This window comes from Populus nigra, chromosome 1 (assembly GCF_951802175.1).
Source record: "Populus nigra chromosome 1, ddPopNigr1.1, whole genome shotgun sequence".
Classification (NCBI taxonomy): Eukaryota; Viridiplantae; Streptophyta; class Magnoliopsida; order Malpighiales; family Salicaceae; genus Populus; species Populus nigra.
Window position 1 is genome coordinate 47,045,003 of NC_084852.1, and position 122,840 is coordinate 47,167,842.

The following is a 122,840-nucleotide window of genomic DNA, read 5'->3' on the forward strand; positions in this document are numbered from 1 at the left end:
CAACAGAGATTCTATAGTTCGGGACTGATTACGTAAAAGGAAAGATATTATCACCCCTTAAACGTTCTGCCTAAGGCAAACTGCATTGCTTTTTTTTTCTTCAAATGCTAAATTTTTTATTGGTTTACGTTTTGATGATTTATTCACAATATTCCTGACTCTGGCGTCAGTGAATATTTGACTACGGATAATTCCAACTCTGGCGTTGGTAACTATTACGTGGCCATAAAAATAAATTTGGATTAATATATTTTTTATTCATGACCCTAATGCTAGTGAATAAGCAAATAAATTAAATTCATTTTATTACTATTACGTGGCCACACATTTTTTATTTTATGTAAAATAAAAAAAAACAAATAAATCAAAATAAATAAAATTAAATCAGTGTTTTTTTATTCCTGACTCTGGCGTCAGTGAATAAATAAATCAATTTATTTTTCATACATGCACATATATTTTTTTTGATAAATAAAATAAAATATAATGAATAAGAATAATATAAACTTAAACCAATATTTTACTCCCGACTCTGGCGTTGGTGAATAAACCGGTAAATTTATATTATTTTTATTCATGTTTAAACATTATTTTTTTATTTTTTTATTTTTCTCCTTTTTTTATTTTTTTATTATTTTTGGGGCTAGGCCCAGCTCAGCCTATAGGGGCTGGACTAAGCCCAGCCGGCCCAGCCCAGTCACTGGCCCAAGCCAGTGACCCAGCTGGGCCACAGCACGCATGAACTAGTTTCATGCGTGCATGGCGTTGTGCCAAGGTAATTAATTACCTTGGCACAGTGCCTAATGCACTGAACTTACAAAACAAAAAAAACGAATGAAAACAGAGGAAGCTTACCTTGTTGCAGTTTGCTTCGCCGGAGTGCTAGCGTATCAGGCGGCGATCAATGGCGGCGTTTCGTCAATAATAAGCTAGAATCCTTCCTCCAACCTCTGCCTTTCTGCCCTCTGCTTCCTCTGCCTTTGTCTGAAAAATTGTCCCCGTGCTCTGTTTTTTTAATTCTCCCAACTCTCTCTCGGTTCGTTTTTGTTTTCGTAGCTTTAGGCCGGTGTTGGTGAGGGGAAGCTCGTTTTCAGTATGGGGTTCTAAAAGTACTCAAAAAGATGCAGCTGGTCTCTTTGTGTTTCGGGTTTCTTTCTTCTCTATCTCCTCTGTTTTTTTTTTATCACTCTCTCCAACCTCCTGCTCTTCGGTGCTGCTCGGTTTATATAGGGCTCGACGGGTTGATAACGGGCGGCAGGCTGAGGGTCGACCACCATTAAGGCGCCCGTTACTGAAACCAACGGACGATCATTACTGCTGCAACGTTCGGCGTCCTTTACTGTAGAAAACGGTCACTGGGTTAAAGGCGAAGAAGATGAACAGCGTCTTCAAAACGACATCGTTTGGCCATTTGTCCTTTTGATCCATGCAGTTTTGAAAGTCTTGCAATTAAACCCCTGGTTTAAACTGTAATTGCCCCCCTGCATTTGCGCGCCTTTTTTAATGTAGTCCTTGGATTTTAATTTCGCAATTTAGACCCCCAATTAAACCCCAAACTTTGCTATTTCTTCAATTAAGTCCTTGATTTCACTAATTTAATTAAATCCAAAGTCCAATTAAGTCTAAAACTTATCAATTCTCCAATTAAGCCCCTGATTGGATTAATTAAATTAATTTCAAGCTTAATTAAGTCTAAAAATTTATCAATTCTCCAATTAAACCCTTGATTGGATTAATTAAATTAATTCCAAGCTCAAATAAGTCTCAAAACTTATTAATTCTCCAATTAAACCCTTGATTGGATGAATTAAATTAATTTCAAGCTTAATTAAGTCTAAAAATTTATCAATTCTCCAATTAAACCCTTGATTGGATTAATTGAATTAATTCCAAGCTCAATTAAGTCTCAAAACTTATCAATTATCTAATTAAACCCTTAATTGGATTAAGTAAATTAAATCTAAGCTTAATTAGATTAAACCCCAAAACTTCTAATCATGTTGTCCTTAACCCAAATTCATTCTTCATTTATCTCATTTTACTTTTTTTTTTATCATTATTATTTTTATCATCATCATCATTTTTTCTTTTCAGTAAATAAAATAATAATAATAATAATAATTAAAATAAGATGGTCAAAAATTGGGTTATGACAGTTGCCCCCTCTTTATAATATTTACTATGCAAAGATATTGGAAAATTTCATTTTCTTTTAGCTTTGTGTAGTAAATTTATAAAGAAAAGTAGATACAAAAAGGTTTTTTTTTTTTTTTTTTTTAGTCTTGAAAACTTTGAAAACAGCAGATTGACACACTACTTTTACTAAGAGATGTAGAAATCAAGAAACAAGTCATTTGGAAGACGACCCATCTTTTTTTGTTGTTTTTTTTTTGTTTTTGTTTTTTTTTTTTTCATTTTGTTTGTTTTGTTTTTTTTTTTTTTTGTGGTTTCATTGTGATGGGTGACCTATATAAAAAAAGGAAAATGAGAGGCTCGAAGGCGCACTCAAAAGAATGCAAGAAGACAAGCGAGTGCTCAAAGGCGCGCTCGAAGAGGAAAGCGAGGGCTCAAAGGCGCTCAAAGGGAAAAGCGAGGGCTCAAAGGCGCTCAAAAGGAAAAGCGAGGGCTCAAAGGCGCGCTCGAAGAGAAAAGCAAGTGCTCAAAGGCACTCAAAGAGGAAAGCAAGTAGGAAAGCGAGGGCTCAAAGGCGCGCTCGAAGGGAAAAGCGAGGGCTCAAAGGCGCGCTCGAAGAGAAAAGCAAGTGCTCAAAGGCACTCAAAGAGGAAAGCAAGTAGGAAAGCGAGGGCTCAAAGGCGAGCTCGAAGAGAAGCGAGGGCTCAAAGGCGCGCTCGAAGAGAACAGCGAGGGCTCAAAGGCGCGCTCGAAGAGGAAAGCGAGGGCTCAAAGGCGCGCTCGAAGGGAAGCGAGGGCTCAAAGGCGCGCTCGAAGGGAAGCGAGGGCTCAAAGGCGCGCTCGAAGGGAGAAAGCGAGGGCTCAAAGGCGCGCTCGAAGGGAAGCGAGGGCTCAAAGGCACGCTCGAAGGTGTTCTCGAAAAGGGAGGTAGGGTTAAGAAACGCAATACCTTGGATGGTCAATGGCTCGAAAGCGCACTTGAAAGGAGATAAGGACTTGAAAGCGCCCTAAAAATGATGATCAAAGGCTCGAAGGCGCATTTGAAGGAGGTGGAAAAACATAGAGATTTTTTCAGAGGGCCTAATTCTCGTGGGCGGCCTGCCCAGGTTGAAAAATTCTCAAAAGTGAAAATTTTTCAAAAGAAATTTCAATCCTGGCCATTTCAAGTTGGCCTTCCACTTGATGGATTCCGTTGCAATTTTCTCTAATGAGATTTGCAAAACTTATTGTCCAATTTCTCAAAGTTTAGATGATATGCATGCATCTTTACCTGATTTGAAATATAGGCCCCCCATTTCTTCTTTGTCTTCTTGTTGCTTGACTGATGAGGACTTGCTACCTCTGATTTGGGTCATATTTGTCGCTTGGCTTCTAGCCCACTCGAGTTGGCCCATGTAAGTCTATTTCCAGATTTGTTTGCACAACTTAGCCTTTGTAGTGCCCATCATGACCCACTTGCTTGCTAGAGATTTTCTGTCTTGTCAAATAATTTGAGAGGATCATTCATTACTCCTTGTCTCACTACTAAAAACATTCGGTGTCACTTGCTGAAAGGATCAAACTGTCTTTTGTAAACCAAAATGCCCCCTTGTCTGGTTGAAGGAAATTACCATCTCTTTTTCTGGAATTTTTTTCTAAACAAATGTTGCCCCCTTGTACTGGTCATTGCCCCCAAGTGTGCTAGGTAGTGACTTAGACAAATAATGGTTTTAAGGGACCATTCTCTCATTTCTCTCCTTTTCATTTTAGTGAAGGAATATGGGTCTAGAATGAATCTTGAAATCTTGATCTTGCATTTTGAAAACAAAAATTATTTTGATGTGAATCTGAAACAATTTGCTTTTGAAATCTTGCAACTCCTTGGTTATTTTCTTTCTTGTAAAAGAGATTATGTGCTCTTGTGTTTGGCAATGAGGTCTTCGGTGAAAATACATCATGAGGTGACCTTTTGTTTGTTTGTTTTTTTTTTTTAGGTTTTCAAAGTGAAGGGCTCGAGAAAAAAGCTCGAGGTTTTGTTTGAGAAAAACTTGTCTCTTTTTGAACATTCATCTTTATCAGCATGAATAATAATGAGTAGTTTATTCTTGATGTCATGAAAAGTATTCTTTGCATTTTGAGAGCATTGTTTATTGTTCTAGGTTGCTTGCTTGCTTGATTAGAAAGGACTTTTACAGGCATGTAATGTAGGCTGTGGTTCTTGGTTTATGAAAGAAAAGGATTCATAAGGCTCAAAGAGTGTTTCAGGGTTTCAAAGACCGAGGATCACTATCAACAGTTTGTCTCGTGACGTCATTCACATTTTCTTTTGCCACTCTTCTTTGATTTGCTGCTTCTTCTTTTTTATCGCTTTGCTAGGGCATACTCCTTTTATCTTGGATGCTACTTTTTCTAGTGATTTGGGCATGCCCCCTAGCATTTGAGTTTCTTGAGCTCTTATGCCTTTTTGGCTTTCTCACAGCTTTTTCTCTTTTCTCATTGAAATTTTCTCTTGCCCCCCAGTGTGGGGTATGATCCTAGTCGGGATTTGTTTTCATGAAAGAAAAATTATTCAGGCTCAAAAAGGGAATCGCAAGGGATGTACGTATTTAAGAAAGTGAAAGGAATAACAAAGATGGCCTTTCCTCATTTCAAGCGCAAGCAGTTAAGATCAATAAACTTTGACCTCGTCAAGTATGATGGTTTGGTCTTTGCAAAGATGCATTCCATGGGTCATGAACAACGAGTTCACTACATACCATTATTCATACATTTAAAAACACATGATTCAAGAGTCATGGGATAGGGTAAGGGTATTTATTCATTCTTTTTTCTTTTTTTTCTTTTTGGTTTATAATAGTCACCTCAATGATGGAGTTGCTTGATTCAATTATCATTCTACAAGTAGAATGTTAAAAATATCATTTTTGAAAGAACATCAAATTATTTTTTTTGAAATCAAAATACCAGATCAATTTTTCAAAACTCCAATAGGGAAACTGATTTTGGTAAAAAGGGATGAATTGCGTCTATGAGATCATGCGAGGTCGTAAAAGGTTTTTTTTTTTTTTTTGTTGCAGGCACCCTCTTCAAACAATATGCAAAGAGAAATCATTGGCCCAAATTTATTTATTGATTTGATAAAGACTTATACATCATGGATAGTATTTCTTTACAGAATCTGAGTTCACAGGCCTAACTACGTCTTCCCCATCCATTCTTGTTAGCATCAACGCCCCTCCTGAAAATGCCTTCTTCACTATATATGACCCTTCATAATTGGGCACCCATTTACTGCGATCTTCTCCAGGTAGTGACAAAATTTTCCTCAATACTAAATCTCCTTCTTTGAACTCTCTTGGCCGAACTTTTCGGTCATATGCCTTGGCCATCCTTCTTTGATACAACTGGTGGTGACAAATTGCTGCTAACCTTCTCTCGCTGATCATATTTAGCTGCTCATATCGTATCTTAACCCACTCAGTCTCCTCGAGTCCAGATTCCATGAGGACTCTTAAAGATGGAATTTCTACTTCCAATGGTACCACTGCCTCCATTCCATATACTAAAGAGTATGGTGTAGCCCCGGTTGATGTCCTCACTGCTATTCGATATGCATGGAGAGCATAAGGAAGCCAATCATGCCAATCTTTGTAAGTAATCACCATTTTCTGAACAATCTTCTTTATATTTTTATTAGCAGCTTCTACGGCGCCGTTCATTTTAGGTCTGTAAGGGGATGAGTTGGAATGCTTGATCTTCCACTTTGTGCATAGCTCTGCTATCATCTTTCCATTGAAGTTTTGAGCATTATCAGTCACCACTCTCTCGGGTACACCGTATCTACAGATTAGATCTTTCTCGATGAACCGTTTGACCACTTTCTGAGTCACATGGGCATATGAGCAGGCCTCTACCCATTTGGTAAAGTAATCAATCGCTACAAGGATAAAACGATGTCCGTTACTGGCTTTTGGATTAATAGGCCCAATCACATCTATTCCCCACATTGCAAAGGGCCAAGGAGACACCATGTTAAATAAAGGTGTAGGGGGCGCATTGATTTTGTCACTATACACTTGACATTTGTGGCACCTTCGGACAAAATTTATGCAATCTTTCTCCATGGTCAGCCAAAAGTAACCTGCTCTTTGCAACTGCCTAGCCATCATGTGTCCGTTTGCATGGGTAGCACAAATTCCACCATGTACTTCTTGTAGGGCCTTGTTAGCTTCCAGATCACCCAGACATCTCAGCAAAGTCCCATCAAATGACCTTTTATACAAAATCTCTCCATCTATGTAGTATTCCATAGCCATTCTTCTCAAGGTCCTTTTATCTGTCTTCGAGGCTCTCGACGGGTACTCTTGATGTTGAATGAATCTTTTTATATCCGTGTACCATGGGTCTTTATCCGTTTCTTCTTCTATTGAACAACAATGAGAGGGAGAATTTCTGATCTCGATGTTTACAGGCTGAATTTTGGCACCACAATCAATTACAGCCATAGAAGCTAAAGTAGCTAACGCATCGGCAAACTGATTTTTGTCTCTTCCCAAATGAGTAAATTCTATTTCATCAAAGCTTTCAGCCAATTTGGAGAGGTATTCATGGTATGGTCTCAATTTTTCATCCCTTGTCTGCCATTCACCTTTTACCTGACAGATTATTAGCATTGAGTCTCCATATACTTCTAACTTCCCTACCTTCATCTCTAATGCAGCTTCCAATCCGTGAATGCAAGCTTCATACTCAGCTGTGTTGTTTGTACAACTAAAGTGCAGCTTTATCGAGATAGGATATTGCTTTTCTTCTGGGGAAATTATCACAGCACCTGCCCCGTTGCCCGATACATTTACTGCGCCGTCAAAATACATGGCCCACCAACCACTCTTCTCTTCCTTATCCATTACTAGCACATCTTCATCAGGAAAGTCGAAGTTCAATGGCTCATAATCCTCAATAGCATTATCGGCTAAATGATCAGCAATTGCGCTTCCTTTTACTGATTTTCTTGTCATGTAGATGATGTCATACTCAGCCAGCAGTACTTGCCATCTAGCTATTCTACTCGACATGTATGGCTTTTCAAAGATATACTTCAGTGGGTCCATTCTTGAGATCAACCAGGTAGTGTAGTATAACATATATTGTCGCAGCCTTTTCGCACTCCACACTAGACTACAACATAATTTCTCTACCATACTGTAACGGGATTCACACTCGGTGAACTTCTTACTCAAATAGTAGATGGCTTGCTCCTTTCTTCCTGATTCATTCTGTTGCCCTAACACACAACCCATAGCTGATTCGGTCACAGTTAAATATAGGATGAGTGGCCTTCCGTGCACGGGCGGTACCAACAATGGTGGTTTTTGTAAGTACTGCTTGATCTTATCAAAAGCTTTTTGGCAATTTTCGTCCCATGATCCAGGATTCTTCTTTTGGAGTAATCGAAAAATTGGTTCACACGTGACTGTAAGTTGTGAGATAAAACGGGCAATATAGTTCAAGCACCCTAAAAAGCCTCGAACTTCTCTTTCAGTCTTTGGAGCGGGCATGTCTTGTATGGCTTTTACTTTGTCGGGGTCCACTTCTATGCCTTTATTACTTACCACAAATCCTAATAATTTGCCTGATTTCACCCCGAATGTACACTTTGCAGGATTCAATTTCAACTAATATTTTCTCAACCTCTTGAATAATTTCCTCAAAGCTGGGATGTGGCTTTCTTCATCTTTGGACTTTGCGATCATGTCATCCACGTAGACCTCAATTTCCTTGTGCATCATATCATGAAAAAGTGCTACCATTGCCCTTTGGTATGTTGCTCCAGCATTCTTTAATCTGAATGGCATCACTTTATAACAGTAAGTTCCCCATGGGGTGATAAATGTCGTCTTTCTCTTATCTGCTTCAGCCATTTTAATCTGATTATATCCGGAGAAACCATCCATGAAAGAGTAAGTGGAACTCTTAGCAGCATTGTCCACCAACACGTCTATATGAGGTAATGGGAAGTCATCCTTCGGGCTTGCTCTATTCAAATCCCGAAAATCCACGCACACCCTGATTTTGTTGTCCTTCTTGGGAACCGCCACAATGTTAGACACCCATTCAGAATATTCTACTACTTCCAAGAAACCTGCATCCCATTGTCTTGTTATCTCTTCTTTTACTTTGAGCAATACATCAGGTCTTGTCCTTCTTAGCTTCTGTTTGACTGACCGGCAACCCTCAATCAAAGGTAACCTATGCACTACTATTTCAGTATCCAAACCGGGCATGTCAGCGTATGACCAGGCAAAAACATCCACATACTCCCGCAAAAGGGCGACCAACTCACCCCTCATATCTGTAGTGATCAACATCCCAATTTTCAACTCCTTTTTGTCATGCTCGGTACTTACATTTATTAATTCTAATTCCTCTTTTGCAGGCTCCCATGCATGTTCGGATTGTTTTATAAGCTTCTGGAACTCCTCAATGTCATCTTCACCAGCTTCTTCCTCATCCGTTGAAGTTATAGTTTTATCAAAATTAGGCCAATTATTCTCAATGCAATGGGTTTGTAAGTTTATCATTGTCCCGCTTTCAGATTCCCTGAAAGCGGAAAGTGCCTTTGTTATGAGTGCATAATGGAAAAGGTGAAACTAGAAGGTATGATGAAGGGAAAAACAAAGCATGATCTCATTAAAACTTGAAATGATAGAAGGGCTCAAAACAAAATCTTGTTACCAATATCTTGAGCCACGATTATTGGCAACGCAAATTTATTCAAACAAAATGCAGCAAAACAAGAAAAGCAAGCAATCAACAAATGTTTACTTTTTAAAGATAATTGGGACTTCTTGAATTTCCCAATTGTTCAACTCTTCCCCTTCAGCTAATCTTCTCACAAACTCAGGTAGACCATCCTCTAGAGCACTCACAGTCAGTTGGGGTAGTTCTTCATAGGGGCTTTTTTCATCTTCCAAACCTCCTTGAGGTTCTTGTTTGTTGATCTCTTCCAGATAGTGGATGGTAGCACTGTTAAATTCTTTGCTCATCCTCTCAATTTCACCTCCAACATTGATCACTTGTACAGGCCGTGGGAATGTTATGTGGATTGGAGGGATCTGGATTTGGCCCCCCTTAGGCTCCCTTCCTTCGATTCGAGCCATTCTCCTTTCTCTTTTAGACTCGGCCACTCTCTTGAAATCTTCCTTTCTAGGTTTAAAACCTAAACCGAACCTCTGATCGGCGCATTTCATCTTTATTATGTTGATCCTTTCGGGCATTCCTGTGATAGGGTCATACTGGAATGGCAGCCCGTGTTTCAGAAAATATTTAGCAGCCATCCTTGCAGCCCCAGAAATCTCTGGTTTCCTTCGCACCGTATTCTCAGGTACCCATTCAGCATTTACTACCTCAAATGCATGTAGGTTTCCGTCCTTACTCTCTTCAGCCTCTATATAAGGAATCGACACGTTTCTCACCATGGTTAAAGCTTCTTCGGCCCTTACTGTCACCAAGTTCCCATTGATGATAAATTTAACCCGTTGGTGTAATGAAGATGCAACGGCTCGTGCTGCATGAATCCAAGGTCTTCCTAACAACATGTTGTATGTGGGATGAATATCCATCACTTGTAAAGTAACTTAGAATGGCTGGGGGCAATTACAAGCTCAACATCGATATTTCCCATAATCGGCCTTGGCGAACCATCATATGCTCTAGCTGTCATGGTACTTGGCTTCATATGAGAGGCATCAATTGGCATTTTATCGAGCACATGCCTTGGCAACACATTCAAAGCGGAACCGTTATCTATCAGCACCTTGGCGATCACACAATCCTTACATTTCACAGTGATATATAATGGTTTATTGTGACCAGTTCCTTCATGATCTAGTTCATCATCTGTGAAATAGAGATAGTTAGTGGCTTGAATCCTTCCCACCAAATGTTCTATAGAATCTTGTGTGATATCTTGAGGAACATATGCTTCGTTAAGGACCTTCTGGAGAATGTTTCTATGCAACTCTGAACTCAAAACTAATGATAGTAGAGAGATTCTAGCGGGGGTCTTTTTCAACTGGTCCACCATACTATATTCACTGTGCTTCATTAGCTTCAAGAACTCGTTAGCCTCCTCATCGCTCACTGGTTTGTTGACCTCATCCATCTTGGCCAACTCCACCACATTCTTTCCTTTTGCCCTCCTTTGGTCTTCTAGCTCTTCAGGAGTATAGCACCTTCCACTTCGGGTTAACCCCCCAACTTCAGCATGAAGAGTAGGAGCCGGTCTCGTGGTATGGAAAGAATAACCATAATTATAAGGTATGACATTATAATTTCCACTAACCATGCTCGTAGGTCTAGCCAAAATCATTCTTGGGGGTCCTCCCTCCGTTGGTTGATATCTACATACTTCAATTTTCTTGTCGAAACCAGTCATGGTTCCTACTAGGTTTTCTTTAGGCACTCCTATCCTCAACACTCCCAATGTCATCATGTCTTCTACTTTCACCCGAAACTCTTTACAAGAGTTTACATGGTGTCCCATATGATGATGATCCTCACAATATTCACCCTTATGCACTGCAGCTTGCTTTTTGATGGGTGTTTGGAGGTACCTAGTTTGCTCCAATATTTTGTACAATCTCTCCATTGACAACTTTAAGACATTAGTACCCCTCTCTTCTTCTTCCAAAGCATTCACCCCTCCACTTCCAGAAGCATGGTGTGGTAGCGGGTTAGATTTTACGTTCGGAAAATCATCAAAGGAAATCCAACCCGCTTTGATAAGTTGGAGGATTCTCCTTTTGAAAGCCAAACAACCATCAATATTATGGCCTGTGATACCAGCATGGTACTCACATTTCTGGTCTGGTCGGTACCATTGAGGAAAAGGTGGTTGCAAGGGTGTTAAAGGAACAGGTGTTACTTGGCCAATGCTGAGCAATCTTTGATACATCTCACTAAGAGGTATGGGAAGTGGGGGCAGTTCTTCTTGGTTTGCAGGGAAGTTTCTGGGTGGGTGAAATGTGTTCCTTTGGTGGTACGGGATATTTTGGATATTTGTTTGGTTTTTTAGATAAGGCGAAGTGAAATTTATGTTGGATGTGGGAGGAATGGTCATGAGTGGCTTGAAGTTGTGCTTTCTTCCCTTACCTTCTCTTTCGACGTTGTGGACATCAACTTCCTTCTTGCGTCCAACAAAACCCCTTTTTTCACTTGGATCTGTGATCCTACCCATTCGAATGGCTTGTTCAGCACTTCCCACCAAGTACTCAAAGTACGGTGCTTTAAAAGTATTGGAAAACAAACCTATCATTTCCTTCTCCAATAGGGGCGGATTAACTTGTGCCGCCGTTTCGCGCCACCTTTGTGCATACTCCCTTACAGATTCCTTATGACCTTTCTCCAACGAATGCAAGCTTGATCTATCAGGGGCTATGTCCATATTGAATTTATATTGCCTAATAAAGGCATCAACTAGGTCTTTCCATCCCCTCACCTTGGTGTTGTCCAAACGCATGTACCAAGTGAGAGCGACATCGCTTAAACTATCCTGGAAGAAATGGATCAACAACTTCTCATCTTGTACTACTTCAGCCATCTTATTGCAGTATGACTTAAGGTGGGTTATTGGACATTGAGTTCCAGTGTATTTAATGAATTCTGGCACCCTAAACTTCTTAGGAATGACTACGTTAGGTACTAAACACATCTCGACGGCTTTCACCGGGTCATACAAATGATTTCCCTCAACTGCCCTCATCCTCTCCTCTAGGGCAGTCAATTTCTCCAAACCTTCAGCTCCTATCATTTTGTCCTTATGAGACCCCTCTAAGGTTAACTCATCAGCATGAGGAATCCCCATCGGGTATATAGGCTGAGTTGGGAAATGCGTAGCATATTGGGGCTCATGTGAAGATCCACTTGCCCCCTTGTTTGGTAGGTTGAAGAACGTCGGAGGCGTCGGTGGTATCTGAGCGGTAAATGCTGGTTGGGAGGATGTCCCTTCCCCTGACTTAGATCTCAAGGCTTGTTCGAGTAAGCTAGTGAGCCTAGCGACATCTTCCTTCAGACCGTTCAGCTCCTTCTGATATTGGGCATCCAACTGAGTTCTTTCTTCATTTTCCATTTTTTTCCGCAACCGTGTGTTATGAGTGTGTTTTAATGGGGGACCTATATTTCACCTGGTGCGCAGCATTATGACAGTTCATAAGTGTATGTTTTAAAAAAAAATGCATGAATGTGAATGAAACATATTGGGCATGGATTATTTCATGGGAGGGTGACATAATAAACCGTTATTCTTTGGATGTGTGGTCAGATCTACATCTGATACTTATTACAATGCCGAGAGGAGATCTGTTTAACCTTTTACTATCTGAGCTTTCAGCCTTGTATACACATTTTGAATAATAAATAAAGGTCTCCGCCTTTTTATTTAACCCATAAAAACTTTCATTACAACAAATGATTCATCTTAATCTACTACAGGGGGAAAGGCACTGCCTTTATTAGCTATAGCTTTTAGAAACATATCGGTGTTATTCATGCTCCTTCGATACTTCGCGATGTCCCCTCCAACTTGACGAGCCTCCACTCTTAGCCAATGAGCCTCAGCCGCAGCTCGGTCAATTTGCTCTTGAAATTCCCTTATTCTTTCAGTATGGATCAGGTTATTTCTAGATAGAGAATTATTAGCAGTATCTAATATTTGAATGTGACTCTCCATCATTTTCTGACTTTCTAGCAATTGCTCGGTCTTTGCTTCTCCCTTTGCCAACTTTGTCCTCAATGCTTTTGCTTCGATTTTAACACTATTGAGTTCAGTTCTCACATTCTGGGTGGCTTTGACTACCTTCATAGTTTTAACCAACTCCAATTCAACATCTTTTAACTGGCTCTTAAGTTCTTTTATATCTGTTAAACGCTTGCTTGACACCGCTTGAGTTTTGACGGCCAATTCCTCCCAATAATGGGCCTTCTCCACCTGAAGCATCTTTTCCTCATTGATGACTTTTAGGGATTCCAAGTCGTTCATTGCTTTCATCCGATCTCGGCCCAACGAGTCCCTTTCTTCCTCAGCCAATTTCCTCATAGCTTTTTCTTCGGCTAATTGATGCTCCAATGATAGTCTTAAATCTTCCTTCGTTTTAAGCTCGGCTTGCAGTCGTTTTACTTGCTCTCTTAGTTCTTCTTCACAACTCACCCTCTTTCTTCGGGTGCCCACGGATTCTGAAATTTCTACCATGTCGGAGACTCTTCTGTCACGCCATTCGGGATACTTTTCACTAACTGTGGGATTCCTTGATCCATTCTCCTTCTTTATCAACAACAAAGAGTTCCAATCCTGTTTAATGCTTTCTAACATTTCCATGGCGGCCCCTTTATAGACCCCGGTAAATTGAGCCATGTCAATTGTCCTAGGAACACTTTGTATGCCCCCAAGCTGCCTTGCCACTAAAGCAGGTGCGTAACTGACGTAACCCGTTACTCCAATTAATGGTACCCAAGGCTTTTCTCCACAACTCATCAAGCTTGTCATATTCCTCATCCAAGGAGCTTTCCAATTAAAAATGCTTAATGGAAGCCTTTGCAATTTTACTCTCCAATCATCCTCCGAAAAGCTGTCCCATTCTTTTGATACAAACAATTCGAGTGGCTTTTGGTCAAACCACCAGAAATTATTAAATATTGGCGTCTCCGTTTCTATATGGCTTACCAACCAGATGAATAGTAAAGAGACACAACACCTCATGGAACCTTTACCCGTTTTCTTGCAATGACTAAGAGATAGGAAGGTTTCAGCCAAAATCGCAGCACACGGGTTGATCTTTGTCTTTTCATATTCCACAAACAAATTGGCAGCTTCTAAACTGATAATTCCTGTAGTAGAGGGACACAGAACTAAACCAAATATTCCCAAAGCCAATATTCTATGTCTTTCTAATTTAACATCCGGGTTAGCTTTTTTAGCAATCAGCAACTCCTCTAGTCGTTTCCATCTAAGACCCCCAGAGTTATCTTTCTCTCTATATGGTATTAACTGAGGAATCCCTAGCAATTTGGCAAGCTCATCCATGGTGTCGTCAATTCTCTGGCGGAAGTACACTTTGTAGGCATATTCAGGGAATTCAGTCAACAAACTATACTCTTCAATGGTAGGTGTCATGTCGACATTTCGGAAAGTAAAACAACGGTAATCAGGATCCCAAAAATGTATCATGGCTTTTATAGCTGATGGAAAAACTGGCACCTTCAAAAGGTGCAAAATCCTCCCATACTTCATAGCAAATTCTGCTTCATCTATCTGATACTTAGTGAGTGAAAACAATCTGCTAGTGTCATTTATTATGCACCTGACATCTTTGAGTAGCGGTGTCCCACTGGTATTTGGTCTAGGGCAGTCTCCCTCGGTCATTTGCAAGGATTCAGATTCGAGTCCATACTCAAAAGTAGTTACCTCTCGAATAATGGTCATTATGTCACCCGAAAGTCCTGTAATGAAAATGCTTAAATGTTATGCTTATCTTAGTGAAATTATACAGGGACCAACCTAAAGAATATGTTCTAGTCATTAAATATATCTGGGTAGTTTGGCTATCTAGTCTCAAAGGTCTTTCGCATGCTCAGTGATCGCCCTCGAAAGGTTGATATGAGGTTTACAAGCAGCGTGAAGATAGAGGCCCTGAGTAAAATCAGTTTGGCATATCAACCACTATCGAGCAAACAAATCATGTGAGAGTTGGATAGTTTCGCGAGCCTTACCCAGGCTAAAGCCATTGAGGTGCCGTTACTCCTCCACTTATCTTAAAGTTGGTACCACATGTATATAAAAAACGAACTTGAATGATGTTCATATTAACATATATGCGTGATAAATATGAATAATTATGCATGCTAAAACAGTAAAAAGAACAAAAATAATAAAAATAATAAAAATAATAAAATAAAATAAGAATAAAATAAAATACACAAGAATACGTAACAAATAATAAATAAATAAATAAAAAACTTGATAAACACCAACAACATAAGAAAACATATTTAACAATAAGAAAACAAAAAAACAAAGCTTAGTCCTAGGTCCCCAGCGGAGTCGCCATTCTGTCGCACCCGACATCGCGGCGGCCCTAAAAATAATCTAAATTATGGAAAAAGAACAGATTTCTGGCATCTGGTTCTTTAAGGGGAAAAGATCTGTTTTGTTTGGGGAGTCGCCACCTAGTATTATGGTCACTAGGAACCCTAACTGATCAACAGAGATTCTATAGTTCGGGACTGATTACGTAAAAGGAAAGATATTATCACCCCTTAAACGTTCTGCCTAAGGCAAACTGCATTGCTTTTTTTTTCTTCAAATGCTAAATTTTTTATTGGTTTACGTTTTGATGATTTATTCACAATATTCCTGACTCTGGCGTCAGTGAATATTTGACTACGGATAATTCCAACTCTGGCGTTGGTAACTATTACGTGGCCATAAAAATAAATTTGGATTAATATATTTTTTATTCATGACCCTAATGCTAGTGAATAAGCAAATAAATTAAATTCTTTTTATTACTATTACGTGGCCACACATTTTTTATTTTATGTAAAATAAAAAAAAACAAATAAAAAAACAAATAAATCAAAATAAATAAAATTAAATCAGTGTTTTTTTTATTCCTGACTCTGGCGTCAGTGAATAAATAAATCAATTTATTTTTCATACATGCACATATATTTTTTTTTGATAAATAAAATAAAATATAATGAATAAGAATAATATAAACTTAAACCAATATTTTACTCCCGACTCTGGCGTTGGTGAATAAACCGGTAAATTTATATTATTTTTATTCATGTTTAAACATTATTTTTTTATTTTTTTATTTTTCTCCTTTTTTAATTTTTTTATTATTTTTGGGGCTGGGCCCAGCTCAGCCTATAGGGGCTGGACTAAGCCCAGCCGGCCCAGCCCAGTCACTGGCCCAAGCCAGTGACCCAGCTGGGCCACAGCACGCATGAACTAGTTTCATGCGTGCATGGCGTTGTGCCAAGGTAATTAATTACCTTGGCACAGTGCCTAATGCACTGAACTTACAAAACAAAAAAAAACGAATGAAAACAGAGGAAGCTTACCTTGTTGCAGTTTGCTTCGCCGGAGTGCTAGCGTATCAGGCGGCGATCAATGGCGGCGTTTCGTCAATAATAAGCTAGAATCCTTCCTCCAACCTCTGCCTTTCTGCCCTCTGCTTCCTCTGCCTTTGTCTGAAAAATTGTCCCCGTGCTCTGTTTTTTTAATTCTCCCAACTCTCTCTCGGTTCGTTTTTGTTTTCGTAGCTTTAGGCCGGTGTTGGTGAGGGGAAGCTCGTTTTCAGTATGGGGTTCTAAAAGTACTCAAAAAGATGCAGCTGGTCTCTTTGTGTTTCAGGTTTCTTTCTTCTCTATCTCCTCTGTTTTTTTTTTATCACTCTCTCCAACCTCCTGCTCTTCGGTGCTGCTCGATTTATATAGGGCTCGGCGGGTTGATAACGGGCGGCAGGCTGAGGGTCGACCACCATTAAGGCGCCCGTTACTGAAACCAACGGACGATCATTACTGCTGCAACGTTCGGCGTCCTTTACTGTAGAAAACGGTCACTGGGTTAAAGGCGAAGAAGATGAACAGCGTCTTCAAAACGACGTCGTTTGGCCATTTGTCCTTTTGATCCATGCAGTTTTGAAAGTCTTGCAATTAAACCCCTGGTTTAAACTGTAATTGCCCCCCTGCATTTGCGCGCCTTTTTTAATGTAGTCCTTGGATTTTAATTTCGCAATTTAGACCCCCAATTAAACCCCAAACTTTGCTATTTCTTCAATTAAGTCCTTGATTTCACTAATTTAATTAAATCCAAAGTCCAATTAAGTCTAAAACTTATCAATTCTCCAATTAAGCCCCTGATTGGATTAATTAAATTAATTTCAAGCTTAATTAAGTCTAAAAATTTATCAATTCTCCAATTAAACCCTTGATTGGATTAATTAAATTAATTCCAAGCTCAAATAAGTCTCAAAACTTATTAATTCTCCAATTAAACCCTTGATTGGATGAATTAAATTAATTTCAAGCTTAATTAAGTCTAAAAATTTATCAATTCTCCAATTAAACCCTTGATTGGATTAATTGAATTAATTCCAAGCTCAATTAAGTCTCAAAACTTATCAATTATCTAATTAAACCCTTAATTGGATTAAGTAAATTAAATCTAAGCTTAATTAGATTAAACCCCAAAACTTCTAATCATGTTGTCCTTAACCCAAATTCATTCTTCATTTATCTCATTTTACTTTTTTTTTTATCATTATTATTTTTATCATCATCATCATTTTTTCTTTTCAGTAAATAAAATAATAATAATAATAATAATTAAAATAAGATGGTCAAAAATTGGGTTATGACAAGGCATGTGTCTGATATGCGCCTACATTTGATCTCTACTAGTACTCTTGATGAAGAAGGCTATCACAGTTACTTTGGAGATGGTAAATGGAAGCTCTCCAGAAATTCCCTAATTGTTGCCAAAGGGAAAAAGATGGGTCTCTACATGTCACAAGCCAAGGTGATCAAAGGGGAGGTGAATGCAATTGAAGATTGCTCTACTGATCTATGGCATAAGCGGCTTGGACATTTGAGTGAGAAAGGCCTTGGCATCCTTGCCAAGAACAACTATCTTCCTTTAAAAGGTATGAACCTGATCACATGTACTCATTGTTTAGTTGGTAAACAACATGGAGTTGCATTTCAAAGATCACCTTCACATAGAAGGTCACATGTTCTTGATTTAGTTCATACTGATGTTTGCTCTATGATTGATAAGTCTTTTGGAGGTGTATTGTACTTTGTTAGTTTTATTGATGATCACTCCAGGAAGATTTGGGCCATTTGTTTGAAATCCAAAGATCAGGTGCTTGATGTCTTTAAGGATTTCCATGCTAGAGTTGAAAGAGAAACTGGTAGAAAGCTGAAATGTGTTCGAGCAGATAATGGTGGTGAATACAAGGGTCCTTTTGAAAAGTACTGCAGGGAACATGGTATCAAGTTGGAGAAGACAGTTCCTAAGACTACACGGCAGAATGAAGTGGCTGAGAGAATGAATAGAACCATTGTTGAAAGAATTAGATGTATGCTCTCTCATGCAAAGCTGACTAAGTCCTTTTTGGGTGAGGCAATGAAGACTACAGTTGCCATGATCAACCTTTCTCCATCAATTCCTCTTGAGTTTGATGTTCCAGATAGAGTTTGGAAAGGAAAGGATGTTTCCTATGCACACTTAAGAGTGTTTGGATGCAGAGCATTTGTACATGTTCCAAGGGATGAAAGGTCTAAGCTTGACAGCAAGACAAAGCAGTGTATTTTCTTGGGCTCTGAAGATGATGAATTTGGTTATAGGTTGTGGGATCCAAAGGAGAAGAAAATTATGAGAAGCAGAGATTCTTGGCATGAAGATCACATGTGACAGGAAGACGGAGAAACTTTGGCTATCTCAGGAGAGATATGTCCAAAAGGTACTTGAGAGATTCAACATGAGCAACTCCAAAGCGGTTTGTTCTCCACTTGCAAGCCACTTTAAACTAAGTTCTAAGCAGTGTCCTTCAAGTGATGAAGAAAGAGATGAGATGAAAAAGGTTCCTTATGCATCCGCAGTTGGTAGCTTGATGTATGCCATGGTTTGCACAAGGCTGGATATAGCTCATGCAGTTGGTGTGGTTAGTCAGTTCCTCTCCAATCCTGGTAAAGAACACTGGTCAGCAGTGAAATGGATACTCAGGTATCTCAAAGGTACTTCTAGTTTCAGCTTATGTTTTGGTAATGATAAACCTGTGTTGGATGGATACACAGATGCAGATATGGCTGGTGATGTTGATTCTAGAAAGTCCACATCAGGATACTTGATGAAGTTTGCAGGGGGAGCAGTCTCATGGCAATCAAGGTTGCAAAAATATGTGGCATTATCCACTACAGAGGCTGAATACATTGCTCTTACTGAAGGGGGCAAATAGTTGTTATGGATGAAGAAGTTCTTACATGAACTTGGCCTAGTTCAAGAGAACTTTGTGTTGCACTGTGATAGTCAAAGTGCAATCCATCTAAGTAAGCATCCTACTTTTCACTCTCGATCAAAGCACATTGAGGTTAGATATCAATGGATTCGAGATGCTATGGAGATGAAGTCATTTGTTGTTGAGAAGATCCATACTGATGACAACGTGTCAGACATGATGACCAAACCTCTACCAAGAGAGAAGTTTGAGTTTTGCAAAAGGGAAGCAGGCTTGTCAGAGCCTTCTAAATTGAAGCTTACATGTTGATCGCCAGTATGGCGAATTCCTCACATGGTGCGTGAGGGGGAAATTTGTTGTGTGGTCCCGCACCATGTGATGGGGGGACCACCACATTAATTAAGGAGGCAGTTGGCTGCCTCTTTGATTTAAATTAAGCTGCCACTGTAGAAGGCAGTAGAGAGAAACAGAAGAGAGGAGAAGAAAACCGAGAGAAAAAAAGAAGAAGAGGCAGCAGAGCAGCCTGCGTTCTTTCTTTGATTTCCAGCTTGTAAACCATTAGATTGGGTTGAGATTTTGACAACAGCTTCTAGACACGTTCCGCTTCATTCTGGACGGTTGGATCGAAGATTGGTGGTGTGGAAGCTGGTCGTTTTGACAGAAAACAGGGCTGTCAGTATTGTGAGTTTTTTCTCAAATAATTCTCCTTTAATCTTGTTGTAATTCGAGAATAAGTTGTTCTTGATGATATATATGTTGTAGCACTTAGTTGAATATGAGGAAGAACAATTGTGAACCCATTATTTGGGATAGTGGAAGTTTTTAGGTGGACTACGGTCCCGTGGTTTTTCCCGCATCGGGTTTTCCATGTAAAAATCTTGGTGTTGATGTGTGTGATTGTTGCATTATATTTGTTCATTGTTTGATTCTATTTTTTACTGCACAAAGAGGGAAAAAGGATTGGGACTTGTGAATTGTGAATTGTATTCCGCTGAATTGATCCGGTTAGTTGTCCCTAGTTTTCCCAACACTTTCATATCTATCTCCTTGTTGCATCAATTCTAACAAGTACCTAATTTCTTGTTCAACTCATGCATAATGTCTTTTTCTTCTTTTTTTTTACGAAGTGCATTAGTTTTCTCTCCTGATCTCAGGTGCTTATTCTTAGAGTGTGGATTGGAAATCCATTCTCTGGTTCAGATAGCAGGAGCGACAAGTCACTAACCGTCTTTGTATAATCTCTTAAAGCATCGGTGACAAGAAAGATATATGTCCCTGTATAATATTTTTTTTTTGTATCTATGTCCTTGCAGATTTTTCTTCAGCAAGTCCTGCCCCCTGATGATCATAGTAATATTTTGCATTTACTCACTTTCATCTTCTCATTGAATTAACACGAAGCTGTTGCAGCAGTAGCGACAGAATCAATAAATCCTTCAGTCTTAAAAGTAGCGACAATTTGCACTTGTAGCTGCAGCTTCTACTCGTAGTAAAACACCAGTAACTTGTAAAGGAAGTGTTTATTTAGACCACATTTCATCATCATCATCATCAAACTTTCCTCAGCAACAAGGCAGAACCCAACAAGGTAAAACATAGATATCTTTTGCAGCCAGCTAAAAATTATATGCTTCTCCATAAGGGCAACCAGGTCCCAATAGTGACCAATCCTCGTCTCCTCCAATGGTGAATGGTTCCCCTACAACGTCGATTTCTAAGAGTGCAGTGGAACTCCAAGGACACCCAGCTGCACAAGTAACAAAGGCGGCCAATCATCTCAGCAATCCAAGAGCTCTGTTTTAGTGCCTGTGCAAATTAAATTCATCTCCATTTGGTGGAGAAAAAATATTCCACCAATCCTTGGTTATCCTCACAACTCTTCTTCATCATCAGCCGCAACAATTAACAAAGCATGCATTGCAGTTGGCTCAGTTAATCTACATTAATGCTTTTTATGCAAGCTCAAGCACTTCATGTAGCAAATTCAACAAACGTTGCATTAACCTATTGGGTTTTATCTGTGACAGTTGCATCAGCAACGTGTGCCTTCTTTGCACCTTCAACTTCTCTTTAGATCCTATCAGCCCATCACATCGTTTTATCCGAGTCCTCTGGTGATAAAGATGACATGGCCTGTTGAGCTTTATCTTCATCTTCTTGAGAGTTTATTCTGAGGTGCTCACTTATGGTAGCCATGTTCTCTGGGTTTAGATACTTCATCATGGATATGAACATCTGCTGCATAGTTGGATCCTTTATTTGGTCCCTATCTGTTCTTGCATATCAGAAGTTGAGGCAGGAAAGCTTGACGGAGGAATATTTCTCGAACTTGAAAAAGAAATCCAATGAGGAACTAACTCCACTGATGCTACCATTCTTATTAACTGTAAATTTTCCTCGAGTTTCTATTGGTTTGCCCCAGCAAAGGAACTTGATCCGTCAGTGTTTAAAGCTGAAGCAACGGCTGGAACCACGTCATTTCCTCTTGAAGAAGATGCCATTTCAAACATTTTCTGGAGCACTTCTGGTGACATCTTACTTATTATATCACCTGCTCATGTTTGGAGGAACCATACCAAATCTGAAGCCATTTGAAGCATACTTTAAAGCTCTTCAGGTCATCTCGTTGATCATATTTGAGGTAGTCTTAAACGAACATGTCAAGAGACATCTCTCCAGCTTATGTCGCGTTTTGAAACAAGAAAGATCTTGACATCTCTTAAAGACTTGTGCAGGTGACTTACCTATAGCAATATTCCAAATCGTTCTCTTATGCACAACAACATCTCAACGACTAGAAGGCAACTTTTTTTTTTCTTGCTTTGACAGTGAAGGTGAGCTTTGGATGTTGCAGCGCAGCAAGACCGAGTTAGAGTAATTCCTCAAGGCATATGATGGAGAATTTTTTTAAGAGAAATCATAACCTTCAGCATTTGAGCAGAGATCACCACATTATTTTCTTCCCTTTGTGTATAAAGATCAAGTCACAATGTATTTCAAAATATTTTTTTTTGTCAAAGAGGTATTTTTTTTGTGTGTGATTGTACTCGGAATGGATTCCAAGTTACCTACGTACCTTTGTGGATAAAGGATCAAGTCATAATGTAGTTTTTTTTTTTGTGTGACTATACTCGAAATAAATTCCAAGTTGCCTACATACCTTTGTGGATAAAGGATCAAGTCATAATGTAGTTCAATTTTGTTTGTTTTTTTTATGCCTTTCACAGTTTTAGATCGTGCGGGCCAGGAGCTACATCAGATTTCAAGCATAGTATCTTTTCAAGAATTTGTCATTGATAAGCTCAATCGTCAATCCATTCTCATCGATAATTTTATAAGCCTCATTGGTGTAGACTTCTTGAACCACACAAGAGCCATCCCATTTGGAGAGTAATTTGTTGCCCCCATCTTGACAATACTTATAACATTGGTGGAGCGTTGACGAGATTGTACCATTTTCATGTATCCATGGTCGTCCAAGTAGCATATTATAAGTAGTTTTGGCATCTATGATATGGAAAAGTGCATTGACCTTCATATCTCCCATGTGTATCGCAAGCCTTATCTTTCTTATGGCGTTTTGTCCTCTTTGATTAAAACTTTGAATCATCTGATGACTTGGGAAGAGTTTATCCATTGGAATCCCCCGCTCTTTCACAGTCTTAAGAGATAGTATATTGACTGCCGAGCTATCATCCACCAAGATACAATTCACCATTTTTTCATCAATATATCCTTTAATGAACAACAACCGATTATGGAGTTTTGATCCAAGCAACAAGTCTTCATCATTGAAAGATATCTCTATTATGCATACATCATGAGACAAGTTTGAAGAGTGATCATGACTTTCCTTCATGACAGGTTCAATAAGAGTTTTCTCTTCCTGAAAAATTTGGACGGAAAACACTTTCCAGAAGTTGTGAAAAAATTTAGAAATGTCATATTATTTGTTGATTATATCAAATTTGGTCCTCAAACTTTTGATTGCTATATATATTTTGTTTTGAATATTTATTTTTCAATTTCATCTCTTAAAATTTAATTTTTATATCAACTTTGGTCCTCATTTTTATAATTGTTATTTGCTTTTCCCTTATCATTTTTTTATTGAAATTTTTTATCTATCAAATTTGATCCTTATTCTTTTGATTGTTACTTATTTTATTTGAAATAATTTACGAAATGTTAATTATTATTATTTTAATTTCTTCATCTTTTATTTTTTTTTTAAGATTTGATCTCTATTATTTTGATTATTATTTATTTTATTTGAGATAATTTATAATTTTTTTTAATTTCATTCTCATTCAACTTTTTAATTTATAAGATTTGTTCCTCATCATTTTAATAAACTTGAAAAAATAAAACATTAATAAGTTATTTTTCAGCTTATTTTCCATGACATAACCAAATATTGGAAAGTGTTTTCCAACTTATTTTTCATTACACTACCAAACATCAGAAAATTATTCACTTTCCCAGAATTCACTTTCCAAAAGGAAACTACTTTCTAGCAAACAAACAGGGCCTAATTCCGAAAGTTGAAAGATTATATTTTAGTTTCAATAATAGTTATTTGATCTAATTTGGCTCAACTTTTAATTTAAATAAAAAAATTAATCATAACTTTATTTTTTTAAAATTTATTGGTGCCTAGCTTGAAAGAGTGGCTAGATTCTTTTGGTAGAGAAATAAAATCTTGATTGAGATTGATTCAAGAAAAACATGAAACATGTCTCTTTTATCCCAACTATGTCCATCTTTTTTTATCTTGAGATAGTATCAAATGCTATTTTAGAAACTTGTTAATGAATTAAATTTTTTTTCTTTTCATTTTTCTTTTCTTAAAATATCAAAACTATAAAAATGTATTAAACTAGAGAGAACAAATTAAACAGATACTTAGGCCAAGCTTTAGCTGCTTAATTTTACATAAAACACCCAAATTCAAAATTTATTAGTGTTTAATTTTAAGTCATCATTATCAATTTATCAAGAATATCTTTATTAATTTGATTTCCATTAGTTTATAGCCAAAAAAAATGTTTAAAGAAATTGTTTAATTTTTTAATCTTGTTGTATCATCGTTATGAATTGGTCATCAGTTGATTCGGTACTATAAAGCTGCTTTCCTCAAACATCAAAATTAAATAATTTGTTCCTTGACTCTATTTTTTAAAAAAGATACTTATATCATTAAACGCCAAAATCTGGCGAGATTAGTACATAAGCTGCAAAATATCATATTATGGCAAAATGTCATAAAAAAGACAAACCGCACTCTAAGGGAAAATAGAAGCAAAAAAACCAAAAAATCACATATAACCCTGCATAGAGAGGACAACGAGGTAATGGAGCCTGGGAGAATTAGCAATATTTATCATAATGAACTCATAGCTAAGCTTTTGACACGACCAAAAGATTGATGTCTTTTCCCAAGTGCAGGAGTGTCGAAGTAATAAATAACTTGGCAAGACCGGGGTCGAACCACAGGGAGGTTACTTGTATAAATTATAAGCAACAATAATACTATAACAATAGTAACAACAATAATAATAGTAATAGTGATAATAATAATAGTGAAGAAGAAGAGGAAGAAGTTGATGAGAACTTTTGAGATGGAAGATTAACCCAAGGATTAAACAATGATAACAACAAATGTCAAGGTTAGAGGATCCACTAATGGTACATCAAACAAGTATAGTATAAACTCTTATTATTCAACTGGAAACCACACACAAAGGAGGTTCCAATCGGATTATAAATTGTTAACATGATTACATTAGTTATCTTATTCGAATAATGCTAATACTTGTAAATGTTGTCAGGCATTCATGATTATAACTTATGTTAACAACAAATCAAGTTCCTTTCATAGCTCAGGTGTCGGTTATACCATACAGTATGGGCTATGAAAGTGCCAAGTATTTGTTGTACCAAATGTTATGCAACATAAATCTAGATTAATCATTTAACAAGCAAAGTATTATAAGTGAACAAGATAGCAAATATAAAGCATGTTAGTATCTAACATTAAGGTCCATGTTAAGTTTATATTATACTTATTCTTACACCATTAGTGTACCCTTTTCACCTTGACATAATTAATTTAGCTAGACATAATGAAAGAAAGAAACATAAATAAACAAGGAAAGGAAATGAAAAGCATAAGCAAGAGATTAATATAAGCAAAACTTAAGAATTACAAAATATAAAGAGAGAGCAAGAGCATGATCTTGATCTGAAAACCAAGATGCCTAAATACATGGCAAATGCCTCCTTTTATAGGCCAAAATTCAGAACTATTGATTTGTTGACTAATTGATGAGTGGGTGGCCACATCTTGACTTGGTGACAATTCTTATCTTCTTGTCTGCCAAAAACGTCATTGATGACGTCATAATTTGAACAAACTTGAATCATGAAAGTTCTAGAAAATTGTCTCATCTTTCCAGGGTAAAACTTTGAGATCATTTGAACTTCTAGAACTCGAGATATGGGCTGAACACTGAACAGTGTCTGGGCTGCAGGACAGATTCGGACTTCTTCTTTGTTGCTACAATTTGGACTTGAAAACGGCCTTGTTAAATCTTGGGCTCCACATACAAGTTGTAGGCCTATGTTTTATCTTTCCATCCATATATAATGGACCTAAATCCAAGATCTACAGCTCCAGATATGACCCAATTACCGAACAGTGTTCCAGTTTGGACTGCACCAGTATCTCTTTTCTAAGTTTGGCCATCTCTTTGTCCTTTCAATTTCAGTACTTCAACTCATCAATCAATTCTTTCATTTATGTGATAGGCCTGCATTTAAGATGAACATTTACCATAAATTAAAGGTATCTTGTATAATTGGATATGTTATTATAAAACATGCTTTAGTTAAGGAGTTATTGATACTTTAAGTGCAAAATGATGATATAAAACCTTGATAAAAATGCACTTTTAAGTACTAATCAGCTTTCCTTTACAAAACAAAACAGGTATAATCTCAAAAGCATAACAACAGAAGACATATAAGTAGAGCCACAAGATTGATGGTTGGGTCAAAACCAGGCAACAAATTCACTTGATCTCTGCACTCCTTGTTTAGCCATACAATCTGCCATGCAATTACTTTCATGAAAGATATGGGAGAAGGTGATTGAGCCAAAATATGCTTTCACTCTATTAACAGAGGAGAAAAGATTGTGATGCTTCCAGGGGCTCTTGTGAGGCTTATGCATCCAGCTAATAACATGGCAGAATCAGATTCTATGATGAGATGTTGATGATGGAGGAGACAATTAGATGCTGATAGTTCAATGGCTTTGACAATAGCCCTCAACTCAACAATATTAGAATCTAAAATCCCAACTAGAATAGAGAACATACCGAGAAGATGGTTGTGGTGATTTTGCAGCACACCACCTATTCCAGAGGGGGCTGGCTTACCAAGAGAATAGCCATCCATGTTCCATTTGAAGCTATTAATCATAGGAGGAGATCACATATTATTAATTCTGAAAGAGTGAGCATTGGACCACCGAAACAGGCCATCTACGGATCTAATAAGATCTATAGGGGAGTATGGGAAATCAGAATGGATAGCTTTTAGCCATAGGCATAGACGGGTGATAATAAGAAAGAATATTGTATCATAGTCAGGTGTCTTCTGTTGGAAAATCAGATCATTTCAAAGAAGCCAAAGAGACCATACCACTGAGAAAAACAACATCAGCCACGCCTTCCTCTGAAAGTGACCATGCATAAGGGAAGTCCATTGAGACCACATATCTGAGAAGCTCTTTGGGCAGCACCAAACTAAGCCCCACCACTTAATGATTTTGGACCAAATGAGCCGATGCTTATGGCAGTGCAGCAGGATATGGTCAACCGACTCTTCATCCACTAGGCATATAGGGCAATTAGATTCTGAACTATCCAAAATACCTATTTGAACCAACATACACCGGGTGTTGATTATGTTAATGATAACCATCGAGCAAAAGATCTCTACCTTAGGAGGGACAATACCTTTCCAAATCCCAACAAAAGAGAAGCCATTATTTGTGGAAGGCTCGGGACTTAACAATCCACAAAGAGATTTCACTAAAAATCTTCCTAATTTATTGTCCTTCCATATTAGTCTATCCTCTCCATCTTTGTCCATGTGTACTATCGATAGGATTGCATAAAGTTGATCTAGCAAACCAATGTTGCGCCCCCGCAGTGGTCTTATCCAGGAAAATACCCAAATCCATTCATACCCTTCCCACATTCCCATCTTATCAATGCTGGCTTATTTGTCGTTGGATAATTGGAAAAGATTAGGGAAGTGCTCTGGTAAACAACTGTTATTGATCCAGCAATCAAGCCAAACATAGTCTTCTTGCCATTTCCAATCAGAACCAGTGATTGTTCATTCACAATATTCTGCAGCCTAATATCTTTAACACAGTGATTGACAATCCGGGTCCATGTAGTTGCAGCTCCTGGAATAGGAGCTTACAGTAGCAGTTTAGAACAGTTGATGTTGTGAATGCTTTTGATCACATCCTACCACATACTTGATTCCTCCAACCCAAACCTCCATAACCATTTAAATAGCAGAGCTTTGTTTTTATCCCTTAAGGATCCAACCCCAAGACCACTAGCATGTTTTGGTAGAGTAATAGTTGCCCAGCTGACATTGCATATTTTATGACTTTCCTCGTTTCCAGACCAGAGGAAGGATCGAAATTTCTGTTCAATTTTGGAAGCTACCGTAGCAGGCATGAGGAACATAGATAGGTAGTAGATGGGAAGATTACTTAGCACAGATTTAATCAAGCACAATCGGCCCCCAGTAGATAAGAATCTGCCTTTCCACGAAGCCAACAGGCAACTGATATTGCACACAATAGGATTCCACATCATAGTTCTGCCTAAGTTTCCACCGATGGGGAGACCAAGATACATGAGAGGCAGCTGATCCTGCTTGCATCTTAGAAGTTGAGCAGTGAAGTTACATGTATGTGCTACTACACCCACATCGACAATACTACTTTTATAAAAGTTGACCTTCAGCCCCGAGACAAGTTCAAAGCACAAAAGGATACGTTTAATGTTCTGCATGCTATATAAAGAGTTTGAACTGAAAATATGGTGTCGTCCGCAAACTGTAAGTGAGATATGATAGGCCCTATATTGTCGATGTTTATACCCGTAGTCAATCCCAAATCACAGCCATGCTGTAACATACAACTCAAACCCTGGACTGCAATATTGAAGAGAAACGGAGAGAGAGGATCTCCTTGGAGTAGGCCTTTTTCCAAGCGGAATTCCTCCGTGAGAGACCCATTGACAAACACAGACATCTTCGTCGTTGATATGCATTGCATAATCCACCCTCGCCATCTACTTTTTTCTTCTTGATGAAGGAAAGAACCTCATTTGCAATCAAAACGTTGTCTAAAATTTGCCTCCCTTTGATGAAAGCATTTTGATGATTAGAGATGACTTCTACCATAACATGTTTCAATCTGGTTGCCAGAATCTTTGAAAAGATCTTGTAGAGACTACCCACCAAACTGATAGGTCTGAAATCTGATAGCTTGTTAGCACCTTTAATCTTCGGAATAATAGTAACAAAAGTGCTATTGATACCTGTAAGAAGGAGATTAGTCCGATAGAATTCATCAACCATTTGGATAATGTCCCCACCTATAATGTTCCATGCTTTCTTAATGAAAAATAAGTTAATACCATTAGGACCTGGAGCTTTGTTTCCATCACAATCCCAAACAGCTGCTTTAATCTCTTATACAGAAAATGACAATTCTAGAGCAGCCGAGGATGAGGGCTGAAGCCTTGAAAATTCCAGGTTTGAACATGAAGCTCTAGGTCTGTTCTGGTGGGAGTATTGGTTGCGAAAAAAGTTAAAGACAACTAGCTTCACATCAATTGGTTTGGATAGGATCTGCCCATCGACCTCTAGGTAGACAAGCTAATTCTTTTTCTGTCTTGTTGTTGCAGCTAAATGAAAAAATCAGGTATTTTTATCTCCAAGCTTACAACACTATATTCTTGACTTCTGATGTTAGGCAGACTCTTGAGCTCTATACAGGATTTTGAGTCGGGAGGCAATGGTATTGCTTCTAATCAGATCACCAGTCGCTAGGTCCCTGCACTCGTTTTGATGATCCATTGAGTCAGCCTCAAGTTCTAGTTCTTTAATTCTGTAATTCATACCTCCCACAGTAGCTTTACTCCACTACCGACATCTCTCTTTCAACATCTTTAAAGTTGGGACCGTATTCCTTTTACCAGATTTTGAAACCAAAATTGAGCTCCAAAAACTCTGAATCATATTCCTGAAATCGAACGCGAGCCACCAGCAATTCATGAAGCGAAAGGTTTCGGGCCCCAAATTATAGAGTCTAGCAATAGATGCAGAGGCCTATGATCAGAAGAGTATTTTGAGAGATCAAATAAAGTAGAGGATGGGAAAGGTTGCAACCAATCCCCCGATAGAAAGATTTTGTCAATGCGGCTCGCCGCATTACCTTGAGACCATGTAAACTTTCTCCCATTTAAGGGGAGCCCAATAAGATCACAACAATCAATGCAATTTTTAAATCTTGTCATGGAAGATGTTATTTGTGAGCCGCCTTTCCTATCTAATGGGAACAAGGTTTCATTAAAATCACCCGTAAGGCACCACGGCTTGCTAACACTATCCCTGAATGTAACAAGATATTTCCATAGCTCATTCTTTAGGTTCCCAACATTTGGAGCATATACAAAAGAGACCAGGTAATCTAGATTGAACTGAGTGAAGATGCCTTCAACATGCAAAATATGACCATTCATAATAACAGAACAACTAGAGACACAAAAAAGATCTGGATTCCATATACATAATATCCCCTCCCGAAAGGCCTAATGAGGGAACTGCATACAAAACCCTAGGATGACGACCCCATATAGCAGTAATAGTGAAATCATTCAAATTTTCCAATTTTGTTTCCAAAATACCTAGGATATCAAGATTAAATTTTCTACCAAGATTCCTTAAACATCTTTTCTTTTCTCTGCCCCCTAAGCCACACACATTCCATACAATGATACTACCCAAAGAAGTGATTATAGAGACCATACCTTCAGACTATTTAAGGGAGCAAATCACGTCTTCTTCCTTAGGATCCACTCTTCCTACTCTCGGTCTAGGAATCCTTGCAGTGTTTGAGTCATGAGTGTGATATCATCATGCCGTTGTAAAACAGCTTTTCCAACATCCCAGCACGCAGTGGCTTCAACCCAATTATCAGGAAGTGCAGGCTTATTTGCTTCATCGCCAGCATTTGTGTCGGGTCTGTATATTGAACTACTTGCCTCATCCTCATGAATCAATTCCCTTCCAGATTTGATAATAGCATTTCTATTCTTGATCCCATTATCAGAAACTGAGTATTCAACAATTACTGTCTTAGAGTGCTTACCGCTGTGATCTCCTATTTGACGTGATTTCTTCCTCTTGAGAGATTGTGTTTTGTATGTGAGCTTCTTTGCTTTCTTTCTGTGGGATTTCCTGTTTCCTACTTCCAGAGCACAAAGCTCATATGGATCAACAATAGGAGTGATGAAGGTTGTAAAAGATGGCCCAATGCTCGTTGAGTCAACATTTGTTTCCGAGCCTATGCTGTAAGATTTCTGCTTTTTCTTACAACCCATCTTCTTCAGGTGTCCACTATCATAATCCCTCTGTTGATCTAGCCCATCCTTAGCAGGAAAGCAAGAAACTTGTTGCACATTTACAGCTCTGCATGCAACTATATCCACCAATATATATTCGTAAGGTACCAAGGCTAATCGATTATCAACTTCGTACGTACGTTCATCAGATAAACCTACATGTCTACATAACTCAGTAATTTCTAGGTAGAGGTACAATGGTGAAACTTCAGACGTGGTGAGTGTGCTGTCAATCTGAGTTTGGCTGCCCAACAAACCGGTGAAATCAGATTCAAATTCGGGTCTTTCTCTTGTATCTATGTGAGTCGTTTCTGCCCTATTAGTTTCCTCACAAAAATCATCTTCATCGTCATCAGATAACACAAATGTTGAACACAGTGATACATCCATGGAGTGTTTGACTGTTGTGAGAGAGGGGATGAACTCACCTTTGATTTCTTTCAAACTGAACTCAACCTGCACTCCATCGAGCTGGAGCATCACTTGATCATGTAAAGTTTCCAGCTTTGTGGTTCGAATAAGAACCCTAATACCTGTTATGGACCCCTAACTAACACAGGAAGTGTCGTATCCTACAATATTTCCCTAGCTCTGGAGCAGAAGATTAATACAGTTTTTGTTCCACCCTTCCATTGGCAAACCAAATATGGAGATCCAAGCGAATCTGTCATAAGCTCTACTCCTTATTTCCCAATGTCTGAGATTGCTGAAGAGTGAATGCAGCACAGATCCTTCATTCCTTTGTTCTTGCATTGAGGCTAACTGATCTACATGGGTAACAATCACCTGGCTAGCTCCCAAGAAATGAAAGCTCGCAGCTTTGTCACTTGATTTTAAAACCGTTTCCCCTGGTGTTGCTACATGATTAGTACTTAAAAGTACATTCTCATTAAGGCTTTATATCATTGTATTGCACTAAAGTATCATTAAATTCCCTAACTAAAACATGTTTTATAATAACAAGTCTGATAATATGGTATATCTTTAATTTATGGTAAATGCTTGTTTTGAATGCAGGTATATCTCATAATTCAAAGGATTGATTGATGTGATTAACTATTGAAAGTGAAGAGATAAAAAGAGGACTAGGCTAAGAGAAGAGATGTTGGTTCAATTCCAAACTGGAACACCATTCGGATATTGGATCATAACTGAAGTTGTAGAGCTTGGATTTAGGTCTAATTTATATGGATGGAAATCTAAGACACAGATCTAAAACTTTCATGAAGAGTCCAAGACTCAATTCTGCCGTTTTCAAGTTTAAATCTTAGCAACAACAGAGAAGTCGGAATCTGTCTTGCAGCTCAGACACTGTTCGGTTTTCAGCTCATATCTTGAGTTCTAGAAGTCCAAATGAGCTCTGGTTTTTTTGTTGGAAAGCTAGGACAATTGTACACAACTTTCATGGAACAAAGGGCTCAAATTTTGATGTTAGCAATGACATTTTGGCCAGCCAACAATATCAATAACCAAGCAGCCAACAATGTCAAAAACCAGCCACCAACTATCTTCTTAGTCAACCAATCAATAGTTCTGAATCTTAGCCTATAAAAGGAGGCATTTGCCATGTATTTAATCATATTATTTTTCAAATCAAAATCATGTTCTTGCTTTCTCTCTTTATATCTTTGTAATGTTTAAGTTTTCTTTCATGTTATATTATTCTCTTGTTTATGCTTTTTCATTTCCTTTCATATACTTAGTTAACTTATATCATAATTATGTTCTTATCTTGTTTATTTATGTTTTTCTTCTTCATTATGTTTAGCTAAGTTAATTATGTCAAGGTGAAAAGGTTTCACTAATGGTGTTAGGATAGGTATAATATAAACTCAACATGGACTTCAATGTTTATATCCAAGAAAAAATGTTATTATCATGTCTTATCTTTTTATCTTACTAATTCTTAATACCTTGCTTGTTAAATGGTCAATCTAGATTTGTGTTGTTTAACACTTGGTACATCGAATGCTTGATCCTTCATAGTTTTTGGCCGACATCGTTGTTATGATAGGAACTTGATTTGTTGTTAACATAAGCTAGCAACATAAATGCCTGATGATATTTATAAGTATGGTGTTACTTAGACAAGATGATTAATATGATCATGTTAATAATTTATAAGGAGCTAATAACGATAAATCATCCGATTGGAACCTCTTTTGTGTGTGGTTTCCAATTGAGTAATAAAAAGAGTTTATATTATATTTATTTGAAATACCATTAATAGATCCTCTAACCTTGACATACTATTTTATTATTTGTAATTTATACAATTCACCTCTTTATGGTTCGACCCTGGTCTTGCCGGGTTATTTATTACTTTGACACTTCTGCACTTGGGATAAGACATCAACTCTTTGATTGTGTCACTACATCAACATTTGGCAAGATATTTCCCACTAAGCTCCTATGCAACCATTCCTTATCCTCTTATGTGGAGTTATATTGTATCATTCTCCTCTCCTTCGTGACCATTTCTTGTGGTTTGGATGTGAGTACCTCAGCAAAGGATCTGTTATCTCTGAACATAAGTTGGGGTTTATGAGGTGATGCAGGTTTGGGTAGGGATTTTGATGTTGGCAGGGGAGGTTTAAAAGATTGGCGTTTAGCTGGGTTCACTCTCAACTTATAGGAATCAAACCAAGCGTTACTGGCTTGGTCGCAAAGATCAGACACAGGCAGGGGTTATAGTATTTCCACAAAACCAAAGCGTCGTCCAAGAACGTTTTTCCGTTTGGACAGAAACAATTTGATAACCCGACCAAACTTATTGAAAGTCTTTTTCAGGTCTTGATATTCCACCCACGAAGGGAATCTCTCAAAAAACAACTTAAGATGGTCTGTACTAGTAGGGGCATTGGCATAAGATGCCGGGCTAAATGTTTTTGTGGAGGGTTCAGATGGTAAGACAGGGGAAGCGGCCTGGTGTGAAGTAAAGGTGATAGGGAAATCTATTGAATTTGATTAAGGAGATGTTGTTGTGGGTGGTTGAGGTAGGATTTGAAGATGTTGGTAGGGGGTTTTGTGAAGGTTTAGGGTTGATGATGCGATGACGGGCATGGGAGGGTGGTTTTTGATGAAGGGTGTAGAGGATGCAGAGGGTGTCATTTTTGTACTTGAATAAGAGACCTTTCACGGAGAGTTTCCAAGCACATGCTGTTCCTTGACTATGATCTGCAATATTGATACTGTTAATTGCAGGAGAATATTTAAAGAATTTTCCCATGTCAAAATAGATTAATTTATTGATGGAATGATTTCAGTGAATAATTATTAACTAATAAGGTTATTGCCATGCATATCACATAGTCAAACTGGATATTTGTCTCTTCAGTGACAAATTCAGCGCAAAAGTTATCACTGCTAGAAGCTGCTTGGAAAGTTATTTATTTATTATAATTCGATGCTTTCTTTCTTTGCTAATCTATTTTCAAATGGACAAATTTGTTTTTGAAATGGTTAATATCAAATTAAAAATGGAATTCACTCACATTTTGAATTAATATTTTGTTTGATAATGATCTCTATTTTAACATGAAATATTTATATAACTTAAATCAATTAAAATCTTCCTTACTACTGAAGGAATATTATTTTAAAATTATTAAATGTATTTTGGATACAAATATATTTCTTAATATTGTTTTCTAAAAAAGTAAGTTTTTGTCAAATTTCTCAAATTTCTCAAACTGTTGAATATTTGTGTAATCTTAGAATATTTGAGGAGTTTGGTTATAATTTATTATTAATCTTCTTACTCGAGGGTGGTTTGGTGTGGACTCTTAAGATAACAGTCAAATTGTCTAAAGTTATTAAAGATTTCATAGTTGAATAATTAGGAGCTTGGATCTATGTTATTAGACATTTTTAATTCTTTTCGAGGTGATCCTCGGATTGAGTTTTTGAAGTTTACTTGTGCTTCAGAGAAACTTCTCGGATGTTTCTTCTTGTTTTTTATGATGTAACTCCCTTCATTCGACTATTCAATGATCACAAGAGAGATAATATTTCTTGTCTGACCTTTTATCCTCTCTTAAATATTTAATTAATTTGTTGTGTATCAGTTATTCAACTAATAAGAAAAAAATGGTGAAAAAACCAATTCAATCCAAAAGTTTAAATTATTAAGTGAGGTCTTAAGATATAATTTACATTATTCTCTAGCTAACATGCTTCCTCAAATGAAAACTTTTTAAACTTGAAACTTTCATGAACTCATACTACCTTATGCTTTTTTATTGTTATTAGATTGTAGACACAATTTTGAGCACCTGAAATTAAACAAGCACACGTGTACAAATATATGATTTTATTAAATATATGAATGGGTACAATCTCTATCTAATATATTCTTTCAAAAGAATATGACAATCCTCTGATTCTTCCCTTGGATTTGATGTATGGTGACTTGATTTATTTGAATAATCAAGCTAAGATTTGTGCTTTGCAAGAAGGCGAATTTGGACGTATATTGCGAAGCGAGATTTGATGATTTGATGCTTTGAAGAGTACCTTTGATTCATCTTCAAAGTGTTGTTGAAGAACTTTTATGGAGCATTTTGGCTTGATCCAACAGAGATTCATTCTTTGTAGACATCAAGCGTAGATGAAAGAGGCCTGAGAACTCTATGAGAGAGAGCTTCCTTGCTTGAAGAGAGAGAGAGCTTCCTTACTTGAAGAGCTTGTCTTGAAGAAAATTTGTATCTGCAGGAATTCTTTTCTCTTTAGGTTGAGGCCCTCCATTTATAGAGATATGTAAGGGCTCTCATGTCCTTTTCCAATGCCACGTGGTATAATTTTATTGGTTGATATTTATTGATGGAATCTTGTATTTATGACAAGATATCTGATGAGATCTTGCATTTATGACAAGATATCTTGAGTATCTCATTCCAAGTGTCAACTTTTCATTGATCAAGAAATATATGAAGGCTCATTTGTTTTCCATGTCATTTATTTCAATTTTATTTTATCATTTCTTTTAAAGAATAAAATAACACATGGCAAAATTTGATTGGTAAAAAATTTGTGTTTCTACAGATGCCCCCTCGAGACAAGTTCACTTACTTTAAAAATAAGTGGGCTTGTCTCAAAAAATATGGTTGAGAGAGTTTTATATTTTTGATTAAAATTTAATTTGATCATATTAGGTTTTTATAATAAATAAATAATTTTTATTGTGAAAATAAAATGTGATAGTCAAAATTAAAAAATTATGGATCAATCTTGATTGAAATTTATCAGATCAAATGATAGAATATCCGGTTCAATACCTCGTTCAAAACGGTTGCATATTTAAGGACCGAGCAAAATTTATCTTTATACCTGAATAGCAACCAACACTTTGACCGGCCTGCAAGAATTTTTTTTCACCGGAAGTGGTCACTATAACATCTTGCTTTGAAGATCTTATTATTTTGAATTCAACGACGCAATCCATTTGTGATTCCGACTAGCGGTTAATGTGTTATGAAGTATTAAAGATTTTAATTCCTCTTTTCTTCCATCTCTTGATTTGCGTGCATTCATATTGATTGATGAATTATTTTCTTCATTCCCGTTCAAATGCTCTTTCCTATATAATTCTTCTCAACTGTATAGGAAATTTGTTGTTTCCTTTCTTTCGGAGTTAACTGCTTTTACTGAACAGGAATTGTTCTTTTAGCCTTCACTGTCACGATGCTTTGAATAGGAAATAAAATTTAACTCCCCTATGCAATTGTTTCAGAGGAGGACACGGCACCCATGTAAGCAACCGACCTTGTTTTCGCAAACAGGAAACCCTTTTTCTTTTTTTTCTTTTGTTGTACCGTAGATTTCTCAGAGCCCCTAAAAAGTGCGTGATATAAATACCAGCATATACAAGAGCACTATTAACACACGCTCAATCAGAGGTCCACAGTTGTCAAGCTGCTGTCTTCCTTTTTGCTGGTTCTTCTGGCTGTTTCTGCTGAGATCTTCTGGCCGACCAATCTCCCTACAGCAACTGCTCAACCTCCATTGGCTCTTGAGTGCCAACTTCTCCTTTTCCTAATAACTTTGCACATACATGTAGGCATTGATGATGGACTAAGGAGCAGGGTAGTGCCAACCCAATTCGTAGATACTTGATGGTGGGTTTTACCAGGCGGTCCCTCATCTCCTACTGAAACAACAACAAAGCATACGTTGTTGTTGCTCTCTACTGCTCTTTTATTTACAGTGTAGCCTTGCAATTCTTCCTCCCTTTTCGTCAGCACAGCCTCCATCAAATAGCAGGTATGCATGTCTCAATTCAACATTTGTTTTACAACTGCATGTATTTTTCTTTTTTTTTGCAGAAGAAGATTTTAAACCAGAAAGTGTAGGGAATTCCGACCGGTGATGTTCTGATATTTGCCCATTGGAGGCTAAGCACACTGACACAATATTTAACGTGGTTCAGCAAACCGCCTACATCCACAGGAGAAGCCATTGCATTATATAGAGAAAGAACAAGATTTACAACAATAGAGGAGGAGAAATTATCCTCTCTTTAGCAACTCTCAACCTCACTCTATTTCTCTCTTCTCAGTGCTGCAATGGCAGCTACTGCCGGCTGCCTTGACAGCCCACTCTCTCCTACATTTCTCGCATCTTTGGCTCTACTTTCCCTCTCTCTCAAATCTCATTTTACTCTCTAATGTATGCCTCTATTTATAGATATCCATGGCACCTTCTCTTGCTTTTTTGTCAACAATGGTGGCCACAAACTCTAGCTCATCTTCAATAATGGTGGCTACCAACCTTTGACATTCCGGAAGGGCTGCTGCATTTGTCAATGGACGGTGCCGTCCATTAATGGTTGCTACACATTAATAGCAACCAACCCGACAGAAGGAAGATGCCCACCCTATTCGTGCTATTCGTGCCATCTCCGTATCTCTAGTTATGCAAGTGACTATTCATTTCTAGGTAGCATCGAACCTCCCAAAGCTCATTGAAAGTCTGAAGCGGTTGGCCAAGTCTGCTCCCATGTTTGACTGTTCCATCGAGGGATCTCCTTTGCTGGAAATCAAACCATCACTTGCAGCTATTTCAATGTCCTTTTCATCACCAACCGCGTCTTTATCAATGTTAATAGCATCAGATTTATGGCCATCAATGTCAACTGGAGTAGAGCTGTGTCGTACCCTTAATGCCAATAGCATAGATCCATCGATTGGTCCGGCCATTCGGCACAAACCTCCAAGGGTCCAGAGATGCTAATAATCATTTTTTTTTTGTCCTTGCAGACTTTGCTTCAACAAACCCTGCCCCCTAATGATCATAGTAATATTTTGCATGGGCTCACTTTCATCTTCCCATAGAATTAACACGAAGCTGTGGCAGCAGAATCAACAAATCCTTCAGCTTTAAAAGCAGCAACAATTTGCAGTTGCAACTTCCACTCGTATTAAAGCACCAGCAACTAGTAAAGGAAGTTTTATTCAGACCACATTTCATCATCATCATTTATGGCCACCAAGTTCCCAAATGCATTTTCTGCATTTCCCCGAAATCTAGTTCAAATCAGGTGATATCATGCCATACGTAATTGTAGCAACACTCCTACTGAAGTACCGAGATGATTTGTAGCATGACTTCAAGAATATTGAGAACTTTCTAATTAGCATCGCGGCTTCTGCTGTTCATCACAAGAGCAATATCTGTTCATCAGCTTTTTGCAGTTTTTTTTCCGAATAAAAGAACACTGCATTTCCTTTCTTTCTGTTATAACTAGCACGACTCCTTCTCCTTTTACTATCGGTACAACCTCCACCAGTCCTAGCAGGTATGCATGGGGTCTCTCTCTCCCTTTCTTTTTTTTTCTTTTTTTTTCATATACTGTTGCAGCATTCTATGGTGTCCTTATTCCTGATGCTACCACCATGCTCTGTAACAACACCAATGCTAGCTTCACATACCTTCTCCACTGTATCGTTCCAAGCAATAGGAAAGAATGCATCGCTAGCCAAAGAAGCTCCCTTGACCTCATCTCCTGCTTTCCTCATGGATATTCTCAAGCTTTCTAAGCGATTTGGCCGCCTGTTTCCCATGCCTGGCATACAATTCTTTGTAATGACGCTGCTCTTAACATCTGCACTACTTGCTGCTGGAGAATCTGGGACGCTTGTAACGTGAACATCAATCACTACGTATTGTTGCTGGTGTTGGGCTGGAACAGAACTGAGATGGAGCTGTGCGGTGGAGGACGGCTGTGATCTCGGTGCTGGTGGAGGAATGAAGAGTTGCATGATGTTAAAGTTGATGCTGGTGTTGTATTTCATGGTGGACCGAGTTAGAGCTGCTGTTGATGAAGACTCCAACTGATGGTGTGTCGAAGACTCCAGCTGCGTCAGTTGTGGAGCAACAGAGATGGACGATGCTTAGCTTATGGTGGATGTAATGAAGAAGCTGGTAGCCATTGCTCCAACCCACTGTCATCTATTTATTGCCGAACTAGCAGATGTTGTTCAAATTTTGACAAAATCTGCCATGGTTGAGTTACACGGTGAAGCAGTGAAAGCACTTCTCAGTACAGCATCCTTTGATTGCCTTTGCCCAACCAATCCTTCTACAGAAAATGCTCAAAGACTAGAATCCGCTTTCTTCTTCCCAATGAATCAATAACAAGCTGCTGTAGAAGTAGCAGCTGCTACGACCAGCCAGCATGAGTCCTTCCCATGTTGCCGACAATGTTGCTTCTTCAAATAGCTAAAGTTCTGCTTCAATGAACACCACGACAGTAGCAATAACTGGCGCTACAACAATGAACTTCAATACCCAAACTTCCTAGGCAATGAAACTCAAATACCTGACAATTTTGCAAAATGGTGCGTACCAGATTCCAATCCCTGCACATGTTGGGGCCAAAATAACTTACAGAGGAACTCATCCTCAGGCTATGCCTTTGTTTAATGGATCAATTTTATTCTCCTTGAATGCTTCATCCTTCACAGCTTTAGTGACAGCAACGGCTATTCACCCAGACACAACAAAACCAACAGGGTCATCAAAATCCAATTCACTCCTATGTGGCCATTCAACTGTTGACAGTCAAGTTTTCTAAGAGAAAAGTTACCACCTCCGGTATTCGAGCAGAGATCACTACAATATTTATTTCTCCTGTGGTAAATGAAGATATTTATTTCTCCTGTGGTAAATGAAGCCAACGCAATCATTTTTCAAAAATTAAAAGGAATATTGGAGATCAAACAAAAGGAGCTAGAAGGTCATAGCCGGAGTATGCTGATAAAATTCTAGAAGGTCAAGGCGTAGACAAACATTGTCTTCATTGGAAAGTCCTTCTTGGATTGCGATTCTTAAAGATGGAATTTGACATTCTAGTGGAAGAGCAGCTTCAACCCCGTATACCAAGGAATATGGAGTAGCTTGAGTTGGTGTTCGAAATGTAGTACGATAAACCCATAGGGCCTCCTCAATTCTCTCATGCCAGTTCTTCTTCGAGCCATTCACCACCTTATTGAGAATGTTGCATAAAGTCTTGTTAAAGGCTTCTGCCAAACCATTAGCTGGAGTATTGTACATAGAAGAGTTATGTTGTTTGAAGCTGAACTGTGCACACAACTTGTTCATGGCTGTATTGTAGAACTCCTTTCCATTATTGGTTATGATGTATCTTGGTACCCCATAACGGTAAATGATGTTTATTCGAATGAAGTTTACAACTGTCTCTTTCTTGACCTCTTTTAATGCTGCAGCTTTGCCCACTTTGAGAAGTAATCTGTTGCAGCCAATATGTAAAGATCCCACCCAGAGCTTTTCAGCAATGGTCCTACCACATCAAGTCCTCAAGCATCAAAGGGCCAAGAGGCAACTGTCGGGTGTAAAGGCCCGGGTGGCTGATGGATCAAATTAGCATGCAATTGACAACTTTGACATTTTCTAGCATAGGCTATGCAATCCTTCACCATTGTTGGCCAGTAATATCCCATTCTTTTGATTTGAAAGTGAAGTTTAGGGCTTGATTGGTGTGCTCCACAGATCCCTGAGTGAGTTTCTTCTAGTGCTTTTCTTGCTTCTTCTTCTCCGAGACAGCGCAAAAAGACTCCATCAAAAGAGCATCGGTAAAGAGTGCCTTGAAAGTATATGAAGCGAGAAACTCTTCGCCTCACCTCTATCTTATGGCGTAGGTCTTTAGGTAGCTTTCCATGTCTTAAATAATCGATAAGCTGTTGATGCCAGTCTTCTCTTTCAATCTCGTAGACAGAAACTACACCCACTTGTTCTTTCTCTTCTATGTCATGATTTATTGGTGGAACGACCCATCTTTGACATACAAGGACTTTTATCTCCTCACTACATGATGCTAATGTTGACGCCAGATTTGCTAAAGCATCGGCTTGCTTATTCTTTTTCGGTGGCACATGTTCTAAAGTGACACAATCAAGTGAACTTATCAGTTTAAGTGCATACTTGTGATATGGGATGAATTCCAGCTTCTTGACTTCATATAGTGAGAGAAATTGTCTAATGCCTAATTGAGAATCACCAAAAACTTTAAGGCGAGACATCTTTATATTCACTGCCATTTCCAACCTAAGAATCAAGGCTTGATATTCGGCCATGTTATTAGAACAACATTCGGTAAGTGAAAAGGAGAAAGGCAAGACCTCCCCTTCTGGTGTGATGAATATAACCCCAGCCCCGACTCCATCTTGTCGTGTTGTGCCATCAAAGAACATTTTCCATGGTTCCGACATTTCAATAAACAAAACATCCTCATCAAGCAAGTCTTCAAAGAACTTCCATTCATCGGGAATAGGATGATCAACGAGAAAATCAGCTAGTGCTTGCCCCTTAATAGCCTTTTATGGGACGTAGACAATTTCAAATTCTTGAAGCAATAAAGCCCATTTTGCCAATCTTCCTGATAGTACTGTTCTTGAGATGATGTACTTGAGAGGGTCAGCTCGGGAGATTAATCTTCCTGAATGCGCTTGGAGGTAATGCCTTAGCTTCTTTATTGCAAACATTAATGCTAGACATGTCTTCTCTATTGGAGAATAATTCAATTCAGCCCCATTTAATGTCCTACTAAGGTAGTAGAGAGCACTTTCCTTGCCTTCATTATTTTGTTGTGCCAACAACACCCCCAAGGAACATATTTAAGCCGCAATATAGAGGATAAGTGGGCGTATATGACGTATCCTTCTTCATTAAGTGGGTGAATGGTTGACATCGACCCGCTAAGTTAGAAATAAATCTCCGTATATAGGCCAACTTTCTTTGGAGACTCTTCAACTCATGAATGTTTCTTGGCTCCAACATTTTTAGAATGGCGTTGATCTTAGATTGGTCAATCTCGATTCCTCGATGTCAAACTATAAACCCTAGGAATTTGCCTGAGGACACACCAAATACACATTTTAATGGATTCATTTTTAGCTGGAATCAACGTAACCATTCAAATACCAGACGAAGATCTTGCAAATGATTTTCTTTTTCTTTTGATTTCACCACGAGGTTGTCAACATAGCATTCAACATGTTGGTGAAGCATATCATCAAAAATCTTCTGCATCGCCCTTTTGATAAGTGGCACCTGTATTCTTTAAGCCAAACGGCATAACTTTATAGCAATATATCCCTTTCGAAGTCCGGAAAGCTGTCTTCTCCTCATCTGCGGGTGCCATTCGAATTTGATTATAGCCAGATGAACCGTCCATGAAGGTTAATCTCCCATGAATCGTGGTAGCGTCGACCATGATCTCGGTAATTGGAAGTGGAAAGTCATCTTTGGGACAAGAATTGTTAAGGTCTTGAAAATCTACACAAACACGCATTTGGCCATTCTTCTTTTTTACTCGCACAATATTTGAAATCCATGTAGGATACTTGACCTCGCGAATGAAACCTGCTTGGATAAGTTTATTGACTTCAACCTCAATCTGTGATATGAGTTCAGGATGAAAGCGACGCTGGGTTTGTTTTACAGGTCTAGCCCCATGTTTTACTGCTAGTTGGTGGACAACAACCCTTGGGTCTAAACCTAGCATTTCATCATAGGACCAAGCAAAGATATCTCGGTACTCCCTCAAAAGTTCCATGTAAGTTGCTTCCTCTTCATGTGATAAGTTTGCATTGATGAAGGTTGGTCATGGGTTTTAACAGTTCCTAAGTTAACCTCTTTAAGTTCATCCATTGTAGGCTTATTTTCTGATTCAAGGGAAGGTCTTCCTCAACATCTTCTTCGACGACAAACGTATCATTATCATCTTCTTCAATAGTGATGTGATTTGAAGTGAGACTCATTATTTCATCTTCTTTTTCTTTATTAGAGGGGTTTGTTATCACTATTGTACGTGTTTTTCCTTTCAATGTCTCCTCAGCACTCACCACCCATTCACATTGTCTCTTCATGCGTGAAGGTATTTTGCTATGAGGAACCTTTGAATCACCCATCAAACTTGATTGATGATCAAATGCATGTTTGTCATCTTTTGACATGGCTTGTCCAAGTCTTGCAAAGATTGATGTGCATTTTCGTGCCTTTCCATTATTTTGGGTTCCAATCCTGGCAAAAACAGGAGCACGACTTGTAGTTCCACCAAGACGATCCTAGACTGAAGCTCTGAGAGGTGCCAATTGACTTTGTTGTTTATCCTTCACTTCTTCCGCACTTATGTATTACAAGGCTTCTTTATTAATCTGAAAATGCAGCTGTGTGGAAGACTCATATCCAAGACCAGCCTTTAAAGTTTTGCCAGAAGTTTTCTTCTCTCTCCATGCCTTTCTAGTCCTTGCAGAAACTTGTTTACCTTCAAGTTGAGTAGTATCACCATCCTTTGCTAACTCATTGATGTCCTCACGACTATAACCAGACCTGGCTAAAAGCTTATAAGCATTGGGATCAAAACCATTCGCCTGTTTATCAGGGAGTCCTCTAGGATTTATCACCACCGACTCGATTTGATGAACAAACCCTTTTAATAAAGGTTTTGAGACCTTGTTCAAGGTGAGATTAGTAGCTGGCAAGGTCAAGTTTTCAAGCCCCTTGTTGATCTTTTCTTCATCCTTGGCAAAAGAAGATTGACCCTCTTTTCTTACTGATACTGGGATATATTAGAATATTGTGGCTTTACGTGGTAGCTTATTGTCAACAAAGTTTCTACCACCTTTTCTTTTCCTTTATTCCTCGTTGGCTGAGACACCCCTTCATTTGCAAATGACTTATGCCCTTTTAAGCTTTTGGAGTCAATTCTTCCCTCTCTTAGATGGTCAGGTGGGGATCGTAGCTCTTCCATCACATTTGACTTGAAATAGAATTTTGCATCTGCAAAGTGAGCTTCAGCAATGGTGAAGGGGTCGGTGTCCGCCACTATCTTTCTTATTTGTCCATCTCGGCAATACTTAAAACATTGGTGGAGTGTTGAGGAGATGATACAATTTTCATGCATCCATGGTCGCCCAAGCAACATATTGTAGGTAGTTTTGGCATCTATGACATGGAAAAGTGCATTGGATTCCATATTTTCCATGTGCATTACAAGTCTTATCTTTCCAATGGCGTTTTGCCCTCCTTGATTAAAACCTTGTGTTGCTACCCAATTTTTGACCCATGTTTTGATAAATTTTCAGAAAAATCCAAAAATAGCGAAAAACATTGAAAATAAAAAAAATACATTTTTAATACATTTGCATCGTTTTTAGCATTTTTAGCATCGTCTCAAAAGAATTTAAATTTTCAAAGACATTTGGAACGCGTTCAACTTTTAACGCGTTATTTTTAAAATCATTGATTTTCTTCATTGGGTCGACGTTGATATTGCTCGTTTTCAAAAAATACAAAAAAAATAATAAGAAAAATCAAAATTTACAAAAAAAAAGAGGAAAAGAGAAGGAAAGGAAAAGTTGAGGGACTAATTTGAAAACCTAGCAAAACTTTTCCTATAAATACCATGCTACACTAAATTTTTAGAGGGGGGCAATTTTGACAACATCAGAAAAAATACAAAAAAACCTAAACCTAAACCCATTTTTTTCAAGGAGAGCAGCCGCCCCCCCTACCTCCTGGCGTTGATTTTCCTTCTCCCTCTCAGCCGGTCCTCCTCCTTCGCAGAACAGCCACACGGTCTTCCCCCACAGAGCCGCTCACCCCCTTGAACCAAATAACAACAGCCTGTCACGACCAAAAGATTGATGTCTTATCCCAAGTGCAGGAGTGTTGAAGTAATAAATAACCCGGCAAGACCGGGGTCGAACCACAGAGAGGTTAATTGTATAAATTATAAATAACAATACAACAACAACAACAACAACAATAACAATTATAATAATAATAGTAATAATAATAATAATAATAATAATAATAATAATAATACTCAGTACGTGGCGTTGTTATACCTGAGAATGATCTAAAAGATCGGGTCACAGGTTTCCAGCCTATATACTGATTTTATGAAAAGATCAAAGAGATATATTATATAATATAAACAGATTTCTGATGCGAATGAACAAGGCAAGACCAACAATGTCAGGATCCTTGATCAAACACAGAGCATACTTAACGTACCTAACATATAACAAGAATGTAAATAATAATAATAATAATAATAATAATAATAATAATAATAATAATAATAATTGTCGCGGGTGCGCGACGTCGCGGCGAATTATTCCACTTTAAAATCTAGGCAGGTGTGTATGGTATCTATCTGGCAAATATAGGGAGACAAGAAAATATTGTCTTTTTTTTGTAGAAAATGGAATGGGAGTCGCCACCTAGTTTTTTGGTCACTAGGAACCCTAACTGATCTCAGAGATTGGGTACGGGAACTGGTTGCGTAAAGGGAAGGTATTAGCACCCCAAATACGCCTTACCTAAGGTAAGCTGCATTGTTTATTTGTCTGATAAACTTTAAGGTCTCGTTGTGTTTCCTAGTTGTTTGTCCGTCTATGGTTCAAGAAAAGTCCTCCTCAATAAGGAGGTCCTTATCTGATCGGGTAAAACCTAACCGTTCTAACACCTATATAAAAAAAAAACCATATTTTTAATATCAGGAATACGTTTTACGTATAAATTCGTAATCCCAAATACTAAAAGAAGACAAAAAGACTTTTTTAGAATTTTTGAAATATTGGCCTAGTTCTCATGGCTTGAATAAACTGGTTATTAAAGCCAAAATGCATGCTAATACATATATTGTTTTGAAATTTTCTTTGTTGTATGAAAAATATGATGTTGTAATATATATATATATATATATATATATATATGTTGGAGAGACTAGGCCGTATGCATGAAAACAAAACATTTTTTTAATTATGTATATATTTTTTAGACGCAAATCGGGTATTTTAATACTGGGTTGGTATCCTTACGGTATAAAAATACAACCAAATATTAATCCACTTTGATAAAAAATATGCAGAAAAATCAACCATGTTTTTAAAGATATTTAGAAAATTTTTGAAAGCAAAACGACATTTTTTGTTTTGAAAATCTTTGATGTTTTGATGAAAATCGGGTATTTTAATACTGGATTTGTATCTTTACAGTATAAAAATACAAACCGATATTGATCAAAATACAGTAATAAACTTACAGAAAAATCACATATTTTTTGAAATAATTTTTGAAGAAATTAATTAATATTTCTATATATATATCTAGATATAAATACGACCAAACACAATATAATGTACATACTATATAATTGGGCTGGGCTGGGCCGGCCCAATGAACTGGGTCGGACTCAGCCCCAACATGTGTTGGGCCGATCTCGGCCCAAAAAAATCTAGTATTTCTCTTCTGGGCCAGACCCGGCCCAGAAGGCAGGGCTGGGCTGATATTCCAGCCCGAAACTACAGTAACCGGGTGCTGTACATGAGTACAGTAACCGCGCATAGTAACCAGTACAGTAACCGCGCATAGTAACCAGGTGCTTATAATTAGCTGGTTACTGTGCAGAGCACAGTAACCAGCTAATTATATTTCCATTGCTGCAGAACGTGAATTCACGTTCTGCATGCAGAGGAAGACAACAGGGAAGAGGGGACAGAAAAAAGGAGAGGAGAGGTACCTGGAATGAATGATCGTGGCTGCTGTCTCCGGCTATTGCACACGGTGGCGCTGGGTGGCGACAGGCGGTGGCGTTGCAGTGGCTGTTTTTCTTTTTCTCCTCAGCTGCTCCCTGCTTCTTCTTCCTCTGGCTGTTCGCTTATTCTACTGCTCCTCTAGTTTCTTTCCTTTTTTTTTTGGTGCCGGGGAAGGAGAAGCTGATGGTGATGCTGAGTTTCGTTTGCTGGCTTCTTGCTTCCTTGGCCTTCTCTTCGTCTCCTTTCTTGTTACCGATTCCTTGCTCTGCTACCGCTGGTTCTTGCGGATGGTGTTGTAGAAAGGTGAAGCTGATGGTGATGTGTTTTCTTCTTATTTTTCTCACGCCGGGTTCTTCTTGCTTGGTCTGGCTCCTGTGTGTTTTTTTTTTCAGCCTTTATTCCCTCATGTTGCCCCTGTTTCTCCTTTTTCTTGTTCGTTCTTCCTCTGTTTATTTTTTATGTGTGTTTTTCTTTCCCTTCTGCCTCCTGTCTCTAACGTCTCCCCCCGCTGTTCGCTTGGCTGAAGGGTTTGTGGCTGCTGTGATGAGTTGGTTCCGGTGGTTGCAGTGGTGGAGTTGGAGGAATACGGTGTCGGTTTCCTGTGGCAGAGGAAGAAAGAAGAAGAAGAAAAATCTGCAGAAATTGGGCGAAAATGCTGGTTTTTTGGCTGACTTTGGACCTGAATTTCTCCCCCCCAAGATCATCAAATCCGACTCTATTTATAGGAAGTGGAAGAGGGCAATCTTGTCTACGTTGTGGAAAAATTACATCCCTTGATTCAGTTGGGAAGCATCTCAACCGTTGGCTCAAAGTGTGCACCTCGAACTGCCAAATTTGGCAGCTCCAGGCTGTGAACTGCCCGAGGTGGCCACTTCGGGCCAATGAACGAACCTGTTTCTAACTTTTTCGACCCGACCGGACCATTCTCCGGGATAAAGGGGGTTCATGTCGACATGTTGGTGCATTCGTTGTCGGATTTGAGGGCCAAACGAGGTAGAAAACACGCCTGAAAGTCGGCTACTCGGGCAGCTCGGTGGGGAAGAAAATGAACAGTTCTTGCCCCAAAAAATGCAAAACGGCGCCGTTTTGCTAAAAATAGGGATTTCTTTGCCAATTTTCAATCTAGTCCTCCGACTTTCAGTTTCGTTCAATATTATTCCCTAATTGACCCTAAAACTTCTGATTTGATGCAATTTAGTCCCGGCGTAACTTCATCTTCGGCCCCAGAGTTACGCGCCTTTTCCAATTTGGTCCTTGATTTCGGATTTCTTTAATTAAGTCCCTAATTGGCCCTTAAACTTCAATATGCATGCAATTATGCCCTTGATTTAACCAAATCAACTCTCAAAAATTATAATTTGACCCCAGAACTTTAATTTCTTCCAATTAAAGCCTAAATTGACTTAAAACTCAATTTTCCTTGCAATCAAAACCTCTATAAATTCAAATAAACCTTCAATAAAATCCAATTGAGTCCATAAACATCCAATTTTGGCCCATTTCTCTTCAAATTAAATTTTCTCCTCAGACAAATATATACGGTAAAATCACTCCTTGCATTTCTGAACCTCCTTAATCAATTTTTTCTGATTCTTTCTGAGCGCTCCCACCTTTTATTATTTTTTCTAAATTCTTCCGGCTATATATTTTTATTTTTGTGGGGGGGACCCAAAAATGGGTTACAACAGATGCCCCCTCTTTATAATGCTTACGGTGCAGCATGAGTTTTGCGCAGTAAGTTTTATAAAGATAAACAAAACTGAACTTCCGAAACTGATATTGTCGAAGCTTGATCCATCTGAAACTGTCTTTACAGCAATTCCCCTTCAACCCGAAACGATGATCAAAACTTAGTCATCTTGAGACCCAATCTGGTGATCCCTTGACCCCTAACTTCGATTAGATTAACCTGGCATTCATCCGAGATCCCCTCTCACGATCTCTTTTAACTAAAAATCTATATTTGTAGTTTGGCTAACCTGAAATCCCATCTAGCGATTTCCCTTAGCCAAAGCTGATATCTGTGTTGCGGTTGGGCTAACCTGAGATCCTTTCGGCGATCCCCTTTAACCAGAACCAATAATCCTGTGTGTGGTTGGGCTAACCTGAGATCCCATCTGGCGATCCCCTTTAACCAGAACCAAAAAATCCTGTGTGGTTGGGCTAACCTGAGATCCCATCTGGCGATCCCCTTTAACCAGAACCATTATCTTGTGTGTGGTTGGGCTAACCTGAGACCCCATCTGGCGATCCCCTTTAACCAGAACCAAAATTCTGTGTGTGGTTGGGCTAACCTGAGATCCCACCTGACGATCCCCTTTAACCAGAACCATTATCTTGTGTGTGGTTGGGCTAACCTGAGATCCCATCTGGCGATCCCCTTTAACCAGAACCAAAAAATCCTGTGTGGTTGGGCTAACCTGAGATCCCATCTAGCGATCCCCTTTAACCAGAACCATTATCTTGTGTGTGGTTGGGCTAACCTAAGACCCCATCTGGCGATCCCCTTTAACCAGAACCATTATTATACGTGTGGTTGGGCTAACCTGAGATCCCATCTGGCGATCCCCTTTAACCAGAACCAAAAAATCCTGTGTGGTTGGGCTAACCTGAGATCCCATATGGCGATCCCCTTTAACCAGAACCATTATCTTGTGTGTGTGGTTGGGCTAACCTGAGATCCCATCTGGCGATCCCCTTTAACCAGAACCAAAAAATCCTGTGTGGTTGGGCTAACCTGAGATCCCATATGGCGATCCCCTTTAACCAGAACCATTATCTTGTGTGTGGTTGGGCTAACCTGAGACCCCATCTGGCGATCCCCTTTAACCAGAACCAAAATTCTGTGTGTGGTTGGGCTAACCTGAGATCCCACCTGACGATCCCCTTTAACTAGAACCATTATATTGTGTGTGGTTGGGCTAACCTGAGATCCCATCTGGCGATCCCCTTGAACCAGAACCAAAAAAATCTATGTTTGAAACCCCAATCAACCTGGAATCCCATCTGGCGATTCCCTTTAACAAAAGCTGAAATATGAGACCCCTTCTGGCGATCTCCTTTAATCAAATCCAAAATATGAGATCCCTTCTGGCGACCTCCTTTAAGCAAAACCAAAAACTATGTTTGTAGCTTGGTCAACCTGGAATCCCATCTGGCGATTCCTTTTAACCAAAGCTGAAATCGGTGTCGTTCTTCCTGATGGCAGGGTTTGAACCTTTCATTTTCTTTTAAAAATTTCCTAATAGGTTCTCCTTACTTTATTATTGTTCCAGAATCAAAACCGTGATTCCTTGTTATCATCAACTCAATGATCCTTTCTTCATCCACAATCTTGTTGAATTAAGGATTCCTCCTGTAACAATTCAAAAACATATATGCAATGATTTATGATTAGATGTCATGCATGCATTCTTACCTGGTTTTGAAACATAGGTCCCACCACTCTCCCTTGACATGAGCTTGCTTGTGAAGTCATATGCTGGATTCATTTCTCGTGCTGCCACCTTTTACTTATCATATCTTTGAGAAAAAAGTCTTCGACTTTTTACAAGTAGCTTTTTTCAAAATGTATGACTTGTCATTGCCTTCTTTGTCATGCTTTTGTCAAATGCTTTAACTTATCTTTTTCAAATCTACGGGCTCTCATCCCATTTTAAAATCACGTAAAACTTTTTCATGAAATATCTTTTATTGCCCCCAGTGTGGGGTGTGATCCTATTCCAGGTTTTATAAAGAAGAAAATCATTCCGGCTCAAACGGGACCACCCACGATATACTCTTTAGAGAGTGAAGGGAAAATGAAATTTTCTCATTTCAAAATGCACATTGTTAGGCAATATAAACTCTGTTTTTTTTTTATCTTGAAAGAAACTTATAGGTGATTGATCAATTCATTATGCTATCCAAAGGCAGGGTTGTACTTCAGGGTTAACTTTGGTTTTTTTTCTTAAATTTCATCTTTAACCGTTTTATGATACATTCCTTGTAATCACTCTACCTTGTTTAAAAAGTGCATGATCTTGTCATTTACTTATAAAAAAGATAGGCTCAAAGACAAACACAAAATCTAGCTGACATCATGAGCCTTGATTGTCAACTAGAGAAAATAAAAGCAAACCAAAAGCAATGACAAAAGCATGCTAAGGCAAACAAAGTTGGTTTACATTTTGAAAAACTACTAGAGCTTTTTGGGTCACCCCGTTCTGGAACTTCTCACTCTGAGCCAACTTGCGCCCAAAGGTCTTGGAAGAGACTTTTTCTATTATCTGGACAGTTAGTTGTGGCAGTGCTTCATCTTCCTTCCCCACCTGTGTTTTCTTGTCATCTACTTCGATCTCACCTTCTTCATCATTGGCAATTCTTGACCGAGGTTTTTCAACCCTTTATCCACTATTACTTGCGGTATGACTAGGTAGTGAATTTGAATCAACATTGGGTTTGTCTTCGAATGATACCCATCCTATCTTAATAAGCTCCAACAACTTCCTCTTGAAAGCGTAGCAGGTTTCAATCTCATGCCCGGGATTACCAGCATGGTACTCGCAAGTCAACTCGGGCTTGTACCAGATTGGGAATGGTGGTTGCAGTGGTGGTGCGGGGATAGGAGCTATTTGTCCAATGCTTAGTAGTTTGGCATACACGTCCTTCAAAGGCATGGGTAATGGCGGTAGTGGTTCTGAGATGTATCTTGTGTTTGGTCTTTGATAGTTGTTTTGTTTGTTTGACTGGTTATTTGCTCGATTAGAGGAAAAAGGTTTGTTAAAGTTTATGTGGGCAACATGAGAGGTAGGTATTTGTGGGTTAAGTGAATCCACTATCTTGCCCTTGGACCCACCTTCGAAGTCGTAAATGTGACCTTCCATTTTTCTTCCAATAAAACCCTTCGTCTCCAATGGCTCAGCTATACGTCCAGCTTTAATCCCTTGCTCTATTCTTTCAGCTATATGCACCGCATCGTAGAAATGTTGAGATGAGCTACTCATTATATGCTCATAATATGGTGCTTTGAAGGTATTGGCAAACAAGGTCACCATCTCCGTTTCTATCAAAGGGGGTTGGACATGCATTGCCTCATCCCTCCACCTTTGCGCATAGGCCCTTACCGACTCTTGGCTTCTTTTCTCCATGGACATTAGACTTGTTCGATCAGGAGCGATTTCCATGTTAAACTTGTACTGCTTAAGGAAAGCCTCCACCAAGTCTCTCCAGCTCCTGATCCTGACATTGTCTAACCTCATGTACCAACTCAAAGCGGATCCTGCGAGGCTATCTTGAAAGAAATAAATTAGCATCTTATCATCGCGGATTACTTCTGCCATTTTATTACAGTATGATCGAAGGTGAGTGTTTGGGCATTCCAAACCAGTATACTTAATGAACTCTGGTATTCGAAAATCTTTTGGCACCACGATGTTTGGTACCAAACATACTTCGGCTGCTCGCATAGGGTCAAACCAGTCATTACCCTCAACTGCCCTTAATCTTTCTTCCAGAGCAAATAGCTTGTCTTGGTCCATCAAACTGGGAGACCTATTATCCGGGATTCCCTTCGCTGTTAAGTCCACAGTGATTGGAGCGTGAGTTGGCTGGATAGGGGTGATAGGCACAAAATATTGTTCATTGGCCGAGTTTGCCCCCTGGTTTTGAGTTGCTTGAGGGATGTGAGCTGCTGGCGCTCCTTCAGGTTGTTGTGCTGATGTTCCCTCCCCATTCTTAGCTCTTAAAAGCTGCTCGAGTAAGTCGGTTAGCCGAGAAACTTCATTTTTTACAGACTCCAACTTGGTCTGATAATGTGACTCTAAGTGAGCTCTTTCTTCGTTCTCCATTCTTGATCTAGATTGGGTCTGGTGGACTTTGGATGTGGGACCTATGTTTCACCATATGATAAATTATAAAAAAATGTGTGATGAAATATGATGCACATGCGATGTGAACTGATTCATGCCTTTTGTAATAAGCAAGATTTCTAAGTCGAATTGATTGTTGTAAAAGAAGATTTGCCAAGTTCTTATCATGGTAGATTACTAGAACACCTTAGAAAGAAATATAGGTATTTAGTCATGATTTCATATATAAAAAAAACCTAGATTGATGAATCTAACATTATTAATCCTGATGCAAATGAAAGTAAGATATATACCCTAGGGACAAGCTCTATTCATTATGTGAGAATGGACAGTTTTTCTATCTGGTCTTGAAGGGTCTCATATCTGCCCAGTGACGTTCTTCGTAAAGACAGTATGGGGGCGTTGCAAGGAACAGTTAAGGTACGTGTACCCACCATTACCAAGCAGGCACTCAGATATGAGTTGGGTGTTTCACGCATCTGAACCCTGACCAATAGTCATAGGGCAAATCGCTATTCCCCCACCTAACTTAAAGCTTGTGTGTGCTTCTCAAAATTAAAGTATGTGATGCATGTGACAGTTCTATAAGATGCATGAGACAGTTCTATACAAATACATGAACAATATGTGTAAAAATATTTAAAGCATATAAGCAGAAAACAAAAGAAAAGGTATATTAAAAACACACGAAAACAAAAACAAATCAGACAAAAACAAAGCTTAGTCCACAAGGTCCCCAGTGGAGTCGCCATTCTGTCGCGGGTGCGCGACGTCGCGGCGAATTATTCCACTTTAAAATCTAGGCAGGTGTGTATGGTATCTATCTGGCAAATATAGGGAGACAAGAAAATATTGTCTTTTTTTTGTAGAAAATGGAATGGGAGTCGCCACCTAGTTTTTTGGTCACTAGGAACCCTAACTGATCTCAGAGATTGGGTACGGGAACTGGTTGCGTAAAGGGAAGGTATTAGCACCCCAAATACGCCTTACCTAAGGTAAGCTGCATTGTTTATTTGTCTGATAAACTTTAAGGTCTCGTTGTGTTTCCTAGTTGTTTGTCCGTCTATGGTTCAAGAAAAGTCCTCCTCAATAAGGAGGTCCTTATCTGATCGGGTAAAACCTAACCGTTCTAACACCTATATAAAAAAAAAACCATATTTTTAATATCAGGAATACGTTTTACGTATAAATTCGTAATCCCAAATACTAAAAGAAGACAAAAAGACTTTTTTAGAATTTTTGAAATATTGGCCTAGTTCTCATGGCTTGAATAAACTGGTTATTAAAGCCAAAATGCATGCTAATACATATATTGTTTTGAAATTTTCTTTGTTGTATGAAAAATATGATGTTGTAATATATATATATATATATATATATATATATATATATGTTGGAGAGACTAGGCCGTATGCATGAAAACAAAACATTTTTTTAATTATGTATATATTTTTTAGACGCAAATCGGGTATTTTAATACTGGGTTGGTATCCTTACGGTATAAAAATACAACCAAATATTAATCCACTTTGATAAAAAATATGCAGAAAAATCAACCATGTTTTTAAAGATATTTAGAAAATTTTTGAAAGCAAAACGACATTTTTTGTTTTGAAAATCTTTGATGTTTTGATGAAAATCGGGTATTTTAATACTGGATTTGTATCTTTACAGTATAAAAATACAAACCGATATTGATCAAAATACAGTAATAAACTTACAGAAAAATCACATATTTTTTGAAATAATTTTTGAAGAAATTAATTAATATTTCTATATATATATCTAGATATAAATACGACCAAACACAATATAATGTACATACTATATAATTGGGCTGGGCTGGGCCGGCCCAATGAACTGGGTCGGACTCAGCCCCAACATGTGTTGGGCCGATCTCGGCCCAAAAAAATCTAGTATTTCTCTTCTGGGCCAGACCCGGCCCAGAAGGCAGGGCTGGGCTGATATTCCAGCCCGAAACTACAGTAACCGGGTGCTGTACATGAGTACAGTAACCGCGCATAGTAACCAGTACAGTAACCGCGCATAGTAACCAGGTGCTTATAATTAGCTGGTTACTGTGCAGAGCACAGTAACCAGCTAATTATATTTCCATTGCTGCAGAACGTGAATTCACGTTCTGCATGCAGAGGAAGACAACAGGGAAGAGGGGACAGAAAAAAGGAGAGGAGAGGTACCTGGAATGAATGATCGTGGCTGCTGTCTCCGGCTATTGCACACGGTGGCGCTGGGTGGCGACAGGCGGTGGCGTTGCAGTGGCTGTTTTTCTTTTTCTCCTCAGCTGCTCCCTGCTTCTTCTTCCTCTGGCTGTTCGCTTATTCTACTGCTCCTCTAGTTTCTTTCCTTTTTTTTTTTGGTGCCGGGGAAGGAGAAGCTGATGGTGATGCTGAGTTTCGTTTGCTGGCTTCTTGCTTCCTTGGCCTTCTCTTCGTCTCCTTTCTTGTTACCGATTCCTTGCTCTGCTACCGCTGGTTCTTGCGGATGGTGTTGTAGAAAGGTGAAGCTGATGGTGATGTGTTTTCTTCTTATTTTTCTCACGCCGGGTTCTTCTTGCTTGGTCTGGCTCCTGTGTGTTTTTTTTTTCAGCCTTTATTCCCTCATGTTGCCCCTGTTTCTCCTTTTTCTTGTTCGTTCTTCCTCTGTTTATTTTTTATGTGTGTTTTTCTTTCCCTTCTGCCTCCTGTCTCTAACGTCTCCCCCCGCTGTTCGCTTGGCTGAAGGGTTTGTGGCTGCTGTGATGAGTTGGTTCCGGTGGTTGCAGTGGTGGAGTTGGAGGAATACGGTGTCGGTTTCCTGTGGCAGAGGAAGAAAGAAGAAGAAGAAAAATCTGCAGAAATTGGGCGAAAATGCTGGTTTTTTGGCTGACTTTGGACCTGAATTTCTCCCCCCCAAGATCATCAAATCCGACTCTATTTATAGGAAGTGGAAGAGGGCAATCTTGTCTACGTTGTGGAAAAATTACATCCCTTGATTCAGTTGGGAAGCATCTCAACCGTTGGCTCAAAGTGTGCACCTCGAACTGCCAAATTTGGCAGCTCCAGGCTGTGAACTGCCCGAGGTGGCCACTTCGGGCCAATGAACGAACCTGTTTCTAACTTTTTCGACCCGACCGGACCATTCTCCGGGATAAAGGGGGTTCATGTCGACATGTTGGTGCATTCGTTGTCGGATTTGAGGGCCAAACGAGGTAGAAAACACGCCTGAAAGTCGGCTATTCGGGCAGCTCGGTGGGGAAGAAAATGAACAGTTCCTGCCCCAAAAAATGCAAAACGGCGCCGTTTTGCTAAAAATAGGGATTTCTTTGCCAATTTTCAATCTAGTCCTCCGACTTTCAGTTTCGTTCAATATTATTCCCTAATTGACCCTAAAACTTCTGATTTGATGCAATTTAGTCCCGGCGTAACTTCATCTTCGGCCCCAGAGTTACGCGCCTTTTCCAATTTGGTCCTTGATTTCGGATTTCTTTAATTAAGTCCCTAATTGGCCCTTAAACTTCAATATGCATGCAATTATGCCCTTGATTTAACCAAATCAACTCTCAAAAATTATAATTTGACCCCAGAACTTTAATTTCTTCCAATTAAAGCCTAAATTGACTTAAAACTCAATTTTCCTTGCAATCAAAACCTCTATAAATTCAAATAAACCTTCAATAAAATCCAATTGAGTCCATAAACATCCAATTTTGGCCCATTTCTCTTCAAATTAAATTTTCTCCTCAGACAAATATATACGGTAAAATCACTCCTTGCATTTCTGAACCTCCTTAATCAATTTTTTCTGATTCTTTCTGAGCGCTCCCACCTTTTATTATTTTTTCTAAATTCTTCCGGCTATATATTTTTATTTTTGTGGGGGGGACCCAAAAATGGGTTACAACAATAATAATAGTAGTAGTAGTAGTAGTAGTAATAAAAAGAAGAAGAGGAAGAAATTAATGAGAACTTTGAGATGGAAGATTAATGTAAGGATTAAACAATGATAAAAACAAATGTCAAGGTTAGAGGATTCACTAATGGTATTTCAAATAAATATAATATAAACTCTTTTTATTACTCAACTAGAAACCACACACAAAGGAGGTTCCAATCGGATGATTTATCATTAATGGCTCATTATAAAGTATTAACATGATCATATTAATTATCTTGTCTAAGTAACACCATACTTATAAATATCATCAGGCATTCATGTTGGTAGCTTATGTTAACAACAAATCAAGTTCCTATCATAACAACGATGTCGGCCGAAAACTATGAAGGATCAAGCATTTGATGTACCAAGTGTTATACAACATAAATCTAGATTAACCATTTAACAAGCAAGGTATTAAGAATTAGTAAGATAAAAAGATAAGACATGCTAATAACAATTTATCTTAGATATAAACATTAAAGTCCATGTTGAGTTTATATTATATCTATTCTAACACCATTAGTAAAACCTTTTCACCTTGACATAATTAACTTAGCTAAACATAATGAAGAAGAAAAACATAAATAAACAAGATAAGAACATGATTATGATATAAGTTAACTAAGTATATGAAAGGAAATGAAAAAGCATAAACAAGAGATTAATATAACATGAAAGAAAACTTGAACATTACAAAGATATAAAGAGAGAAAGCAAGAACATGATTTTGATCTGAAAAATAATATGACTAAATACATGGCAAATGCCTCCTTTTATAGGCTAAGATTCAGAACTATTGATTGGTAGGCAACCATTGATTTGGTGGCTGGTTTTTGATATTGTTGGCTGCTGGTTCTTGATATTGTTGGCAGATTTTTGATATTGTTGGCTGGCCAAAACGTCATCGCTAACATCAGAATTTGAGCCCTTTGTTTCATGAAATCTATGGGAAATTATCTCAGCTTTCCAGCAAAAAAAACCAGAGCTTATTTGGACTTCTAGAACTCAAGATATGAGCTGAAAACCGAACAGTGTTTGAGCTGCAGGACAGGTTCCGACTTCTCCGTTGTTGCTAAGATTTGAACTTGAAAACGGCAGAATTGAGTCTTGGACCCCTCATGAAAGTTTTAGGTCTATGTCTTATCTTTCCATCCATATAAAGTGGACCTAAATCCGAGTTCTACAACTCCAGTTATGATCAAATAACCGAATGGTGTCCCAGTTTGGAATTGAACCAGCATCTCTTCTCCTAGCCTAGTCCTCCTTTTGTCTCTTCACTTTCAATAGTTAATCACATCAATCAATCCTTTGAATTGTGAGATATACCTGCATTCAAAACAAGCATTTACCATAAATTAAAGATATATTATATTATTAGACTTGTTATTATAAAACATGCTTTAGTTAGGGAATTTAACGATACTTTAGTGCAATACGATGATATAAAGCCTTAATGAGAATGCACTTTTAAGTACTAATCACAGCCCCCATACACTTTTCGATTTCCCTCTTTCTTGGCCCAAACCAGCCTCCACACCGTTCCCCCCATTTTCTAGCCAACAACATAGAGCCCTTCCCTTTTGATTTTCTTCTTCCTCAGCCGCTGGACGCAAGCCTCCCTTCTACCCTCTCCATCTCACTTTTTCTCCCCAGCAGCCGCCCCTGATGATTTTCTTCCTCAGCCACAGCGCTGGCCTCTCTTTTTGAAAAAAGGAGGAGCAGGCTGCCGCTCCCTTGGAAAAGAAAGAACCCAGCGCCGCCTGCCTTCTTTTGATTTTTCAGCTCTATTTGGTCTCCCCTCTTTCCCCATTTCAGCCGACTGAAGCCCCAGCCAGGAACGCCATCTGTTTTGTCAACAACAGACTCCAGACCCTCCCTCTGTCACCGTGCAACAGCCGACCCATCAGCTTCCCTCTCCCGGCTGCTGGACCCTGCTTCGTGACCTAAAACCAGCCGGCCACGCCCCTCCACTGGCCGTTGCTCTCCCTCGCGGCCAAGAAGGCCACTGCAAGAGCCCCAACGGAGGACGGCAGCAAGGCCACCGCCAGCAGCCACTACAGCTTCTTCTACGATCTTCAACCACCCAGACAGCAACCAGCAACGGCGGCGTTAGACCCTAGAGGAAGAAAGGAAGAGCAGAAATCCGAAAGGAGGAAGGTAGACCGAGAACATATCTAAAAAGGATCCACTCCTTGCTGTGTTTTTTTTTGTGGTTTTGCAGGTCACCGCCGGTGAAGAAGGGGAGAAAGGAGGAAGTCGTGCCAGATCCCCGGGCTTTCCTCGAATGTTCATGCGGCACTGTTCCGACTTGCAGAAGTCCTTCCCTGCAATTTCTGGAGTTTTAGGGACCATTTTGTAATTTTTAAATTATGTAATGTAATTTTTGTTTAGTGTTGAATTTTTTTTAATTTGTAATGTGGATGTAAAAAAAAAAGAAGGGAAAAGAAAAGAAAAAAAGAAAAGTATAGTGAAAGTGAATGTGTGATTGGAATTTTATTTATGAATGCTTTTTTTTAATAAAAAAGAATTTAATATTTTGATTTCTTCACGGATAAAGAATTATGAACTTACATGTAAGTTGTATTTCTAAAATTCGGTGAAAGAACAGAATTTTTAAAACTTCTTTAACACATCAAGTCCACGAAGCAGCTTACCTCAGGTAGGGTGCGTTAAGGGTGCTAATACCTTCCTTAACCACAACCAGTCCCTTACTCGCAAATCTCTGATAAGACCAGTACCTGGGTTTTCTAGTAGCCTTCAATAAATTACTAGGTGGCGACTCCAACGAACCAATCAAATCAAACAACAAATGAAAAATCGCCAGTCGACGCCGCGTAGATTTTTTGGACGTGCGACACCTTGAATCATCAGATGACTTGGGAAAAGTTCATCCATTGGAACCCCTATCTCTTTCATAGTCTTAAGAGGTAGTATATTGACTGTTAAGCCATCATCCACCAAGATACGATTCACCATCTTTTCATCAACATATCCTTTAATGAAAAGAGGTCGGTTATGGAGTTTTGATCCAAGCAGCAAGTCTTCATCATTGAAGGATATCTCTGTTGTGCATACACCGTGAGATAAATTTGAAGAGTCATCATAACCTTCCTTCATGAAAAGTTCAATAGGAGTTTTCTCTTCATCAACATGATAGCAAGTAACAAGTACATTTTCAATTCTTCTCATCTCTATTGGCATGTACTCATTCAGTGTAACGGGCTTTCTTAGATTTTGTACTGAAAAACCCTCCTTTGTGGCTGGTATGGACTTTCATTGAATCTTTCGGAGTATTGGCTCATCAATCAGCTTTCTCACTATTGAGATTCTCATTCTAGTTGGCTTTGTCATCTGCATGCATTTCCTCCTTCCTCTTCTATGTGTGACTAAAGTCCATCTTTCATCATCATAATTTTCAGACGAATCAGGCTTCAAGTTGTCAACTTGAGGTGCGAGGGTTATACATGGAGTTTTACTTGAGGATGCAGTGAAGCTCATCGGGAAGATGGCATCAAGTCTTGTAGGTTCAAAGGAGCCGAAACTTAGTGTAGGGAGTGATTGACATGGTCCTAAATTGATCGTGGTTGTGATATTAGAGGCTGCTATTTCATCATCGAAAACAATATCTCCATTCTCGTGTAGCCTCATGATCTTGTCTTTCAACACAAAACACTTCTCTACAGGATGACTGATTAAGCAATGATATTTGCAATAATTTAGATTATCTACTTGGTTTGCTTCTTCAGGGCGTTTCACCTTCGGCAACTCAATGATATTTGCCTCAAGCAGATCATCCAGCATCCTAGATATGTCTGAGTCAGGAAATGGATACACTTTTTCTTGTCGCTTTTTCAAGGATGGTTTCTTTTTTTCACCCTTTTGAAAAGTAGTCGGCGTTACATGATCATTCCTCTTAACTCCAGTTGGTACTTTTACAGCAGTAGAGTTAACTACTAAAGATTGCTTTCCCTCGACCTTTAGAGTGCTCTTTCCGAATCTACGACTTTCAGGCTTATTTCTTTTAGGCTCTTGCATTGGTAATAATGAACTTTCAGCCGCCGCAATGCTAAGTTCCATATCGTGTGCATGAGTAGCCAATTCTTCAAAAGACTTTGTTTTGATGCCTTGTAGAATATAGCTATCTTGATCTTAAATATTCCCTTTCCATTATTAGTTCTTATATTATTTGTTGTGCAAATTCATCACAAATAATTAAAGTCCCCTTGAGAAATTAATATAATCTCCAAATCTTCTATAAAAAATTCAAAGAATAATTATTTTATTTAGTAAATCCCTAGAACAAATTATTTTTGAAAATACTCAAATATATAGGAAACTTTATTACCCTTCTCATGTCGATTTTTCTCACCTTCTACTCTCCACGAATCCTTCACCAAAATGTTAATTTTAATCTTTCTACGCTCTCACAAACATACAGTACTTTGAGGAAGTCCTGCTAGCTAGGCACATTGTTTCCAACTAAACTAGTACCCATGTCTATTTTCTAATCCAGACAATTGAATCCACTTGTCCTCCTGCTAGATTAAACTAGAAAGCCTAGAACATGCCTATAAAGTCTTGAACAAACTCAACCATGTTGAACTCCGAAACAATACGAGAAAATGAAAATGGCCTACAAATATTTCTTGTCTCCAATCATTCTCCTACTGCTGCCCACCTTATTTCAGTTAGCAAGAGCAGTTGCACCTATAGCAAAGCGTGGTTGTCAAGATCACTGTGGAAACATCAGCATTCCGTGCCCTTTTGGAACGACAAAAGATTGCTACCTGGAAGAATCGTTTGAGATTGTTTGCGACGAAGCAGCCAGCCCTCCTAGGGTTTTCATAAGAAAAACCAATATGGAGGTTCTGAATATTGGAGATGGTGCTGCCGTTGTCAAAGGTCCAATTATGTCCTCCAATTGTTCTGGTAGGCAATCCGGTCCACCTGTGAACTTGGAGGGAAGTCCTTTCTTTTTCTCCTTCTGTAATCTATTCATTGCAGTCGGCTGCAACATCCGTGCTCTATTGAAAGAGATTGGGCGCCAAGTCAGTGGATGTGACTCAACATGCGTTCCCTACAATAATCAAACAACCATTATTTATGGGCAAGAAATGAATAGTCTCTGTTCTGGTAAGCGCTGCTGCGTAGCAAGAGCTCCTTATTTAATCCAAGTCTAGAAACTAAAAATGAGAGTCAAGACAGCAGTGGATGCAAGCTTACTTTCCTAGCAGACCAAGAATGGGTTGCGTTCTCCGATATAAACAATCCGCAAGTGTTTCATGATCGGGAATATGCTCCGGTGGTGCTGGCTTGGGTGATGGATTACAAGCTTTGGAAATATGACCCCAAGACCATGAGTTGCAAATATTCCCTTCTTGAGCACTCTTTGACTTTAGCCTACGAATGTTCTTGCGGGAAAGGTTATGAGGGCAACCCATATACCTTGGGTGCGTAGGTAAAGTTACTGTTTAAGAAAAGACTTTATGTTGCTGTTTGGCTGTACAGCAGCTTCGCTTTTAGTTCTTGAAATAATACTTCGATACGACGATACCGTTTGTTTACATGGCATGCCGCGTTTCAAACCACAGTTCAAATGAAAAGCAGCCAAAACGTTGCTTTTGATTTTGAACCACCATTAGTTTCCTCTTCTGAATAATAATAATAATAATAATTTCTGCAAAGATTGTTCTGGTTTATCAGGAAAAAAAAGTACATGAGCATCTCTTCTATATTTATCGATCGTCTTCCTGAGTTATAATTTCCTTGCTGTATGTTAAGACTGTTGAGATTTGTTGCGCCTGCTTATTAGATCAATTTCATATCACCTCTACTGCTGGTGATAATCGATGCAGTATGAACATCTACGTTAGAACAATTAATTATACATTTTTCTGACTGTAGGTATATCTAAGCAAAGTTATTGTAGCTCAAGTCCCTAGCTAGTTGCTAGGACGACTGCTGTTATAGGCTTTCTCATTACACTTTCTGACAAATCAATGCGAGATCTGGCTTTAAGGCAAACTTGAATTAAAGCAAAACAAATCAGAATATATAGCTAATCAAGGGGGAAAAATATAAGCATAAAATCGAGGAACTTGGATTAAAAAGTTTAAGCGAAAAAAAGAGAGATGACACTGAAAATATTTGATAGACCTGAAAGTACAACTCCATTGATATTCCTTCAAACTAGAGTGCCTATGAATGTATCAGGTGCGTAAGTGAACCCTGACCAGCCTTCACACAGTCCAAACATCATTCCCTCATAGCCATTCAATTTCTCGAGATCAATTTTAGCACACGACTCCTTGAATCTCACGAATGTTTGAAGAGTTAACAAGCTATCAGATCCTGCCTGGTGCCTTCTTCCCGTTATTCGTTCAACACCAAGTAACATAGCCACCCTCTCGAATCCACCGTGCAAGCCATTAATGCATCCCATCATGAATTTTGTATCATAAACTCGAACCCCAAAGAAAAACCTCATCATCCCCAAAAAAGACCGCATATCACTTGGCAACTCTCGTTTAGTTAAAATCTTGATCAAGAATCCAAAATCATAAGCACCATGAAAAGTAATCCAAGTTATTGAAGAATTATTGGAAACAAGTCCAGAACTCAAAATCAGCCTTCCAAAATCCGAGGAATCAATACCCTTCTCTCTGTTCTTCTTCAAATCAATACCTTGGCGTTCAAGTAACCCAATAGACTCTTCACTGTGATGATCGTGCTTGATATTGAAATCCCGGAAATTAAACAGCCACGCATATTGGAATTCTGTTCCGAAACTTGGAAGATTTCCATGAGAATCAGAAAGAGTTATCCCAAGTTGAATTATTTTCAAGAGATCAACATTCCACTTCATGAGACAGTAGTTTCCATAGGGAGTGGCATGAGACAGCGAACTCTTGTCACGATTTAATTGAAAGATAGTACCAGGGAATTCTGTGTCCAAAGCAACCAAGGGAAAGCGAGAGATCGCTTCCTTGATTAGAAAAAACTCATATACGAGGTTGATCAGAAGGGGTGGTCCAAAGTTGATGAGGAGTGTATGGAATCCTTGTTTCTTCTGGTTTTCCATCTCAAAATTAAAAAGAAAAAGAAAAAAAGAGATCATTCCTAGGTTTCCTGCCGTGAGAAGGATTGTCCTAATGGAATGTGTCACAGGGTTAAATTTTTCGCAACGAAATACAACCCAATGCGGCAGCCTAGTCCCGACTAGACTCAGCCTTGCCTCACCCCTTTTCGCTCGTGTTTCCTACGACTATGTGTTTCGCTCACCCAAAGAGGTTCTCACAGTAGCTTCGTCGTAAACAAGGAAACCAACACAAGCAAGCACAACAAGATTACATGAATCCCTCTCAACCTTTATTTATCTCATCAACAAAGAAAAACACAACAAGAGTGTGTGTGTTGTGCACAAAATCACATGCTACACAGTAGAGGCTTGGCAGCCTATATATAGACAGAAATGTGAGCTGCTATGCTCACCCATGATCCCTATTTTCAGGGCATAGTGGAGCACTATCTCCCCCATGATCCCTATTTTCAGGGCCTAGTGGAGCACCAGCTCCCCCATTAACTTAGTGGCTCACCCCACATCCTTATTTTCAGGGCATGGTGGAGCACTTTCTCCCCCATGTTTTCGGCCACTTCCCCCCATGTTCTGTCTGCCCACAAGGCAGTCCCAACTGCCTGTTCTGCTGCGTCACCTTCTGACTTAGAAGGTCCAGTATCTAAGCCCCCACGTCCATGCTAAGTCGTAGCTCAAAGACTCGCATAGATCATTGCACGCTGCCTGCCGAATTCGTTTCTGCTTATGCAAGGCTGCCGCTGTCCATCGCTGCCGAATTCTAGGCAGTGCGCTTTCATTGGCGCGCCCCCGCTCCTAGAGCCCTAACAAACCACCCCCACTAAAAGAGTTCGACGCCCTCGTCAGAATAGACGTGAGGTAGTCTTGTATTTGGTCCTCAAATTGCCATAAATCTGTATCTTTTTCCCACGAAACCTCCTCATTTTTCTTCCATTTTATCAAGAATTCTGTCCGCCGATTCTTGCGATGTTGGCCGCGTCTACGATGATCCATAATCTTGACAATACCATCGTCAAATTGTTTATGAATCGTAGGAGGAGCTCGTTGCGACTTACTTCTTTTTGGATCCTCGTGATCTTCATAAAAAGGCCGCAAGTAACTTACGTGAAAAGTAGGATGAAGCTTCAGCCGTTCGGGCAGCTTCAATCTGTATGCGACAGCCCCTACCTTTTCAATGATCTTAAAAGGCCCGTCATACCTTGGCACCAACCCTCGGTGCTTCGTCGTCCCCACAATTTTCTTCCAAATTTGCGGAGTTAACTTGAGCAACACCTTGTCACCCACACTGAATTCCAGCAATCTTCGCTTTTGATTGGCATATTTGAGCATCCTTTTCCTTGCCTTACCCAAGCTATCTTGGGCCTGCTCAAACAGTTCTTGTCGTTCCATTGCAAACCTGTACGCCGCTGGACTCTTCCCACCCGATATCTGCACTGCAATCTCCGCAGGAGTTTGGGGTTGGGCTCCCAAAACCAGCTCAAACGGACTTGCTTCTGTTGCCGAGGATTTTTTAAGATTATAGCAAAACTGCGCACTATCCAGCAACTCCAGCCAGTTTCGCTGCATCGTTGTCACGTAGTGTCTCAAATATTCCTCCAACAAAGCATTTATCCTTTCCGTCTGCCCATCAGTTTGCGGGTGATTGGCAGTTGAAAACTTCAGCCTTGTTCCCATCATATTGAACAATGCTGTCCAGAATCTGCCCGTGAATCGCACATCACGATCACTTACAATGTCAGAAGGTACTCCAAAGTACTTCACCACGTTACGGTAGAATAATTCAGCGGCCACTTCAGCTGTACACACTGTTGGGGCAGTGACAAACACCGCATACTTAGTGAATCTGTCCACAACAACCATGATTGTGTTCATGCCATCCACCTTTGGAAAACCAACAATGAAATCCATTGAGACCGACACCCAAGGTCTTTCTGAAATCGGCAGCGGCTGTAACAAGCCTGCCTCACGCTACCGTAAAGTCTTGTCTTGTTGGCACACTAGACAAGTCCTGACATAAAGTTCTACGTCTTCCTCCATCTTCGGCCAATAATAAGTCTGTGATAGGAGAGCAACCATCCTTTCTCTACCTGGATGTCCAGCCCACTGCGGATCATGAGTCTCCATCAATAAGTGTTTCCGCAGCTCTCCCTTTGGCACGAAGATTCGACCCCCCTTTCCATAGAGTAGGTCTTGTTCCAACCAATACCTCCGTATTGTCCCTTCTTGTACAAGCTCAACCAATTTCTTGTACGTTGCATCCTCCCCCGCAACTTGACGAAGTCGGCACAACATGTCCGACTCCACCTGAACAATAGCAAGAACAGTAGCGATTACTTCGTGTCTGCTAAGTGCATCTGCAACCTGATTGTGGCTTCCCGGTTTGTGCTTCCATACAAAATCATATTCGGCCAAGAATTCCTACCATTGAGCTTGTCGCTGCGACAATTTCTTCTGCGTCCAGAAGAATGTGTTGGCAACATTGTCAGTCTTGACAATAAATTTCAGCCCCAACAGATATACTCTCCATATGCCAAGGCAGTGCACTACTGTCGTCATTTCTTTCTCATGCGTCGAGTAATTCTGTTCCGCGTCATTTAGCTTCCGACTCTCGAAAGCAACCGGATGTCCCTCTTGCACAAGCACTCCACCAATAGCCCTATCTGAAGCATCCGTATGCACTTCAAATGTGAGCTGCTATGCTCACCCATGATCCCTATTTTCAGGGCATAGTGGAGCACTATCTCCCCCATGATCCCTATTTTCAGGGCCTAGTGGAGCACCAGTTCCCCCGTTATCTTAGTGGCTCACCCCACATCCTTATTTTCAGGGCATGGTGGAGCACTTTCTCCCCCATGTTTTCGGCCACTTCCCCCCATGTTTTGTCTGCCCACAAGGCAGTCCCAACTGCCTGTTCTGCTACGTCAGCTGCTGACTTAGAAGGTCCAGTATCTAAGCCCCCACGTCCATGCCAAGTCGTAGCTCAAAGACTCGCATAGATCATTGCACGCTGCCTGCCAAATTCGTGTCTGCCTATACAAGGCTGCCGCTGTCCATCGCTGTCGAATTCTAGGCAGTGCGCTTTCGTTGGCGCGCCCCCGCGCCTAGAGCCCTAACAGAATGCTACTTTCAGTGTCTTAAATTAATTCAGTTTATAATTACAACCTCTTTATATAATCAAGGAATCCTTAACGATTATGACACTTAATTGCGTACCTAATATCCATTTAGGGAGGGATTAAAAAACAAATTGCATGTATTGTTCAATCCCCTCCAGCAAACAGATGAGCCGTCAAATCAAGAAAAATTGTTACTCCATCTGTTTCAAAGATATTATTTCAATTAACTTTTCAGCAATTATTTACGTATCTTATTTCAAATTATTTTATTCATCATTTGAAAGTAAATAAGAGAGAATCTTGAGTGGAAGAATTAAAATAAATTATAATTAGACACTACAACATTATCTAGTGTTACCGACGGACTCATTCCGTCGGTGACAGCAATGAAGTCCGTCGGTGAAAATAATACCGACGGACTCACCGACGGAACACATCCGTCAGTAAAATAGTCGTCGGTAAATCCCATTTCCGTCGCTAATTCTGTCGCAAATAAAAAAAACCACCCACCGACGGAAACGCCGACGGGTTACAGATGGATACGCGCGTGCCCAAAAAAAAGTTTCCTGCGGGAACATTACTCAAGGGTAATTACCGACGGCATTACCGACAGACAATCCGTCGGTAAATATGGCATGGCTGGTAATTTTTGTGCAACTCTCTGTGTAATACCGACGGATATTATCCGTCGGTAATGCCGTCGGAATTTAATCTCCGACGGATTTAATCCCGTCGGTGATGCCATCGGTAATGATGGTATGGATGGTAATTGTTCACCAACTCTCTGTTAAATACCGACGGATACTATCCGTCGGTAGGTATTTAAAATATATATATAAAAAATTTTATTAATTGTAAAAAACCTTAATAAACAAATAGAAATGCATTAAACATTAATAATGTAAAAGTAATGTTAAATAATATTCATTACAAATTTAATGTGTTTAAAAAGCAAAATTAAACTAGAATAGCGGCGGAGCTGGAGGAGGAAGCGGAGGAGGAGGAGGAGGCTGGTTGTTCCCTGGACCATACGGCCAAAAAGAAGCTGCACAAGTATCGTCACCCATCTTTGATCTCATCTCCATGACTATTTGACGGAGCTCATCATAATTCGTCGAGAGTTGTTGATATTGTTGTTTCAACGCAATGAACTCCTCAAACTGGGTGTTCAATACTGATGGAGAGCTTCCAACAGTTGAGACACTACGAGTCGAATGCAAGTTGTCAGCCGTAGTGTTCGAGAGCCCGTAGACCCGATTTTTATCGGGTCCACCAGACGATCCCGCCTCCATCCACAAATCTGGATCGAAATCTGGATGGGTCGACGGATTGTCCCCATATCTCTCCCTCAACCGACTATTATAGGTCTCCTGAAAATTCCATCGGTAAAAAAATCATCAAATGCAATTCAAGAAAATAATAACTTACAAAATAAAATGAATGAACGAACATACCACGAAGTGCTGAGCACGGTTGTCCACGAACTGCTGCACCCCCTTTTGGCGGTCTTGACTCCGCACATGCGTCTCTTGAAACAGCTCCATTGGACTCGGTTCACGTCCAAGAGACGCAGCCTGTAAGGAAAAAATAGGTTGAAAAAATAAGGAACGACAAATTAATTAACGATATATTTCATTAAAATTAATCTTACCATCCGCTTTGCATGTGCGCTGAATGGGACGGATCCGCTAGTGTGCGTGGTCACCGAACCATAAATTTGCCGGTTCTGGTTGTCAATGCCAGACTGTGAGCGCCGTGAGAACCGCTCTGAGGTCACGTGCTCAATATATGCCGTCCATATTTCCCCCGAGATGAATGGCGGTCTGAATTCCTGCCATACCGCCACCTCATTCCATCCTTCAAGACCGTTATCCCTCGCATGTCTTTTTGATTTTTTTTGGGTGTCATACCAAAAATCACGCAATCTACTTCCATAGTAACAAATTAGAATTTAAAACATAAACTTATAAAACAAAAATAAATATTATTTTCGATGTTACCTAGTTGCCGCGTGATTTGCCCATACCCTCCTCACAACATTGTTGTCCGCCCTATCCCACTCAAATTTGTTCTGTGTATATAAATAGTTCATATAAAATAAAAATAGTACAAGATATAAAATTATAAAAATCATTTATTAAAAATAAGCTGGAAATTAAAAATTTACACCGACCTGAAATCGCTTAAACCATGCATCGATATTAGGTTTCCACTCAGGATGTCTGGAAACCTGGCTCCATTGAAACAATGGAATCTCCATCGACGATTTAAACGCCAATGTTATAGTCCTTGCAGCCTCAATGTTTGTGAACCTGAAATTAAATAAAAGTAGTAATTAATATTAATTAGTTCATATAAAAAAAAACCTAAACAAACTTACATTGAGAGGTTATCCTTCCATTGTGCCTGGTACTTGCGGGTGAATTGACCCCGCTGTGAAGGCACACCGCTTCTGCGCTGTGAAACCGCGCTAGAAGAGGCAGCATCACAAGTTGGCGTAGATTCCTCGCCGTGATTAGCACCTAAGGATACGTCCTCCTCGCTGCTAGAAGAACTAGCTGCAACCGTCTTCTGACGACGTGCTGTAGATTTCATTCTACACATCTACACAAATGTACACGAATAATTACATAATTAACTTCGATTATTTAAAAAAAAATTCGACAGAGTCTCCCCTGTACTGGGGGGTCCCAAGTTGTCGACAAAATTATATTACACTTCCAATTTTATTTCACATCCCGATCCAATCATCTTGGATCTCAACCCAACTCATCATCATCAACACAACATTTTATTCAATAACATCATATAGAATTACAACTATGAACATTCATTGTTAAATTGATATTTAGAGTTACAAACGTTAGATTTAAGTCATACATTCAAATTTACGGATTAATATTACATTTTTAACATAAATTCAACAATAACCATTATAGCAATACAAACAATAATATCCTAAATTAAGATAAACTAATTAAATGCAATTCTATATATATAAATTAACATTTTTAAAATAAATCAACAATAACAATTATATTTATAAATTAACATTTTTAACATAAATTCAACAATAACAATTATAGCAATACAAACAATAATATCCTAAATTAAGATAAACTAATTAAATGCAATTCTATATATATATAAATTACCATTTTTAAAATAAATCAACAATAACAATTATATTTATAAATTAACATGTTTAACATAAATTCAACAATAAAAATTATAGCAATTCAAACAATAATATCAAAACTAAAAAACTAAAATTAATAAATAAAATTAAAAAACTAAAAAATGCTTACCTTAATAATGTGTTGAATTTAAGATTTTATCTACAAACAATATACAAAACAAAGAACACCAAAAAAAATAATCATAATTAAAATAAAAAAAATACAAAGATAAAGAAAAAAAATACATACCTTTTAAAACTACCACCAAAACAAAAAAATCCTTCTAAAAGCTAAATATAAATGAGAGAAGAGAAAGGGAGAAGAGGAGAAGAGGAGCAGAGAAAGGGAGGAGCAGAGAAAGGGAGAAGAGGAGAAGAGGAGAAAATGAACAAAGTGATGGGGGATGGGCGGTATATAAAGCAATATTTCCGATGGAAATTAATTGCTGTCGGTGCAATTAATTTCTGTCGGAAATTCCGTCGGAAATTAATTGAAATTCGCACCAAAAAAGTTTGGAAATCCCGCCAAACTTTTCTATCCGTCGGCGAATCCGTCGGCATTTCCGTCGGTACTGGTTCAGACGGACACGTGTTGGACATGCGTTATCCGTCGGTAATTCCGTCGGTATGTGACGTCGAACATTCCTTTGGTAATAGTGACGCGGACACGTGTCAGACATGGGTGCGACAAACCGTCGGTGATTCCGTCGGTATTGGACGTCGGAACGGCCGTCGGTGAATGTGGCAAAATCCCGTAATTTTTTTGCAACTCTCTATGAAATACCGACGGTTTATATTCCATCGGTATATCCGTCGGTGAATGTGGCAAAATCCCGTAATTTTTTTGCAACTCTCTGTGAAATACCGACAGTTTATATTCCGTCGGTGTATCCGTCGGTAAAAAGGTAATTTTTTCTTATTTTTTTAATGTAACCCTCTCAAAAAATCTTGAATTGTAATCTTACAACACACACAACACAATAAGAAAGGCTGACCCTTAAAGAAGAATAAATATTTCATGTTTCAAATTATTACATTATAAAAATAAGGCTTTATAACATGTTTAGTTAGTCGGAATTTTCATCTTCGTCCTCTATTGAATTGTTATCATCAGCTTCATCGCACTCTTCAATTTCGTTATCATCTTCTTCAACAACATTCTTTTTTCCACTAGTAGAGCTCAGAACAACATTCAACTCCTCTGCGTCAACATCAACAAGACTATCGTTGAAAACACGAAAATTCGAATTTTCTTCTAAGTCAATCGACGGAGCAACTCGGTATGGTTCAACCAACTCACTAGCTTGAAAGACTTCATCTATCACACTTGTGTCTTCGTTCTCATCCTGAACAACCTCGACACGACCCTTGGGTTTTGTTTTTTAAACGGATAACCAATCAACTCTTGATCGGTCCTTTCTAAAGGAAGGGGTGTATGTGTAATAAACTTGTTGGCATTGCTTTGCGAAAACAAAGACGTCATTTACGTTGCGGTGTCTAGCTTTTGAATTGATTTCAACGAGACCATAGTGAGGATCTACTCTGATTCCTCTGTCAGTTGTGTCATACCAATAGCATTGGAATAAAAACACTCTATTTTGCTCGCTATGATATTGCAGTTCGATGACCTCTTCCAATCTACCGTAGTAGTCAACTTGAAACTCACTAGAAGTCGATCCCTTAATACAAACACCGTTGTTGTATGTCTTTCTTCCATGCCCGTATTCTTCAGTATGAAAGACATATCCGTTGACAAAATATCCATTATAGCACTTGACTTTTCTTTTCAGGGCCCATTTGATAAACCTAGCTTGTAAATTAAATACAACAATAATCAATAAACGGATATTATGTAACATTGACTACAATTAATTACATTGCAAGAGATATGTTCGAGGCATGTCCATCGGGGAAACACAGACTCTTAAGCCATTTGTAGACTAGTAGTTGTGCGTTTTTCTCTAGCACGAAGATTGCTCTTGGTTTTGCGACCCATGACCCATCACAAACCAACTCCATATTTTTACGGTTACAGAACAGCGCTACATCCAATCTAGCCTTGATGTTGTCCTTTGTCTTCCCCTTCACATCCATGACGGTGTTGAAAATGTTCTCAAACACGTTCTTTTCAATGTGCATGACGTCAAGGTTATGGCGGAGAAGATTGGTCTTCCAATAAGGAAGCTCCTCAAATATACTTTGCTTCACCCAATTATGGGTCAAACCAATACCAGGAAACTTCTGCTTACTTGATTGGAGACCAAACACAATTTCACCGTACTCTGACACAACATCAAACAATTCTTCACCGAAAAGACGCGGGGGTGCAACATCATTTTCAACTCTGCCAACAAAGAAATCCTTTCTGTTCTTTCTGTACCTGTGGTTATGTGGCAAGAAATGACGGTGACAGTCAAAAAAAGAAGCTTTACCCCCGTTTGTTAGCGTGAATGTCTTGTTGTTCTCCATACAATATGGACATGCTAGCTTTCCATGCGTGCTCCAACCAGAAACCATTCCATAAGCTGGGAAATCATTGATAGTCCACATCAAAGCCGCTCTCATAACAAAATTTTGTTTCCTTGAGATGTCATAAGTCAAAGCTCCACAGGACCACAACTGCGTCAACTCATCAATCAACGGACGAAGACAAACATCTATATTCCTCCCCGGACTGCTCGGACCTGGTATGACCATAGATAAAAACATGAACTCTAGCCTCATACACATCCCCGGTGGCAAGTTATAAACTGTCAGTATGACCGGCCAACAAGAATAAGGAGCAGCAAATGACCCGAATGGGTTGAATCCGTCTGTACACAACCCAAGACGCACGTTCCTTGATTCAGCTGAAAAGTGAGGATGCATACTGTTAAAGTGTTTCCAGGCTTCACCGTTAGAAGGATGAACCATCACTCCATCAACCGCATGATGTGATTGGTGCCATGTCATGTGCTCAGCAGTCCTTGGTGACATGAATAACCTCTGCAGTCTAGGTGTGATTGGGAAGTATCTAAGTTTTTTATATGCCACGAGAGTCTTCCCTCTACCAGTTCTGGGTTTGTAACGGGAATGCCAGCATGTCATGCACTCGGTCATCTCAGCATTTTCAAGGTAGTATAACATGCAGAAGTTAGGGCATATATCAATTTTCTGGTATCCTAAACCGAGGGGTTTCATCATGGACTTGGCAGCATAGAAGTTCTCTTTCAGCCTGTTCCCTTCAGGTAAAATGCTTCTCGCCCATTCAATAATCTTGTCATAACCGGCCTCACTCAACCCGTGATCTGACTTGATGGTGAACACCTGTGCTACGGCTGATAATTTACTGTGGTTCGTGCAGCCATCCCATAATGGTTCATCAGAATCTCTCAACAGATCAAAAAACCTTGTTGCATCTGCATTAGGTTCTTCTTCTATGATTGGACATTCCCTGACATTACCTTCACTCATTCTCATTGCATCCATAACCATATTCCTGTAAGGATTACTGTTCTCATTTCCAACTTCATGCATGTTGCTAGCACTAGAAGTTGACCCAACCACCTGTTCTTCCATGCTCTCATCAGGAACAAATAGTTCTCCGTGAGCATATCAACACAGGTAATCTTCCATGAACCCTTTGGTTAGAAAATGCATCGTTACAACATCTTGATGCAGAAACTTTAAATTTTTACACTTCCTGCATGGACACCTAATACCACCATCAGTAAAATTCCTCGGAATAGATGTTGCGAAATTAATAAAACCCTGGACACCGTTACAATAATCCATCCTCCGCAATCCTTGAGGTGAGTCCCGATACATCCATGAACGATCATCCATGACTTCTATTGAACCTCTATAAAACATAACAAAAATATTGGTTTTCCCCGACATTATCCAACAAACTAAAACAACACTTATGTTAAATATTCATTATCAATTATCAACGTTCATACATACAAATTTATACATATATAAATTTACAGAAATCACAACTTCGAAATATAATTGATAACAATTAAACAAAAAACTTAAACAAGCTATTAATTATTTATTTCATCACAACGACACATTTAATTCGGTGTAATTCAAACAAAATTTCAACAATTTACAAACAAATATAATTTGACAAAATCTAAAACAAACTATAACAACTACAAAATTATACATTCATACTACAAGTTTCTTTGACAAATAACAATTAAACAAGTACAAACGTTAACAAAATACATATACTAAAACAATAAAATTCACAATTAAATATTAAAACTAAAAAGGATAGATTTACTTACAAAAAAATGATAAAATCTACAAGAAACGGATATTGTGACCACGTACAAGATATAAGAAACTTGAGTGCTCATGTTGAGAATAGTGGAGAGTTTGGGATGGATGTTTGGCTGCAGTTTGGGAGGGGAGATGCAGTTTGGGAGGGGAGAGGTGGGATGGGAAAGAAGAAGAAGGAGAAACAGAGGAAGAGAGTGTCGGCAGATGGGTGCATATAATGGTTTTTTCAGACGGAATCACCGACGGAAGGATTCCGTCGGTGATGCCGTCGGTGACAGCGCCACATCACTGTACGGCTATCTCAGTTTGAATCCCTCGGTAATTTCCATCGGTAAAATCTCCTGATGTCACCACGCCGTTGCATATTTCCAGACAAAATGTATACCCATCGGTATATAGCGACGGAATTACCGACGGAATAAATCCGTCGGTATATACCGACAGATTTGGAGACGGAATTATTTCCGTCGGTATAAATTACCGACAGAAAAAGTTCGTCGGTAATTCTGTTGCTTTCCTCCGGTTTTCTGGTAGTGAGAGGTATAATAGTAAAATCAAGTAATTAATTGTTTAATTTTTTTAATCATGGATTATAATTTTAGGATATCCAAAATGAAAGGTGAACAATATCTTTGAAATAGAGGGAGCGGTTTTCTGTGACAAATGATGATTTTGCTAAATCAAGAAGAAAAAAATTGTTATTGGATTGAGTTTTAAATTAAATTGAGTGGAACATCCTAATAAGTCAATCTATGATATAATTAATTTGGATAAAACTCTATTTAAATTTTTTAAAAAATGAAACAATATTATTTAAAAAAAAATTCTTAAAACAACCTTATTTTGAAATTAATCCACATAACTGAAGATCAGTTGTTGTTTTCTAAATTATGTCTTCAGTTGTTTGACCATCAATTAACTACAGAGCGGATATTCTATGAGATAGGGAAATTAAAAGAGGCCTATTGATCGGCTTTGTGCTATGTAACGAAGAAAATGAAATAAGAAGCTATTTTGTGAATTGGTTAGAAGAAAGCACAGGTGCTAAATTAACATGCAATTGGCAGCCCGGGATTGGGAAATTGATTGAGCAATCCAAAACCAGCAGAAAATGTAATAGTCCGACTGTACGACTCGATCAATGTTAAAAGATTCCAACATATCCTCTTTATTTGAGGGTAATTTTTTTTTTCTTCCAAAATCGGCAGAGTTTCGTTTGCATTTAGGACATCCCAAGTTATCGACTACTATCAGTTTACTCAATCAACCCATCATCACAAGGTCCCTTTATTCCGAATCTTATATCAAACCTCATAATTCCACACCTCATACAATCCACACAATATATATATATATATATATATATCCTATGAGTAAGTTCAATATGAACATAGTCCAACACATTATATCATAAAATTTAAAGGAAAAGAAGTACTAACATGCAAAGAAAGTATTTACAAAATAAGAAGTGTTCTTAAATATTTCAAAAGGATTAATTACAAGATAACTAAGATACTACATGCTAAGCTGAACCTTTATAAATACATCAAGGTTTGCACAAAAGTATACTACCTAAACACGTTAATTCCCTTTTGTTTTAAGTTAAATATTTACATAAGTTTCACAAAGTAGAGTCCTATACTAATGATCTTCCTAGATGTTTGATGGACCTGTTACATAAATAAAAATACCATTATGTTGATAAAGAATATATGTATGCTCATGTAATGAATACGAATGAAGTATTAGCTTTCTATCGACTCCATGAGAACTCTAACAAAAAACTTATATTTTGCTTGTAAATCTTTTAAACCCAATTAACACTCATTTGTATATTCTTAATTGAATAATCTTATTTACTTGCATAAACTGGGTGACATTGCAAGGTTTAATCCTATAAATCATATTCCGGCAATCCTATCACGGATGCCATTAGCCGAAGCTAATCATGTAAATCATTTCTCGGCAATCCTATCACAGATACCATTAGCCGAAGCTAATCGTTTAAATCATATCCCAGCAATCCTGTAAATCATATCCCAAAAATCCTATAAATCATATTCCCGGCAATCCTATCACGGATGCCATTAGCCGAAGCTAATCGTGTAAATCATTTCCCGGCAATCCTATCACGGATGCCATTAGCCGAAGCTAATCTTGTAAATCATTTCCCGGCAATCCCATCACGGATGCTATTAGCCGAAGCTAATCTTGTAAATACACTAGGCTTTATTTACATTGATCATGATATTTAATATAATTGCATTCACCAGAAGGATTCTAAATTGTATAAGTGCAAATAGGAGGAAAATCACGCACCTGCTACGCCTGTCTCGCGACCTCCCCTAACAGAAGATCCAATCCTGGTTGCTCCTCCTGAATCACAAGGAAGTTTTTTTTTTGTTATGATTCTTTCAAGCCGATATTGTAGAGAATTCATATTCATCCATTACTCATATGTTACTTTCTATGCATGTTCATTTCCTCATAATAACATACATACATATATCATGTATATTTTCAGAGTTAATATCTCAATATACAAGTGTTCGTATGACTTAATTCTTTTATATTCTTATTTATAGTATTCACATGAAAGTCTACTGTTACTGTCTAACTTTGAACTGTTACTGTCCAATTTCCAACTGTTACTCTAATTTCCAACTGTTACTGTCTGACTTTAAACTGTTACTGTTTGACTTTTCCTATTGTTACTGTTTGACTTTTCCAACCGTTACTGTCTTGACTTTTCCAACCGTTACTGTCTGACTTTTCCAACCGTTACTGTCTGACTATTCCAACTGTTACTGTGTTACTTTGAACTGTTACTGTTTGAACACTCATCAGATTTTTAACTATATCTAAAGTTCTAAAACTCCATTTTAATTGAGATTGATCTCGTTAGAAAGCTAAGACACGAGGCTACTAGTTCTCTGAGGGAGGAGAACCCAATTTTGCCTCCAATATAGTCAAAATTGTTCATTTACTAATTAGTCCTACTACCCTATATAATCAGTCACGACTTAGTCTCAGTTGGTAACCCATAACTGGAGTTCTACATTTCCAAATTGAGCAAGACCAGTTTCCTTGGTTAGCTAACATTCAAATCTACAATTTATATGGGGAACCCGATCCTAATCCCCTCATCCTCCTACCCGAAATCTCATTGAAAGTTAGGAGACAAGTTTGTCCAGATTCGTCTCCCCCTCCCCTTCACATAATACTTTCATAAACTACATATCACACACATGAATTAACTTAATCTCAACAATAAGTACTTTTTCCCCAATTTAAGTCTAAGAACCCTAACCTATGATTCAATATCAAGGCATCAATTCTTCATCGAATTTAAAAATGATTTTTTTTAAGATCATGTTTACAATACCTTACCCGGTACAAATTAAGATTTGTATCTTCAACCAGTTGAAGATTTTCAACTCCCTCCTTTCTTTTCTTCTTGTTCAATTTCCCTCCTGTCTTTCCTTCTTGTTCAATTTCTTGGTAATCCTTTGCTCTCAAGTTTTTATCCCATCTTTAAGCTCTTAATCTTGGATGGGTTCTTGAAATTTTAGTGTTTCTCTCTTGATTTCTCGAGAATGGGTATAAAACTCCCTATTTTCTCTCCTTATGGTTCCTACCGATTGTCTTGGTGAGGAGAGAGTATTTATACTCTATATTTTCTCTTATTTGCATTTAGACCCCCTTTTTCCTTTAAGTGCATTATTCTCTTCAATTAAATCTAACCATCAACAATACCGGGTTTATTATAATGTCTCGAATTATTTCATCCGGAAATTTATATTCAAAAATTTCTGAATTTCTGTTTTTATTTAATCATATGCATGAATTCTTTCACTTTTATTTATTTATTATTTTTCCCGGGTTTTACAGAAAAAGGTCTTCCTCTTGGTGTTTCATGGCGTGCCTACCTATTCTTTATCTGTAAGCAAAGAAACTCTGGATGTCATAACTCTGAAATTCCCCTGTTAACAGCATTTCTCAAGCTGTTCTTTTCACTGTCAAACACAGAAGGTGGAAAACTGCAATTTGTCAAGCAGCTATTTATCAAGAAAACAGACTTGTTTGCTATCTGTTATAACTGGGAACTAGTCTGAATAGGTGGCTTTCTTTTTGTATAGCTTTGTAGCAGGTCGATCCTGCTTCTCGTTCATTGAATAATGATTTCATTCATCAAATGACTTACAGCACAGATAAACTACATCTAGAAAATGGGAAAACATAATTTAGCCATAAAAGAAATCACCTGTGTAATTGTTATAAAAACAATGAAGAATTATCAGTGGATGTGATTAAAAATTTTAAAGACAAATTCTGGTACATCATCATGTATACAAAGTCACTAAGGAGCTCAAGCATGAGGCAGAGAAAACACTACCAAGAACCGATTGACTGTGTCATCCGTGCAAGAAAAAATTGAGTTTTCCATTGCCTACAAAATCCTTTGCCAACTCCAAACGACATAATGTCCTTTTGGCACCTGTCAGTCCAGAACATGATTCAGTGGCCTCTAGGGTAACAGCGAAGTAGAGATAGATTGTGCATAAGAAAGCCAAGAGAGCCAAGGCTGTTAAGAGGAAATGGTGCCGCTGAAGGAGTGCTGACCAGCTACCCAACTCATCCCGAGGGAATTTCTTCCGGAAAGACGGTGATCTCCGGTGAGGAGAAGTTATCATGCTATCAAGACTTGTCAATGGGATTAGATGATTGCATTTTAATATATGTATAATAAAAATAAAGTTTGCTGAATCGCTGTAAAACACACGTGAGTCTCTGTTTTTCCTTTCCCTTGTTACTATTTTGATGCGGATTAAACATATAAACATGTAATATGCTTTATCATGTCGTTCGATGTCAACTTCTGCTGTAATAAAGAAGGAGACAAAAATATGAGGATTAGGGTCCACACAGAAACACTCAGTCGAATAACTTAAGTTTGAGATTTCACGTTGGAAATTTCGGTTAAGTTTCTCCATGATATAGATTTTCTATAAAAAAATTGATTTAATCAACGTCGGACAAAACTTGAAATATATAAGCTTTAATTTAAGAGTTATAATGGATTATTATTTTTTGTTGAAAAGTAAAACACAAGAAAAAAATTGTAGCTTCCTCTTAGATTATTTAAAATTCTATGATAATAAAATAGTTAAATTATTAAGTAATTGTCCTGTACTTCTTCACTGCAAGTCAAGTCAATTACATCCTAGAATATTTTAAAACAAAACACAAACTTGCATTTGATGGTTCAAATTTTTCTCTCTACTCTCTGTTTTCTTTTTATGGATTTTTCTATCCCTTTTGTAAATGTTCATTACATCCTATAACATTAACTAAACACAATCTTGCAATCTCAATATAACTCCTTTTGAATTACGCTTGCAAGTTGATTGATGATTAATTTCTAAAGATATGTCCATTCTAAGTACTTATCTACTATTTCTAGATATTCCACATTATACTAAGATCTTGGCACTCATAGCATCGTCGTCTACACGCTACCTGTCTTTGAATTGGTTAGACGAAAGTCACCATCATCACTCAATTTGAGAGTCTTAATTTATAGTCTTGTGGAATTTATACATTATTAATTAAAGCTTGGAAGTTGGGAAGAAACATCCTAGCTCTAGATCCTACAGAAACTTGTGGAAATATTAGCATCCCTTTTCCATTTGGAATACTCGAATTAAAAATATGGAAGGCCACCATATTATATATATAGATAGATTGAGAGAGAACTTTTCAATGAATTTGCTTCAAATGATTTGGACAGTTCGTTTACTCTTTTAAGGCAGTCTTCTCTGTCTCAATTGGTATTTTTTCTCTCACAAATATAGGGAACAAAGAAAGATCTTTCCCCCCTCTCTCTCTATCCTTCCATTATTGATCTCCAGCAGCATCTAAATCTGCAATAGAAGGGAAGGCATGATTCCTCGTAGTGTCTCTCTAATTTTTTTCCTGCTATTTCTAGTCCCTGAAATAGCAACTGTATCAGCAATAATTATCGCGAGGACTAATTGTGAAGACACTTGTCGAAACATTAGCATCCCTTTTCCATTTGGAATAGGAACAGGTTGTTACATGAATGACTGGTTCTCAGTTCATTGCAACAAAACAACTGCGGATTCTCCCAGCAAGGCTTTCTTAAGCAGCATCAAAATGGAGGTCTTGGAGATTTCAATAGGGTACGATAATCCTATGGTTCGTGTAAACAGTCCAATAATTTCCTTCGGCTGTGCAGGTAGAGGTGCCAACTTAGCCATTAATATGACTGGAAGTCCTTTCGCCTTCTCTTCCTCAAATTTCTTCACCGCAATGGGCTGCAACAATCGTGCTTTATTGAACGGAATTGAGCCAGAAATTGTTGGGTGCACGTCAACTTGCGGTGCTAATAATTTGACTAGTTCTAGTACTGAAGGGAAAGAAAATAGCTACTGTTCTGGTAACAATTGCTGCCAGACCACAATTCCCTCGAGTCTCCAGGTGTTCAACGCGAGTTTGGGGACCGCAGAGGACCCTATTAATGATCAAGGCAGGAATGAATGCAAGGTAGCTTTTATAGTAGAGGAAGAATGGTTCCGGAACAATATATCAAGTCCCGAGGTGGTGCAAGATATGCAATATGTTCCAGTAATCCTGAGTTGGTTTATGTATTATGGTACTGACATCCCTGAAAGTGTGGAGAATTCTGATGCAATGTATTGCTGGCGCCCTATGAACTTAACTTCTGGTAGGTGGGGTTTGAGAACAGTAACATTGTATTCCAATGCAACTACTTGTAGTTGCAACCCGGGCTATGATGGCAATGCGTATCTTCCTGATGGATGCACTGGTATGATCCGAACACGCTTAATGTGATTTAATCTATTTTTTTTTTCAGAAAAAATAATGGAGTACTGAAGCTTTAGAATAGAGTTGAAGCATAAATTCACCATGCAATATCATTCTACTTTTGGGTGGCTCCAATCACATGAACATACTCACTCATTGGATTTCCTGAATCAGATATCGATGAGTGCAAAAATCCCAATGGAAATTGGTGTTCGGGGATGACAAAATGTGTGAATGTACCGGGTGGATTTCCTGAATCAGATATCTGTACGATCTCGACAAAGCTAAGATCACTTTCTTGAGTAAGTTCCTGTCTCTTAATTCTTTTCTCCTTCGTAATTTATAGGAACCTGAAACATTGGTTTAGAGGATAAATTGTGTTTGGGAGACAGTAGAAATTATATATTTTCCCTTGTCTGAGAGAATTATACATTAAGAAAAAAAGAAAAAACCATACAAAAAATTTAAAATTTTCTCATATAAGTGGAAAAGCGTAATTATAGATAATTATACATTAAGAAAGAAAATTAATTCTCGTCCATGACTGCCTTTTTTATCTCCCCAAAATGGATAGAATAAGGCAATGACGTTATAGTACTTTCTTAATTATTAATTTACATCTTTACCCTTCTCAAAGTACCCTTGGCTCTCCTGTAAATCATAGCATACTATATAATTCTGTTCTTTTTAATTTCACCTTCTTTTTCTTTCTTTTTTTAATTAATTAAATTCTGTTCTTTTTTTAATTTCACCTTCTTTTTCTTTCTTAATGTATAATTATCTATAATTACGCTTTTCCACTTATATGAGAAAATTTTAAATTTTTTGTATGGTTTTTTCTTTTTTGCGTGTTTGAGGTGTTTGACATTGCTATTGTTGAACAGTGTTTTTATACTAATCGATTCGGTATGTTTGACTTGGAAAGTTCTCCATTTGCACTCAACAAGAAAAAAACTATTTGTAAAAAAAAATATTGATTTTTTTGTGGGAATAAAAAGAAAAGTGGTATGTTAATTAAAAAAAATTAGATTAATTGATTTATTTATCTTTATGTATTGGATTTATTCTTCCATGTTTTATTTTTTAAGAAAATTCATTTTAAGAAATTTTCAGTCTGCACGGATACTATTTTGCTACTGTCTGGATGAAAATGCCCCCAAGACCTCCAACATAAAAATTAAGTCTAAATTTTTTTGAAAACTTAACAAAACATGAAAAACCAATAAAATATATAAAAAATTAAAAACATATTAAAAAAAAAACTAGAATAAAAAAACCTGGAGATCTTTCTATGTTATTTTATTTTATTTTTGTAATTGTTTTAGGCTTTTTAAAATTAAATTTTCTTTGGGAGATGTTGTGGCTTTTTTGTTCAAAATAATGAAAAAAAAATATGAATATACAATAACATATAAGAATTGAAAAAAAATGTATATAAAAAAATATACGCCAGAAGGTTACCTCAACCCAAAAAAAGAGATTTAACCACCTTGTTGACACAGATAGTTGTTCAATAATAATACGTATTATTTTATTTTTCTCTTGCGAGCAATGGCAGTTCTAGGTGCGGCCACTGGATTGTTGTTGCTGCTTGTTGGTATTTGGCGGTTATATAAACTTGTAAAAAAAAGGAAGAACATTGAACTGAAGAAGAAGTTCTTCAAACGAAATGGTGGTTTATTGCTGCAGCAACAATTATCATCAAGCGATGGAAGCATACAGAAAACAAAAATGTTTACTTCCAAGGAGTTGGAAAAGGCAACCGATCGTTTTAATGATAATAGAATACTTGGTCAAGGTGGCCAAGGAACTGTTTATAAAGGAATGCTAGCAGATGGAATGATCGTTGCTGTTAAAATATCCAAAATGATGGATGAAGAAAAGTTGGAAGAATTTATCAATGAGGTCGTCATCCTTTCACAACTCAATCATAGAAATGTGGTCAAGTTGCTAGGTTGTTGTTTAGAGACGGAGGTTCCTCTGCTAGTCTATGAATTCATTCCCAATGGAAATCTCTTTGAGTATATTCATGACCAGAAGGAGTTTGAGTTTTCATGGGAAATGCGGCTAAGGATTGCTACTGAATTTGCTAGGGCACTTTCTTATCTTCATTCCGTAGCCTCCATTCCGGTTTATCATCGTGATATTAAGTCTACAAATATAATGTTAGATGAGAAGTTCAGAGCAAAAGTATCAGATTTCGGAACTTCAAGATCAATCACCATTGATCAAACTCATCTAACCACTCATGTTCAAGGTGTTAAGCTATGTCAATTGATTAACATGATCTATAATTCTGCAGAAAGAAAGAAGAAACAGAGAGATACAAGCTCCAGAGAATACTTGATAATAGTTCTTATTTTGCATAATTCCATATACCACGAGATAGTTGTGTTTATATATCTGTTTTTAACAAACTAATAGACTTGGGCTAATTAACTAACTATCCACTATATTAAGATTGTGACAAGTGTCACAATCTAAAGCAATGTACTCTAATATACTCTAACATCCCCCCGCAAGATCAAGCGGTGATGAACCAAGCATGAGATTGCAACAATGAGTGTGGAACAGAGGAGCACTCAGCCCCTTTATAAGGATATCAGCAAACTGCTCCTGGGAAGACACAAACTGTACTGAGAGTTGTTGACGTGAGACTCTTTCGCAGACAAAATGAACATCCACTTCGATATGCTTAGTCTTTTGATGCTGAACAGGATTGAAAGACAAAGCAATGGCAGACAGATTGTCACAAAATAGAACAGGCACGTCAGGCAACGAAATGTGCAGAAAGGCTAATAATTGTTTTATCCAATCCAACTCAGCTGAGGTGAAGGATAAGGCACGATACTCAGCTTCGGTGGAAGATCGAGAAACAGTTTGTTGCTTCTTAGAGGACCACGAAATGGGATTGTTACCCAAGAAGACCACCAATCCAGTAGTAGATCTCCTGTCATTAGGATCTCCTGCCCAATCAGCATCACTAAATGCCTTTAATTGTAAATCGCCTCGAGTATATGAGAGACCAAACTTAAGAGTGCCTTTTAGGTATCGTAGGATTCTCTTAACAGCAGTAAAGTGAGACATCATAGGGTGCTGCATAAACTGGCAGACCTGATGTACAGAGAAAGCAATATCCGACCTGGTGAAAGTGAGGTATTGCAGAGCTCCTACAAGACTTCTGTATAGCTGAGGATTTGGATAAGGCTCCCCATCGTCTTTGAGGAGTCGATGATAAGGTAGACAAGGAGTTTCACACGGTTTAGCCTCACTCATTTCAGATTTAGCTAACAAGTCCTCAACGTATTTGGTCTGGGACAGAAATAAACCAGCAGCAGTGTGAGTAATTTGGATGCCCAAGAAATAATGGAGGGAGCCTAAATCTGTGAGATCAAATTCAGAAGTAAGAGCACTAATGACTTGCTGAATCACACCAGACGCACTCCCGGTGATAATGATATCATCCACGTAGAGAAGCAGCACCACAATCTCATGATCAGCATGTTTGAGAAATAATGAAAAATCATAATAAGTGGTTTCAAAACCCAAAGAAGGATGGAACTGAGTAAACCTATCATTCCAAGCGCGAGGAGCCTGTTTGAGGCCATACAGGGATTTATGTAGTTTACAGACGAGTTGTGGATGATTGAGATCTTCAAAACCAGGAGGTTGAGACATGTAGACTTCCTCTTGGAGAATACCATGCAAAAATGCATTTTTGACATCTAACTATCGTAGAGACTAGTTAAAATGTGCAGCAAGAGCCAAAACTAACCGGACTGTGGTAGGTTTCACCATAGGACTAAACGTCTCTCCATAGTCCAATCCATGTTCCTGACTAAAGCCCTTAGCAACTAACCTTGCTTTGTGCCTGGCAAGAGAACCATCAGAATGTCTCTTGATCTTAAAAATCCACTTACAGCCAACAAGTTTTCTGTTTGCTGGCAATGAAACTAAACTCCAAGTGCATTGAGTATGTAAGGCATCAACTTCTTCTTTCATGGCCTGTAGCCATACAAGAATTTTAAAGGCAGCCTTGTAATTGGTTGGTTTAACCAACTGCATTTCAAGGGTCACAGGATCCTAGATAGTGGCTAAGAGAGCCTACCTTTTTATAATCCCACTCTTGCTTCGAGTCTGCATTGAATGAAGATTAAGTGGAGGAATGGACAACACCACTTGTAGATTATCAGGAATAAAGCCATAAGAATCTAAATCAGATTGCATACTGATAGCAGGTGCCACAGGGAGCAGAGGAGAGGCTGAAAGTGGAGCAGTAATGGATTGTGGACTAACAGAGTCTGTAGATGGGGTAGGTGTATGAGTGGTAGAGGGGTGAGAAGGAGATACTGAGCTGGTGGAGACAATGGAATTTGCTGTATTGACAATAGTCACAGGACAAGAAGACAACGGACTGGATTGGAGTGTGTTTGAAGGTGTAGACACTAAATCTGAGTATGGGAACTGATGCTCATCAAAGATAACATGCCTAGACACAAACATTCTCATTGTTGGTACATGATAGCATAGATAACCTTTATATTTTGTGGCATATCCAAGAAACACATTTTGTAGTTTTGGCCTGCAATTTGGTGCTATTATAAGGCTTGAGAAGAGGAAAACAAGCACATCCAAAAATTTGAAGGTGTGTAATAGTTGGAAAGGATCCAAATAACATCTCAAATGGTGAGCTATTATGAACAACAACAGTAGGCATACGATTGATTAGATAAGTGGCTATTTGACAGGCATAAGACCAGAATGTGGATGGCAATTTAGCGGTTCGTAATAAGTTGATAGTGGTTTCAATTATGTGTCTATGTTTCCTCTCTGCAACCGCATTTTGTTCAGGAGTATATGGACAAGAAAGGTGATGGGAAATGCCCTTGTTAAGAAGAAAAAGTTTAAATCGATTGCTAGTATACTCACCCCCCCCCCCATCAGTTTGAAGTGTTTTAATGGTGGAGGCAAATTGAGTAGAAACAAAGGAATAAAAATCAACAAAGGTAGAAAACAAATCAGATTTATTGATTAAAGGGAAAATCCAGCAATATCTAGTACATTCATCAACAAAGATAGTGTAGTATCTATAACCGTCAATTGAAATAGATGGTGCAGGACCCCACAAATCAGTATGAATAGTATGAAATGGAATTACAGACTTATTGACATGCTGTGGAAAAGGTAGTTTACTAAACTTTCCTTCAAGACATGGATGACACATGAGAGGTGTAGGTGTTTTGGAGACATGCACGTGAGCTTTATTTAATATCAAGGAAACAACATTATTTGTAGGATGACCTAACCTATGATGCCACAAGGTGGACTGAACAACTTGACCAAGATAAGCTGTAGCTTGATAAGGCTGTTGGGAGGTTGCAGGCGAGAAAGAGTGGATAGGATACAATCCATTACTGCACAGCCCTTTGTAAAGGATCCTCCCTATGGCTTTGTCCTGAATCCAAAAATAGAGAGCATCAAATATGAGCCGACAGTTATTATCAAGACAAAGACGGTGTACTGATAGCAGATTCCGAGTAATTTGAGGAACACAAAGCACATAATGCAATTTGATTGGAGAAATGGATGAATGAAGAGTAAAATGACCAATGTGGGATACTGTCAAACCTTCACCATTGGTAGTATGAATGGTTTCAGTGGATGGATATGGGGAGGCCAGCGATAGATTCGCCAAATCAGTCGTCATGATTCGTGGCACCAGAATCGGTGAGCCATACTTGAGAAGATCCTGAGGAACAAGATGCTGGAGAGGCAGAGTGAATCACTGTATGCATAGCTTGCATAGGAAATTGTGGTACTTCCCGGTTCTGTTGCTGCATAGCTTGCATAGGAGATTGTGAGGATGACGCCTGATATGGAGTATATTGCTGCATAACTTGCATAGGAGATTGATGTACTTCCCTGTTCTGTGAAGAGGGAGCCGGATATGAAGGATACTGCAGAGACTGGGGCTACAGAGAAAAGGATGACTGTGGAGAATACGAAGCAATGTAATTTGGACCCTTATCATTATAGAAACAATACCAGGAGGTATGATTGCTTCTACCACAGATGTTGCATCTGGTTCTCTTAGGAGGAGAAACTCCACAGAAGGGAGCAATGTGTCCCTCAGAGTTGCATAGCTGACAGATTGGAACCATGAGTGCAGAAGGATGTCGAAATTGCCGAGTAGGGGATTGACCAAGGAGTCCATAATTTGAGTTGGGAAGCACAGGTGCCATGGAGGAAAAACCTGGTCTAGAAGCAAAGAATCGAGAGCCCTGAGTAAATCGACCTTTACCCCTGTTCTTGTTTCCATTATATGGCTGAAACTGTCTAGTAGGCACCTGAGACTGCCCATGATGTGGAGAGAAACTCCCTTGTGTGTTTGTATCACCTGTACTAGCAACCATAGCTGACAGGAATGGAGAATTAACTGAAGTGTTAATAACCACTTCCTCTGCAAGCAATTGTGAGCGAAAGTCCTGCAATGAGATCACACTTTCTCTTCCCCTTATCACACATCTAAAAGTATTATACTCAGCAGGTAAGCCATTCAAGGCAAGAATCACAATGTATTCATCTGCAAAATATACCCCAGCAGTAGACAAGTAGTCCCTAGCCTCTTTAATTCGATGAAGATACTGTGAAACTGAATCTGAACCCTTTTTAATGGTTTGCATATTGGATTTCATCTGAAAAATACTAGTCCTAGACACAGTGGAAAATTGTTCCTTTAATCTAATCCACAAATCTTTAGAGCTAGTGCTACCAATTGCACAGGACATAGCAATCGGTGATAATGTGGCAGTAATCAATTGCATAATCGCTCTATCATGCATTTTCCATACTATATATTCATCAGATTGAGAGGAAGAAGAGGTGATACCAGATTCAGCTGAGATTGAACAATGTTGAGGTGGACAGGGGAGTAAACCATCAACATACTATATATTTCTCCACTCATGATGATTGAGTGTTTTTAGAAAACAAGGATCAGTATTTGCTCTGATACCAAGTAGAAAACATGAAGCAGAAATTAAGAAGAACAAAATACTGAATTCTCATATGTTATTCTATTGCTAGCGGAAGAATATATACATCAGGAAGGTCTACAATTAAGGAGAAGAATCAGCAACATTAATTGACTCCTTTCATAACACAATTACTGCCTAATTTCTAGAGATTTACAGGTATTGATATGGCAACACAATATTTGAATGTATCTGCAAGATAAACATTATCTTGATAAATACTATCTTGAAGATCAACCATATCTTCAAGATCCCCCCTCAAGGTGGAGCATGAAGATTGTGAATGCCCAACTTGCGAAGAAGAAAATGAAATCGATCACGTCCCAACGCTTTAGTTAAGATATCTGCTAATTGAAAGTGCGTTGAAACATATTATGTAGCAATGATGCCAAATTGTAAGTGCTCACGAATGAAGTGGCAGTCGATCTCGATGTGTTTAGTGCGCTCATGAAACACGGGATTAGCAGCAATGTGTAAAGCGGACTGATTATCGCAGTGCAAAAACATTGGTTGAGAATGAGGCACAGAAAGATCAGCAAGTAGACTATGTAACCATATTAGTTCACTAGTGGTGGCAGCCATAGAGCGATATTTTGATTCAGCAGAGGAACGGGACACTGTGGCTTGTTTCTTGGACTTCCATGATATAGGAGCATTACCAAGGAAAATGTAATAACCAGTAACTGATCGTCTAGTCACGGGACAACTTGCCCAGTCGGCATCACAATAAGCTTTGATCTGAAAATCACTGTTTGATGGAAAGAAAAGGCCTTGACCAGGAGAACTCTTCAAGTAACGAAGAACATAATAGGCAGCATCAAGATGTGGCTGACACGGTTTTTGCATGAATTGACTGAGAAGTTGAACTGCATAAGTGATAATTGGTCGAGAAATTGTAAGATAAATAAGACGTCCAATCAAGCGACGATATTGACTCGGATCTTGTAAAGGTTCTCCACAGTCTGAAGACAGTCGGTGCTGTTGAGGAATGGGAAAAGCAGCTGGCTTACTGCTAGCCATATCAGTTTCTTTTAATAAATCAAGAGTATATTTGTGTTGGCAGAGAGATATTCCTTGAGGAGAACGAGCCAACTCTAAGCCAAGAAAATACTTAAGTGTGCCGAGGTCCTTGATGGAGAAGCATGTACTGAGATAATGCTTGAGTTTCTGAATCTGTAAAAAATCATTTCCAGCAATAACCATGTCATCTACATAGACAAGGAGAGCAAGGAAAGATGTACCTTTAATCAGAGTAAAAAGTGAATGATCATTGGAGGATTGTGTGAATCCAAATTTTCTTAAGGACAAGGAGAACTTTTTGAACCATTGACGAGGAGCCTGCTTTAGTCCATATAATGATTTATGGAGCTTGCATACCCGATTGTCACCTGATGGCAGATAGCCTGGGGGAGGAATCATATAGACTTTTTCATGTAATTCTCCATGAAGGAATGCATTGTTTACATCTAGTTGATGTAATTCCCAATTCTTAGCAACAGCAACAGCTAACAAACATCTGATAGTGGTCAATTTTGCAACCAGTGCAAAAGTTTCAGTATAATCCAATCCTTCAATTTGTGTATATCCTTGAGCTACTAACCGAGCTTTGTAGCGTTCAATGGAACCATCTGACTTGTATTTCAGTTTGTATATCCAACGAGAACCAACTGGTTTCTTCTTTGAAGGTAATGATACTAAACTCCAAGTTGCATTCTGCTCTAGCACAGAAATTTCTTGTTTCATCGCTTCACACCATTGTCGGTCTGTTACAGCTTGGGAAAAGGTTTTAGGTTCACTCACAACAGAAATATTAGCTAAGAACATTTGATGAGATGGAGCAAAACGAGTATAAGACAAATGACATGCTATGGGATACAGAGTACCTGAAGAAACTGTATAAGATGTGGGCTGTGATGACTTATCTATTCGAGGAAGTTGCCACACATAATCATCAAGATGAGAAGGAACTCGTCGAGGTCTTTAAGATCGTGAAGTGTTCAAGGGAACAACCTGATGATCAAAATTAATGACAGTAGGCAGTGCAGCTTCAGCATCCAGATTATCTGGAGAAGTTTGAATTTGTGGACTATGATTTGGGAACATGGTGTCTAATGTCTCCAAGGAGTCAAAAATAGGCAGAGGAACAACTACATTTGATTCCTTTGAAGGATTATGAGACTGAAAAGGGAATCTGTTTTCATAGAAAACGACATCGCGGGATGTAAACATTTTATGCGATTCCATGTCACATACTTTGTATCCCTTTTTCCCCATAGGATAACCGATGAAAACACAAGTCTTAGATCGGGGAGCAAATTTATCATTAGATCGATTTTTATCATGCACATAACATAAACAACCAAAAACACGTAAATGTGAGTAAGATGGGGGTTTTGAAAACAGTATCTCATAAGGACTTTTGCCAAACAATTTAGGAGTGGGAGTATAATTTATCAAGTAAGTTGCAGTCAGGACACATGCACCCCAAAATTTGATTGTAAATTGGCTTGGAATCGTAGAGCACGAGCAACCTCTAACAGGTGACGATGCTTCCGCTCTACTATTCCGTTTTGTTGTGGAGTATCAACACAAGATGTTTGGTGTGAAATACCATTTTGAGAGAAGAATTTGAACATATGACCAGCAGTAAATTCCAAACCGTTATCACTCCTAACTATTTTGATACTTCGATTAAATTGAGTATTAACCATAGCATGAAATTGAATAAAGTATTTTTGTGCTTCTGACTTGTGTTTGAGAAGATAAACCCAGGTGCATCTAGAACAATCATCTACAATGGTAAGAAAATAATGAGCACCTGACGTAGATGGTGTTTTATATGGTCCCCAAATGTCACAATGGATCATATCAAAAGGAAAATCAGATTTATTATTGCTTAAGGGAAAAACATTTCGAGTTTGTTTAGCTCGATGACACACATCACAACAATTGTTTGAATTTTTAAAAGACACACTAGATAATTCTAGAATTAAGGATAATCGATCAAATGAGATATGTCCTAACCGCTCATGCCACAAGTTGGAAGAAGAAGGAAGTGATGCTGCTGTGACAAAAGGTAAATGCAGCCCATGAAAGTAGTATAAGCCATCACGTAATTCACCCATTCCAATCAGTTTCTTTGATTTGAGGTCCTGTAAGACACAAAAAGATGGAAAAAATGTGACTAACATTGTAGTGCTTTTGTCAACCTGCTTATTGAAAGAAGATTACATTTGAAAGACGGTATATAAAGAACATGATTTAAAGTCATGTTTGACAATTGGATCTGACCAACAGAATGCACAGGAACTGATGTTCCATTCGGTAGTTTAACAGGCAAATAATGAGAAGGTGTTTTTGTATTAGAGACAACAAGTGCATCACATGTGAGGTGTTTAGAGGCACCACTATCTAGAATCCAATCTGTAGTATCAGATGAGTGAGTGACCTTACCGACAAAGTTTGCTATATTCTGATTAGTAGAGGGAAGTAAGGACATGAGCTGTTCATACTGTTCTTGAGTGAGATTAAAACCTTTACCCGTAGGCTGACTTGACCCTGCAATGGCATTGTTGGATGAAACATGTTCTGGTTCCCTTTTGAATTTTTTGTTCTGTCTCGTAATGAAGTCTTTGCTCTGTTTTGCCAACCTGAAGGATATCCAACAAGCTTAAAACATTTTTCTTTGGAATGCCCAGGTTTATCACAATATGAACATTTGAATTTGCTTGTCTCTCCTCTTTGTTGTTCTCCTGCAAAATCCCTTGCTGGAAATCTGAAAGGTTTGACAGTAAATGCTACTGCCTCTGTCGGCTGATCACGACCAATTGAGGCAATGGCCAGTTGCTTCTCTTCTTTGGTTACAAATGCATAAGCCTTGTTAATTGAAGGAAAGGGTTCCATGTTTAGTATTTGGGACCGAATGATTCCATATTGATCATTCAGTCCCATGAGAAACTGATGAACTTTTTTTGTTTCCCTCTCTGCCCAGATTTCTTTTCCAGCACCACATGAGCATAAAGGGATAGTTGAGTAGGGTGACAACTCATCCCAAAGACCTTTTAGTTTGGTGTAGTAGATTGCTACAGTAAGATCCTTTTGTTGTGCCAGACAAATCTCTCTTTTTAATTCATGAATACGTGGAACATTTCCTTGAGAGAAACGTTCCTGCAATTCTCCCCACATTTCATATGTTGAATCCACATAGGCAACACTGTCATGCAATTCTGAAGCTAAAGCATTAAAAATCCAAGAGATTACCATTGAGTTGCATTTTTCCCAAGCCTGAATTTCTTTGTTATCCTCCTCTGGTTTGAGTAAAGAGCCATCAACAAAGCTCAACTTGTTTTTGGCTCGTAGAGCATTCATCATAGCACGCCTCCATGTTGGATAATTGTCTCCTTTCAGAAGACAAGAAACAAGAACTGCTCCTGGATTATCAGAAGAATTCAAGAAATAAGGTGATGATGAGTTGTGTTCATACATTGTTTTTGATGTTGAACTTTTGAATATGCTGGAGAGAATTTCTCCACTCATGATGATTGAGTGTTTTTAGAAAACAAGGATCAGTATTTGCTCTGATACCATGTAGAAAACATGAAGCAGAAATTAAGAAGAACAAAATACTGAATTCTCATATGTTATTCTATTGCTAGCGGAAGAATATATACATCAGGAAGGTCTACAATTAAGGAGAAGAATCAGCAACATTAGCTGACTCCTTTCATAACACAATTCCTGCCTAATTTCTAGAGATTTACAGGTATTGATATGGCAACACAATATTTGAATGTATATGCAAGATAAACATTATCTTGATAAATACTATCTTGAAGATCAACCATATCTTCAAGATCAACCGTATCTTCAAGAGAACTTGAATGGAAGGAAACGACCAACAATGAGAGAAGTCGCGATAGAGTTAGAGCAGATTCGGCTGTCAAAAGGAGCTCTTCATGCACAACAAAGTAGTAAAGAGATTGAAAACATCAGGGATGCAGTTCCCAGCGTATGGGAAATTGCTGGACCTACTACTTCAGTAACAATTGGCGATTTTAGAAATGGCACGGCTCCATCTTTGGATGTCCAGCCACTGATTTCTCACGAAACATGGTGATGAAGGACATCCACGACATTTATGTTCATTTGATTTGCATGAGTTTTAGACAATTTTAAGATTTTCTCGTTGTATTTCCCTTCATGATACGTCCCCTATTTCATGAAACAACTTTTGTGTTTTTATTTTCTTTACTTGTTCATCTGATGTAAGTTAAGTTATTATTTTTAGAGTTTTTTTTTAATAAATTTTGACTGTTAACAAAAAAAAAAGTGTTTCATGGGAAATTTTGAATAATTTTAAAGTTGGTTATAATAACGAAGACTTATTAAACAAATTTCGAGTTCATCTTAATAACAAAAACTTATTGAGTAAATTAAAGTTCATCGTTATGATGGAGACTTTTTATATAATTTTTAAGTGAGTTATAATGACGGAGACTTATTGGATAAATTTAAAGTTTGCTGTTATAATGGAGACTTTAATGATCATGATGATATATAAAGACTAACTGAATAGACTTAAAGTCGGCTACAGGACTTATATGTGATAAGGAAATGATGGAGTTATAGCTTAAAATAAATAATTAAAATGAAATGAAATTATGGTAATTGTGTTTGTACCTAAGTTTTAGTATAGATTGTAAGGGTAAATAATATTCACCTGCTCTTATTCATTAATTGTATTACTATGTATTGCAAGTTCATATTAATTACAGGCCACCACAACATTGATCTTGTTGTTGGGATTGCATAGCTTTTGTTATTAGGTAGAATTTTATAATTATTACTTTATGTCATGTAACTAAACTTGATGCATAGGTTAATAATTAATATTTTCAAGTTGTTACAAGTAAAATAATTAATTAGTAATTATTCTACCTTTTATTGGATAATTGTACGTTTGCACTATGCCGCAGATCGTATCAAATTTTTGTTGAACTTAAAAAAAATATTCAGCTGTTGTTAAAATGTTTTCTAAAAAAAACCATTATGTGGAGGTTAACCCGATGTGACATAGTCAACTTTACAGGTCCAAATACAACTCGAACAACCGGTAAAAAATATAGTATGACTAAAAAAAATCAAGACGATATCTTTTTTAATTTTTTTTTTTAGATGACAACATATTGGATCTACTTGGATTTACTTGAATCGACTTGGATTTACTTGGATCAACTCATATTAATTTGCCAAATCTTCAACCGAAATCATGAGACCTTGATAACCCTATAGAAAGCAAATAAATAAATAAATTATTAAGCTTTATTCTCAATTAATATAATATTGAAGGATGACATTGAAAAAACATCAATTAGAAAAATAAGTTGAGTCAGCCTAGGTTAACCTATTAAACCTGAGTCATGAGACTAAAATAACCACGCAGAAAGAAAATTGAAATAAATTATGAAATTGAATTCCCAATTAACTCGATGTTGAAGGATGAAATTGAAAAGAATCAATTAAAAAAAGGACACGAAAGAGTCAACCCAAACTAACCGACCAAACTCGTTATCCAGATCATGAGACTAAGATAACCTTATAGAAAGCAAACTGAAATAAATTATGCAGTCTAATTCTCAATTAACCTAATATTAAATGATAAAATTGGAAAAAAAATTAAAAAAGGACAAAAAAAATAGAGGCAACTTGGCTATTGCGTGACCATGTTTATGAGATCATGATAACCCCATAAAAAAACAAAATGAAGTAAAATTCTCAATTAACCCAATGTTAAAGGATTAAATTGTAAAAAAAATGAATAAGAAAACAAACAAAAAAATTCCCGAGTCAACTCGAGTTAACTTGCCAAACTCGAATCATGAGTCTGAGATGAATGCATAGAAATAAAAAAAAATATAAAGTCAAATTTTCAATCAACACAATGTTGAACGATCAAAATTGAAAAGAAATTCAATTAAAAAATGACAAAAAAACCCGAGCCAATTTGGCTAACCCATAAAACTTGCGACCTAGGTCATGAGGCCATCATACCCCCACAGAAAGTAAATAAAAGAAACATGAAGCTAAATTTTCAATCAACCAAATATTGAAGGATGAAGTTGAGAAACAAATCAATTAAAAAAAAGAATAAAAAAATTACTTGAGTCAACCTAGGTCAAACTTGGATCATAAGACCAGGATATCCTCATAAAATATACATCAAAACAAATTATAAAGTCTAATATCTATTAAACCTAATATTAAAGGATGGAATTGCAAAAAAAAAAATCTTTGAGGACCATATTGTAAAAGGCCAAATCATTTCATTGTTAATTGCTACAATGAAATGTCAAGACCTTTTAATATATGTTAATTATGTAAAAACAAAGTAATGATATAAATCTCAAGCAATATTATGAATTCTACTTTACATGAATGTGGAGATTAATTGTGACTGAAGTTATTTTAGTAGTAAGACTAAATTTGCCTAAGCACTGGTTGTGTGCACCAAATGTGGTTTGAGTTGTCTTTATGCATACAAATACTAACATAGGATAAAATTTTAGATAGAGCTCCCGTGTAGGACAAGCTCTACTGGAATTTTGTTAAATTAAATAAATTATTTGTTTGAATGGAAAGTTCCTTGTGTGATTGACATGCATGTGAAATATATATATCTGTGTGTGTGCGTACGCGCGCGCGGACGTGTGTTATGCGAGAAGGAACCTTATAATGTGAAAATTGCGCTTATGTGTTGGGTGGAAGAGTCTCTGCACATAGAAGACTTTGTCCGAGGATATATAAAAAGAATTCCTTATTTTAAACGTACATGATTTATTCAATGTCGAATCATTACATTGAAGATGTTTTTGCTATTTTAATTATTTTTCCTAGTTTATTTAGAATTTTAAATATTTTTCATACTTATCTTTGGATTCTTTGATTTGGTCAGTTTTTGTCTTTATATAAACAATCATTGTGTTATTTTTTCCCATCAAATTATGGAATGTCAGATTTTTTAGAAAAATATCATATTCTTTCCTACATGTTTCTCTGTAATATAGGGATCGTTGGGGATTCCGGCTCCCTTATACGCGAACCAGTGGTATTCTGATTATTGCCCATTGGAGGCTAATCACACTGAGACACAATATTTAACATGGTTTAGCAAAATTGCCTACATCCACGGGAGAGGTCCATATTATTAGAGATAGAGAAATGATACAAAACAATTACATGAAGGAGGAGGATTACTGCACTCAAACTCAACTCCCAGCTTTCATTGTTGTACTTGCAGCTATTGCCCTTGGCAGCCCCTCACTTTCTCTCTTGGTCTCTCACATTCTGCACTCTCTCTCTCTCGGTGCCTATTTATAGGCAAGAATGGTGCCACCAGCTCCAGCTCTTCTTCAACAATGGTGGTTGCCAAACTTTAACATTTGGGAAAGGCTGCTGCATTTGTCAATGGTTGTTGTCGTCCATTAATGGTTGCTACACATTAATGGCATCCAACCTAACAATCACCCCTTTTGCCATTCATGTAGGGCAACTGTCCGCTTGGTTCTTCAGCACAAGCTTACATCCTGCAGCTCTTCCAAGCTTACCAACCAAGTTTAGAGGTACTTGCCACACCTTTCAATCATTAGAGTCACCAAAGCACACCCTTGCTCACAAAAAAGGATCACTACAACCAGATGGTCTGCCACTTCACATCTGAAGAGTGTTAATGCTTATCTCTAGGACACAACATTCCCCTTCGAGTGTATCAACCATGCTCGATCCGGAATGATTTTTTCAAGCCTTACATCAAGGCTTACAACACCCCCTCAAACGGAAATTTCTATTTTCAAGTGCGACAGTCATTATCTGAGTATCTCAATATGATCACGAGCTCACCACTCTTCCAAGAGTCTACTCATCTAGGAGTTGTGTTTGCCCTCTGTTCCATCCTAGGAACCACGCCTTACTTCTCCGTGAGTTTCTCGCTCTTAGTCCTAAGAGTCCAGGTAGCTCTCCACCTTTAACCATGGGGCAACATATTAAAGGTTGATCCATATATGTCTTGATACTCTAAGTATAACAATGCCTTCACCAAGCTCACCACCTTGACAAGAGTCAACTTGTTCCCGGAACCTGAGCATGCCCTCTTCTCATTCCTAGCAGTCACATCTTAATGCTTCACAAATCATCCACTAATTGTCCAAGGAAAATGTCTTCTAGCTCATTGATCTTTAGCAAGGGGGCAATATCCATGAAAGTCAATCCTGCATTTGTCACCATATCATCATAACCACTTCATTGGTTATACACTTGTCCACTCATATCTAGCCATCACATTGGCTTTGGGGCGTTCTGAACAGGGGCTCCTATCATGGCCCTCACACCTTCTCTAAGGTGTCTTCACCCGTTGTCATGGGGCGGTTTGATCTTAGGCTCATATCATGGCCCTCACACCTTCTCTAAGGTGTCTTCGCTCGTTGTCATGGGGCAGTCTGAACTTGGGCTCATATCATGGCCCTCACACCTTCTCTAAGGTGTCTTCACCGTTCATAGGTGGTCGCATGCTCCTTCAGCAGAGATGCTTCAAAGTGGCTCTAAAATTCTCTACCACTATGTGGACTATAGGAGAGATTACTGTCACTGACTACATAGAAAGAGAAAGTTGCGGTTTACTCCTTGCAATCCTTCACCTCAATTTCTATGTTTAGAGCTTCTGCGCCTTTCATCATCGCACTTGACAACTCCACCTACACCAACTCTCTTTGTCTTCGCCTTTCATCAGAGGCGGTCGCCTTTTATCACAGGCTTTTGTACCCCCTCAATTAGGTGCCTCTACAACAGCTGTCTTTCCATCCTTGCATGTATTTGAAAGGTCTTCGCCTGTTGTCTTCATCAAGAGCATAAGAGACTTCCTATTGTACAACCTCTAACAGTCTCTGCTCTGAGCTTCATCTGGGAACTCTTCTTCTCCTTGCACATGTTGTCTTATAACAGTACCTTATTGGATCGTACGGGTACTCCTGCACAATCTCCATGTGCCCTCGTGAAATTTCTGTTCTCCAGATTCTCGCTATTCCTTGCTTATATTTGACAGCAGCTCATCTTGTCACAACACCTGTCCAAGTCAAAATAGGGTGCCAATCTTTATCCCCTTGTTGTATTTCTCTTTTATTATTAGGGTCTTCATCAATTCTCCCCTCCAAAAATCACAGTCATCAAATCTAACTTCTTTGGAGAAATCATCACTTTATCAGATCCTTGAACATGTGGAACCCAACTATTCCTTTATGCAGTCATATTGCTAGTCTTCAACCGTTTCATTACAAATTGCTATATATACAAAAATAGTACCGTATGGATAATCCTTCCACTAAGCAAGTTTCTAAGAAAGATTGGAGGGGTCACATCGGTCCCGCTTAAAACCCAATCTCCTAGACAGAACTTCTTAGGCCATATCAATCCATCGTACTGTCTTTCCGTATATACAACCATTTGCTAGCTTTGTTACAGCTTTTCTTTACAAGTGATTTGGAATATACTAGTTTAATACATGATTTCTCAACATCTGACGAGACTACTAGTGCTTAGATTCGTTAAGATTAGTCTTCGTTAATTTTCACTCTACACCTCTAATTGTCCATATGATCGAGTATCTAGAGTGTCCCAATTTTGCCTTCCCTCAAGGCAATTAACATTCCCCCATTAATCAATTCAGCACATATAATTGGGCAAATGTGTGCGACTTCTTTCTTCTTTATCTCCATCGACCACCATCATGACCTTTAAATGCCTCCTCATCGGGCAATCTCTTTCAACAATTCACCACCACCACTTTTGGTCTCAATCTTAATTATCGGACCGTACCATTACATCTGGAATGATCAAATTAGCTGGAAATAAGTCTGAAATCATCCAAATCGCATTTCAGACGGCTAAGATTTGATCAAAACATTTCTGGCTTGATGAACGGCCCAGATTCAATCTTAGATCCGGTTGCACATAGGATCAACTACACTGGATCCTATCCCTCAGCTCGCGGCTTGGCTCCAACTCGGCTCGGCTCAATTGTGCATGCTGACATCATCCTTGGCATGTCTACTGTGCATGCTGACGTCACAGTTACATCATGCTGATGCCATCCTTATCCGGGTCAGTCAAGTGGGTCGGGTCGTCTAGTATTCGGGTCGGGTCAGACCATCCAGATGAAGATGACGCGTGGCGCGCACCTGTGTGCGTGGCCAACCACCTCGCTAACGCTTGACGGCGCGTGCGGTGGTTTTTTACGTCCAATTTCGACACGGTTTTCACCAATGGCTTCATCTCTTCCTCCTCTATATAGTGGTATGGTCAAAACACAATTTTAACAACTTTCATTTTTGAGAAAAAAATCAAACACCACTTTAAACCATAGGCTCTGATACCAATTGTTGGGGATTCCGGATCCCCTATGCACGGACCAGTGGTGTTCTTATAGTTGCCCATTGGAGGCTAATCACACTGAGACACAATATTTAACGTGGTTAGGCAAAATTACCTACATCCAAGGGAGAGGTCCATATTATTAAAGATAGAGAAATGATACAAAACAATTACATGAAGGAGGAGGATCACTTCACTCAACTCAACTCCCAGCTCTCATTGCTGCACTTGCAACTGCTGCAATAACAGCAGGGCTGCTGCCCTTGGCAGCCCCTCACTTTCTCTCTTGGTCTCTCACATTCTGCACTCTCTCTCTCTCAAACTCTGCTCTCTCTCTCGATGCCTATTTATAGGCAAGAATGGTGCCACCAGCTCCAACTCTTCTTCAACAATGGTGGCTGCCAAACTTTGACATTTGGGAAGGGCTGTTGCATTTGTCAATAGTTGTTGCCGTCCATTAATGGTTGCTACACATTAATGGCAACCAACCCAACAGGGTTGTGTAACCTAAAAGGGTTTAGTGTTGGATGCTAACAACGTCAGGAAATTGAACTGAATCTTGGTTGATGCTCCATTTAGAAAAATTAAATTAAATTAAATTGAATTAAAAAATATTAAAGCTATTGTGACTGGATTTGAACACTAGACAAGTGTTGAGCTTCTTTTCTTGCAAACATCAAGGACTAAATTGCATAATCATGGAAGAGATTTAGCTCTTTTTGTTTTTTTAGATCCCTTGATTTTTTTTCCTTTTATATGGGATCCCATAATGTTGAGGAAAAGTATTTGATACTCTGTTTTGCGAAAAAAAAAAAAAAACAACAATTTCATTGATGTAAAATTAAAAATTAAGGCTCAAGAGATCATTTTTTTTAAAAAAAAAATCAGGGATCAAAAAAGATGGGCGGGGTAACTTGGCAGCGGTTGCAGGATGAGACCATGGCGCTATATCGATGCATGCGGCCTCTTTCGGCTGCGTTAGAAACGTCACAGCAGATCTTTCTATTTTGTGCAAGTTCTTAACAGAAAGTAGAAGTCTAGCCATGCATTTTATTATGTTGATCGAAGATAATAAACTCTTTGATATTCTTGATGTTAGAGTTAAGGGGTGCTATCAAAACGAAGAAGTTATCTTTGTTGCACATTTTGCAAAAAGATGCTTGAATTTGAATGGGAAAAGTCGACCTTGAATGAGAGAAGTCACATAGAATTGGAGAGGATAATTGGACTGTCTCAAAAAGAGCCAAATATTCAACAAAACTGTTAAATATGAAGGGAAAAAAAACGTCATGAATGATGCAAGCAATGACTGGGATACGGGTGATTTTGAAAGTGGCAGGACTCCATCATCTCATGGTGAACCACTGATAAATATTAAAACATGGTGATTTAAGAAGACATACCAATGGAGTAATGGGATTATTTTTCCTGCTGTTACTGTTATTGTATAATAAAAATAAAGTTTGCTGAATCGCTATAAATTAAACACATGTGTGTCTGTCTCTGTTTTTCCTTTCCCTTGTTACTATTTTGATGCGAATTAAACATATAAACATGTAATATGCTTTATCATGTGGGTGTAAATTATGCTGATTTTGCATGTCAATAGTTTTTAGATTAATTTTGTCAAAGAATAATGTCGTTCGATGTCAACTTCTGCTGTAATAAAGGAGGAGAGAAAAATAGGAGGATTGGAATTTCTATAAAAAAAATTGATTTAATCAACGGACAAAACTTGAAATATATAAGCTTTAATTTAAGAGTTATAATGGATTATTATTTTTTGTTGAAAAGTAAAACAGAAGAAAAAAATTGTAACTTCCTCTTAGATTATTTAAAATTCTATGATAATAAAATAGTTAAATTATTAAGTAATTGTCCTGTACTTCTTCACTGCGACTCGGACTAGAATTTTTTAAAACAAAACACATTCTAATATTATTAAAACAAAATCCTACAATATTCTTATTCGAAAACAAAGGAAAACATTAATAAGGAGAACTTTCATTTGGTGGTATTACTGTTTAGATATCGTTTGTTCAAATTTTTCTCTCTACTCTCTGTTTTTTTTTTTTTTATGGATTTTTCTATCCCTTTTGTATATGTTCATTACATCCTATAACATTAACTAAACACAATCTTGCAATCTCTATATAACTCTTTTTGAATTAGGCTTGCAAGTTGATTGCTGATTAATTTCTAAAGATATGTTCATTCTAAATACTTATCTTCTGGATATTCCACATTATAATAATATCTTGGCACTCTCTAGATTTCAAAATTTTTATCCCTCCTCCTTGCGATTTACAAGTCGCAAACTCTGGAAATAGTAAAGGAAAAATGAGCTTTTGAAGCACATGAAATCTCCTTGGATTTCTATCTTAATCAATTTAGTTTGAATCAAACCTAGAAAAACAGGTGTGATTAAAAAAAAAACAATACCACCATAGCAATTATAAGGCAAACCAAACACCAAGCAGCTTATCTTAGGTAGGGCGTACTAGGGGTGCTAATACCTTCCCTTTATGCAACCAATCCCTTGCCTTAGAATATCTGAAAGACCAGTTAGGTTTCCTAGTAACCATAATACTAGGTGGCGACTCCCTTATTCACAATCAAAACAAAAGACCCCGAAATCAATCGAGGATCGCTGCGACGCCACGCTCCACCGCGAGGGTGCGACAGGATGGCGACTCCGCTGGGGACTTAGGACTAGGCTTGGTAATTTGTTTGTTTATGCTATGTGTTATTGGTTTTTGTTTTCTTATATGAATGATACTTTGTTTAAAAGCTTTAGCATGCATCTTTACATTCTGTCATATATGGTATAGTTATGCATCACTTTATTATTATTATCTTTTTGAGGGCACACACATTTAACTTTAAGTTAAGTGGGGAACTAGCAGCTTGCCTTATTACTTGAGTCAAGGTTTAAGTTTGTGTAAACCCCAACTCTTTGTTGAGTGTTTAGACTGATAGTGATTGGTACATGTGTCATCCCACTATCTGCTGAACCCCCATATTGCCTTCACGAGGGCTATCACTGGGACAACAAGAGACCCTTTTTTAGAGACCAAGTAGTAAACCTACCCTATGTCTCACATAAAGGAACTAGAACATATCCTTAGGTTGTATGCTTCATAATATCTTTTGCATCAAAACAAGTCTAACCCTAAGGCATTTTGAATTGAAGAACTTGTGAATGAAATGGCCACCATTGCTAAATTTTCCATCATAGAATATGGGAAAAGTTCTAAACTGTCACAATTGACTGAAGGAGACTGCCTTAGAAGCGATGCTAAGAAGCTATCACCAATCAAGAACCTGAATTGCATTATTAATGAGGTGAACAAGTTAACGACTCACTTTCAGAATGTGGATAAGGATGCATTTTTTAGGAAATACGGACGTTTGGTGGAAATTGCAAGGGTAGAAGTTTTAAGCCCAGATATGCTAGCCTTAGTTCATTTTTGGGATCCAGATTACCAGTGTTTTTCTTTTGGAAGCATAGACCTATGTCCCACTATAGAGGAATATGGGATATTGACTGAGTTTCCAAACAATTTGTATCAGATTTATTTGCCTTTGAGATCTGACAAGATCATCCCCGAACTGTCAAAACTGCTCAGAATCTCAAACTTGGAAAAGTTTTTGGAAAAGAATGCTACCGGTCTAAAATGGAGGATGCTAGAAATTGAACTGGAAAAGAAGACAGGATTAGAAAAAAAGAGATTGATTGCCTTGGGCATATTTGGCCTTGTGTTGTTCCCAAGTCAGACGGGTGTAGTGAGTTTGGAGGCCGCTGCTGTTTATGTAGAGTATGAGAATACACAAATCAATTCAGTGGCTGCTATTTTAGCTGAAACCATCTTGACACTTAATCATTGTAGGAGGACTGGAAAAGGAGCAATGAGATGCTGCACATAGTTGTTGTATATCTGGATGGTTAACCATATCAAAACAAAAAAACCTGTCTTCAATAATTTTTGGTGGTTCACCCAAAGACCCTTGAAGTTGGTAAAAGAAGAAGAATGGGGAGATCTAGACAACCAAGGTTGGGTTGACAAATTAGAAGGTTTGCCTAATAGTGATTTCAAGTGGAGAGCCTCATGGGTAATGACAGTGAAAGTCCTAATGAGTTTTGGATAGAGACGTTGGGTGCCATTGGTGGGGATTATAGGCTATGTGAGTTATGATGCTGTCCTGGTTGTAAGGTAACTTGGGGGCATGCAGTTTGTTCCAAGGACTATGGGAATTGCTCAATTCTTTGGTTTGTTCAAAGATCTCATTGCACAAGAAGTTTTGGAGATCATCAAAAAAGATTGGAAGCATCTGGTTTTGCTTGAGGTAGAAGGTTTAAAGGATCCAAGTGCAAGTGAAGGATATGCAAGATGGAGAGACTTAACAGCTTCAGCCATGCTTTATGTAGGAGTCAAATCTCCTTAAACTGTAGAAGAGCCTATTAAGAGAAAAAGGGTCAATAATGAAGAGGAGTTAACAAGACAAGTGGAAAAACTTCGGACAGGGTTAAGCAAAAGCAGAAATGACAAGGCAATGTTGGAAGAAATAGTGCTAAAAGAAGATAAAAGGAGAGCATTTCTAGATGAGCAAATACAATCTAGAGATGCGCGAATAACAAAGCTTGAGTTAAAGCTGGGTGAGGAGAAGATTATTAGGGAAAGAAGTGAGAAGGAGTTAAGAGGGATGAGTTTGGATTGGATGCAAAGTTGCTCTAAACTTGAAGCAATGGAGATTGACTTCAACGATTGCCAAGGAAGTGCAGAATATTACCAAGAAAAATTTGCACAAGTCCAGTTCGAACTGATGGATAGGATTTGAAAGTATGAGGATTTGAACAAGCAATATATGGAGTTGGAAAGTCGTTCGATGGAGATTGCAAAAGAAAAAAGTAAAAGGAAAGGTTTTGAGGCTGTTGAAATAGAATTAGCAGTTAAGAAGAATTAGATAAAAGTTATGAGGATAAAACTTGACAAGGAACGTGAAAAGGTGAAGTATTTGGACGAGAAGCTAGCAGCAATGGAAAAACACAAAGATCAAATCGACGCCAACAACGCTGCTTTAAACAGAACCAATATGTTGCTCATAGAAAAGATGACCAAGACAGATGAACAAATGGACGAAGCTGCTGCACATGCTTGAATTATTAGAATAAATGCGCGAAATATGGGAGGGGACATCATTTGCTATTGCCGAAGCCTAGCTGAAACCGATGCCTTTCTAGGGAAGATTGAGAACCCTGGCTTTGCCTTTTTACCTTTGGCTAGAGAGTTTGTGAAGGAAAGGGATTAATATATTTTGTATTTCCTTTTTATTTATAAATGTAATAAACTTATCAAGCATTAATGAAAAGGGCGTTGACCCATCTTTTTATGCAAAATCTGTCTCTTGGTGAATATGATTCAAGCAAACGACTTGAAAGGCAATACTTCTAGCAATGTGACAAGAGAACTTATGTTTATAAAGTGGTGGCTATTATCCGTTCACAAGAAGGTTGCATCCATACCCAATATATAAAGGATTCTCATCACAATCATGCATTTTCTCATACATCTATACACGGATCTGTAGACTAAGAAACATAGGTCCCCCTTTTAGAATCCATAACACTTGACTAAGGAAAATGATGAAAAATGATGAAAAATGAAGAAAGGTCACACCTAGTACCAAAAAGAGCTTGAAGGAATTTGGAATGATGTTGCGCACCTAATCGGTTTGCTCGAGAAAATGTTTTGAGACAAATTTTTCCCTTTAATGAGATTATGCATTTTCAAAAGTTCATCTTGATGTTTTTACACATCACTTTCCATTTTCAAAGTGGATCTTCCAAAACAAACACCTGCACTTTACACTGAGAATGAATGGCCAAACTTTAAAGAATACATAGTAGCTGTAGAAGAGGAAGAATGGGATAAAAATAGGACAACATGAACAAGCTTGGAAGCCCACTAAAGAGGAACTTGAAACCATAAATGTGGGTAATGAAGAAATCAAGAAAGAGCTGAAGATAGGGACTTTGATCACTCCTAAAGAAAGAGAAGAGTTGGTTACTTCGAGATTATATAGATATTTTTGCTTGGTCTTATGAGGATATGTCTGGCTTAGATACGGATATTGTAGTACAACGAGTACTTCTGGTAGAAGGATGCAAATCGGTTAAGGAAAAGTTAAGAAGAATCCATTCGGATGTCTTGATCAAAGTAAAGGTAGAAATTGAAAAGCAGTGAACACTGATTTTCTAGAAGTAGTCAAATATCCACAATGGGTGTCCAACATAGTGGTATTACCCAAAAATGAAGATAAATCAGAGTTTGTCTACCATACATAGATATGGTAGTTGACAATGCAGCACATAGCTCCACATATTCCTTTATGGATGGATTTTCGAGCTACAATCAGATAAAAATGGCGTAAGAGGATAAGAAGAAGACAACATTTGTAACACCATGGGGAACCTTTTGTTATAAGGTCATGTCATTTGGGTTGAAGAATGTCAGGGCCACCTACCAAAGGGCCATGATGACTTTATTTCATGACATGATGCACATACATAGATATGGTAGTTGACAATGCAGCACATAGCTTCACATATTCTTTTATGGATGGATTTTCGAGCTACAATCAGATAAAAATGGCGTAAGAGGATAAGAAGAAGACAAAATTTGTAACACCATGGGGAACCTTTTGTTATAAGGTCATGCCATTTGGGTTGAAGAATGTCAGGGCCACCTACCAAAGGGCCATGATGACTTTATTTCATGACATGATGCATAAGAGATTGAGGTATACATGAATGATATGACTGCTAAATCTAAAGAGGAAGAGAGTCATGTCCAAATATTGAAGGAATTATTTGAAAGACTAAGGAAGTATAAGTTGAGGCTTAACCATGCAAAGTGTTCATTCGGTGAAATCTAGGAAGTTGTTGGGATTTATGATGAGTGACAAAAGGATAGAAGTGGACCTTGGTTAAGTAAAGGCTATTCAATCTATGTCAACTCCCAAGGCTGAGAAGGATGAAAGAAAGTTCTTAGAAAGGTTGAATTACATTACTCGATTTATATCCCAATTAACCATGACTTGTGACCCAATCTTCGATTGTTAAGGAAGAAGAATCTCGGAATTTGGAATAAGAGTGTGAAGAAGCTTTCGAGAAAATCAAGCAGTACCTTCTTATAAAGATGTGTTTTCAGTTGAGGAAGGAAAATTAGATTGGTGGACTATGTACTTTGATGGTGCTGTAAACGTATGTGGTAATAGAGTTGATGCAATGATAATCTCTCCTAATAAAAAGTAGTATTCGATTTTAGTTAAGTTGCAATTTGGGTGCAATAACAACATAGGAGTATGAAGCTTGCATTCTCGTTTTAAAGGTGGCATTAGAGTTAAATATTAGAAAGATAGATTTGTATGGAGACTCGATTTTGATTATTTGCCAAGTGAAAGGAAAAGGGCAAACCAAGGACGAGAAGTTGAGACCTTACCAAAAATACCTGTCTAAATTGGCTTGAGAATTTGAGGAAATAAAATTCACCCAGTTAGGAATGGAAGGAAACCACTTTGTTGATGCTTTTGTCATATTAGCTTCTATGGCTAGAATAGACTTTGGGCACAAGGTACAGTCGATACACATTGATATCAGAAATAACCCAGCTCATTGTTGCTCAGTTGAGAGAGAAATACATGGAAACCCTTGGTACTATAATATCAAGAATTTCATCCAAAAATATCTATCTTAATGGGGAAACTTTGTATAAGAAATTATCTGACAGAAGTTTGTTGAGATGTTTGGATGACATGGAGGTAAAAAAGTGGTGAAGAAATTTATGGAAAGAGATTTGATCAGTCTATATGGTCCACTAGAAAAGATTATGACTAATAATGCCCAGAACTTCAATGGCAAGATGATAATAGAACTCTGTCCTAAATGGAAAATCAAGCATTCCAATTCCTCGCCATATAGGCCAAAGATGAATGGTGTGGTAGAAGCTGCTAACGAAAATGTCAAGAACATTATTTAGAAGATGGTAGTCACCTACAAGGATTGGTATGAGATGTTGCCATTTGCCCTTCACACGTACCGCACCACAGTCCGAACCTCAATAGGAGCCACCCTGTATACGTTGGTATATGGAAGGAAGGCGGTGATGTCTTTAGAAGTGGAAATCCCCTTATTGAGAGTATTGATAGACTTTAAGCTAGAAGAGGTAGAATGGGCAAAGGTTAGATATGAACAACTGAATCTGATCAGTGAAAAGAGGATAAATGCAATCTGTCATCATCAACTCTGTCGCACCCGACATCGCGGCAGCCCACAAAATAATCCTTGATTGTGGAAAAAGAACAGATTTCTGGCATCTTGTTCTTTTAGGGGAAAATGTCTTGTTTGAGGAGTCACCACATAGTATTACGGTCACTAGGAACCCTAACTGGTCATCAGAGATTATATGGCTCGGGATTGGTTACGTAAAAGGGAAGATATTATCACCCCTTAAACGTTCTGCCTGAGGCAGACTGCATTGTTGGTTTTGTCTTAAATTGCTAAATGTTTATTACTTTATGCTATGATAATTTGCTTATAACATTCCTGACTCTGGCATTAGTGAATATTCAACTACGAATATCTCCAACTCTAGCGTTGGTAAATATTATTTTGCTAAAAAAAAAATTAGATCAATATTTTTTATTCCCTACTCGAGCGCCAGTGAAAAAATAAATTTATTTTTAAGCATGCACATATTTTTTTTATTTTTCTAGCTAAATAAAATAAAATACAACAAATAAAAATAATATAAATTTAAACCGGTATTTTTATTCCTGACTCTGGCGTCAGTGAATAAACCAATAAATTTATATTATATTTATTCATGCATACTCATTTTTTATTTTTTTATTTTTTCTACCTTTTTTATTTTTCTATTTTTTTATTTTTTCTATTTTTTTGGGGGTTGGGTCACTGGTCTAGACCAGTGACCCGGCTGGGTGGCAGGCGTGCGTTAATGAATTATAATTCACTTGCTACAGTAGCAAGTGAATTATAATTCACTGCCACTGTAGCAGTGAATTAAAATGCAAAAGGGTAGAGATGAGGGACGACTTACCTGGTGCAGCAAGGCGTAGCCGGAGACGATGGCGCACTGTGCTGGACGAACGACGCTGCCTCCTCTTGCTCTTCCTCTCTTCTTCCTTTTCTTCCTCCTTTTCTTCCCCGGTTCGTCCCTGTATTTCTTTCCTGGAGTGCCCTGTTTCTGGTGCAGTGGCTGCTGAAGATGGAGCTCTGGAGTTGCTGCTTCTGGAGGCGACGAAAACGGTTGTGAAGCTTGTGGTGACTCTTTTCTACTGCTTTCCTTGGTCTTCCTTATGTGCTTCCTCTGCTCAGGACATCAACGATGGTGATGAAGATGTTAGGTGCTGTCGGTTGAATGGAAGCTTGCTCCCCTGTTTCTGTTTTTCTGCATGCGTCTTCCCTAGTTTCCCTTTCCTAAGCTGTTGCTTGTGATATTATTAGAAAACGAAGACGCAGACGATGACGATGGTCGATGGTGATGGAGGTCTTCACCCAGGAGATGAGGGTTCTTCCCCTGCGTTTTTCTTATTGTTGTTCGTCTCTGTGTTTTTTTTCTGTTCTCTGTTTTCTTGCTCTCGTTCTCTCTATTTTCCTGCGTTTTTCTTTTCCTTGTCTGCCCATTTCCCCCAGTTTTTCTTCCTCCTGTTCGTGGCCTTTTTTCTTTAGCCTCCTCTGTTTCTTTGAGAAGAAACAGAGGAACGAAAGTCTTTTTTTTTCCTAGTCTCTCCCGGTTCTCTGTGGTTCCTCCCCCCTCGGTTCTGCCCTTTCTTTTTCTCCTTTTATAAGACCCAAAATCAGTGGTAACAGCCGGCCTCATAAATGCCCTGCAACCGATCCTTTAAGCACCTTCAATGATGAAACGTAAACGGTGGCTGCCAACGGGTGAAACGTCTCTGCCATCAATGGCGGAGCCGTTGCTGAGGGAAAAGACAGTGAACAGTCGCTGCGAAACGACTCCATTTTCCAGTTCTAAAGGTTGCTTTCAATTTAATCCTTGTAATTCTTGTAATTTTGCAATCAAGCCCCTGGTTAAAATGTAATCGGATCCTTACATTTCCGCGCATTTTCAAGCTGGTCCTTGGATTTTAATTGTTGCAATTTAGATCCCAATTAAACTCCAAACTTTGATATTTCTTTAATTAAGTCCCTGATTTCATTAATTTAATTAAATCCAAAGTCCAATTAAGTCTAAAACTTATCAATTCTCCAATTAAACCCCTGATTGGATTAATTAAATTAATTCCAAGCTTAATCAAGTCTCAAAACTTATCAATTCTCCAATTAAAACCTTGATTGGATTAATTAAATTAATTCCAAGCTTAATTAAGTCTCAAAACTTATCTATTCTTCAATTAAACCCTTGACTTGATTAATTAAATTAATTCCAAGCTTAATTAGATTAATTCCAAAGTTTAATTAAACCCCAAAACTTCCAATCATGTTGCCCTTAACCCAAATTTTAATTCATTCTTCATTTATTTCATTTTACTTGTTTTTTCATCATTATTATTTTTTTATCATCATTTTTTTATCCTTTTCAATAAATAAAATAATAATAATAATTAAAATAAAAATGGTCAAAAATTGGTTATGACAAACTCTATCAAAGAAGGATGGCCAAATCATATGACAAGAAGATTTGACCTTGAGGATTCCACGAAGGAGATCTTGTATTGAAGAAAATATTGTCTTTTACAAGGAGAAGATCAGAGTAAATGGGCGCCGAACTATGAGGGCGCTTACGTGGTGAAGAAAGCATTCTCGGGAGGAGCTTTGTTGTTATCTAGAATGGATGGAGAAGATCTAGTTAGGCCAGTGACTTCTGACTCTGTAAGGAAATATTACGCTTGATGTATTCCGTAATCTGCCAATCAATAAAATAAGTTTGGCCATGAATTTTCTCTATAAAGCACCTTTCTTCATAAAACGCATGATCTCATAGCATTTGAAATCTTTTACTTAAACAAACTCTTTTTTTACGCATGACTAAGGAGATGACTCCATTAATTGGAGAGAACCAAATCAAATCTAAACTTGACATATTTTTGCACACCACACTGGGGGCAAGAAGTGTATGAAGTGCACATAGGGGTCCATAGTGAACCAAAGCCCAAAGCGGTATCATCATAAAAACTTCTAAAAAAGCATCTTTTATGAGAATTGCTAATTGCATTGAAAGTTTCAGTTTTCATGAACAAAACCAAATCTTTTGAGTTTTCCTTTTAAAATAATAATAAAAGACAATACTCAATGGAGCAAGAAAGGGCCTTATAAGGAACCAAAGATCTCTTCACCAAGAGGATAGGAAGTATAACGCGTGGAGCATATTCTGTTTCAAGAGGACGAGTCGGACAAACAAATGGAAACAAGAGCTCAATAAGTCTACAACAGAAAGGGGGACCTATGTTTCAAAAATAGGTAACAAAAAAAGCATGCATGCTATATTGTCATAACACTAACCTAGCAGGAGAAGGTGTGAAGAAGGCTAAAATAGTTCCAAGTTTTTGGGAAAACCGTTAAGGTCCAAAATATCAAGTCAACAAAACTACAGAAAATGATAGGAATTGTGAACCAGCACTGCTTCATCCCTCGAGGTAAGATGATTTCTTTTTAAGTTCAAAACGGGCAGGTCACCTGATATTGAGATCATTTTGTGAAAAAAGAATTGAATTTTTCTAAAAATAGGAAAGGCCATCCGATATTGAGACCATTCATTAGAAAAGCGTGGAGTTTTCTAAAAAAAATTTAAGATGGGCAGGTTACCCGATATTGAGACGATTTCTTAGAAAAGCGTGGAGTTTTCTAAGAATTTTAAAAGGGGCCGGTTGCCTAATATTAAAACCATTTCTTAGAAAAGCATAGAGTTTTCTAAGAATTTTAAGATGGGCCGATCACCTGATATTGAGACCATTCATTAGAAAAGCATGGAGTTTTCTAAAGAATTTTAAGAGGGGTTGGTCACCTGATATTGAAACCGTTTCTTAGAAAAGCGTGCAGTTTTCTAAGAATCTTAAGATGGGCAGGTCACCCAATATAGAGACCGTTTCTTAGAAAAGCGTGGAGTTTTCTAAAAAAATTTAAGAGGGACCGGTTACCTATTATTGAAACCGTTTCTTAGAAAAGCGTGGAGTTTTCTAAGAATTTTTAAGATGGGTCGGTCACCTGATATTGAGACCGTTTCTTAGAAAAGCGTGGATTTTTCTAAGAATCTTAAGATGGGCAGGTCACCCGATATTGAGACCATTTCTTAGAAAAGCATGGAGTTTTCTAAAGAATTTTTAAGAGGGGCCGGTGACCTAATATTGAAACTGTTTTTTAGAAAAGCATGGAGTTTTCTAAGAATTTTAAGATGGGGTGGTCACCTGATATTGAGACCGTTTCTTAGAAAAGCGTGGTTTTCTAAGAATCTTAAGATGGGTAGGTCACCCGATATTGAGACCATCGTTTCTTAGAAAAACGTGGAGTTTTCTAAGAATTTTAAGATAGGCCGGTCATCTGATATTGAGACCGTTTCTTAGAAAAGCGTGGAGTTTTCTAAGAATCTTAAGATGGGCAGGTCACCTGATATTGAGACCATTTCTTAGAAAAGCATGGAGTTTTCTAAAGAATTTTAAGAGGGGCTAGTTACTTGATATTGAGACCGCTTCTTAGAAAGGCATGGAGTTTTCTAAGAATTTTAAAATAGGCCGGTCACCCGATATTGAGACCGTTTCTTAGAAAAGCATGGAGTTTTCTAAGAATCTTAAGATAGGCAGGTCACTCGATATTGAGACCGTTTCTTAGAAAAGCATGGAGTTTTCTAAGAATCTTAAGATGGGCAGGTCACCCGATATTGAGACCATTCCTTAGAAAAGCATGGAGTTTTCTAAAGAATTTTAAGAGGGGCCGGTTACTTGATATTGAAACCGTTTCTTAGAAAAGCGTGGAGTTTTCTAAGAATTTTAAGATGGGCCGGTCACCTGATATTGAGACCGTTTCTTAGAAAAGCGTGGAGTTTTCTAAGAATCTTAAGATGGGCAAGTCACCCCATATTGAGACCATTCCTTAGAAAAGCGTGCAGTTTTCTAAAGAATTTTAAGAGGGGCCGGTTACCTGATATTGAAACCGTTTCTTAGAAAAGCGTGGAGTTTTCTAAGAATTTTAAGATGGGCCGGTCACCTGATATTGAGACCATTTCTTAGAAAAGCATGGAGTTTTCTAAGAATCTTAAGATGAGCAAGTCACCCGATATTGAGACCATTCCTTAGAAAAGCGCGGAGTTTTCTAAAGAATTTTAAAAGGGGTCTGTCACCTGATATTGAAACCGTTTCTTAGAAAAGCGTGGATTTTTCTAAGAATATTAAGAGGGGCCCGTCACCCGATATTGAGACCATTTCTTAGTAAAGCGTGGAGTTTTCTAAGAATTTTAGGATGAGCAGGTCCCCCGACCATTTCTAAAAATAAAAAACATTTAGTTTTTCTAGATAAGCAGGTCACCTGATAGGGAAACCATTGTTTAGGAAAAGCACAAAGTTTTAGCATGATCAGACAATTTATCTTTACAACACTTACTACGCGAAGCACTTGACAAGTTTTGCTTCGTAAGCATTGTAAAGAGACGACATCTGTTGTTACTTAATTTTGGACCCCAAGTGCTGGAGATGGTGTATACCCGTTTTGAACCGAGTGTAGGAGTGTAGCTCATGTTTGCTAGAAAATTAACAAAAGCAGAGGAGAAAGAAATATTTTTTTTTTTCGAACCCTGTTTGAGCTGTTTTCTGCTCTCTTTATCCTTCCCCTATGCTTCCAAAATGATCAGGTTTTCTTTTAGATTAATCAGGAGTCTTCATAATGCTAAATTTGTTCCATCTTTATCTGGTCTTTAAAGTTGGATAAATCCCTAAGAATTTGCACTAAAAAAAATGGTTCTGTTGCTGTTGCAATTTTTTTTGTTGCAATTTTTTTTGTTCCAAATTAGGCTCTGATTTTGATATGGTTTCGTACGATATCTGACCATCCTAGCTATGTTCTATCACTCATGACATGTTGAAAAATTAACCTACACCTTTATTGGGTCCTAGGGATCACTGATCTTAGGGCAAACTCTCAGTCAAATTTGGATGCTCGGCATTGTCAGATCAAGAACCTTTTTGACCAACTGGATTACTACCAGATTCTGTTCTTTAAAATAATTTTATCTCAATTTGAATCCTTCATCAAAGTTGTAGTCTGGGACACGTAGATGAATTTGGGCCTTTGAATTGCTTGATTTCGATATCAGAAGCTCAAGATATTCCTGTTTGAATATCTAGTGTGAAAGTAGGGATTCCTGTCGCGAGAAGGATATAACCCAAGTTCGCGGGACTGATTCGAAGGATTTTTTTTTGGACCAAGGACTGAATCGAAAAGTGTTAAAATAAGGGATTGAATTGAAGAAGGATATTGAAAGCTGGAGAGGGGGGCTGGATCATAAAAAATGACAGGATTTTTACCATATCAAATAAGGAAAATAAGACTTTGTCGTTGCACCCTCCATCTGATTTCTTTCTTTCTTTTTTCTCTGCAAATTCCTGTTGTTTTTCCTTTATCATCACGCCTGATTTTTGGAGCTGCAACCACGTTTTTATTGCTCATTTCAAAGGGAGCAGCTGGCCCTATGGAAGGAAAGAAAGAAGCCACACCATCCTCTAAAAAACTAGAAAGAAATCAGACATCAGAATCAAAATATTTAAGTTTCCTTTTTGCGTTTTTTTACTGCAAATCAGTAGGGATTTGCATCCTAGAATTTATGCATTGAATCTTTCCTAAATAGAGATATATTTAGACTATATATAAGCCCTTCTAATGACCTAACGGGGGAAGAAAGAAAGAGCATAAAAAGAAGAGAAAACCAGGGAGAAAAGAGCAAGAAAAAACAACTAAAGAAAGAAAAGAAAAATGTAAGAGAGGCAAGGAGTAAAAAACACAGATAGCAAGGGAACATAAAGGTTTTTTCTTTGATCCTTTGGTCACTGTGAAAGAAAAAAAAAGAGAGGAGAAAAGAGAGGCAGACGACAGTAAAACCAGAAAAGCCAAGAGAACAAAAGAGAAAGTCTTTCTTTGGTTTTTCAAAGGCAAAAGGCAGAAGTTTTTTCCATCAGTTTGTGTCTCATCTTCTGCATTTGAAACGTGCAGGATCTGCAGGTATGAGTCTCAACTTCCTTCATCTTTGACATATTTAAAGCTTTTCTTGGTTTTTGTTTATTTTTTTCAAAAAAATCTGTTTTTGCTTTTGTTTCAAGGACGTTCATTTTCCATCTTAGCAACAAAGTGGCCTGCTCATGTCTTTGAGTTTAGTTTATTATCACTGTTAGAGCTGCGTTTTTGTGTTTTACTCCCTGGTGATGAGAAACTGTGAGCTTTTAAAGTCTCCACCGTCCCTTTCTCTCATCGCTCAAGCGTTCTCTTGCAATGGAACGCTATATAGAAACAAGTGTTTAGGTGCAGAAGAGAGAGTTTAAAAAACGTGAGGGAGGGTCCCTTTCTTCACTTAAGGATTTTTTTTTTCTGATTCTGGGTTCACACTTTCTTCTTTGTTTTTTTTTGTTTTTTTGAGTTTGCAGGGGGGGTCACGGTTCATGTTGAAATTTGTTTTTAGCTTCAGGACTCTGTTTTTTTATGTTTTGTGTACACTAACTTGTGTTTTAAATTGGTGTGCCGAACCTTATTTATTTGAGATGAATTGTTTTAAGCTTCTTGCGAATTTTGGAATAGGTGAATATTTTTTGTGATGTTTGTGTAATCGTGTTATTCATGTTTTGAAAAAAAAATGTTTTCTTGTGTGTTGCATACGGCCAATACCCTAACATGTTTTGAACGCTCTTTTTTTTTAAATACAAAAAATATTGGAAGTTTTAAAAATGTGTTTTCACATGGATTTCGTAAACAAAAAAAATTATTTTCTTGCATTTCTGGACTTTACAACATGTTTGTAAAACTCCAAAGGGTATTAGCCAATATTTCAAAAAATATAAAAATCTTATTTTGGGGGGAATTCATCTATTATTCACCGCTAATGTTTGGATAAAGAAATCTTTAAATGATGAATATCCAAAATATTATTGGGAATAATTTGTTATTATTCACTGTTAATATTTGGATAAAGAAACCCTGAGTGGTAAATATCCAAAATAATTTTCTAGGAATAATAAATCCGCACATATCCTTGAAAGAAGCCTTGATTATAATTGAGGACATTTCAATTTTTTACTCCATGATTTACGAGTCGTGAGATTATAAAACACTAAGGCAAAAATAGGCTTTTAAAGCAACCTAGATTTCTAAATTTTTGTCCCTCCTCCTTACGATTTACGAGTTACAAACTCTAAAAATAGTAAGGGAAAAATGAGCTTTTGAAGCACATGGAATCTCCTTGGATTTCTATCTTAATCAATTTAGTTTGAATCAAACCTAGGAAAACAAATGGGATTAAAAAAAAAACAACACACCATAGCAATTATAAGGCAAACCAAACACCAAGCAGCTTACCTTAGGTAGGACGTACTAGGGGTGTTAATACCTTCCCTTTACGCAATTAGTCCCTTGCCTTAAAATCTCTGAAAGACCAGTTAGGTTTCCTAGTAACCATAATACTAGGTGGCGACTCCATTATTCACAATGAAAACAAAAGACCTCGAAATCAATCGAGTATCGTCGCGCTCCGCCGCGAGGGTGCGACAAGGATCACCATCACTCCATCAACCGCATCATATGATTGGTGCCATGTCATGTGCTTAGCAGTCTTTGGTGACATAAATAACCTCTGCAGTGTAGGTGTGATTGGGAAGTATCTAAGTTTTTTATATGCCACGAGAGTCTTTCCCCTGCTAGTTCTGGGTTTGTAACGGGAATGCCCACATGTCGTGCACTCGATTAGCTCACCATTTTCAAGGTAGTATAACAAGCAGAAGTTAGGGCACATGTCAATTTTCTGGTATCCTAAACGGAGGGGTTTCATCATTCACTTTGCAGCATAGAAGTTCTTTTTCAACTTGTTCCCTTCAGGTAAAATGTTTCTCGCCCATTCGATAATTTTATCATAACCGGCTTTACTCAACCCATGATCTGACTTGATGGTGAACACTTGTGCCACGACCGATAATTTACTGTGATTCATGCAGCCATCCCATAATAGTTCGTCAGAATCTTTCAACAGATCAAAAAACCTAGTTGCATCTGTATTAGTTTCTTCTTCTATGATTGGATATTGACTGACATTACCTTAATTCATTCTCATTACATCCATAACCATATTCATGTAAGGATTACTGTTGTAATTTGCAACTCCCTGCACGTTGCTAGCACTAGAAGTTGACCCAACCACCCTTTCTCCTATGCTCTTATTACAAACAAATACTTCTCTGTGTGCATACCAACATAGGTAATTCTTCATGAACCCTTTGTGTAGAAGATGCATCATTACAACATCTAGATACAGATACTTTTTATTTTCACACTTCCTGCATGAACACCTAATACCGCCTCCAGTAAAATTTATGGGAATAGATGTTGTGAAATTAATAAAACCTAAACCCCGTTACAATAATCCATCCTCCGCAATCCTTGGAGCGAATCTCGATACATCCATGAACGATCATCCATGACTTCTATTGAACCTCTATAAAATTACAATGACAACATGTATTAATTAACTATGTTAGGTAAATAAATTTGCAAAAATATTGGTTTACTTCGAGATTATCCAACAAGCTAATTACAACTTCTCATAAATATTCATTATCAATTATCAACGTCCATACAAATTTATACATATAAATTTATGGAAATTACAACTTCGTAATAGCATTGATAAAAATTAAAACGGACCCATTAAACAAGCTATTAATTATTTCACCACAACACATGTAATTCAGTAATTCAACAAAGTTTCAACAATTTACAACCAAATACAATTTTACAAAATCTAAAACAAACCATAACAAGTACAAAATTATACATTCATACTACAAGTTTGTTCGAGAAATAACAATAAGCATGTACATACACTAACAAAATACATATATTAAAAAAACAATTAAATTGACATTTAAATGTTAAAATTAAAAAAAAAATATTTACTTACAGAAAATGATAAAATCCACAATAAATCAGAATATGGATACTGTGACCACAAAACTTAAAGAAATATTACTTGTGTTGAGAAGAGGGGTTTTTTTTGGGGGGGTGGTTGTTTGCAGTTTGGGAGGGGAGGAGAGAGTTGGGATGAGGAAGAAGAAGAAAAGGGTCGGCAAAGTGGTGATATATTCACTTTTACCGAATGAATCACCGACGGACTCATTATATCGATGATTCCGTCGGCACTTTTGACGGTGAATTGGTCACGTCGTTGTACGGAGATCCGGGTTTGAATTGATTGAGAAAATGATTGGTATAAAAAATTGATTGAGAAAATGAGGGTTTGAGAGGTTGGGAGCATAGAAAAAAAAAATAGAGAGAGAGAGAGAGATTCTTGGGATGTCTTGCAAAGTGCTTAATAAATTGGGTTAATTGATTGTGGTAAGATGTTTTTATTATTCTAAATGCACTTTCTTTTGTTAATTTTTATGAAAATCCCCAAATTTAGAAATTTAGGGTTTTGGTGTGTTTGTGTTTAGTTATTGGTTATTTTTGGGTTAGATAACATAGTTAATGATTAAATTAAAGATATTAAAAACTAAATTTTTGAAATTTGGGACCCTAAGTGGCGGGCCATGGTAGGGATTCTAGGAGAATGTAAAAACTTGATTAAATTATGTGATTTTGATATTTTAAAATGATACTGGGAATGCTTGGGTCGATATGGAATGTTGTGATGGGGATTGCTAGGCAGTTAGTTATTGCTGCAATATATTGGAACGGTGTAAATGTGGAATTTTGGCTAAATTGTGTGTGGTTTTGAGGATATAACGATGATGTGATGCAATAGTATGATGATGAAATTATATTTAATCATGATTATGATTCTTGATTAATTAAATTTTCATGGAAGTAAGGAATTGGAAAAAGTAATTGTGTAAATATTGGTGTTTTAATGATGTAATTAAGTTTAGAAATTGATTGAGAGTTTGCAATTTAAAAGATTATGTATACAAGTTAGTAATGGAAAATATAAAATTGTAATTTGAGTTACGATTAGTACTACGAAAAAAATGATGTGATTGAATAAGTATAAATAATGAGTTAAAATAAGAGATGTTTCCTTGAAAATTCTAACAAACATTTGATACTCTGTTTTGCGAAAAAAAAAAAATATTGGATTGGAAAAGATGAGCATGCATGATGAGGCCGTGACACTATCGGTGCATGCGGCCTCTTTCGGTTGCATTAGAAACATCACAGCAAGATCTTTCTATTTTCTGCAAATCTACCAGAAAGTAGAAGTTTAGCCATTCATTTTATTACGTTGATGAAAGATATTAATAAACTCTTTGATATTCTTGATGTTAGAGTTAAGGAGGGCTATCAAAACGAAGAAGTTATCTTTGTTGCAATATTACAAAAAGATGCTTGAATTTGAAAGGGAAAATTCGACCTTGAATGGGAGATTTCACATCAGAGTTGGAGAGGATAACTGGACTGTCTCAAAAAGAGCCAAATATTCAACAAAACTGGAAAATATGTAGAAAAAAAACCCTCATGGATGATGCAAGCAATGACTGGGATGCAGCTTCGACATCAATTACGGGTGATTTTGACCACTCTCGTGCAAGGTACCTGATTTATCACAGTGACATCAGTCTACAAACATACTGCTAGATGAGAAATATAGAGCAAAAGTATCTGATTTTGGATCTTCAAGATCAATATCCATCGATCAAATTCACTTGACCACTCTCGTGCAAGGTACCTTTGGCTACTTAGATCCCGAGTACTTCCAGTCTAGTCAATTTACAGAAAAGAGTGATGTTTATAGCTTTGGAGTGTTGAGCTCATAAGTGGACAAAAACGGATATTTTCTGTAAGCTAGACAGAAACTAGAAGTTTAGCCACACATTTTATTATGTTGATGGAAGATAATAGACTGTCTGATATTCTTGATGCTAGAGTTAAGGAGGGCTGTCAGAATTAAGAAGTTATCTTTGTTGCTAATCTTGCGAATAGAAGCTTGAATTTGAATGGGAAAAATCGACCTACAATGCGAGAAGTCACATCAGAGTTGGAGAGGATAATTGGATTGTCTCAAAAAGAGCTAAATATTCAGGAGAACTGTAAAATATCAAAAAACACCATGGATGATGCAAGCAATGACTGGGATGCAGCTTCGAAATCAATTACGGGTGATTTTAACAGTGGCAGGACTCCATCATCTCATGGTGTACCACTAATAAATATTAAAACATGGTGATTTAGATGATTGGGTTTTTCCCGTTGTTATTGTATAATAAAAATAAAGTTTTCTGAATCGCTGTAAAACACGTGTGTCTCTGTTTTTCATGGGAGAATAGCATAAATAATATATTCTGAATACAAAATGGTTGAGCAATTACAAGTGCAGAAGGCTATATTTGAGCTGAGATTTATATCCACATGAAAGTTCTTGTTTGTTTGTTTTCTATACGAAAGTAGATCCAATGAAATTTATACAAAGATGCTGAACTACATGAACAAAGACTTGACCATAAATTTTAAAGATGCACTATTTCTTCTCAATCACTTTCCGATTGGACCCAATAAATGCAGGGTAAGCTATCAGCTTTTGGCCTTCATACTGATGCTTTAGCTTTTATTAATCTTTCTCTGCTCGACAATGCAAAAGATCGACATAATGGAAACAAAAGATGCTGAACTACATGAACAAAGACTTGACCATAAATTTTAAAGATGCATTATTTCTTCTCAATGTTCACTTTCTGATAGGACCCAAGAAATGTAGGGTAAGCTATCAGCTTTTGGCCTTCATACTGATGCCTTAGCTTTTATTAAATGCAAAAGATTAACAAAAGATGCTGAAACTACATGAACAAAGACTTGACCATAAATTTTAAAGATTCCATGGGTTCAATCATACACATTATTATTTTTCTGATAACGTTACAAAATCAATTCATTTCATGATGTATCAAATCTTTTTTTTTATTGAGAAGTTAGTAATGAAAAATATAAAATTGTAATTTGAGATACCATTAGTACTATGAGATACCATTAGTATAAACAATGAGTTAAAATGATTTGGGATACTAACTTGAAATTAAATCAAGAGAGATGTCCAACGTTGATCTAGCAGTTGAGGGGAGCTCACAATAATGGAATGCCGGGTAGGTGCCACCACTATACTTCTTTAACTGCAGTATTGTTATTTCAATGCATCAAGTTTAATTACATAAAATAAATCTAACATATTTTATGGGAAATTTTGAATAATTTTAAAGTCAGCCATAAGGGCAAAGACTTATATATTGAATAAATTTACAGTTCATCGTAATGACAGAAACTTATTAAGTAAATTAAAGTTGACTGTTATGATGAAGACTCTTTATATAATTCTTAAGTAGGTTGAAATGCCGAAGATTTGTTGGATATATTCAAAGTTGATTGTTATAACGGAGACTTAATGATTCAATTCATAGTCGACCATGATGATAAATACTAACTAAATAGACTTAAAGTCGGCTACAATGACGAGGACTTATACCTGATAGTGAAATGATGGAGTTATAGTTGAAAATAAATAATTAAAATGAAATGAAAGTATGGTAACTATGTTTGTACCTAAGTTTTAGGGTAAAGAATATTCAACTGCTCTTATTCATTGTTTGTATTACTATGGATTGCAAGTTCTTCTTACCCGCCACCATAACATTGATCTTGTTGTTGGGATTGCATAGCTTTCGTTATTAGATAGAATTTTGTAATTACTACTTTATGTCATGTAATTAAATTTGATGCATAGGTTAATCATTAATACTTTCAAGTTGTAACAACTAAAAGAATAAATTAGTAATTATTCTAGTGTTTTTGGATAATTGTCTGCGCTACGTTGCGGATCGTATCAAATTTTTATTGAACATAAAAAAATATTCAGGTGTTGTCAACATGTTTTCTAGAAAAAAAATGTTAGGTGAAGGTTGACCCAATGTGACATAGTCAACTTTACAGGTCCAAATACAACTCGAACAACCGGTAAAAAATATAGTTTGACTAAAAAAATCAAGACGATATCTTTTTTTAAATATTGAGACGACAACATATTGGATTTACCTGAATTTACTCGAATCGACTCTAATTTACTCAGATCAAATCATATTAATCTACCAAATCTTCAACCTAAATTATGAGACCTTAATGACCTTATAGAAAGCAAATAAAAAAATTATCAAACTCAATTCTCAACCAAACTCATATTGAAAGATGAAATTGAAAAAAAATCAATTGAAACAAATTATGATGTTCAATTCTCAATCAACTCAATATTGAAGGACAAAATTAAAAGAAAATCAATTAAAAAAGGACACGAAAAAACCACATGAGTCAACCCAACTTAACAAACCAAACTCGTGACCCAAGTCATGAGACCGAGATAACCTTATAAAAAACAAACCGAAATATATTATAAAGCATAATTCTCAATTAACCTAATATTGAAGGATGAAATTGAAGAAGAAAAAAATTTAAAAAGAACAAAAAAAATCAAGGCAATTCAGCTATTCCATGACTTGGGTCATGAGACTATGATAACCCCATAAAAAGAAAATTATGAAGTAAAATTCTCAATCAACCCAATATTGAATGATTAAATTAAAAAAAATCAATAAAAAAAACAAAAAAATATTTCTAGTCAACCTGTGCTAACTTGCCATACTCAAATAATAAGACTTGGATAAATTTATAAAAAAGGAAAAATCAAAGCTTAATCAACTCAATGTTAAAGGATTAAAATTAAAAAAATAAATTCAAAAAAAACCTGGACAAGGGGATGTTACCAATCTCATGCAATATTATGAATTCTGCTTTAAATTAAATTAAAATTAAAATACGGTTTGCGTTCTTGTCATTGTGTATACAGGTACTGGTGTAGAATAAAATTTTGGATAGAGATCCTGTACAGGCAGACTCTGCTAGAATTTTGTTAA

At 37.8% G+C, this 122,840-nt stretch overlaps 1 protein-coding gene and 2 pseudogenes across 1 annotated transcript; 2 read left to right on the forward strand and 1 right to left on the reverse strand.

The window, feature by feature from the left end:
• Window positions 1-9,733: 9,733 nt before the first annotated feature.
• Window positions 9,734-12,241, reverse strand: LOC133682479 (uncharacterized). The gene has a single exon (XM_062105825.1). It carries the CDS (start codon window positions 12,239-12,241, stop codon window positions 9,734-9,736), a length of 2,508 nt encoding a protein of 835 aa, XP_061961809.1.
• A 49,089-nt stretch (window positions 12,242-61,330) lies between these two features.
• LOC133705604 (wall-associated receptor kinase-like 8) lies at window positions 61,331-62,183 on the forward strand (annotated as a pseudogene).
• Window positions 62,184-80,154: 17,971 nt separating this feature from the next.
• On the forward strand, window positions 80,155-120,115 carry LOC133704750 (wall-associated receptor kinase-like 8; annotated as a pseudogene).
• Window positions 120,116-122,840: the final 2,725 nt, after the last annotated feature.

Excerpts from the sequence above, each read along its gene's own strand:
- LOC133682479 (XM_062105825.1), bottom strand. The coding sequence starts at position 12,241 with ATGGAAAATGAAGAAAGAACTCAGTTGGATGCCCAATATCAGAAGGAG.